Raw genomic sequence first — 106,375 nt, forward strand, 5'->3', positions numbered from 1 at the left:
TAAACAGGTCACGCGAGAAATGAAAGTTTCGCTTCGAGTAAAATCGAATCCGGACTCTACAGGACTGGTGAGATAAGGCTTTTTATAGGAAATCAGCTCTTATTTAGATGTTAAATACGCGAAGAAAACCGGGAAAAACTCCGCGCGGCCTACAGGTGGAGGTGTGAACCGGCAGTGTTAAGTGGTTTTATCCACTAGGACATTGTTATACCTCGGACTATCATCTACCGACCGGCAATGTAAATTAGTTTATCTTAATGGTAGAAAATATATATTTTAAAATTTATTTTATTGATTTTATTTATGTACTTTATGACTAAAGCTACATTTGTAACTGTCTCGAGCGCCTTATTTCGCATCACTTAACCACTAAATTCTATAATCTATGATTTTAAAATGACTTTTTAGCATAATACAGACATTACTTAAAGGCTTGTATTTTTATAGACTTATATAAAATATACAGACTTTAAAATAAGCCTTTATTTTATATGTTAATATATTTATTTAGTGTTATTCACATAAAAAAAATGTTTAAATAATTTATAAAAAATAATTTCAATTAATTGTTACGAAATAAATATTGTAATAAATAACTATGACGCAACAATCGAAAATTATTTTTTCATTATTACGTAATAATTGAAATTCGAAACTTTTATATTTAAAAAAATTGATTCTGCCGCCATCTGTTATCGAAAATTGTAACCCGTTTTACAAAAATATTATTTTTATAAATTATATAAATTAATTTTAAAAAATTATTTATTTCTTCGTAGATAAAATTAAATTATATAAAAAAATTAATTTAATGTAAGTTGGTAATTTTAATATATAAAAATTTATAACGATTTTTTTTGCGATGTAATTAAACTTTTTTAAAAATATAAAATAATAAATAAATTCAAAGCCACACATGTTAAAATTTATGTACAAAATTTTATTGAGGTTTAAAAATAAAATTTGTAATTGTTATTACATAAGAAGAGTTCCCTCGAAAATATCTGGAAAAAAATTATATAAATATTGTTAATTTTTAATACAATAAAGTTTAAAATTTACCAATTTATTCACTAAATGTTGAATTACTTAAATTTAAAGACAAAAATACTTATAAAATATTCAAAAAAATAATTTTAAATAGCCTATCGAAACGGAGGATTTAGAGGAAAATCCTCTAAATCCTCCGTTTCGATACTTTTAAATATTGAAATTACATAAAATTTTAAAATATTTTAAAGAATAAATTTAATAAATTAGTTAAAATTACCATTTTTTAAAGTCTAAAGTAGCTGCGAGATTATCCTCTAAATCCTCCGCCATATCCTCCGTATCCTCCTCTGCCGTATCCTCCGTATCCTCCTCTGCCAAATCCTCCTCTGCCGTATCCTCCGTATCCTCCTCTGCCAAATCCTCCTCTGCCGTATCCTCCGTATCCTCCTCTGCCAAATCCTCCGTATCCTCCTCTGCCAAACTGAGCTTCAGCTGTTGGAAGAAGAATGGTACCCAAAATGGCACAGCAAAGCAATACAGCCAAGATTGTTGCCTTCATGATTCTATGTATGCTATCGAAACAGAGAAATTTAAATTGTATAAAATCAAAGAAAAAATTCGGTATTTTAGTTGGCTGTTAGCAGCCACTCACCTGTTTGTTAACTCGCTGGCTATCGAAGAAATTAAGTGATGTGTGGAGTGAGTGAGAATGGCTTTTATTGTATATTTGAGACCTTGAAGTTTGATGATGTAAACGATGTCTCAATACCTGGGGAATTTTTTTTTTTTTTCTAAATCTAATTAATCCGAAGGTAGAGTTAAACCCTTTTGATCGCTTAGTTGATTCAAGGTTAAGGGGTTCTCCCCTATTTCTTTATACTATCGTCTAACGTGATGAATGATCTGAAAAACTTGTTTTTTGTCAAGTTTTTTTAAAGTGTATTATTGCTTAAAAATATATCGAAAATTCTTAAATAATTACAAAAAATCAGCTCTAAATATTGAATTTAGTTAATTTTAAACGTGTTTTACGTGCAGATATAGTTAAGAATTTAATGGATTTTAGACATCGCATGTTTTAGAGCGTTTTAAGATTTTTTAGAGTTATAAGGAAGTAATTTACCTTAAATCGATCTTAAATCTCCCTTAAATGTATTATTAAGCTTGGATATAGACCTAAGCTCCAAAGTTACTTTGATACATTTAACGTTCATCAAACTAGCAAGGTGTTTACTGTTTACGTTTAATTTAATGAGAAATAAATAATTTGCAGCTAGTTTAATTATCATAAAACCGCGTAAAAGCCCATTTCTCGTTTAAAAACTATTAAAAAATAATTAACTAACCATTAAAACTAGTTAAAATGTCATTAAATATTTTGCATTTTATATCTTAAAACTCTTCCAGAATATATTAAACACATAAACATTAAGTTTAATTTAATTTTTTAAACTTAAAAAGCTATTTTTAAGTCCGAAACCTCTTCCAAATCTGCATGGAATTAAGAAAAAATTAACCATTTTATAGCTTATTTAAAGCAAATTAATCACATAAATTGGGACAAATTAAAAAGTAAATAATTTAAATAAATTATTCAGGAATATTCTATAAGATTTTAATAATCTAGCAACAGTTTAAGTTGTATTATTAAGCATAGATGTGTCATTAACTGAGGAATACAGTAAGGGGTGCGTAGGTTTACAGTAAAATTTTACTTGACAATATTTTTTTAATGTAAAATTTATCATTGACATGAGTTATTTACTGATTTTAATCTATTCTTTACCGGATTTTCCTGTTTAAAAATTCGGATAAATGTCGCAATGTCACCTATTTATGAGGGAATCACCAGTAGGGATAAAAGGGGATAATTTAGAAAGTATGCATTAAAAGATTTTCTGGGAAATTTGCAGTGTTGATTCATTACTAGAAACACTAGAAAGTACACCAATAACAGGTATATTGTATAATATATTCTAATTTTAACTCGTAGGTTTAATATTCACGATTTAAAACCAGGATGCAGATTCTAGTACAGAAGAAGACTTTTATATAACTTAAATTATTCGAGTCGAGTAATATTTACGCTTCCTTGAACATATGCTTCAAGGACAGGTCAAAATTTTTTGGCATGTGAAATATACAAATGAGAAATTACTACACGAAACACTTTCCTAGAACTGAAAGTAGATTTTGTAGAAAATAGCAACAATGATCTCTTCGTTCTAATGCTTCTTCTAAATTTAAAATATAAAATTTCCCTTGAGAGAGAGAGAGAGAGAGAGAGAGAGAGAGAATTATAGAAAATGGGAAAAAAAGGGGGCCTTCTCACGAATTTTATGTCAAGGACAACATGATTTTGCTATTAGACTTATCTTATGGACAGTGTTCGGCAGTGTTCTATAGAATATTTAGTAACAATAAGTTTAAAATAAGTTTTAATAGAGTTTAGTCGTGTTTGGGGTAGACAAAAGACAGTACAGATCATTATTTTCTGGAATTCTACTCAATTAATCTCTGAAAATGGCAGAGAAATGTGGTGATGCAGGCCTACTTCCATGCTGCTTAAGCTATTGTTTATGCTAATTTTGTGAAGTTTAAAGATGTTTAAACTACTTTTCGTTAAAATATACTTTGTTTAGAAGTGAATATACTTTAGTACAACATTTAAATTTTATAAAAATTCGAGGAATAAGCTATTGAAAAGTATTATGTACAAATTCACAATGAATGAAAGCAGAAACTGTCAGTCATAAATTAAACTTTACTCGATTATTATGACAATTTTAGCTTCTGTCCTTGACCAATTCTGATCTTTATTCAACTCAGATAGACGTTGATTAGTTCTAGAATAAATTGTAAGTCTATAAAGTATTTATTTATTTATTAAATTGACAAATTCTTAATGGCATATCTAGTCCATTAGGCTCTGTATCTCGTTATAATAAAATCTTGTAAGCAAAATTAAATTATATTTCGTTAAAATAAGCTATTTACTTCAATTTAAAATGCACGAAATTTAGAAATTTAAGAATTTTAAGTAGAAAATTGACGTCTTTGGAGTTTAAGTAGCATTACTCGAAACTCGAAATTATTTTCAAATTAGAATTGCTTTGATTACACGGTTAGTTGCATTCATTTTCCATGTATCCTTTCATTGAATTTCATCAAAAGGTTTCCTTAAATTCAGATGATTAAAGAATAAATGAATGATGTTCTCCGGTTCCTAGGGCTGGACTTATGGCCCTAAGCTATAATATATAACTTTTCTTCTTCTTCTTTTTCTTCCCTCTTATAAGGACACGTATATAAATGTGAGGCCTTAAGCTATAATACATAACTTCCTCTTCCACTCCTTTCTTTCTTCATATAGGCCTAATGATACATATAAAAATGTGAGGCGCTAAGCTGCAGAGTGTAAATTCATAAAGCAAGGCACTAAGCTGCAGCTTTTTTAGCTTAAGCCCTACCTGTTCCTACGTTAAAATAAATATTTCTAATAATTTTATGAGTAATATGAATTAATATATACGAATTTTTCCTCCTGATAAATTAGTTTTACAGTGTTAATATATAACTGGCCACTCACACGACTGCTTATAAGAAGTGAAATGAATTTTATGTGTATAAATGTACGTAAAAATATGTGTTCGGGTCTCCTCCTCCTTCAACATAACTTCTATGGTTCCATGTTAATGGGACACCCTGTATATTCTATAAGAAGATCATAGTTCATCTAATTTTTTTTACAAAATGTCAATAATTATGCTACGTATGTTTTTCCACTCTTGACGTCTCCCCTTTTAATCACTTAAAAAACTCCCTTATTGCCCAAGAGGCAATAAGAGAGCCTTTTTAAGTGATTAAAGAGGCCATTTTAGATACGTGAAGGAAATCTGGAAAATTCCACGTGGTCAGCTTGATTGCGAGGCACAAACCCACGACTTTCTACCAGTGTTCGGTGTTTATCATTTCATTCTGTACTTATACAATTTGAATTTATCCTATTCGAAAATATTTTTATTCTTTCTATATATAAACAGTTGTCTAAATAAAACATTTAATTGCTATCAATGTTATAAAAATATCTTCAGATTTTTCTTTTACGAAGCTTGAAAAAACTTCCAATTAATTATGATTGGGCGTATCTTATCTTAGATACAATAGACACTGTTGTAAATATAACTTCAAGTTATATCAACAGTAATAATCTTCAAGTAAGCATTGATACAAGGTGCGTTCCATAAGTAATGCAACCAATTTTTTCATGATGCGATGATATACTGTAACTTATTCTAACCTGCTGTGCTAGGTGGCGGGGAGTGTTAGCTTCAAAACTCACCCGGTCTCATTTGCCTCCAAGCTGCCGGCAGGTGAGGGCATTCATTCCCGTTAACCCTGTTTTGAGTTAATGTAACACGACGCGATGGATCATTTTGTGGAGCAACGTTATGCTATCAAATTTTGTATTAAACTTGGAAAGTCCGCCACCAAAACCTTTACATTAATTCAGTAGGCCTTTGGGAATGATTACTTGTCCAAATCACAAGTTTTCCGATGGCCGAGGAGGTCACCGACGAACCTCGCAGTGGATGTCCATCAACCTCCCGAATCGATGAAAATGTGACGCATGTGCATGATTGTTTGAACTCTGACCAACGGTTGAGCCTTCAATTGATAGCAGACACTCTAAACATGATGAAAACAACGATTTATCGCATTGTGACTGAAGATTTAAACATGAAAAAGGTGTGCATCAAACTGTTCCCAAAAGTGTTGACCGACGAACAAAAGGACATGTGAATGCTCTGGTGCAAGAGCTCTTGGAAATGTGTGATAACTGAGTTTTAAAAATTTGAATCATTATCACTGGTGATGAGTCATGGATCTTTGAGTATGACCCTGAGACAAAAAGGCAGAGTTTGGAGTGGCACACCTCAGCATCACCCCGCTCCAAGAAGGCATGCATGAGCAAGTCCAGGATCAAATCATGCTCATTGTCTTCTTTGACGTCAGAGGCATTATCCACCACGAATTCGTACCTACCGGGACCACTGTGAACGCAGATTTTTACTTGGAAGTGCTCAAAAGAATGAAAAGGAGGGTCGCACGCTGCCGAAGCGACATAAAGGACGTGTGGAAATTTCATCACGACAACGTGCGAAGCCAAAGTGCCTTTGTTGTCAATGATTTCCTGGCCAGGACCCACGCCCCATTGGTTCTCTAGCCTCCCTACAGTTTTAACCTGGCTCCCGCCGACTTTTTTTTGTTTCCTCATTTAAAATGGGCCTTGAAAGGAAAACATTGGGACACGATTGAAAACATCAAGGCTTATGTTACATCGGCTCTAAAGGACATTCTGGAGAAGGCCTTGCAGAATGCCTTCCAGGCCTGGAAAAATTGCCTTCACAAGTGTATTGATGCAGAAGGGTGCTATTTTGAAGATTTTTGACTAATTGTAAGAATACATTCAATAAATGATTTTTTATGAATTTGGTTGCATTACTTATGGAACACACCTTGTATATACGAGCGAGTATCGTTTTTTATATATTATATATAAACAGAATTGGTATATTACAACAGAAGAAGAATGTGATCTCATATAAAATCAAAAATAAAATATCAGGATTTCCCGTATTAGAGATGGTGAAAAACAATTTTATTGGCATAGCCTTAATTTTTCTATATATTTATCATATTATTTTGTTAATTTTAATACTAAAAAATGAAAGTTTTTAAAATTATATAATGTTAAACTCTATTTAATATAATTTCATAATGAAAATTTAAAGAAAATTATAAACAGAAACCAATACGACCATTTGATACTGTCTGGTGATGCCAGCACGGTCATTTGGCCCTATCATAGGGATGCCAAACTGGCCATTTGACCATTAAAAATAAATAAATAAAACTGAATATAGAGGCAATAAATTTCACACGCTATTCGTTTTTTTATATTTTCTGTATTTACGGATAAAAAATTCAATTAAACGAACAGTACATTAAAAAAAAAAGTTTAAAATTTCCGTAAATTGTTTAATAAAAGAATTTATAAGGTAACAACGACTTAATTCATAAACATATTTTGAAATCATGTAGAATTATATACAAAAAAGTAGTCGAAATGATATTGACAAAGGAATATTGAAAACAAACCACTACCAAGAAAGAAAAATTGTCGACTAGAGCCAAAATTTCATATAATCTATACAAGGTTAACATGTTATATAAAACACATATGAATAACAAGTATACTTGTTTTAAAAATAACTTTAAAAACAAATAGATTTGTTTTAAATCTGCCAAGACAAAGGACTCTACATGGGAAAGTAGCCCTATTTAGGTGTTAGACGTGTGAAGAAACCCCAAAAAATTTCACTTGTCCACTTAGTGAGAACACACGACTAGTGTTTGGTAATTTGATCTACTCCGCCGCTGGTGGGCCTTATAATAATAAATGCAGTGTACATTGTGATAAATACGGAGGAAACAAATACCATACTGCATTTCCAAGCAGGAACATATCTGGTATTGTAATGTTGGGTGTTTACTTCCTTGATTTTCTCATTCCATGTTATGTTTATCTTTATCAAAAGAAACGGTTGTCAATTAATTGATTAGTGGACATTTCACCACTAATACTATCAACGTGATATTCTCAAATAGTTGTTTTCATTTCTAAAATGCCTTAAAAAAGCGGAATTGATCTGTTGTTTCAGAAATTCGTTATATCGAAATTCGTTATATCATAAATAAACATAAAGGAAAAACAGAAATATAAGTAAACAATAATGAAGAACAAGAGTTTTTTGTTCAAGTGCATGAGGTCTGCATTACTAATCCAGTAAAGAAATAGGTAGTTGTAAACCTGACAGGAAGTGCTAATCGTTAGATAATTTCCACGAAAGATGGATCTTCCCTCAATATCTTTAAGGGAATGGATAAATTAAAGATTTCCAAGGATACAATGGAAACCTCCTGAAAACCTTGGTAAGCTGAATGTTGTTTAGTTTTTCAAGAAGGTTTTTCTGAAGGTCTTCTGAAAACTTGAAAACCAGGAAGGCTCTCAGAAGGTTCTGAAGGTTTGTAGAGATAAACCTTCTTGAAAATGCTTCAGAAAGTTTAAGAATATTCAAGTTTATAAGCCTCAAGTAGCTACAAGAAGAAACCATGAAGGTCTTTTTGAAAAAGTCGGGGAACTTTCTTCCAAAATCTATTTTCTGCCATTATTGTATAGAAAATTGGGCTTAAAAAGTATGTATAAAAAGTATTATTTATTGATCTTTTTCTTTTAGTAAACAAAGATGTTTGGGCCCGCTACATCCGGCTTGAAATTTATTATCTTATTGTTCAATATTGATATTATACAATATAATAAGCGTTGATGAGTTATGATTAAAACAAATTTATTACGTCTATTAATAACTAACATTGAAAATATATTATATAAATTTATAAATTATTCTTCAAAAACATTAATTCCTGTTCAAGAATTAGCACGTGATTCAATAAACAAATTTAAAAAATTAAATAGCGTTAACGATAAGAGATGGCGCCACTTGAATATTTAAAGTGTCGCCATCTGTCAGTGGCGATATAATCTGTATGAAATTATTCGCTTATTAAAAAGAGTAAGTAATATTATAATTGTAAATAAATACATATTTTAATTAATAAACCTTAATTAATTAACAAAAATTTTCATTTGTAAAATTGTAATTAAAAATTACTAAAAATAATTACGATAAAAACGAATAAAAAAAATATTAAAAAAATAAATAAATTTCGCACAGTTCTGCCATCTTTTAGCAAAAAGTAGCATATTAAATATATAAAATAGGCGTGTAGATAAAAATATTAAAAATAAATCAGTAAATTAGAATGTAAGATGGTTGGGAAATTGAATATAAATAGAAATTCGAGTTTTAAGTCGAGTTATTTTGTGTAATATGAGTCTATAAATAGCAATTACTTTCTTCACACGAATATTTGTCAATTGATAAGAGCTATATATGGAATGGGGTATTGTTAGAAATTATCTTTGCACACAGACCTCAAGGGACACTCGTGAGAATTCGCAGACGTGCCTAGTACTGGATTTGTACTAGTAACTTTATTTCTGAGTCGAATATAAATTAACTGAACTTATAATAAAACATGAAGAGTTGAATAACCTAGCTTTAAAGGTCTTAAATTACTCATAAGACTAGATAAAGACTAGATGATTTAATTCCTATACCGTTTTTATAGATAGCGTTAAACTCTAGTTACAGTTTCTTAACCGTTTTGTAACACTTTACATACAAATTTATTAATTAAAATATTTTTTTAACTCGAATGTAATATCTTTAAATCTTATTTTCCTTGTATTTTGTACGTAATTTATGGATAGGAAGAATAATTTTTATTTTTAAATGAATGATTTTTGATGTAGAGTGAGCCTCTTCCTCTATACGAAAGCGAATCTCTAGCTCTGTTTACAGTTATAATCTCTTGTTATATATGGATATAATAAATGTAAACAGCATTAAAACATTAAAAAGTCTTTTAAAAAACTTCCAAAAATATTTAATTTGAAATTTTTAAAATTATAAATTGGCAATTTTAATATTTACTCACCGATCATCCCATCTTGTCTATGACTCGTCTTCAACTCAATTTTTACAATTAAAACTTTAAATATGCTTAAAAATAGTCGAATTAATATAAAATATACATATTTAACTTCCTGTACATTCATTTTTTACGTAATTAAACTCATAATTTAACCTCAATTGGCTCTACATAATATTTAATATCTTATTACCATGTATAACAATAAGATAAAGTTTATTAACATTAATTTTCCTCTCGAAGGTAAATATATAAATTAACATAAATTAGAAAGTAGACACGATCGATCATTAAAAATTAATCGATCGGAAAATTGATCGTATATATATGTTTTTTCTTTCTTTCTTCTCCAATGTTAATCACAAATAAGTAGTAACCCATTTAAATGTCTATCATATAACCTAATTAATCCTAATCTTGTTATATAATCCATAATCTTCTCTGATAACCTATTTAGATGGATTGTAAGTAAAAAGATTATTTCCTTAGATTATTTATATCACGATTATGAAAGAATCTTAAATAAGAAATTATATATCTTTATATTGCAATTCTTAATCAAGCATCTCTTTATTTATCCTGACGTTTTTCAACTTCACTATCAAATTTTAGATATTTTTAACCTTTAAAATAATATTTTTAGATCAAAGATAAATTAGAAAAATATTTCCGTCAAATTTTGTCATGGATTTTATTTGTTTTATTTTTTTCTTTTCCTTGCACTTTGCTTTATCTTCCATGTTATCTTGCTAGTTGTAATTAATGTTAAATGTAATTTAAATAATTAAACATTTTTAATTTATAAAATTCGGTTATTAAACTAATTATATTTTATTTTTAATACTGATTGATAGATAATTCTTTCTTTAAAAAAATTTATTGTTCAAGCCTGTCTCAAGGGTATTGAAAGTTTAAATATTCGAAGAAGGAAACAGTTTAATAAATAATTTTAAATAATAATTCTTTTAAATTAAATCAATTTATTTAGTTTTAAAAGTTATTATATTTGTTTCAAATTAAATATTTTAAATACAATTTAAGGATTAAAGCCACCCGTAATTCTCCCATCCTCCATTTGAAGATGGGGGATGGAAGAATTACGGGTGGCTTTAATCTCCTTCTGAAGGCGCCTAATTCTCCTATCCTCTATCTGAAGATGCCTAATTTCCCATCCTCCATCTGAAGACATCTAATTCTCCTATCCTCCATCTGAAGATTCCTAATTCTCCTGTCCCCATCTGAAGACTCCTAATTCTCGTATCCTCCATCTTAAGACTCTTAATTCTTCTATCTAAAGACTCCTAATTCTCCCACCCTCCATCTGAAGATTTCTAATTCTCGTATCCTTCATCTCAAGACTCCAAACTCTTTTAACTAAAGACTCCTAATTGTCATATCCTTTATCTTAAGATTCTCAATTCTCGTATCCGCCATCTGAAGATTTATAATTCTTGTATCTTCCATGATAGGACGCCTAATTCTCCCATATTCCATCTAAAGACTCCTAACTCTCCTATCTTCCATTTTAAAACTCCCAATTCTGCAATCCTTTATCTTCAAACTCCCAATTCTTCTATCCTTCATCTGAAGACTCCCATAATTTAAAACTTCAGTCTCTTAATTCTTAATTATTTTTTCATCTTTAAATTAATAATCTAACATCACATACACGAAAATAGGTTTTTAAAAATATATTTAATTCAAAATAATCTTATCCATTAAACCGAAACAAGGATTAAAATAAACATGTAAAGGTAAAATTAAGATAATATTTTAAAATTTATCAAATGAATTACATACGATAACATCAATTGACTTCGTGAATATTTAAATCGTTTCTAGATTAAATTCAGTGTAATTTAATCAGAATTAATTCCCAATTAATTCTAGGATTAATACTAAGATTTACTCTTAGAATAAACCTGATCATTAATGAAGGATTAAGATTATCTTAAGATTAATACAGGATTAATCTTAATCTGCTTTCTGAGATTAATATAAATTCTAAAATTATCCCTAAAATTAAGTCAAAATTATAACTATAAATAATTATATTTTGAGTGCAAATCTCCTAGCAAATATCAGAAATTTAATGGTTAATTTTAAGGTTATAGAATTAAGATTAATTCTTAGATTAGTATCTAGGGTGTGATCTTAATCCTATTAAGATAGGATAATATAGGTTAGGATTAAGATTATTCTGAGATTAATATAGTATTATATTATAAGGATAATATAGTATTTTAATTTTCCTAAGATTAAATGATAAGATTTGAATTATGAGTATAAATTAATCCAATTTTAAGGCTAAATTTTCATATTTATATTAGAATTTTGTCAAATTGTCAAATTAATCTGGGTTGTTCTTAAGCTGTATTTATGAAAAATTCCAGATTAATTTCATATTTCTTTATTTTAAATTTCTATACTAAATAATTTGAGTCTAATTAATTAATGCATCCTGAATAAATTTTAAATTTTAATACTGTTCCATTAATTTAAATAGCGAATTTTATATTAATAAGTTAATTTGGATTATCCGGGATTAACGTTAATCTAAAAAAACATCGAATATGTAAAATTTATCCAATAGATGGCACCACGATATCATTTTCAAAAAATCAAGGAAAAAAAATACTGTTTTTATTAATTATTTTATTATTATTATATAAAAAATGAATGCAAATATTATTCAAAGCAAAGTTTTAAACCACTTTCGCTATCTGAAGACAGTAAATTATTTTATTTTCCTTGCAAAGGTGATCCAACTCACAGTACAGGAAAGGCAGACATGACAATGAACCTTTTCTAGAACACAAGGCGAAAGTAAAGATTTATTTTATTATTAATTCATAATTTATTTTCATTTACCATAAATCCCTTTTTTATTATTATTCAACTTAAACACGAAATTAAATTAAATTTTGGTACAGTATTTTATAAATTAAAACTTAGGTGTAGAGCTGTGTTATACCACAGCAAAAATAGAATTTTTTTTTAAATAAAAGTTTACAAATTAAATATTTACAACAATTTTTAAAATGTAAATTAAATTAATTTAATAAATTTTATCAATTTTAATTTATTTTTATTATTTTTTAAAACTAGTCCTTTCGATTTCAGTTCTAGAGAAAACAAATTTTCTAGAAGTGAAATTGAAAGAAATTTATTGGAAAAAAAAATCATTTTATAGAAGTGAAATACATTAATTTAATTTAATTGTTTTAAATTTATAGAGAATAATTACTTCAATTTCATTTCTAGAGATTTTTTTCTAGATCTGAAATTGAAAGGATTCGCTTTAAAAAATAATAAAAATAGTTTAAAATTAATGATAATAGTGATGCTCAATTTAATATCATTTATCATAAATAATATTTAAAAAATAAACGAGAAATTAGAAGTAAGAACAAAAAAACATTTATGAATCATTCAATTTTTATGTGGCAACATTCTTAATCTATTTAATGAAAAATAAAATCTATAAATAAGAATGAATAATAAAATAATTAAAAATTGAGAAGGAAAAAAGGACAAAAGAAAATTTTAAATAATTTTTATTTCAGTTTTAGAAACTAAACTTTATATTTTCAAATTAAAAGAATTAAATTCTATAATTCAATTCTAGAAAATTAATTTATTCTGAACCAATGAATAAGATAAATTTATTATCTAATTTATTCATAATTTGTTAACAATTATCATAAATATTTAATTAAATTCTTAATTAGAGCTAAACATTTGTGATAAATTCAAAATTTATTTCACCAAAATATTACTTTTATTTTTAAAAATCATCATCTTAAATCTTTACTTTCATGTATTAAAATTATTATATTAATTTAAATTATAGTGTATATATCTATATACATAAATTAGAACGTCTGTCCGTCTATTCTGTATACACTTCTAAACCGTTTGACTGATCGGCACTAAATTTTGCGTAGTTAATCTGTAGGATCCTATGGAAAATATAGGCTAACATAAACTTCGACAACCGCTATTTTAGCCTCTTATTAACTCCTTAACAATTTAAATATTTAAAAAGGTATTTTTATATTTATATATATTTAAAATGAATTAATCCATAATTTATTGAGCATTTATGCTACTGTTGCCATTCTTAGATAAATTGTATATAAAAAAATTATTTATAGTGTTATAAATTAAAAATTATGAGCTTGTAATGTTCTTATCTCCCTGAAAATAAAGTCTATAAATAATTGTAAAAAAAGAATAATTAAAAATTTGGAACATGAGTTTTGAATCATTGTTTTGAATTCAATTTATAGAATGCTTCCATTTTTTTGTTAATTTATATATCTTAAGCGAGAGTTTAAATTTAGTTTCACCTTAATAAGCTCCTCATTGATTTTTACTCATTACTTCCGCATTACTAATCTAGTTTAAAATCTAAATCTTCCAAAACTTAAGTTCTTAAGTGAAAAAACATTAAGTAAAAACGACCTTCGCGGCTTTCAATTTGAGATTTCAGAAGTATTTTTCCTCCTAGACATCAATTGTAAACCCATTACCGACCCCTCTTGTAATTATCATCGATGGGGTTATCTTTGAAAAAAAATTACTCCTCCCTTCTTGCTATTGTCTTCAGTCGACTAATAGCCCTCTTAGTGTAGAGTAAACTTCATTGGACCTCTCAAAAATCCCCTATTACGTATATCCTCCATAGATTAGGCAGAAAGTGAGATTGTATTGTTACTCTTTACTGCAAAGAAGTAGACCGTAATATCTAAAAAAACTTCCGTAAGAACTGTAATGAATTTATTTATGTGTACTTACTCCTACCCTCCTTCGATAAGGTGTAAAAATTATTTTAGTAATTAATGTTTTTATGAACTTGCATACATCTTGAATGCCCTTCAAGAAACTAGTGCGATGACCCTTTTTTTCTGAAGGTACTTTTTTAAAATTTATTTCAAATCGTCATATGTGCGTATTTTAACAATAATTATTAGGTCATACGATATATATAAATATATAAATAAGAAGAATCGTAAAGGGGTGCCACCCTACTTAGGAATTTCATAATTCCACTTTCTTTTTTCTTTTTACATATCCAATTATGGTTTGTACTCCTTGATGAATGTTTATAACAAATTATAGAAATATTTGGAGTGGTCTATAGTAAAATGTATAAAGAACATGTCATTATAATAGCACTAGAGGCATAAATGTATTTGGTTATGATGATGACCTGAATATGTTACTCACAATTTGTATTTTTATAGTATTTGAAACTATTTTTATTTATAATTGTTCTTATTTTGTCACGTTTTGAGTGACGATAGTGTATTTTTCATGAAATTAAATCCAGTTTTCTGCATTGATTTTATAGACTTTGATGGATATTTCTGTCAATAAAACTCTTAACGCCTTTCAAACCTACGTAAAAGCTCTATTGAAGGTATTAGTGTAATTAAATTTTTAAAATTAATTACCCGCAGAGCTAACTTAGCCAATTATTATAATTAAATTTTTAAAATTAATTACATTAATTGGCTAAGATAGTTCTGGGGAATCCGGGTTCGAATCCGGATAGGTCAAAACACCAGGAATTTTCCGGGAGTGGCTCTCATCACCCGCTTCCCCATTGTGGGCCTGAAAAAAGACCTTATTAGTGCCCAAAGAGTCCAAAAAATCGATTGAGGAACGTTTCGATTAAAAAAGGAAGACTTTGATGAACTGTTTCTTCTATTGTATTTTTTAATCTACTTATAAAAACTTTTATATTATACGATATTTTGATTAATATCTTATAATATAAACAATCGAACAGCTTCAGAATGGTAAAATTTTATTTAAAAAATACTTGTATTACAATGGTATTTCTAACTGTTTAAATATTCAAATTTCTCAAAAGAAGTTGAACAAAGCATAAAGTTTTTCAGCCTTTATCATCGTTTAACCATGATTATATTAAATCAGGAACTATTTTAAACATTATCCTTAGCAAAACGGCTTTATTTTATAAATATAAACATAGTTTTTTTTAAAAAATTTTTTAAATCGCAGACAACTAGTACGCTTGTTTTCCTCAGTACCACCCGCGGTTTCTTCGTATAGCCCACTTGTATGTACTGTACGCTTTACTTTCATCTAGAAATGACTACACAACGGGAAATCACATGATTAGAATTAGTTGACGTGATAAAAAAACCAACCGCTGAGAACATTGTCGTCATTTAAAACTAGTTTGAATTTAATTGGGAACTACACGAAGTCTGATGGATGGCTTTTCACGCATGGACGGATACAGTTTTTGACAATGATGCAATATTAATGCATTTCGATTAATCTATTCTATAATTAAATCGCCGTAATATATAAACAACGTTACGATATTTTAAGAAAGTCGTAACGCATTTAGGCTATGCAAAATCGAGGGAGGCAATGCCCTTTAATTTTTACGAGGCATCAAAAGTGACACCAAACACACCAGAGGTGGATATATGTAAATATAGTTAAGGATAAATGATGAATGGTTGTTTCCGAGTGACGAGATAACATCAACTTCATGCCAACATGTCAAGAAGATTTTGTAGACGTAGACAACTTGATCTGGAGAAGCGCTGAAGGAGGGGGGGTGGGATTCAGTAAGCGTAGACAAAACTCGATCCCCGAACGGGAGGGAGGTGATTTAGTGAAAGTGTTGGCGTCAGAACTCGTGTACAAAAGGAAGACTTTAAAAAATATATCGTCGTCTAAACGTGGGATGACAAGAATTTCTTCATGCTCTCTTTGTTGTACAGACAAACAACGAATCTCATCGGAAGGAAGCAGACCGTTTCATGCTCACTGTGTTAGTCATTAAAACGGGACAGAAAAAAATAAGAACTTAGTACCTTGAACCTGGTTCTATAAATAAAAAAACAATTTCCTGTTACCCCACCCAAAACACATTACGACTTTTCCCTAATTTCATTGCATTCTAAAAAGGCATCACTTCCTTTTATAAGATCTTTCTATAGTTCCGTTTATTTAGATCTTAATAATCGTGATATACCCTAAAATAGTATGTGATGAAGATTAGAAATGAGTCAAAGACCATTGGATAGTGTGAGAACGGATGATCTTCGTGATTCCTCGAATAATGCTTCAATTTACGTGATTGAGAGCACGTTCTATTGGGTCAAATATCAAATATCTATACTTTTATATAATTATATAATAGTTCTTTAACCTGTAAGCTGATTAGTTTAATGTTAATTAATTAATTATTTATTTAAGTAAGCGCGTACGGACATACGGACGTTTTTTTTTCGATACAGGAATTTTCCTTTCACTTCTCTAAGTTAAAAAGAAAATTAGGACAGTCCTTACAAAGCCCCAAACATAGAAAAAAATAGGAAAAAAATTATTATAAATTTGTTTTACTACGAAATAAAAAGTCAATCTTTGAATCAGTTATGAAAATATAAACTGGCTTCAAGCCTAATTTTGACAATTAGAGGAAAAATCTAGCTACTGAAGTCTGACTATCGACATAGGAAATATTTTTTAGTATATAATTTATGAAGTATTTTTTGGCATATCCAATTGATACCTTATAGGAAAGTCTACCGATAAGAGAAATTTTTATAAATATATCATCGATAATTTTGTGAAAGAGAGAAATTACAGACGGAAACTAAAGAATTCTCTTTCAAATAAATAAAAAAATGGAAGTAGGGCATCTCACTCTTTAAAGAAATATTTATCTAGGATGAAAAATTCAGGAAAGATTCGAGACTTTCATGAGGGGGTCCTTCTAAGTCACTTACTCAATCAGACTGCAGGAGTTTGAAGTTAAAGGATGACTTAACTCGTTAGTTGGTTTGTTTAGCCCCTTTAAATCTTTAGAATTGCTTCATTTCTACAATACAAATCTATGAAAGCACCATCTCAATCCTTCATTGTCTATAGCAAAAAAATATGTGACAAGGAGTTAACAACCACCCTCATCTCTTGTTTCGTCGTCACGATTTACTTAAAAATAAAATTATAAATGTAAAGAGTTCAGATGGGTGTAATTTTCCTGAATTTTCGAAGTTTCTGTACTAATAATAACCCAAGTTTTTGCATGAGTAACTCCTGGTATTATATTAATTTACAGATTCTTATATAATACATAATTGTGGGGGGTTATATATATATTTTTATTGAAATCTGTAGTAGTGGGAGGGGGAAAATCTGATAAAAGTAATGCATTTTTTATGGTTTATTGCTATACTTAATAAAATGCTGTAAATAATTTATAAAGAAACTAATTTAATGTCTAGAAATAATCAAGAAACTTAAGTTCTTTGTGCTCTATTTAATCTTTCGTAATTCTTAAATTTTATATTCTTTATTTAGATATTATTATTACTATTATTATTGACAAAATTTTGATTGTGAAAGTCGAGGAAATAATTTTATTTTGAATATTTTATGTATACAATGAATAAGTTTGCTCCCCCTATAGAAATATCTATTACTCGTAAATTAACATAAACAATGTCACTTTTTCTCTAGAACAATTGATGTTTGTCTATTGTTTGATGCTCTGTATTGTTCTGTACTGTTTAATAAAGGTTACTATGAAAGCCGAATGACCTTCGTAGTGTGAAAGTGAACCCATTGCCAACAGGAAGTGGAAAAAATGGGAGACTATTTAGCACCCTGCATGGAAATTGAAATAATTAAACTATACAAAGTACACATAAATCAGATATGTATACAAGATTTAGGTTATTGATAACGCCCGGGGCTTTCCTTTTATAGTACGAGTAGGCAAGCACGAGATCCCCTATCCCCCCTTTCTTGGTAGGAAAATATGGCAACTTAGAGTATCTTCACGAAGACCTTAGAGGCATGATATACCCCATCTCCCCAATTAGAGCATTGATGGAGATGAAAAGTAGTCAAGAGGAAAGGTTAAAAATAGAATTTTTGGCGGGTATATTCTACTTTTATCAACGTAACTCACGTGATCGTGGACTGATTTGACCCTGGATCTAATGGTGAAGACCTAGTTATTTAGTAATTGTGGGAAAATAATCACGAAGTTTGTTAAAAAAAATATATAAAAAAATAATAAAAATAAAATTTCCCCCTTCGGAATTTCGTAAACTGTTACTATTGTTTTTGTAATTCAATCCGAAAATAACGTTACGCAAAGCATAACGGCGAATAATTTGGGTTTGGAACGTAACGCGTAACACATACACACACAAAAAAAAATCAATTTTTAAGCCCTAGAATAATATATTTTTAAGCTTTTAAATCATTTCCCTGTTGAAGATATTATACAGATTAAGCTATAATAACAATAAAATGTAAGTCCATTGCTCTAACGGGGCCTTTATCATAATTTATCTACGGGGAAGTTAAATTGTCGTATTTTGTTATCCAAAAGAGATAATCATTATAATGATTTTAGATAGTAAACTTTATAGAAAAATAGAGAGAGAGAGAGAGAAAAAAAAAACGGACAGACAGCCTGACATGCTTTTTTTTCTGAAGGTCAATGCTCTGCATGTTGTCGACTGGTTATTGCTGCTGAGATACGATCAATCGAATTTCAACAATATTGTCATTCCTATTGAACAAGTTTATACTGGAGGAAAATCCCTTTTGATCAAGCATTATATTGTTTAATCGAGAGGAAAGTCGAATGAGAAAATCGAGTGTTCAATATGAAAAGAGTTTAAGAAAAAATAAAAATAAAAATAAATAGTTGGGAGTTAAACTCTTCCTTGTATCTTATAGCGTAATTTGTAAAATTTATATATCCTTAATAGCCTTTTATTGTAATTAATGAAATATAACACGCACTTGTGTATATTTTATAGCTTTATAAGGCGAAACTTGTCTAAAGCGGAAATCGAAGGTACGAAAAAAGCCTGTGTAAATCCTCCAGTAGCCTTGAAATGTGGCGACAAATTCCGTTTTACTCAGGTTATGTTATGTGATTAATAACAAAACAGTCTTTGCGTTAGACAGGTTTTCAGCTTATATAGAAAATCTTCCGTTTTAGACAGGTTTTACTGTATTTATATATACACACGCTTTTTTTAAAACTTATTGCTATATTTACGACTTGTATAAGACGGAACAGAGCATGTTTACATTAATTTTAATTAAAATGTACGTAATAAACAAGTTTTTATGCTAAACATTTGAATGTTTAGACACCTGAGAGCCTTTAGAAAGTGTAAATTTGATTTTATTTTCCCACACTTGGTTGCTTCGAGTGTAATTTATATCCAGGATAATGTTATTAAGACCCAACTTCCTAACTTTAAGATCCTTACTAGGAAGAGAGAAAGAAAAAAAGCAGAACTTTCAAAGTTCAAGTTTCCTCATGTAACCTAGAGATCTACACTTGGGAGAACAGATTTTTGAGGTCTATGCAAAGATGAGGAAACGTTAGAAGGTTAAACCATTTAGATACAAGCAACGGGAACATGGTTAAAGAAATGATGTATATTTATGTAGCACTTTATTTGACCTGATATATATATATTTATACATATTAAATGCTTAGTTCCTTGTGAGAAACACAATCCAATTTCACACCTTGTTAAAAATCCCAGGAAAAATTGGAGCCTATAAATGTTGAATTTAACATACGAAGAACCTGTTGAGCTAGGGAAAAAAAGGGCATGAAAGTATGCTATAAAAAAAAGGGAATCGGAGGGGCCCCCATGGAGGAAATCTGCCCTAAAACTTAAATTTAGAACAAAGAAACAAAGGAACAAATAGGGTATTTGATAGACGAATTAAATTAGAAAATCGTGATTTAATATTACCTAAATTAGTTTAGTCTCGGTTAAAAATGGAAAATTGCAACTATTTTGCATATTGATGTTGATTAATTGGTTTATATTTTTGTGTTTTCTTCTTCTATTCAACTGTTTTGAACTGGTTCAACGGAATTTTAATTACGTAAACGCTTTTTCTGTGTACAATCATCATCAGAATCTAGTAATGTGATGATGGTATTTTACTACGAAACACGCGCGAAAATTAAATTATTATTAAGAAAATTGAGTTGATTTATATATAAATAAAATGTCTTTTATTTAAAAATGGGTTGTTTTAATTAATTTGAATGAATTTTATGAGTTTAAATACATAAAACCGCCATTAGGATCCGGCAATGTGATAACGCTTTTACTGTCACGTACACAATTACACGTAAAAATTATTGAGAAAATTGTGTAGAATTATAAGTAATTAGAGTTTATTTTATGTAAAAAAGGTTATTTTAATAAATTTAAAGATATTTTTTGAGTTTAAACACGTAAGAGTCTAGCAATGCGATAACAATTTTACCATCAAAAACAGGAAAAAATTAAATTATTATTAAGAAAATTGAGTGGATTTATAAATATTTAAAGCGTATTTTATGTAAAAGCCAATAATTTCAATTAATTTAAATAGATTTTCAGAATTTAAATACATAAAAATCAACGCTCGATTATCATCAGAGCGTAAAATTGAAGTGACAAATTTATCGTAACCGAATTTGATATAAATTTATTAAATTTATTCACTCACGTTACGAATAATAATTTGCATATAGACTACATTTAAAAATAAACTAATAAACTATTCATAAAACGTAAAACAAGGCCAGAGAACTTCGATAAACAAGCGCTAGATGTCAGCCTGTGAGGTAAAAGCGTTGTGTTGCTCCATTTAAATATACAGTAAAGGGCAAATTTCGCGGATGAGTCGTATCAGAATTTAGATATTTACCGTGAGAAATAATCGAAATTTAAATATTATTTTATTCAAATTAAATTTAGGTAAATGTACATTTAAATTTAAAAAAAATTGGGTAATGTAAGTTTAATGTTAAATGATGAAATAAAGATAATGGGCATAAAAAAATGCATATAAAGATAATGTATTTTAGAGTATAAAAATTAAAGAAATTACGGGTAAAAAAGTTTATTTACAGGATAATGAACGAATTCATCACGATAAGAAGCTAATTATAGGATAATAACAGAATTAAATTATTATATTTAAATTATAAACAGGAAAAAAATTTAATTTTTTAAATAAATAATAGGAAAAAGTAAGGTAAAAGTAACTCGATCTCTATCTATCGATAGTGTGTGTTACTGTAAAAATTCTGTTCGAGTAAACAGCGGGGTCGTCGATGGAGAAATGGGGATTTTTCTCTAAGGCAGGGAATCTTCCCTAAGCCTACACTCCCTATAAAAACGCTATTTTTATTATTTTTTTTTAAAATTTGGCAGAAAAAATTTTAAAAATTTTAAAATAAAAACTTTAATATTTCTATTTATTAATAAAGGAACATTTTATTTAATTTGTTTGAAAAAATTGGTAAAGAAGCCCTCTAAAAGCTCCAAACAAGCCCTTGACAATCCTGATAAACAGTGAATCAGGGATTAGTGAATCAGGGATTAGTAAATCACAGGCTTAAGGAAAAATTCCTACTCGCTATAAGTAGGGATTTTTCTCTAATTCTAGATACCCATAGTGGTTCCTACCCCACAAAAACTCTATTTTACTTAACAGAAAACAAAACACTTAACACTTCTATTTATTAATAAAGGAACAGTTTATGTATTTAATTTGTTAAAAAAAGAAAGACATGGTTAAAGGGGCCCCGTAAAAAGGCTCTACGTGGGTCCCACACAATTCTGGCAAACGGTAAATCACATTGTGCAATACGGAGCGTCTGTATGTGTGTCTGTTGTAAGGAGGGATAAGAGAAGAAAAAAAAAGAAAAAAAGAATTGCACAATAAAATACCAAAATGCTTTTTGTCGAGCCAGTGAACTCGAAATGATTTCCTCTGGTTGAATTTTACTCGTATTGTTCCAAACTTTCGTAACACACGAATTTTTCCTCTATATAATTTCCTAGTTCCTGTTTTAGAGATGGGGGGATTTTATTAAAGGAATTTACTTTATAGATAGATTACTAATTGATTTATTGTCACATTTAACACTTTTCTATAATTAAAATTCAATTAAACTACCCATAACCACCCCCAATTTTTTTCCCCAAAATGTCTCTCTTATCTTTATTACCTTATATAAATATACCTTAGCTAATTTAAAAAGGAATGTTACTAATCCTTTATTATTATTATTGCTGAATTTAATTTATAGCTATATTAACAATATATTTATATATTATCCTGTAGATTTTTATATTATGAACGTTCTAAGTTTAGATTTTTAAAACTAGAAACGTTAATTTTTCTATTATTATTATTTTTTGTGACTTTGATTAATGGAGAGATGCAGAAATCCTCCATCTAAACTTTGATTTTTCGAGCCATTTAAGCGTAAAAACTGTTTAAAAATAAATTAAAAATTTATCTGACGTGCGAGATTTATATCGTTAATCGATTAAAAGATTATAATTTTTTTATATTATTTTTAAATATTATTTTTAGAATTTTATAAAGATTTTTATAAGTTCGTGGCGCGTGTGAAATAGGGAGGGAGACGTGGAGAGAAGGAGAAAGGAGCAACCTCCTTACTTATTTTATTACTATTTATTATTATTTTTTAATGTTTTTTCTATCGTTTCGTTTGCTCTAGTAATTTTTAAAGAATATTTTATATATCATTGAATATAATAAGCTAAGTATAGGTTAGTAGATGTTAATCTAACAGAGTAAGCGATTGGATAAAATTAGATTTTTGTCCGGATATTGTTTTGTTTTGCTGGTTTTTATGCCTTGTTTTTTAAGATTTAAAGAGGAAATTTTTATCGAATTAAAAAGCTTAAGCATGCATTTTATTTTATTTTAAATTTTACTTCTATAAACAAGTTCAAAGACTTTAAAATGTGATAATTTATGAACTTATAAACTGCGTTTGCGTTTTTTAGACTTTTTTGGTTTTTTAATTTAATAAAAATCTAAGTTTAATTTAAATTAAATTAATTTTTTTAAATTTTATGCTTATTTTATCACCTCCAACCTCTGAACCTCTGAACAACGGACATTAATGGGAACGTTAAAAAATGGATATTGTAGGGAGGTTATTTTGTGCGTTTTAAATTTAATAATGGCCGCCGTTTGAAGGTTATTTTTGCGCATTTCAAAAAGAAAAATTCCTGAAAAAATGGCCGCCGTTTACAGGTTGCCGTTGCTGGGAGGTGGCCGTTATCGGAAGTTCGACCGTAATAAACTATAGGCTAACGTCTCTGACCGATACAGAATTAGAAATTTCATTAAAATAGGGAAATAAGTTTAAAATTCTAAATTGGAAATATGTTAAAAGTTTAACAACTTTCACGCATGAATTTTTTTTTTATAATTTGTTTATTAAAATTTATGTTAAAATTTCTTTCAGAAAAATAATTTATTAAGAGATTTTAATCGATTTTTAAATTTATGATTTTTAAAATGTTTTATATTATTTTAAGAATAATTTTAAAGAAAAATCCCTTTTTATTCATTAAAATATATTCCAATAAAACTCATTTATTCTTCCATTATAACTTAAATATTAATAAAAACATTCGAATAATTCTTAGAGTTTTATAAATTTATTCAAGAAATTTTAAAGATTTACAGAAATTTATTTAAAGAATTAAATAAATAATTAAAGTTTTCATTCATAAACATTATAAAATTGTTCAGAATATCAATTTAATTATAATTAATATTAATTTACATAAACAAAAGGTTTTAAATATCTAAAAATTAAAAAAAACATTCTTAATAAAATTAAAAAATTTTAAGCTGAAAACTTTATAAAATCTAAAAAAAAATTTAAAAATTCATAAATAAATTCAATAAAATGGATAAAAATTCCAAAAAATTTGAGATTTTTATGAATTTTTTGAACTTAAAAAAACACAAAAATTTTCCCCAAAAAAGTTAAAATATTGGCGCATAAATAATTTTTTAATTAAAAAAATTAGGAGAAATAAATGAATAAATAAATTATTCGCTCCACTTTCGTTAAAAATATAACAAATTTATCTAAAATTAATTTTTATTCACACATACACACGAAAAAAAAAGAATTAATAATAATTATAAAGTCCCACTTTTCACATATATTCCAGATACGTCAAGTGTTTCTTTCCTCAATAATAAACTCTGATTCATTCTGCATTGGATGATTGTTAACATCTTTTAATAACAATTTTTACGATCTCACAGCTTACACGAATAGGAAAAAAATTCACAATAAATAAAATGAGCATTCCAACAATTTAATTAGTTGAATGCAATCAAATCAACACGAATGATTGTAATGAATTGAGTTCTTCCCAAGCAAATCTGAGTGAAGAACACTTAGAAACGCTTCAGGGAAATTATATAAACACTATTTTGTTTAATTTTAATAATATTTATAATATAAAAACTCCATTTAACTATACTAGACTACATTAATGGCCCTATAACTAAGTTGAAAATAGGGAGCCTCACAACTGGAAGATATGCCAAATTAGGTTTTATATTTATTCTTTTCTTTATCTGCTCTACAATGGAGAATTCTGTAAGGTGTACAGCTTACTCCTCAATAAGGTCATTCAGGTGTGCTCAATGGATCCTTTGATAAGGTTCGTTAGTTAAGTTGCTTTCCAACGATAATTGTAAGGTCTGTTTTCCTTAGAAATAAAAGAATGAAAAAAAATTAGAACAGTGTTTAGAAGAGGCTTTTGTCTAAAAGTTCCAGTCTTAATTATGTTATTTTTTAAGTTTATAAATCGTTAAAATGGTTAGAAATGTTCTAAAATTGCACTCCTTTGTGCAGTAATTGCTATGTATTAAAAACAATGCACGTCACTTTAATATTTTAATTTTTTTTAAAATTAACTTTAATAAAAACTAATTTTAGAGTTCTTTATATAAAGTTACTATTTCAACAGTTAATTTTTCTAATAGGGAAATGAATTGTGGAAGGTATTACACCCATTTACAAGGAAGAATGTCTAGCTTTAGGCAATTTCAACGTGTTATATTTATATTATCGAAGAGAAAGGGGTATAGATATTTTCTCGTATTTTCTTTGCATGCAATTTAAGAGGAAAAATAACCGAAAGTATTTGCAAATTAAAGAAAAAATTGTCCAATATTTTATGTCGCCAATGCTAAATTTAGATTGTTTAAGCCGAGTAGCCCTGGATCAATTCTCTACACGACTCGAAAATATTTTTAAAACATAAATTTAGGCGTTACTTACTATAAACTATGTGCTTATCATAAAATCATGTGTAGGATTTTAATAAAAAATAACTTTCCTCATTTAAAATAAATCCATAAATTTCATCAACCTGCAACATCCTAAAGATCTATAATTAGATCTTTAGGATGTTTCACGTAGCTCCACGCATCTGTCTCATGGAGAGATAAAGTTTTATTTATTAAAATATATATATAAACTCTAACAATCTTAATACCAATAAAAAGCTCGTGAAAAATTATAAAATTAAAATTTACAAACATATTTTAAACATTTATCTATGTTTTTCCATAATACACGATTTCACGCTTAATTCTTTAAATCATTGCGTGTATATAGTGCAGCCCAAAAGCCAGTTAACCAAGTAGTGCTTAAATTGTCCTTATTCAAATACTTTATCACTTAAGAACTTTATTCAGAAATGAACTAAGAACACGACACTGAGTTTTGAATCAGCCTATACATTTATTGATAAATGGTTATAAAGATAAAAAGAACATTAAAATTTAAAATAATATGTTATTTTTATTTTGATTATTGGACAAACATATTTAAAATATTTTTACCATAAACACAGATATTTATTCTTCCTATCTTTTTGTATACGTCACACTACTTGATGTGTTTTTAATGAGTACAGAATTCTTGTAACAGCTATTGAGATAATAAAATAGATAATTTTTTTTTTTATATATATAACATCAATAAAATACATTTTTAAAATATTTAAACCTTTATCCTTTATTGCTTATAATAAACAATAAAATATTTCCTTATAAACATTTTAAATAAATAAATAAATATATATATTTTAAAATAATAATTCGGCATCAAATTCTTCTACAAATTACAAATATTTGTATTAAATTTCTTCCATTATTTGTTAATACTTGAAGTAAATTTTATAAGACAATAGAAGGAATTTTAAAAATGAAATTTTCTTGTATTTCTTGAATATAATTGAAATTAACACCCCCTGCTAACTAGAAACAAGTATTTACTGGTGTAATATATACTTTATAACTTATTAATTACTTAAAATTTTATATAAATCTTCTAAGAAAATACATAGATAAGCTATTTAACTCTAGAAATAATACACCCCTCGCTTATGTTACTGATTTTTTTATAATGTTAGAAGGCGTAACGCGATCTATGCTACTACAGTAACATGACGTGAGGATTTAGAAATAGTTTATGGAAGTAACCTCTCATCCTACACTATTATAAAATTAGCGTGCTGTTATAATAGTAATTATTAACCATTTCAATTGCTAAATCACGAAATTGTTCATATTTATTACAGTTATATCATGTGTTGAAATACTATTAACAATCCTGATCCACTTGCACGGAAATATTTTATAGATTTATTACTGTAACAGTGTGCAGTAAGTGCAGAAAAAGTGTTTCTATGCTTGCAATATAATATGCGATTATTGCATACTGCTGGCTGAAGTAGCATGAAAATGTTTCAAGTGCTATTATAACACGTAAATCTACAGTTAACTATTAGTCAACAATCGATACTGATATTTTTAATACTCTAGTTAGTGTTGGAAGTGCCATCAAGTAGTACAACAGTAGATGATACAGTGATACTGTTATAGGAACAGTATAAGAACAGATTAGATTTAGATTTTCTGGTGTTACGTAATCGCACCTTAGCTGTTTAGCAGGTTCCAATTTTGGTTATTATTAGCGAATTAGGTCCACTGCTGATCAAATTTGCAAATAATAATCAAAATTGTGAAATCTATCTTTAGCTCGGTTAAGGGTTTGGTCTGGTTTGATGGAATAAGTTAATTCAACACATGGGCGATCTGCCATGGAATTTTAGGTGTTAGACCCGCGAATAAAACTCAGAAAACTCCACATAGTAGTTAGTCAGGCGCGAACCCACGACCAATATTCAGCGATTTTATTCAATCGGCCACTGGTGGACCGCCCAGTTGAAGGATTAAGAATTATCTAATTTACCTCTCTACACAAAAGATGACTTGCAATAAATTAGGCTCTTTGCTAAGTAGCAAAGGGACGAATAGCCAAAAATTTGCTAACAAGCAAACCTCAATTAACCTTGAGGCAAACCTTAAGAACAATTTTAATTATGCGAACGTCATCTTTGGCCCTTTTCTAAAGCAAATAAGCAAAGATCAAAGAAGAGGTTTACCATATATTGAGATCTGTCTTTTGAAGATTGTAGAAAGACATCTGGACATAAATTATCCACGAAAGACTATAAGAACCCGCATTAAATTCGAGCCCAGATCTCCCTGAACACACCAATCTACTCAGTCTACACTCAGAAAATTTAATTTTTAAGAACAAATAAGAAATTTTGCCAGTAAATAGCCGATTAATTCAAATACTTAAAACTGTACAGAATTTGAAAAAAGCATTTAAAATTTTCGTTTAAAATCAATTTAAATGCAAAACAAGAAAGAATTCTACAGTTTCTACAGAAGATAAGAATAGCATTGAGAAGAAGTGACATTCTTTCACGTTTCTTTTTTGTATTCCAGTTCAGTCCAATGATTTTTCTTACGTGCTAACATCATTAACTAGTTTTTAAATGAAAGCAATTTAATCGGATAATCGATGCACTAATTTTCATTTAATATTTTGCGCAATATGTTAATTGAGCATAGTTAAATGGTTTATTTACTTTACTGATGCGAAAGTATGTAGAATCTCCTCGTTATTTATGCTTCGTGCAAAAACTAGGTTAAGTTAAAAAGCAATTTTCGATCTTTTTTCCAATTATTTAATAAACTATTAAGTGAAACGTATCACAAAGATAAAAATCGTGACCCTTTACAAGAGCATAAGATGCTATTCCAATTAATTACAAATGGAATCATTGTTAAAGGATATTTGTGGAAGATTCAGAGTTCAGTAAAATTATTTTGTCATTACTTAAAATTTCTTTAAATATTTCTCATTTTCTTTTGTCTTGTTGAAGGAATTCGTTTCAAAGTTTAAAAATTATTTAAAAGTCGTTAATTTCTTTTCTTGGAAAATTGTTAATTTCATTGAATTTTTTTAAAAATACAAAAATAAAAAAATTTACAATTTTGCGTTTTTTAAAATTTCAATTTCTTTTTTTAAACTAAATTTTTCTTTATTTCTTTTTTAATTTTTGAAAATGACAAGTTTGAATTTTTATAAAATTGTAAATGATATTTTTTTAATTTTAATTTTTATAACTGATTAAATTATTTATTGAAATTTTTGTATTTAATTTTTAATTTTTATTAAAAAATAGAGTTAATTTAAAAATTAAAAACTTTTTAATGTTTTAGTAAAAAATATTTATATGTATATAGACTACAGCAGAACCTCTAATAACGTCCACCTTCCAACAACGACCACCTCTAAACAACGGCCATCTTTCATGTTTCCGTCAGTGGCCGTTGTTCAGAGGTTCGATTGTACTTATTTTTATTTATAAAATTTAAGAATTAAATCATATAAAATTTCTAGTTTATTAATATGTTATTTTAATTGTAAAGTAATTAAAATTATTTGCAATTAGAGACAAAAATCTCTAAAAATGCCAATGCATGATCGCTCAAACTTGCAACATTATTTATGCAAGTAAAAAAAAAAATATGTCGATTTTTTAGATAAAAGAAAATTATAAAAATTAATTAGTTAATTAAAATTAATAACTGTAAAAAATCAAGTAAAATCGCAAATTAAGTAAATTCATTTTACAAGAAACGAACTTCGATATAACGCCACTTCGTATTACATAATTTAATTTGTACAATTAAAATTTAAAATAGGATAAATATTGTACAGAGTTGTCCCTGAATTCGAGCAAGGTTATGGAATTATATTTCCAACATTCTTTCCAACATGAAATAGCGATATCAATGTTGCTGATTATAAAGGAAAAGAATTGATTCGCTAAGAGGAAAGTCACGTTTTTATTATTATTCTTAGAAATACTCCTAAATTAAAAGTATCAGCCATTATTCAATTGCTATCTGTGTTATTAAATCGATGGTATTAGAGAAGAGAAGAAGAAATATATCTTCCCTTGCACTGCTTGCAAGAATGAATAGGCAAAAGTATTTCCTATTGATAATGATTTTTGCACCGTTTAAGAAAAAAAACCAGGGGGTTATCCCCTTACACAAAGGCAAAATTCAAATAGCTTTAATGCTATTTATTTCCATAATAATTGCCTGCAAAGCTCAGTTTCTAAGAATCTTTAACTAACCATGACGCATCATTAACGAAAAGTAAATGTAACATCACGAAGAATTTTCTTTTCTTCTTTCCTCAACTTCTTCATCGTGACAATCGATTCTTCAAGTATTTTATTATAGACACTTTAAACTTATACAGTATCGTGCTATTATCTTCTAATAAAATAAGGAAGATTACATAATTAGCGTATCTATTGAGGGTAATTTATTTATATATATGTTATATTTCGAGTTCTTAAAGGATAATTAAAGATTTTTCTGAATGAACTAAATTGCTTATTTTTAGAAGGTAATAAATAAAAATGTTTTGCCTTCTATCGCATATAAGTTTCATAATAGGTGATGTATCTACTTTCAAACTGATTTGGCTTTTTATCTACTTGTGCTATTTTAGACAATTTTCCACGGTTAGAAAATATTTAGTTCTTAATAATTCATATTGTCTTTTGTTTCCGTTCCATTCTGAATGAATTCTTTGTAATAAATGCGATAAAATGGAGAAATTTAGAACAAAATTGGTTTTTCTCGAATCCCAACCTAAATCCAAAATCGTAATAATGCTACTTTTCTTCGATTACAATTATCCTCCTATTGATAATAATAGTAATTCCATTCGGATCGGTTGCTTAAAAAATTATATTTTGTAATAACTTAATCGGGAAAAAATCAAGATATACAATTTATTTAGTAGAATTATTTAATATATTATTTATTTAAAGCTGTTTATGATAATTTTTCGCTTGTGTAACTTTATTTATTCTCGTAAAGTAGAACGACGAGTTCGTCTTCACTGCATAACAGATGGTTAAGTAAGATATATACGGGTACATTACTGAAGGTTATATTTAATTTTAATAGTACAGAGCGATTGTTTTTGATCGATGTGATAATACATAAAGTTAGTAACACCGATAATTATAATTCATATACCTCCACGTCATTGTAATCAGAAAACTAATTTTGAAGCAAGAGAGCGATGACCTGTAAATTTTATAGAATAGAAAAAAAAAGCAAAGGAGTAGGATCCAGTTTGCTCACAATATGAGTAAATTCTACTTCATTGATAGAATCGATAGGTATATTTTGTTGATGTAGGTCGAACCTTTTCCCAATACGTCTAAGGAAACATGGAAGAAAGATTCATGCATGGTTTAAATCACGTAAAAATGTGGAATTATCATCCTTTAACTTAGACTTTTAAAACACTTGAAGCGGCTCAAGAATGTATTAAAGATCTTCATCATTTTACATTAAATTATTTTAAAATAACTCATTGTTTTCTTGAACCACAACGCAACTTTATTTTCTAAGTTAAAAATTAAGAAATTCCTTTTAGTAAATTGTAATTTAATTCGATTTCTATTAGATTATACCAGGCAATAAATATATTAAATTTAAAATATATATACATAATATAACGACCTTCGTGATATTGACACCAATAAAGTTCCGTTGGAAAAAATTCCTATAATATTTTTGGAGAAAAAAATATGTAACAGACGTAACATAAACGTTACGTCATCTTTGACGTGTACTGACTCTTAAATAGGCAATGATATTCAATTTAAATATGTGATAATGTTAAAGGAAATCACGAATATAATAGGAAAATAAAGGATATTTTTATTACGATTTTTTTTAAATTATAGAATTATACGATTAAAAAATTTAATGTAACAGCATTAAATGTTATTAATAGACATTGTTACTAACTATTAATAGAGAAAAATTCTTAATTAAATACTGTATCAGTTTAACTTCTATTTATAATGATTTTAATGAATAATTTTATGGTTTAATTAATATAAAAATTAGAAAAATATATTTTGATGTTTATTAAAAGATATTTTTAAAATATTTAAAAAATTAGGAAAATTTTCTTAAGGATAGGGCGTTTTATTCCAAAAATTTAGACTTGGGAACAGAATAAATAGCCTTGAAAGGCCGTCTAAAAAAATGTACAAAGGGCGGAAAAGTGAAATCTATATTAGTAAAAACATGGCAGGGATAGGTAATACTCTCCTTGGTATAACAGTTCAGCGACCCATTTCTGTACAACTTAACGTTTTCTTCAAGTAGGACAATCGTTCTTATTGGTGGAGATCGCATATAAAAGTCAGGCATTGAGCATTCCATGGCACTTCTTTCCCGCAGCTCGACGAAGTGACTTATTCAATACAAATTTATAAGAGTAAAATAAGTATAGGTATGTATAAGAAAATACAATTTAAGGACTTTAACAGAAAAGTATCCATTATCGATGTGTATGTAAATAATTCATTTTTTTTATATTTTTAGGATCGTCATGAAGGCGATATGCATCCTCTTATTAACATTTCTACTTGATTCGGTTCTGAGTGGGCATATCTTAGGTGGTTACGGGGGAGGAGGAGGACACGGATTTGGAGGTTTTGGGGGTGGACACGGATTTGGAGGTTTCGGGGGTGGACATGGACATCATCACCACGTTAAATATATTGTAAAGGAGCATCCCAAAGTCATTACTATACCTCATCACGTGCCGATCCCCAAACCATATATCGTACACAAACCGTATCCAGTAATCAAAAAGATTCCTGTACCTAAACCTTATCCAGTACCTCACGTCATCCACATCATCAAGCCAGTACACAAGGTGATACCCGTCCCCAAAGTAATTCCCATCCACAAATCAGTTCCAGTACCTAAGCCTTATCCAATTCACAAGATCGTCAAGGTACCAAAACCCTTTGTCGTCCCCGTGCCAAAACCGGTAGCAGTACCTAAACCATACCCAGTACACGTACCAGTTTCCATTCCAAAACCATACATTGTCCCCATCCATAAACATTATCCAGTACACATTCCAAAACCAATCCACGTTGTACACGAAGTGATAAAGGAGAAACCAGTCATCATCAAGAAACCCGTTCCTATCGTGTAAGTACTTTTTAATGTTTTCTAAAGGTTGATGAATTTAAAATGTGCTATATTTATTTTTTTTTAAATATTAATTATTTCATTTCTCGTTTCTAATTTCAGCCTGGAACATAAGAAATGGCATTGGTAAACAAGACCTAGATTAGACCTGATTCAATTTACCAATTTTTTCTCCGTCTGGGACGATTAATGCAACCTGGATGTACCCATTGGATTGATCGATGTATATATTTTTTATATATAACGCAGGACTGTCACACTAGGGGTATATACCTAGTGGATGACAGTGCACCACACGGGTTTAATGTATTATTGGTACTGGTTCTCCTTCGAGAAGCTGTGCCCCAGTTTGCTGTGTGATACCCTATAATCTTTTTTTTTGGCTATTGTATGTCGAGTGGTGTTTGATTTTTACTCTTATAAACATGTAAATAATTCTGCTTTTGTACAATAACTGCCAAAAAAAGAAAATAAATCATTCAATATTTTATGTGACTCAATTTGTATGCTTAAAAACGAAGCGTGTTTAACTAAAAATACGGTTTATAAATATCTATAATTAAAACACATTATCTGGATCAGACATCTCATAAACTAGATCAATAAGTTTTTCCCTTTTCGAGAGATAAAAAGATATATTTTAAATAACAAATGTATAAAGATTACACGCGATTCATCTGCATGAAGAGTTCATTTATCCATACATTTCGTACGTACAAGGAAAGGAACTAATGAGAAAATAGGAATCATTGACATAGAAACACTAACCTGTCTACCGTTCGTGTAAACTTGATACAAATCAATGTAGAAAATTCATTACATGTTCATAACATACCGTTAATTTAAATTGTATATAATTTTCACGTAGCTCATTGTAATTTAGAAAAATGATATTTTACACCAATGCATTTTATTTTAGTTTCCTTTTCTTATTTAAAAATTGTATTATGAGTTTCGTTAATGGGAAGAGAAAACGTTACAATTTTTAATTGATTTCGTTTCTTGTTAATTAAAGTAATTCATGAAGTTACAAAGGGAACAATACCTCGATAGAATTTCATTTAGTTAGATAATTAATTTGTGAAATTAATTCTTAATCTCCTCTCTCATTTTGTTTGTGTGGAAAAAATTAAAAAAGACATTAAAACTTTTTATACCCCTTGAAAATTTACATCTATTGTCATATGCTATATATACACCATAACGGTTTATATATCTATAAGGCTGCCTGTAAGAGTTAAGGCCCCCTGACTAATTTTGATCTCGAACTCACGTCTCCTTAAAAGATGGATTAAGGCAACGAAACACTCGGCCTTCTGGAAGGACTTTCTGTCTATGTTTTAGACACATGGAGAAAATCTGGAAAACTCCACACGGTCAGCTCGTTAGTGTGATGCGAACCCACGACCGACTACCAACGTTCACTGGTTTTATCCACTCGGCCACTCGTGCCTCTAAAAAGATGAATTTGAAGATAAGTCTATTATATCTCAGGATCTAATTACAGTATTAAAATTAAGTTTATAAGAATAAATTTAATAAGGTTTGGGTTGGGTGAAGTAAACAAGTGCAACAAGACGTAACATTTTAATCAGAAATTATACTAGTTTGTATTAACTCTTATCATTGCTCCCCTAGCACGTTTCCATTATCGCAGATTTCAGATCTACCACAGTAGAAAAGTATGGAGAGAGTATTTTAAGAGGGGGAGAGAAAGAGTATCCTATGTGTCCCCCTCTCTTAGCATGAGGAAGGGAGGGAGAAAATGAGTATGAGTGCTAAAAGAGGAGTGGGACAAAGACAAAGGGGACTATGAAAGAAATAGGATGTTGTATATTCTTTACATAACGATATAAACTATTTTCTTTTTGCTATTTAAAGCTAAATTATAAAGGAATTTTCTGTAAAAACCTTTCATTATACTATTTTAATTAGGAACTATTTTAAAACCTCAAATTAATTTTAAAACAGTGTAAAATTACAATTCACTTAAATTTGATAGACGATATATTTTTAAAGCACGAAACGTTTTAAAACCAAGAATTTTGATTAAAAAATTAGTTTATTTATAAGCAAAAATTCTCTTTAAAAATTAATTTATTTTTTTAAAGTTAAAAAAAAGATTAATAAAATACGTCAAAATATGCTTATTTATTAGTGTTTTAAAAGCAAGAATAATTTTAAATTGCAACATTACGAGCAATTTTTAACATTTATTCATTATTGAATAATCATTACGTTGTTAAATTTTATAGAAACTTATCAATTGATTTTTTTAAATAAATAAAACTTAATTTATGACTCATGAAAGTTTCATATAATTGATCAATTAACTAAAAATAAGTAGTTCGATATTCTATTTTAATGCCATTACTACCTGAAATATTGTATAGCAGTTTCAGAAGAGTAAAGAAAATAATTGATTAAAAAAAAAAAAATAGGGTAGACATACTAACGGATTTTTACGTGTATAAAATACACCGAAGTGTTTTGCTTCTAAATACTTACCCTTTTATAAATATATATTTTTTGAATTTTTAAAAACATATAAAAATACAAAAGAACTCATTGAAAATGATAAAATGCTCATACACAAACAGAGCAGTCATATGTTTATTTTTAGTATTTTAATATAAAAATTCTAGAAAAATTTCAAGATTTTCACTCAGATTATTAAATATAGGAAGTAAATTATTTTTTCCTTATATTTTTTTTATATATATATTTTAAAAAAATAATAATATTTAAAGCGCTAATTTCATAAGAAAGTGTTAAATGACAGAAGCCAAGCACTGTGGGAATAATGGTTTTGTATCTATTTTTAGTGGCAAAAATTTCAAAAATAAAACGGGAAAAAATGTTTGTCCTTGTAAATAAAGAGTTAAATTTTTTGAAATAAAAAAATTACAAAAAATTCATACGTGTATAACATAACAAGCGTCCTGTATTTTTTCGGGCGTAGCCAAAGTGAGAGTAATTTCTGAATAGTAAAGAGAAGAATTCGAAGTTCCGGTAGACGAGACAAGACCTAGAAAGTTTTAGCTCTCACATCACCCAGAAATCATCCTGAGCGTGAATGATTGACGGGGTATATGCAATATAAATAAAATTTTATTTCTACTTTTCGAAAATCGTAAGACATTAAGAGGTCTTTCCACAACATTTGCCAAATAATTTTTTCTAAGTGCATTCACCTTTTTTTTTTATTCTTTCATATTAAAAAACCAGAATAAACTTTTCTTTTCTTTAATTGTTCGATTATTTTCTTAATTCACTTTCCCTCAAAAACATTGATTTATATAAAACTTTTGTTATAGACGAGGAAATAGGATGTTAAGTTTTGCAAGAGTAACCAACGAAAAACATTAATGATGTGATATGAGTTATGCACGGGTATACCGGATTTATAAATTTCAATGTCATTTTTAGTATCACGTAAGTAGGGATTTGTAATCTTTACACGAATCCAATCCTCAATTACTTAATAAAGAATAGAAGGAAACGTTGGCATGTGAGAATTTTCCCATTCGGATGTAATGCACAGAAATGCTTTCTTCTTATATGTAAATGAAGCATCGGCACACTTCTTTAAAACTTTCTACAATAAGCCTATTTAAATAGAGTAAACTGGAACAAGTATAGTGCCCGAAAACGTAATCAGCACCTGAAGGTTATTGACCGAAATCTTAGGAAATTTACTTGTATGTACAGTTGTACTGACATGCCAAACTAAAAACAAGGCACGACTTGAGTAGAAAACTCTCTCTTTCCTGATAGCTACCGATGTTTTTCTTTTTATATATCTTTTTAATTCTATTCTATTTATCGCCGATTTTTCTTCGTAGTTATTTATGATATGCTCCAGCAGGGACTTCCCGGAACCACCTAGAGTGGCCAGCCTAGTAAATCAGCTAGTAAAATTCGAATTACCTACTAAAAGATCATCTCATCCATCGAAAACGTAATTGCTCGAGTTAAGCAACGTGTGTCGACAATAGAAAATCTGTTTAATATTCCGAAACCATGCTTTCAATTGCTGTAGTTCATCGCAACACTCGACTTTAGGTGAAGATGAAGTTGGTATGCCCCATTTCCTTTTAAGAGTAGGCCTATGGTACTTTCAATTTTGTGATTTCAGCACCAGAAGATTATAATTTCCTCAATTATTAAAGGCGATTGACCCATACTTCGATTCTTACAACACATACACAAATTTAACTATATGTTCATTCACCGTATCGATATTAAATCATTTATTTTATATTTATATACAAAAATTTTTTTTCTTTATGTACGCGCAAGATTTATGCGTGTATTTATAAAGTTCTTATCTACGAATTCACTTATTTTTTTTTTTAATTTTTGGACGAATAGTTCGTGTTATAAACACGATAAGACGTCAATTTTTCCAGTATGACTTTCCTGGTTTAAACTTACATACGAAGAGAATTAAAACGGATTGTTGTATCCGTAAACTAATTTAATTTTTAAAGCGTTGATTGTTTAACAAGATGCTTCAGTTACATTATCCCATTGGAGTACATAGTCTAATGCTTTCTATTTTAAAGAAATAAAATTGTATAATGCTAACTGACTTGTTAAAGTTTCATTTGCACAGCTTCTTTACAAAGCTGTGCAAATAAACTAGACAAGCTGCAGGTTAATGTGATATAAAAATGTATAAAAATGTGAGGCCCTAAGCCATATAAAACGTAGGCTCTAAGCTACATAAAAAACGTGAGGCCCTGTTCCATACAAACATGTGAAGCCCTAATTATTTGGCGGAGGGCCCTTCCCTCCCCCAACAAATCCTTCCATCCAAAAACAAATTAAATAATGGTGACGTATCTGGGGAAGAACATGGGACGACCCCCTTTAAGTTAAATTAAACTTAATCATTAAAGAGATAAAGCCTTTACACGCTGTTTATATCATTGTATAAATTTAAAAATGCCTGTTTAAGATTTGTTCCCGGATCCTACTTTGTAAATATTGCTCCTATAAACTAGATACACGCTCTCATTTTATCTATATCAATTATGCACGTATATGATAAACAGTAATAGGTGATATTAAATAAACACAGCTGCAAGGTCTTATAATCACCTTGTACTTATTATTGTTGAGCCTTTTGCCATTCACTCCAATATGAGGTTATTGGCAGATTTTTGTAGTGAAACCAGAACAGATTTATAACAAAGATAAACCATTTTTTAAAATATATTTCTTACTAACGGCTGCGATACAATAACAACTTTTCTTTTTATAAATTTTTTAAGACATTTAATTATTTTCACTTTTTTTTTTTCTTGTTAAATATTACAAATTTTATTCAAGATAAGACGTTACGGGGTTTTCTGATTTGTTATCGGTTAATGGGAAGGAAAATGCCATGTTTTTTCCATTCGAAAGTGAACCACTGATGCTATTTTCATCATTTCTATGCTCTTGTGTAATGCGCCATTTTTGTGAAATATATTAAATAATTTTATTTTATATTATTTTAATGGGTTTAAAATATTTTTAAAGCGATTTTAGTTCGGAAATATTTTATTTTTTCGTGAGGAGAAATGATATAAACAGTTATTTGTGCTGAATAGCTGCTACGATCTGTTGAATGTGGTTGACTTTTATGAAAAAATAAAGTCGATGTAAGCATTTTTCACGAAAAGTAATTGTACTTTTTCTTGGTGACGAGCAATGTACTTACTTGTCCTTATAAAAAGTAATTAAAGGGATTTTTTGCGAAAAGATGGCAATAAGAAGGAATAAAAACTGAAATTTTTTAAACTAGAAAGAATTACATTCTGTGTTAATAATGCATCTATTTTCACGAAAATTTTCATGAAAAATCATAAATTTCATAAAAATTTTTATATTACGAAAAGCTGTATGCGGTTCCCTAGGATGTACACGCCATCTAGTGTTGCTTGAACGAACTAGACGTGGCAGACGGCCCGAGGCGAATGCTTAATATAGGACATATCCAAATGGGTCAACGACTGACAATGAACTCCCGAGGCTCGGTCCTCGGGCTATTCTTCCCCAGGTCTACCAAGTACCGCCTCCTAACGTATCCTGAAAGGGGACTTTAACCTGACTAAGCCAACGTTGAGTAGACAGAATGGCAGAAATACGCCGCCTCTTTTTTCCTACCACTTCTTCCTCGGACTTATCACGTCACATCGCTCTTCATCTCCAATCCGCGAGCCGATATCTTGGGGGAGGGACTAGACAATATGTACTTGTACGTCGATCTGGTATACCATGTAGGTCACTGTGGTTGACGGGCTATTTAAGCTGCACTTCCAACGTTAGACTCACACTTGTGCTTTGGCTTTTGTATTGAACACACACAGCCCTGTTTAGCGGGCTACAAGAGCGACTGTGTTTTAAATCTGAGCGGTAAGTAGATATTCATCTGCGGCCATCATATTGGATTATAACGTCATCCAGGAAGTACTCGAGAATTTTTTTAACTTGAATCTTATTACTTTCAGATCTGAATTGCTCGCTCTTCACTTTTTTGAAATTTTTTTTCCAACGAAAAAAAGATGCAACTCTTAGCACTCATATTAGGAGTTATTCTCGTGACGGAAATCCGATGCGGTTACTATCATCATAAACCCATCGTTCACGTCATTCACAAAGAAGTACCGATCTTCCATAAAGTTCCCATACCAAAGCCTATTCCTATACCAAAGTACGTACCAATTCCGAAACACGTGCACGTACCACATCCCGTACCAGTACCAGTGAAGGTTCCAGTATACAAGACCATCCCGAAGATCATCAATGTACCTAAAGCAATACCGATACCCAAGATCATCGCTGTACCCAAGCCAGTACCAGTTGGAATACCAGTACCCGTTTTCAAACACGAGCCAGTACCTATCTACAAGCCTTATCCGGTACCCAAACACGTGCCGGTACCATACACGGTCAAGGTACCGAAATACGTGCCAGTGCCAATTCACAAGATCATCAAAGTGCCCAAACCCATCCACGTCCCAGTTAAGGTCCCAATCTACAAACACGTTATTGTAAAGAAACCAGTGGAAGTACCAGTTCCGTAAGTACCGTATTATTTATACTTTCATTTTTTAATCGTAAAATATCGCTTTTTTTCGTAACCAAGTACTAAAATTCGGTAAATTTTCCATCAGAGTTTACATTAAGAAACATCATTTCGGTGGACACGGAGGTGGAGGATACGGCGGTGGACACGGAGGTGGAGGATTCGGCGGTGGACACGGAGGTGGCGGATACGGAGGTGGACATGGATGGTGGTAAAATGTCACACGTACTGTACAACATAGATTCGAATATGGTTTTAATGGAACTGGAGGAGGAGCGGCGGAATCTGAATTCCATAACAAGAGCAACGCGTATAAAACAAAAAAAAAGTATATTTTTTAATGTTTTAATAGACATTTTAATGGATGGACGAGTAGCCGCCTCTTCTACCACAACGAAATATGTACATAATTGTATTTCCTCCCGACTACCACGCTTACATATATGCCACTGATATCTAACAGTGTTTTAAAAAAAATGGGGTAGATTGAGTGGCAATGTTGTATCATAGCTACCAGGTATGTGGGCAGACTTCTTATTGTATTTTTATTTTCTAAAACCCGCTGAATGTACAAAGCTCTTTTCATAAAACTGGAGATGTAATTTTATAAAATGTGTACATGTGGATACAAGCAATAAAAGCCCCTGAAAAGCAGTTGTTGATTTTTAATTAGTAAAGAAAATTTCCCAATGTCAAAATTATTCATCAAATGGACGGATAAGTAAAGAGGACATATTTTCGGGGATCCTCTTGTCATACCAGTTATAGACTAGGTCGTCAGTTCACACGAATACCTAGCCTTGTATACAGTTCAATCGTTCTTTTTTTACTTCCGCATCGTCAGATATCCCAGTTCAAAGTGTTCCACTTTAGAATCTGTCTGATGATTTTTCTATATTTTATCAATTATCATTTATAAAATTCAAATTAAAAAAATATCGCTAATTATAATACATACAATTTAAAAAAATTAATTTAAATAATTCGAATTACACTCAAATTAAATACATCAAAAACGCAAAATTTTATTTAAAAATAATTTTTAAAAATTAATAAATTAATTAAGGCTTATAAAAACATAATAATTTACGTTTCAATGCACAAAAATTAAAAAAAAATCTATTTATAACACAATCGCGCCATCTGTCGAGCACGTTTTAAAACAATTTTCAAATATTAAATTTTATTTATTACAGAACCCGTTGACTAATTGAAATATAACGAAACATATTTTATAAAAATTTACGACTCATAATTTACATTAAATATCGCAATGGATGCGAATTATGTTATTTTTTTTCTTTTTAAATTGAAGTTTTTAAATGCTATTTATAGACATTTTATTATTATTATTTATTAATAAAGGAGTGGACTTTTCGCACCATTCGAAATGTATTTATTACGTATAATTAGCGGTGTCATAAACTTCAAATAAAGAATCCGAAAACGAACAAAGATGTTGAGTATGTCTGGTCATCCATATTAGCGTGACAATTATTATTTTTAATTGTTGTTACTCATGCAAAACTCATCCAACCTCAGTTATTTTCCTGTCTACAGATTTTTTTATTTTTGAGATTTTTCAGGTGGGGATAGATAACCTTTTTACCTGGACGACCTTTTCGTCAGGTGACGAAAATAAAAAGTGACAAAATCCCACCTGTTACTCTTGCATAAACTCTTTTTTTTTTTTTTTTTTTTTTTTTTAATTAGTTATGCGGAAATCTACGAATTATAGGCAATTTTTATATGATATTTTTAGCTTTATATATAATAAAAGAGGCGGTTTATATATACAATTATATACTAATACTATAGTAGTATCAATTCATTATAGTAATTATAATTGGAGTTGATGACCCCGAAACTTTTCTTCTCGAATTGCAAGTGGTCTAATTTATAATTAATTAATATTTTTTTTAAAAAATTATTGAGGTATAATTCAAGAAATATTTTAATCGAGTATTCTTATGACACCGTACATGTGTGTCTAGGTTCGTGCTCTACAATTTGTACTCTCTTAAACTCTCTCAGGGGCCGTTCTTTAATCACGTGTGTAGTTTAGGGGGGAGGAAAGTCTGAAAAGATACATTATTGTACACGAAGGGGAGGGAGGTTGGCGCATTACCTGGATTTTTTAAGGTATTAGAGGCATTTCTTCTATAAAAACTATCAGAAAATATTTTCTGAGCTTTTTAAAACTATTGTACACGCGTAATTAAAGGGGAGGAGCTACCAAAGTATATCGTTGTACAGTAAGGAGGGGCTTAGAAGTGGCTCAAAAACTGTACACGTAATTAATGAACATCCCCTTAAATTAAAAAAAAGCTTATAAAAATTGTACGGATATGATACAGATTATTCTGTAGATAAAGCACACATACACATGTATACTGGTATATGTACAATTCACTTACAAAATATTTTATATGAAAAATTATATAATATTTTAAAATATATTATATACATTCTGTTTATTAAACTAATAGTATGGAACAGTTATATAAAGTTTTTATAACAGCGGTATAAAGTTTTTTTATATTTCAGTTATACTAATACGAGTTGTATACTATTATAATAATAAATATGGCTTAAATTATTAATTTTACTTAAAATAATTTAAAACTATGTTATCCATATACAATTATTATTAACAATTAAATATAATTTTAAGTTTTTTAACAGTAAACAGTTTCTAACAGTGTAACAAGAAATGTCTCTTACAGTACAGTACGTCCCATTTAAACATGTCTAGACGATCCATCTACTCTACAAGATTTACTTTTCACTGATTTTAATCATTTTAAATATAATATTTAATAATAATTTTAAATTTTAAATTTACATTTGTATCTATTTTTAATGCGGTTTTTGAATTTCGTTACAATAGGGAGGCATCAATCCCTTGTCTTTTATGACATCACAATTGATGTACACTGTACTTATCCTTATTTATATATAATATAGGCCTATATAGATTACTGTATTAGTAAGGATTGAAGTGAAACCAAAGAATATGATAAAATAATAGTTGTATATTTATTTTCCCTCATATTTTCCTTAATAATTTCGTGTTTTCGGCACACGAAACCAAAAATGTTCATTTTACAAGCCGAAGTGATATGACATAAATTTTATTTTTTTTATTTTTGTTTGTTTGTTTGTTTGTTTTTTCTTTATTTGTCTGAGTAGAATCGTGATCCGGTTTTGTTACGTATGGCTCGAAACTGTTTGTTTACCTGTTCATAGATGTTTCTTATGTATACGTAAGTAACGATGTTCTAGTTAGATTATTTTTAAATTCTAGAAAATTTCGAGATGAAGAATTTTGTTGGAGATTTTTTTTTCTTCTTTTTTAAATATGTTTTTTCGTGTTTTATAGATTTAATAATGTTGAATTTTATAATTAATTTAAATAATTGGCAAAAGATGTGTGGTTACAGTTCAACAGAAATGTGGGTTAGTAGGTATTGATTAAAATTGAAGGGCATATGAAAACATACTTTAAAAATGTGATGAAAACTATTCTGGAAGAGGGTTTCCAATTTTTCCTCTTGATATTTCTCATCAATACGCCTTTTTCTGCATTAAAAAAAGGAAGAAAAACACTCGAATTTTAATTGTCTATAACTAAATATAATCATATCAAAAATTAATTTAAAATAATTAATTGAATTCTTATTAAAATGATATTATTTCTTTAACTTCGGGTAAAAATAATACATAAATCTCTATTTTTATTGTATTATCTCAAGTAATTAATGTGGAATTTAATTAAAAAGAATGCATCCCTGCAACTGGATAGTATTAAAAATTAATAAAAATTAAAAAAACAATAATAAAAATCACACTAATTGTTGGGTTTTATATGAATTAAATATATTTTTAATATTTTATAAGAAATTAATACGAGTTATTTAAAAAATGGACCTAAATATGAAGCGCCGAACTATACAATTGATCGACGTATCCATTAACAACTTATGTTCATTCATATAATTTTTCAGAACTACGAGTTATTGATCCACATATTTAATAAATTCGCCATTAAAAATGAATGAATCTGTGGATCAACAAGGTTTTTTTTAAATATATAATTAAGCTTCGTAATATAATAATAAATTAAATTTTAGAAACAAAATAAAAAAAAAATAATAATAATAATAGAAATTCCAACAAATATATAACAAACAGTTTGAAAAGAAAAGCAAAAACAAGTTTACAGCATGAAATGTCCAATTTCTGACCTTTACGGTCAAGCAGGAGGGATGCAGTTTGATTTACTTGACCGAGAGATCAACCACGTGAACGAAAGAACATTGTGTATTTTACACAATAGGTTGTATACGTCAAATTTCAAAATGAATAATTTGTGGAGAATTGTTTAACTTCATTCTCTTGTACAAAATATTAAGGTCAAAATATAATTTTCATCAATTTTATAAATAAATTACAAAGATTTTTCTTAATAAAAATCTGTATTGTTTACTTCTAACTTTTTAAAAATGGGAGAAATTACGTTTCGATTTAAATATACACTGGCAATTTTAGGCATATTTTAGGCAACGTAGGTTATGTCTAGTGGTCTCTTTGCGCCTTTATAAGCCTCAGACACACTTATCTAGGTTCTAGATAATATCAGGCATCGTGTGATATGGAATTTACATTGTATATATTTATATAGAAAGCTCCTCTTGCTTAAAGCACACTGAAAACCTCCTGTAATATATAAGAAAGCTTTAATTTATTTTATTTAATCTTATAGGACACTCGTAGATTTAGATTTGTGTAATTTGCTGTTTCCTTTGTTATAAACGTGCTCGAGAAGCATAAGAGGTTTCCTGAAAGTTGTAAATTGTAAATGCCAATAGAATTGGGTAATAAATAAAGTTATGCACTTGTAGTATTTTGTACAACCTACTTATGGTTATTGCTATAAAAGTTCACAAATGATGGACAGGTGGGAAAAAATACAGTCGTGTGTTAATACCGGCGATATGGCTGGAAATGAGAACAATGCCCCAAGGCCCCTTCTGAACTCTCAAAATACAAAGTGTAAATATTACGCCGAGAGATTTTGGGTACTGTTACTGAATTAAAATTTTTATTTTTATAAAAATGTTCTCGTGTAGTTAATTAGTAGAGACTTAAGACAAAGCAAGCAAGACAAGTAACTTGAAAAAAATCAACACAGGTTTTATATTAATAGGTTTTTCTAATAGTTCTCATGAAATGCTGCCCAGTTTATGACGTAATAAACCTAAATGTATTGTCTAAAAACATCTGCAATTTATTTATAGAGAGAGAAAGAGAAAGAAGGTGAATGAGAAAGAATGAAATAAGATAGTAGCTGAAATAATCCCCCCATGTGGTGTGCGAGGCCCTATCAAGGAGCAAGGCCAGATCCCATTATAAGAGGGCAGATTTTTAAATTGTTTCTCCTTGTTCTGAATAGAAAAGCGTTCTGTTTACGTGTGTAGTAAAGTAAACGAAGGAGATGCTAAGTAGGAAACGTAAGAAAAACACTCGATGACGAAATAAAAGGGAAGAAATCGACAATAGAAAAATTGATGCGAAGCGTTAAATGGGGAGAAATATACGCCAAGCATTGAAAGGAGGAAAGAAATAAGAAGTTTTTAAGAAAGAAAAAATAAGCACAAAACATGGAAACATTCTTTAACTTGCAAGAAAACACACGAAGAATGTGCCTTTCTGTTTCTCCATTTTATTATTAATATTAATATTATTATGTAAGAGAATTCAAGTAGAGAAATTGATAAAGTATTAAATTACAAGTAGACCAATTAAAATCAAAAGTTGTAAATATATATTTTTTTAAACACTAATCCAAAATAAAGATTTAATTAACCGATAAGTAGAGTATAGCTAAGTGTCAAACTTATCAAGTAGATACAATGGATGATGTTGATGATGATATATTTCCGAAATTTTGAAGGAAATATTCTATCCCGATGACCTTGAATCCAATGAAACTAGACCAAGTTGACGATTGGTTCACTAATACCCAACTCGTCCCTAAGGTGCATTGCTGGGGCATATTGTGTGTACGGATTGACCCTCTTTTTTAATTTCCTGTAATTATTCAGGACGAAAAACGTGGAAACAAAGAAAATCTTCTCTTCGTGTTATTATTTTAGAAAAAAAAAGAATTTCTCCTTAATTTCATTCTGTTTGCACCTTACGTGAGAAAGACTACTTAATTTTACTCTCTTTTTTTTTTATAATCTTGTAAATCTTTTTACACTTTTTCCACTTAACCAACTTTAAACGAAAATTTTCTTTTAAATAATTATTTCAGTGTAGTTTTTTAGGACTAAATTGCTGTATTATTGGAATTAATTAATTACAGGATTTATAAAAACTGTCCCTTCCTATTCAATACACAATTTACAGCGATTTAACAAATTAAATTAACTTTTTAAACACTTTTAACAGTTTGTTCGAGCGATTAACTGACTTTTAGTGTCACCCTGTTTAGGCCTACAGCTCATAAAGTTTATTATTTTGCGCGATTTTTTCGCAAAAATTAAGGCGATGTGACGATTTTAGTAACATTTTTAGTGTTGTTTTCGCTCATAACAACAATATTCGTTTCGTTCATAACAACAATTTCGTCATTTATGAGTAGAAATGCTCATAAATGACGTAATTAAAATTCAATTTTGAAACGAAACAAAATCTAATTTCATCCAAATTTTGCCATGACAATGATTTAGTATGACATTGACTCATGTAAACATCACTTGTCATATATAAATACCATATACTTAGCCCATTTAAATGTGTTTTGGATCGCCTGCACACGAACAACAGCATATTTATTTCTATAGATGATCCGTTTAATCTCCCAATATCTGCTCCAATTAATTCGAGGTAAATAAAATATTTCTAGGATAAAACAAATTATAGAAATTGAACAAGAAAGTGGATCGATTTTTAAGTAAAAATATTTATTTGTGTATTATACACTTATGATATAGGTCAAGTCTATTGCTAGGACGTTTTTACTCCGTCAGAAAAGGAAATTTTTTTGGATATTTGGACCGAATAACGGAACGTCGATCAATTTTTCACGTAAATATTTATGCCGTTATTTAAATTTTGATTTATTTAAACTTTCCTTTCCCGAGAAAAATAAATAAAAAAGAAGAAGAAGAAGAATGAAAACCCAAAGCGAAACGTAGACTCATTCACGAGTTCATCAACCTTTTAAAGATAAGAGGCTCGGTTCCAAGTATGGGTAGGTCTGATGACATCATTTTATAGAAAGTCCGGCTAGGTCAATGGGTTAAGTAATTCATAAGGAAGGCCCTAAATTCCCCAATTCGCAATTATCATTAAAATTTTACAAAAATTTTCGTCCCCTCCACCTGTATAATATTAACTAGTTTCTGCTGCTGAAAATAGATATTCAGTGCATAAAATTACTCATTTCCAGATACTGAAATAAGATAACAGCGTTATATCGAATTTTATGAATATTTGAATAGTTAATTAATTAATTTTTTCTATAAAATACTCTCATCTTTAGTATGCACAATTGTTTTTTTAGAGGGGAATTCCAATATTAAATAAATTTCATTTAAAATTACAAAGTGTATTTCTGTTATGAATAATTATATATTGAAATGATCCAATATTCCAATTATATTATACAGTCAAACCTGCGAACAACGGCAACTAAGGTGAACGTGGCCGTTGTTTAGAGATTATTTTATATATCTTTTTGTTATAAAAAAGTTTAAGGAAAAATGTCCGCTGTTTACAGGTGGCCGTTATTGGGAGGTGACCTTTATTGCAGGTTCGACTGTCTTACAAGAAGAAAAAGCTGAATCCATTAATAAATCTTCAATTTAAGGCAATATTTTTTAAGATTTATTTTTTAAATAAAAATATATGCGCTTTTCCCAATAACAATAGCTTTTCTTTCTTTTTAAAAGTAACTTTTGAAAGAAAAAATAATAAAAGTAATACAAAAACTGTGTTAAAAATCCACTAAATATAGAAGACACGAAGCAAATCAGTGGTATTCCCACCAGGATGTAAAATTTTCCACACATTATATAATCTCAAAACATAAAACCGACAACACATCCTTGTATACGACCTCCTTAGTCGAAGGAGGAGTCACATATTAAAATACCATTCTTTAAAAATAATCTCGGAAAAGCCACACAAGAAGATAATAAGAATCGAAAATCGACTTTCAATTTAAAAATAGGGAGAGAATGAATTATTTTCAAAGTATTTTATAACGGTCCAAGACCTCTTGAACCTGTAGTTGAAACCTAATAGTCAAATACTATTTATAGTAACCACTATTGAACACATACAAAGTGATTTTTATCTGGTTGTCCGATAAGATTGCACTTTTAGATAAATTACAACAGTTCAATTGACTATTAACTTCCTGTTGTAAAAGGGAGTGAACAAAAGTATTCCCTTCTTACAATGCAATAATTAATTTTTCCATCTTAAATTCAAAAAATTCCCATGCTTCTGCCAAGATTTTCAGATGATAAGCTGAAGTTTTCACCATTAAAAATATGAATATAGAAATTTTATAAATGAAATTATTATTATTATTATTATTATTTTATAATAAGAAATAATTTGAATTAATTTTAAAGAGCAATTTTACAAATTCAATTTCTTTGTGTATATATATTAATATATATCAAAGCTTAGCCTACATCCAAAAGAGATTTTCAATACAATGTTGTATTTCTTTTTCTTTTCCATCCATCACCAGTATTTGGGCCACATCCGGTAAATCATCTGGGTTATCTGCCATCGGACTACGCATGCTCATCATCACGTAATCACATGATTACCGCTATCTTTTTGTGTTTGCGTAGAAGCAAGACCTTAACCTTCAATGCCTGCAGCGAAGAGATCCCTAAGGGGAAGAACGGGAGGAAAAATAGGGCAACCTGTTTGATAAAATGTAGAACAACCATTCAGGACAGAGGAGGAGGGATGGGCCAGTATATAAACAAAGCTGACCCAGTGATTATAATTCTCTCAGGCGAATAAACATAGCAAGCGTATACTAGGTGCTCTTCGTCAGTTTAAGCTAAAAGGCCAAGAGGCCTTCTCTATCCTGCACTGGTGTAGTTGCGGTAGTTCAAGGTAAGTCTACGATTTAATAAAAAAATAAATAAATAAAAAAAAGAAAAGATAGTACATAAAATAACAGTTAAGTCCGTTAAACCTACCTGTTTTTATATTCCTGTTGTGTCAAACCATGCATTCGGTCACATAACCTCTGCAGAGATGCGGAGTTAGTGAAGCAAAATGATTGCTTCTACATTGCATGACTGTGACCTTCTATTATACTAAACTTAGTCTGTCAAGATTCAGTTTGGAGAAGGCTAAGCGTTTTATAGCATCTAAACTCGTACGTAATATAGGTATGTAAGTAATCCTTAAATTTTAAATGGTAAATTAAGCAATAAAACTTAACTATGTTTAATTTAGAATTATGATTAAAATAGTAAACAAGACAGTAAACAAGACATATGTATTATATTTTACGCTTAATTACTCTTATTGTCTTTCAGTTATTCATTCAACCATGTTGACTGCATCGACTTTAACGCTGCTAACGTTTATATTTTTGGCGCTCGAGCCCACGCATGGTGGACATTATGGTAGTTACGGTGGCGGTGGAGGATCCTATAAAAGTTACGGCTATGGAGGATCTCATAAAAGTTACGGCTATGGAGGGTCCCATAAAAGTTACGGCTATCCTATAAAGACTATAGTGAAGCACATTCCCAAACACATTCCCATACATAAACATGTTCCTGCGCCAATACCGGTACCTGTACCGAAACACTTTAGTATTTTAAAACCTTTGCATTTAGCAAAATTTATACCTGTACCACACGTAATACCGGTGATCAAACATTTTCACAAACCTGTACCTGTTCTAAAATCGATACCCATCCCTCACACTATACCGATACCTAAATTAGTAGCACTACCCATAAAGATCAAGATACCCAAACCTGTAGTGGTACCAGTTGCTAAACCTTATCCCATTCCCAAACACGTGCCTATACCGGTACCGATACACATACCAAAGCCGTATATCGTGCCCATCTACAAGACTGTGCCTGTTCCCGTGCCAAAAAAGATACCCAAATTCATCAAAATCATCAAGGAGATTCCAGAAATCATCAAGAAGCCAGTTCCAGTTTTGTAAGTAGTTTTTTATTTTTCCTTGTTTTTAAAATCGTTAAACCACGTGTCGAATTAATGACGTGGAACGTATCGACACGTTATTTGTTCACTTAAGCCTAAATTTTTACACGAATCGATTTTAACAGCATCGACGATGCTCACGATGGATACCATGGAGGCAAAGGAGGAGGAGGAGGAGGAGGAGGAGGAGGAGGAGGAGGCGGAGGCGGAGGGTATGGTCTTGACAAACATGGTGGTGGCTATTAGGACAACATGCATCATGAAAATTTGGAATGAAGCATGATTTAAATACGATTTAGTTACTAAAATATTCCTAATAAAACTCGGAAGCTTTCTTTCGGTTTATGGTAAGTTCTTTGCTTCATCTTTATCTGTGTAGGTTCCATGTAGGTGGGGAAGCCGATATCCTTCTGACCTTCGGAAAGCACTCTTAATTTTGGAAAGCATGCTTCTTTCAAGGATCCTCATACCAAAGCACCTTTATTCATTTTTTTTTTTCTAGTAGCAACTGTAGTTCTTTTCTAGTTCCAGCATTAAGTTGCCTTCTTCACTATGCACATGACACACTTTATTAACCAAGTCAACGGTTTTCCTTATTTGTTTCGGCCGAAACTGGTTGTATTTTATGTACGTGAATCGTTTAAAAAAAGGACAATAATCTTAATTTATTTTTTTTCAAGTGACTTTTAAAATATTATTATAAATTTGTGCTTTTATTTGTCACTCAGGGCAATCTGTCTATTGTATCACTTTCCAAGAAAAGCACAAAGTTCTGTAGATGTATAAGCATAATTCATATTTATATTTTGTCAATATTTATGTTAACAGTATTTTTTTTAATATATATATCTAAGTAATAAATATACATTATACCGTTCACTAAATTTTTACTGACTTATTGGAGATTGTTTTAAAATGCAATAATATTTTTTTTCATGTGCCGCTGTATGCACTAAATTATGTAAATAAAATTGTCATATTTTTATGCATTTATGTTTTATGTTAAATTTTATTTTAACGGACACAATTACAAATGAAAAGAATATAAAATCACGCGCAATTTATCCTTAATTAAATTTAAAAAAAAGATTTTCTATTAAAAATTTCAGGGCGTAACGAATATTTCTCTCACGTTCAGTCAAAAGTCAAGAAACTTTATAGTAACTTTCACATTAAAACGGTTCGATGTAATTAAAAATTTTATTCATTTTTATGCAGAATATAAAATTTCTTTGATATTTAAGATCCTAAAAAATCAATGGAATTCTCCAGATCGTTACTTTCGCATTAAACATTCCAATAATACGTATCCTGTACTGTTATACAATGCGTTTCTATGAAGTTGTTAACACGGATCTTGGCGTGTCAAGAGAAGGAACTTAATGGCGTTTGGAACAAGCGTGTTAAGAATTCTTTAATAGAGTGGAAAACAAAAAAAGAATTAGAATAAAAAAATAACCCTGTAGTAGACTCGGCAATTTTTTTAAATGTTTATTTTGCCTATCTTTTGTCTTCTAGCATCCATACTTGCAGAAAGTAAGAACGATGATGTCACTTTCTTAGTTCATAAAGTAAAGAAATGTCTTTTAAACCTGTAAATATCTCAGTAATATAATTTTTATGGGCATTCCAGATAATATTTTATTAATTTTTTTACAAAATGGAAACAAAAGAGATAAAAGACTTTGTTTTTGTTCTTTCATTTGTCAAACTAGGACAAATCAATTACTTAATTGGATTGTATTGTAGTTCGATTGCTTCTAGAGGATCATTATTTGGCTAGACACAACTAAATTGTCCTTTCGAAATTAAAATTACCGTACGTGGACGATTTCTTTTTTCTTATTGTTTAAATATATTCAATTAAAGAAGACATTATTTTAAATTGGAGGAGTTTTGTTTAAGGAGTTCGTGCATAATTTTCTTACTTAACAACAGTTTGCCAGGAAAACAACCGGGAAAGAAGCCACATGTTGATATTGAAAAAAGTGGGTTAGGTTCATGTTGATTTAACCACTCAAACAACTGACAAGCTTCAAATTTACCAAAATCCAGAATGGGTTAGGTCAAGCGCAAAATTTGATTTAAAAAAACAAAAAAGAAAAAAATATAGAAAAATAGAAATACGTGAATTGTATGCAATAATATTTCAAGTCTGCATCATCGTTTTTTTAAAATTTGTACCCATTGACGTCAAAAACACGTTATTACATAAGAATAATCTCAAAAAATAATGAACATATATGACAACCATGATTTATGCACTTAATATCTTCTACGGTTACATGCACCTCGAATGACGACGATGATGGATTTACGACAATAAATTTGCGATTATGGAAAATATAGAATGTAGTTCAAATTTAAAAAAATCTGGGTTTCCGTTTGTCTGCAGGCTGTCGAAGGGAGTTGGCTGTCTGCCGGTCCTCAGGCTGATATCAGTACGGAAGTCGTTTTGATGTAAAAATGATGTCACGGCACAATTTTTGGAGGTGATGAGATGCTAAGAATGCATTAAATATGAGAGTAATATAGATACATTTATTACACCCGGCAGAAAGTCTACAAGGGCAGTAAACTAGCAAACGCAAAGCGTTACGTGAAGTCACACTTCAGTTACAATTCTATTTTTAGCAACATACGATAATTTGAAGCAAAGTAAACTGAATGTATCAACAGATTGCAAAGTGCTTAGGTGTGGTTCGTTTACTTAATCCTTGAACATGCGAACTTGAAATTAAAACCAATGGTGCTTCTGACCTAATTTGAGACATCTCATTAAGGATTTGTTTGTAATATTCAATTCATTACAGCTTGAAAATGTTCTTCGCTATTGACGCTTGAATGATATTCGTTCGTTATTAAAGATTTAAATTATCGATAGGTCAGTTGCGATGTCTTTGATCCGGAACATTTAATCCATCCGGGTGCATTTTCACAGAACTAATGCCAAAGTTGAATATGCTTGAACGTGATCAGACCAGAAGTAATATCTTTCTATGCTCCGTAACTTTACACTGCTTTTGAAGCAAAATTAAGGAAAATTTTTGAAGTCACGTTTTAGCATAAGACCCGTCACGACTTAAATTCATAAAGGAAAAATATAAGAAGAATTCAACATTACGAATATGAGGATTTTAACCATATATACATGCAATTTTTTTTTATATAAAACATAAAATAGAATGTCGGAAGGCCGGACACATTAGGTCAGAATTTTTATAGTACGCGTTCTAGTTCAGTAGCTGATTTGATTTTGACCCCTTTAGATGTTTTATGAAGAATTTTGATTGTATCTTTAATATTTATGATTCTGATAATTATATCTTTTTTTGTTTTTTCCTAATAGTAAAATACGTAAGATGTACCTGTATAACGTATACGTAAATACATTGTATGTAGTTTCCGTATTCAGTAATACGATGGTGCTAGATAATTTCAAATTTTGATCATTTCTCAGCATGTCAAACAATATCGAATGCTCCAGTTAACAAGAAAATAATCTATTTAATTTATATAACAAAACTTGAAAGACAAGTTTGTGCTTTCAACAACTATTCTACCATAAAATTTCTATCAATCATATAAAAAGTTATGAGGAAATTTGGCACTTTACAGTATGATATATAGAATTTTGTAACAAATATAAATCTAAAGATAGAAAATTATCATTTGTCACAGGAAATTGTTCCAAAGGCTAAATAAAATAACATTTTTATAACCATTACATTGTATTTATATAAGATTAATATATTACATAAAAAAATATTTTTTTTTGTATGTTATTCAACTTAAAATATATCTGTACATCCTCAAATAAAGTACAGTTTATATATATTATACTAAGAATGATTTCTTCAGTAACCTTGACCTTATTAAACAGGAAGTTAATATTTGAAGATTCAAGAAAGTAAAATTTTTTTGATTTTCAGATATGCAATAAGTTAAAAATGATATCAATAATTTATAACAAATATTTTCACTAATTTAATTAATTTTTTTCAAGCAAAGAAAAAAAAAATAGACAGCTTTGTTTATTGCAGAAGATATAAAGTTAACAGCTAAACAAATGTAGATCAAGTTTTTTTAAACTAATTTTATTTTTTTTTATTTACTGATTATAATTTATTGTTTTTCTAGCTCATATTTTAAATTTAAAGAATGAAATAATTTAAATTTTGCTTTCTAAAAATCTTAATTAACAAAAAACTGTATTATGCTCATTAAATAATACTAAATAAAATAAATCTTCAACAAAAACTATTGTTAATCATGGTTTGTTAAGATCACTCTAGACTTCATATGTTTATTATATATAAAATACTGTTGTTAAACATGATTAATTTATAATAAAATCATGTTTACGTAAATATAACGTACAGTTAATTTTTTAAAAACAACAAATACTGACGGAAACAAAAAAATGGTCATTGTTTGGAGATTATTTTGTAAGCATTTCAAAAAAAAAAATGTTCCTAAAAAAATGGTGGAAGATTATTGGAGGATAAACTGTATAGATTTGTTTAATAAAAATTTTTAAACATCCCATATTTAATAATTGTGCTTTAATGTTTCAGATATAATTTAAAATTATTTCAGAAAGAGTAATTATTTATTGTGACATTGTCACAATGCTGGGCTGCAATTTTTAATTTATTTAACTTAAAATATATGCTCTTCAGTGTCTTTACCTTATATTAGTAGTGGCTTAACCCCTGTACATCATACTTTTTAACAATAGAGTCATGTTTGTCATCTATGTAACAATTTCAGGGAAAAATTTTTTAATTGAAATAACACAACTTCTGACTTGCATCAGAAATTCATATATAGTTTAATCAGGGCCTCCTGCCCATAAGGTTTCCATACCTAGTCTTGTCTTTCATCTATATAATTCCGTTTTCGAGATTAAGGAAAGACAGACAACATTAAAATGCTTCAATTTTTAAAATTAAAAAACACAATTATATAATAAAAAAAAACTTTAATTTATTACAAATAACTTTATACAATTACACTCACTCAATTATTCTACAAAGTTTAGAATAAATTGAGACTAGATTATCTTAACTTGGAGAAAGTGCATTATAAGTACAGCTTGAGCAGCATATTAGATTATTAAAATAATCGAAATGTCAATGTACATAAAATGTATATACTATGCTAAATTCCATTTTGTTCAATAATTATTAAATTTGAAGCTGCATTATTTCATTAAAACTACATGGTAATTTAAATGATATAAATATACAAAAGTTTCATAAAAATATTATAAATGTGTTCGTATATCTACATTATAGTACAGAAACATTTGAATTCATTTTACTAAATGTCACCAATCACTGTGGTTTAGTTCAACGTGTAGTCTGCGAATTGACACCGACAACGGCGAGATTGCACATTAGTCATTAAATCTCGACTTGACTTACATTGACTTATAACAAAATGACAATTAAAAGTATTTTCTTGTTAATTAAACTTTCAAGGTTTTCAACTGTAGCTCTTTTTCTTTCTGTAAAAAAAAAGTTAATTATATAACAGGCATGTCTAGTATTGTTTTCATAACATAAATCAAACTCAAAAAAATAGGACATTTACTTATAGTTTATATGGTTATTACATTTATTAACCTATTTAAAGAATAGTAAATATGGTATATTGTTATATTGTTTTATAAACAATACTATATTAACTATTCATAATGTACAAGCATATTAAAATATATTTTATACTTTAGCTTATAAGTATAAAATAATAATTTTTGTATTAACCTTTATTTTTAAATTTAGATCTGTTCAAAGTCATTTTAAAATAACATTAAATTAATCTTGTTTTTACATTGCTGAATTGTTTAAAAGTTGTTCTATTTTAAATATAGTGTCAAAACAGTATTGTATTGTATAAGCTAATTTCCGAGTTTTTCTATTTTATATCAACAGAAAAAGAATTAACTTTAAAACTTTAATTACATAATGATTGGATACAATAAGAAAAAACAACAAAGCCACAAGATAAATTTAAATCAAAGGAAAACTTTTGATTTGTTTTATTTCTGGTACAAATTTTTCTAATCATCATTTAAAAAACTACACCAGAAATTATGTATAAATAAGGAATTAATTTAAAGTTGAGTAATAAAGTTGAGTTATCAAAAATTAAATTTACCAAATATTAATTACCATTATTAATATATAGTTTACAGCTAAAAGATTTGAATTAAAATTTATTTTTAATTTATCCTTTTTCATTTTAATTTTTTAAAGCTAAATTTATCAAAGAATAATTTATTTTACATTTGAATAAAGCATTGATATTAAATATTCTATATAATGATATTAAAACAAGTGTTTTATTATTAAACACTTGAAAAAAAATTTAGGTAAATCTGAATTTTATTAAAAAAAAAAAAAAAAATTAGGTTTTATTTAGAATTTATAAAAGCATAAATAATTTTTACCTTTTTCATTGTGTTCCTCATTTCATCAACTACAGATTCATATATTGGTTCTTCTTCCTTATCAAAATGTGTTAGAGGCATTGTTGCATAAGGTGACAGTTTATATGGTGGATCATGATGAGAACTCAACATATGTGCTGCTCTGGGAAGCATTGTAGGAGTATAGTGAAAAACATCTTTTGAACAAGCTAAATAAAAATAAGAAGTTGAAAAGAGAGAAGGAAAAAAAAAATCACTTAAACATATATGTTAAAATCCTTACGCATATATGGAGCCGGAACGGCAACAGGTGTCCTTTTTGAATACACATACAAACAAGCAACAGCAATTACTATAACTATCACCACAATAGCAGAACAGACAGGAATAATTATATATAAAAGTTTTGTTACTTCTTCATCTTGTTTGTTATCTGTATCTTTATTGTGAATTGTTTGTATTCCTGGAAAAAATTATTTTTAAATACATTACTAAAAATCAATAAAAATTTACATATGTTAAGCAGTAACTTTGTATTTTGATGTCAGTAAACTAGATTCAATAAACTAAAACTTATATTTATAGAGCTAATAAATAAATAATTTGTATTTGTCAGGATAAAAAAAGACTTTCAAAATTTATTATTATTATTATTAATGATACAACTTAGATTTAAATAAGTTTCAAAATGATACTTTGAAATATTACTCTATCAAAAGAATAATTTTGTAGAATAAAAAAACCTATTAAAAGCTATAATTAACGAGCTAACAGAAGCAAATACTTGTTCTCTATTGCAACTCTAAAATTTTATGAATGTATTTTCATATCAACTTTTCCGTATTTAAAAAACTGTTTCAATAAATTAGCTATGCATCTATTAATTAAGATTTTATGATATTTATTTATTTATTTATTATTGGATTTTACTTTTAAGTATACAGAAATTTATTACAAAACCCCTTAAGGATTAAAAATAAAAGAACTGAACCAGTTTCTAAGTTAGAGTTACTTTCAAGCATGAATAACAATTTCTTTTAAATTAAAAAGTAATAATAATAGCTAATGCTGATTACAATAATTTACATACCCACTCCAGTTGTTCTAACACTTGCAATTTCACTAGGCTCACTGTTTCCAAAATCACTGTTGGCAACAATAAGTAAGTGATAAAGTTGGTCACTCTCAAGATCTATCAGAGAGAATTTTCTCTGATTGCTTATAGGGATGGATATTTCTTTCCATTGATGACCTTCCTTTCGATAACTAATTGTAAATCCTACAAAACAAATATTATTTTGAATTATGAAATTAATTTATTTTATTTATAGATTTATGTCTATTTATTCAAAATTATTTCTTGGTAAGATTTTGTATAACAATGATATTTCAATATACAATATGAATTAACAAGTATTTAAATGTATTAAACCTTAAAATTATTAAACAAAGAGCTAAAAACTTGAAAGATACTGAACTGCATTTCAACAATGCAGCTTTAAAGTTATCTTTTCACATCACATTATCATTAAATGAGCAATACAGGATTTATATAACCTAAAGATTAATATCAAGAAAAAGATTTTGTTAATATGATCTTTATTTTCAAAACAGAGAAAATTACTGATATCATTTAATATCAACAATAGTCTAGTCTTTCCTATATCTATTTTATAAAACATAATAAAAAAATAATAATAATTCCATAAAATCCTTACTTTACAGAAGATAATTTCAGAAGATTACAAGCAAATAGTATATAATCTAGCTTAAATTATATTCAAACCAGATCATTTATTATTGCTAATTTTGTTTGGAGTTTAAAAAAACACTGTCAATTTTTTTAATGATGGAGCATTTAAACTGTAATGTTCCAAAGACAAATATTTATCAATAGCCAAAAACTTTTTTTTTTAAAATAGATTTATATTTATATTTTTTTAAACAGATAAAAACATAATATCTTTCATATATGTCATTTAAAATAAAAGCTATGGACAGTACAGTACATGTAGATAGATATTTAATGCTTCATACTTTTTCTTTAACAATAGGTCATGTATCTAATACCTTTCGGGAAAAATTTTTAAATTGAAATAATGGGACTTCTGATCTAAACTGGAAGTTCATACATAGTTAATTGGGACCAATATAGAAACCTTAGGGGTTTCCATATCGGGTCTTGGATTTCATTTTTCTAACTCTGTTCTGAAGATTAAAGAAAGACACACACACACAAACAAACAGACGGATGACAGTGGAATTTGTCTACAATTTTTTCAAATTGCAACTCAATAATGCAGAGTTTAATCATAGCAAAATAATTTTATTATTATTTTTTTAATAATAAATTCAGCAATGTCTAAATATTGCTTTCAGATAGAAATTAAGAATAAAGAGGAATAAAATCAAACATAATTTTTCTCAATAATTCATAAGCTGTTTAAACTTGATGGCCAAGCAGCCTAAAAGAAAGTCATCAAATGTTTGTATTCTGGAATACAAGAAGTGAATAAACAGTGGTTACCAATTTGGGACAGACTACGCCTTCAAATTAATTTTCATAAAATTGCTATCCGATGAAATTCTACAAATTCATAAACCATCAAATTAATAAAGGCTGACTTTTATCAAATTAAAATATTTATTAATATGAAATATACTATTACCAGTAATTTATTTTGTATTTTATCAATATAAACAAATGGTCATTTCATTTATACAAATGAAAACTATTATCAATTAAAATAACAAAAATTTAATTAAAATAAACTTTATTTAAATTAGCTATTTCACAATCTATTTAATAATTTTCAAAACAGAATACTAATAATGTAACATATTAGTATCTAATTTCAAGATCAATCATATAGATAATAAAAAAGGCAATTAAAATTTTGTTAAATATACAAAAATTACTTTCAATATTTCAACTATACTGGTCAAAACAACTAGGAGAGCAAAAGATGTAGAATAGAAAATCGTTTATGGCAAACAATTCTGAATGTCGTATGTTATTGTTATGTAAAATATACTTTAATATATGAAAAATATATGCATTCGAGCAAATTGTTGTCATACCTTCATTGCACTTGTTGCCAAAGTCACATCAGAACTGTAGGAAGGGAGAAAATGGTTTAGCCAAAAGGAGAGGAGCAGTTGTCGAGGGGAAAAGCAATTCCTATATTCCTTCTTCTATCTATAGAAAAGTCTATTGGTTTGGTCGGACAGTGTTACATGCTATGAAGGATTCAAAATTAGAATTGTTTTCATAACATTGACAGCAAAAAAGTGATTTAAACAGACCTCTTCCTATGCTTCCCTAATTGCTTTTACCAGTGTATTATTATTATGTATTAAGAGATGATTCAGCATTCTTCTGTTTATAGATAACTCATCAAAATAAAGTTAAAAGTTTGAGTAAAGACCTGGTAATGATTTTTAAACATAACTTATATAATGCATGGAAACCATTTATTCATCTACATCAATCAACAGTACATTGAAAATGATTGTAAGAAAGCCTGATTGAATCTAAATTTTATTTTCAGTTTTTGTATGGTTCAATGAATCTTTTTAATGTATGTCTAAAACAATGTAGCAGTTTAGCAGTTTTAGTTTTATAAATATCTTTTGACACATTTTTGCATATTAGGACACAATATATAGTTAATGTATTGCTAATATATAATAATAAATTACATTATATACTTTCATGATTCAGAGAAGATTGTATTTAAATTTATTCATATCATAGAAAAACTATGATTATAGACCAAAAACTTCAAGAAATATAATAATTATATGAAATAATACAAATTAATAAATATGGTTATACAACAATATTAGTTTAATTAGTAGGAATTATATACAAATCTTTATTGTTATCATTATGCATTTCTGTAAGAAAATATAAAATGGGCATTAGATTTCCATAATAAAACAAAAACAGTTTAATTTTTTGTAACATTTTCAAAAGAATTTGCAATTGTAAGGTAAGTTTCACTAAAATATTTTTTAATTTTGTTTTGAAATATATTTTTTACAATAATTTTATAATTGAAAAACTGTTTAAGTTAATGTCATAATTAATCTTGCTACAGTATTTTTTCAAAAACTTTACTGATTTAAAAATTGACAGGTCTTTTTAACTAAGAAAAATAAAACACTTTTTGAAAATAACAAATGACAATAAATATTTGTGATTATTAATATTCAAAATATTTTTTTTGTTGTTAATATTTATTACATAAATAGATCAAAACAATTGTTTCTTCCAACAGGGTAATCAAATCTTTGGCTTTTTAAATCCTCTAAGGTTTAAAAGTTTTAATATCAACATTTTTGCCATGGTAATTTATTGTTACTAGAAATGAATGAATTCAATATATTATGAATTGATTAAGCAACTGCATGGGCACCATTAATCGAGTACCGTCTTGATGTGCTTCGTGCAATTAAGCAACTATATTGAGAATTCTTAAAATTAAATTCATAAATACAGACCAAAAATTTTAGAAACAAGTTTTATCCAAATTTAATTTAGAATTTCAAATCTGATTATTAAACACATTTGGGATTTTCTTTGAAAAGTTAAGAATACAAAAGTGTTAAAAAGATGTGAAAATGACAGAGAGACAATCAATTCTTTACTTTTGTTAAAATGTTGCTGCAAATTAAGAAAACCCTTTCACTATTGATTGATGTAGGTTCGATGATTTCGAGTGCCAATAAAGTTTCTATTCATTTTTACTTTGTTTGCGTGCCAATATAAACATTTTAATTTCTTCTCTTACAACCAAATAAGAATTGTCTTTTGCTACAAAAGTTGTAACAAAGCAAATGGAAAACTTTAATTCTTGCAACTTTTGAGTCAATGTTACAATTGATGTTGAATCAATTGATTCTTGAAGTTGAATGCTTGAAGGATCATTTGCTGAAGATTCAATATCAGAAAATATACAAGCATAAAGCTGATCCAAAAAACAAATAATTTCTTCTTCTGTTAAATATGGCAAAGATAATGTATTTGTGTTATTAATTCAAAGTGTTCTAAATAGAACAGTGAAAAAACAAGCAACATATTGTGACACTTTAAAATGTTCTTAAAAAGACTATCAATGAATTCATGACTTACAGACGAGTCAATCTTTTCAATCTGCTTGAAATTAAATTTTAAGATTCCATCAGCAACCAAAAGATTGCAATTGCTCAAACTTAGTGCCTTGATGCCAATCTTAACTGGTTTGAGCAAAGAAGTTATGGTTTGTTCATCATGGCTTGGTCATTTTTATCATCCAAGTTCTCATCAAGAAAAGTCAAATATGAACAGCTCAATGGTTCAACATAGGAATCTTATGACTAAAGATATGTTTCACTGCCAAGTGAATTCCATGATTCTAGCAAAGCTGTTCTTCCAATTTTACAATTGCTTATGATGGAAAAAAATTGCATGTTTGAACAAGTATAATGTGTGACAACAAATATTTTCTTTGAATCAATTCTGAAGACATGAAGTTTTCAGTTAATGGCTTCAACAATGGACTGACCAGTAGAATCTTTTAAGAGATGCACAATGTCAAGTTAAGTGGTGTGAGTTGGACTTTGAATTGGTATGTTCACATACTGTTGATACCACTCCATTCATTGATGTTCACACTAAAGGTCAATTCGCCTTTTCAATTTTATATCATAAAAATCCTTATCTCTTAGCCTCAACAGCTGGACTTTTGGTACTTCATACCCTTTACTTCTTGAAAGGCTGTTCACCAAACAGGATTTTAGAATGTGTTTCAAAGAGATATTCTCTTTAATTGCAGCATGTGCGAGTATTTTGGACACCATTGCCTTTTGAAAAAAATCCAACGATTCTTTGTTATTTTGTTGATTTTGGTTAAGAATTTGCATGCTTGATGACTTCCTCTTTTGAAATTCTGTGTTTATACAAAATCACCTGACAAAGATTGCATTGTGCAGAACTTGAACTGAGATGAGTGAAAAATGACCACACCAGACTGCATGAGTTTGCTATAATATACATTTTAAAATTGATTAAACAAGAAATAAAATAGTCAAGACAAACAGTTTTCCAATCAGTGTACAAGAAAAAGCTATATATATGAATCTAGCTTCAAAAATAAACACAACATTCAAAAGTAGACCAAGCAAAACATGTGCTGCTTGTAGACAACACGTTAAAAAAGTTACGAAGTTACGAAAGGATTTCAAATGTTCACTGTATTGAAAACAACCAAATTCTGATACCATCTAGTGAACAAAATATGTCCACTCAATCAACAATACAATGTAGTTATGAACAAAATTGAAAATGTGTTTTGAAATTTATTTTTACTGTTGCTTGAATATTAATTAAAACCTTTGTAACTTCAGCTTATTTTTTTCCCAAAACTTCAAAGCCTAAACATACCTAAAAAATTTTGAAGGTTTGAAGCTTCAAAAACTTTGATTGATATCCCTCCTTCCAATATAATTTTAATAATTTTAATAATTTTAATTTAAAATTAAAAATATTACTTTAAATTATTATAACTTAATGTTATTTTTACTAACAAAAAGAATCTTTAAGAGTACTTTTAGTAATAAAGAATCATTATGTATTTAACTTGTTCAATAAAGAGGGTCACTGAGTTCCTGAGTCCTGTACAAGTGCTTGACAGTCCCAAGTATATCTCATTAAATCCAATATACTAACAGTCATAGAATCATTAAAAGTAACCAATATTTTAAAAAAATAACAGGTTTTTATTATTATGAATGTAAATTAGATATATAATTTTATGTATTAGATACAGAAATTAAAAAATTTAATTACAAGTAATATATTCCAAAAACTAAATTTACATTTCAAAAACGATAAAAAAAAATTTCATCTAAGAAAAATAGTTTCAAAGTTCTTACAAATAAATCTTTATATACTATTATTTTTTTAAATAAAGCTTTTCTTATATTTATATTATTGAAATCTACAGAAAACCAAAACCAAATAATTAAGAATAAGTTAAGTTAGAAATATGTCATTTGTGTGACTGATCATCCGTCACTAAGAAGACTGAAAAGCTTTGTTTTCTTGTGACAGATATTTGTGACTTCATACAAAAATAAGACAATTATATTACTTGCATGAATTTTGTTATAGTACTTACTAAACACTCTAGTAACCAGCAACATTATTTTTCTAATGACTGTTATTAGTATAAGGATATTATTGTTTAAAGGTTTTTTTCTTGTATACTGAAATAAATATCACAAATGGTAAAATAATATGAAGTAAGTTGTAGTGGAATTTGAGAAAATTAAGATAAATATATATCTGTATAATATTGTTCAATTGGTATTGTTAAAATATTTTTGAACTGAGAAATAATCATCATTTATAAAAATTAATTCTATAAAAAGTAAATTAACAAATAGTTTGCAGAATAATAAAATATTATCAGCTATATTTTGTTATTATGTCAATATAACACTGTGCTTTATAAAAAATATTTTTACTGTTATTCTTATTATATTTACTTCTTAATTAGACAAAAAACAAAAAAAAAATTTATTAAAAATTAAATATGTAATGTAAACATTTCATTTATAAATTGTTTTTGTACTATCTGATATGATATATACCAAACTTAATATTTCTATTATATATGCATATACACAGGATGTAGACACAAACATTGTACCAGGCTATGTTTGCTTCTGGTAATAACCAAATGAATTTTCAGTGGAGCAAAATTAATAATGAGCTATTTGTTGGTTTGGATGCCATGCATCCTCAATCCTTTTTTGCATGGGGCAAATATTTTGAAAAATCAGTTATTGTAGAAAACTTCTCTGCATGGTTTTGAGTGCTATGGCCATGCAGAGAAACCTCACATGATTTTCACCACACTTTTGGTGGTATCGAGTTGTTTCTCTTTTGACTACTTTAACTGAATAAGAAATGTTTTACCAATCTTCAGATGCTCTAAACTCTTATTTAAACTACATCGTTATATTTCATATGACTCAAGAAATTATTTGTTCCCATATGAACAGGAATTGGAGGATGCATGAGATCTAATCAAAAGCAGCCTGCTATCAATTACCAATTACTGAAGCAAAATACAGTCTTATGCAATATTTGCATCTACACCCTATAAAATTACTACTACCATAATTTATTATGTATATCAGACAATAAGAAAGCAATTTAATGTATGTAGATTTATAAATGAAATGTTTACACATATATTGTGATTTTCAACAAGATCTTATATAAAACTTTCAAAAGAATTTTTATTAAGCTTTCAATGAGTCATCATCCCCTGTAAACATTTAACTTACAGATTTATTATATATTTATTTATTTATTTTCTTTTTTTAAATAAATCAAAAACTATAGTAATAATGAAAGTATCTTTTTTGATATCTTTGAATGAAAAAAATTTTTAAATAAGAAGCTAATTATTGACAATTTTATCCCTTGTTTAGAATCAAACTGTTCAAATGATACTTTTCTGTATAATTTGTAAAGTATTTTTAAAAATTTTTCAACTTTTAAGCTACTTATCTTAAACAAAATGTAAGTAATAGTATATTTTAATTAATTTCAACCTTTTAAACCAGAAATATCATAATTAGATGCCATTAGTAAAGACCAGTTATGTAATACAAAATAACTTAATCAAATTATTTAAATTATTTTGGACAACTAAATCATTATATTATACTTTTTAAATTTTATTACACTTTTTTAATGATGATAAATAAAGATATTGTTAAAAATTTGCAAGTATTTAGTCTTTCAGTATTCTTAAATATATCAGCAGCATTTAAAGTATATGTTATATTCTCAGTGACTACAAGTGTTGTTCTAAACTTTCAAATTCAAAAAACTTGATCACATAGAAAAAAAATTCTCTTATTTATCTTCAAAATGATACAATTAAAAGTCTACTGGCTGTTACACTTTTTTCTTTTCTGGGCAGGCTTATTTTTACATCATTTACAACTTTTTTCCCTACAAGAACAAAAATATTTACAAAAACTCAAATACTTACAACTGTACCACACATAAGCACATGCATACTTAACTAATTAAATCATAAAACAGCTTGTCTTTTTTTTTTCTTTTACAAAAATAAACCTTATAATTTTAAATTTAATCTATATAAAAAATTCTTCATTTCATTAAAAAAAATTTTAGAATTAAATGTGATTACTAACATTTCTTCCAGGTTGTTTTTTATGGAATAACCAGAAATAATTTATGTCAAGTATAAAGTAGCTTCATCTTTCACCTAGTTTAAATTCTGATATAAATTATAACAATTACTTACAACTTGTCTCCATAATTGGCTATTATATTACTATTGTATCATTATCCAATTACTTAACCATTATTCCAATTACCTTTGAACTAGATAATTGCAATCAAAAATTTATAATAAATAAAATATCATAAAAAACTGCCGTAATTTTTAAAAATAGTCCTTCAGGCTGTTTTGAATTAAATAAGCACGAAAGAGAGCTTTGTTTCAATAACGTGAAAATATTTTTTTAATTGAAAGAGTTTATTAGTGCTATCACTACTATTTATCTGCTCATTGACTATCCTTTTTAAGTATACTGATTGTCAATAAGCAAAACTTTTCTTCTTGTGTTTTTATTTTGTATTATCAAGTTAATTCATCTTAATGTAATATAAAAATTGAATAAAAAGTGCATTTTCACAATAGTAAAATACAGTAATTAACCAATTTGTTTTTTTTTTTGGTCTTCTTTTTCTGATTAGCTAATGTGTATATCACAAGACCATAAAGAGTTATCAACATATGTATCATTATGTTATACTACTACAAATTTATTACATCACCTGTGGTTCAATGAATGTAGAAGGGACATAACTCAGGTTTTATATCTTACTCTTTTTCTATGATGTACTTTCACGCCAAAGGTAGGCATTTGCATCCCTGGCATTCAAACATTGTTATACTACTAATTATATTAGAATAGACATATTTGTTTTAGTTAACATGAAAAATTTAAGTGCAAGAGCCAAGAAAATATCGATAATATAGATGAATGATGATAATACATTATGAAAAATGATTATACATTTATGTCATATGTTTAAAACAGGGCATTACATTAATATAAACATCATCATCATCATCATATTTTATAATATTAAAATATAAGAAATGTAAATCAAAAGTAATTTTTTTTAACAAACAGACTCTAGGAAAAAAATAAATAAAATTTATTATATAATACAGTATTACATTTAAAACTTATGAAAATATTTTCCAGAATACATCAATTTATAGTTTAAAATTTATCACTCAAACTTGATAACTTTATATTTTAATTCCTAATCATTACCTTGCAGACATAATTAAAGTTTTAGTCTACTCTTTCTAAAAAAATTATATAATAATAGATTGTTATTAAGGTACCAGATTTTCAAAAAGTAAAAGCAGTACATTACTTTCAAAATGATTGAAAAAGAAGAAGCTTATTGATTTATACCAACTACATACTTTATTTGATAAATATTGTATTTTTCACTTAAATGAATTTTCTTCATACATTTGTCATTTTGACTTAACATTTAAAAAGACTTCACAAATATAATTAAGAATTATTTAAAGCTGATAATGTTTCAACAGTTAACCTAGTTTTCACACAACTCCAAAAATCATTTGCTATTTAAAAAAACTACCTTCAATAGTTGAATTTTTCCTTGGAAAAACAATATCGTTTCAATAAGTATCTTGAAATGTTTCAAGAAAATTTGTTTTTTATTAAAATTTTATTTTTACTGATTGCATATACATTTTCCCATTACTTTATCTCTACTTAATTTCTGTTCCAAACAATAAATATTAAATCACCTAATTTCATTAAAAAATTTATCATTACCCATAATTACATTATGATTCTTTTTTATGTAATGAACAGTTAACTTCTAAAATTACATCTATGTCATGTAAAAATAAGAGAAAATTTATTTATTATTATTTTTTTGAAAACAAATCAGAATAAGGAAGTACACTACTAAAAATGCAGTAATTCTGAGAATACAAATAGTCTCAAAGTAACATGTCTAGTCACCTCGGGGAAATGTTTAAATGAGTAACAGACTACAATCATGAATATTATTGGTTGACTAATATCAGAATTAGCAAGTTCTAAAACAAATAAGTTACAATCCACTTATAAAACTTTGCTTATTATCAGATTTGGTTATTGTTATATATAGTTATCTCCATGTACTTAGGCATTTTTTTTCCTCATTTCAAAGCTGTCATTTTCTCACCATCAGCCTCACATGCATTTGATTACTTGCAATTTTTATCACTATCAATCATGTTTTGAACATTAAACGTTAATCATTTTAATCATAATTTGCATGCAGTGTAATGGTTTAAATTTCTAACATAACTTACTTTAGTTATACCATTCAATTTGATATATTCAATTTTATTGACACAATGATATAAAATAAAATCAATAATAATAATCAAATTAGCTTGCTAAAATAATCAAACAGATGTTTCATTTTTTACAGTAATAAGACAACTCAAAGGGACCAGACTGAATATCTATTCTATGATATCTTAAAGAACAAATAATCCTAGTTGTCAATTCGTCTTCCTGAATGTTATCACTTTAATTCTTTCTATGAAAGAGAGAGATCACTTGGTAATTTTGATATCTTGCCACTAGCTTATTTGGATAACATTGTTGATTTTTACAGATTAAAAAAAACTGAAATCTCAAAATACAGTGCTGAAATTAATTTGCATTGTGTTTATATTACCATAATACAAGACAAAATGTTAACTACGTGTAAGTGCACACGCTATAACAACTGGAGAAACAAGATAGTATCCATTAGTGTGATAAATGACATAAATTGCATTAAAATATATTTAAGATAAAAGCATTAGAAAACTATAAAATTGTCTCTATCTGTGTTTCATTATTTTTATTAATCCTTAATGAATAAGTGAATTTTAGCTTTGTAAATACGAAAAACAATTACAAATACCAAATTTCAAATATAAAGCATCTGCTGTTATATTATTTCATGTATTATTTCGCAGATATTTTGCATTACATTTTTAGATTTGGCAGAGATAGCATCATCAGAAAGCATTGTTATTAAGAAAGTCAAACACAAAACTCACAGATGTGTAGATAAATGTAGAAAACTTGATTATAAAATTTGCATAATAATATTTTAATAAATTAAAATATAGTGATTTGATAAAATATAAAATAAATTTGATAAAATAAAATATAAATAGTGATTTGATTTCTATATCATCCTACTAATTTTTCTAATTTCTTTCCTTGATTTATAATTCTTAAAAAATAGTAGTTAAAGGTAACATTTATCATTAGAAATTTAAAACATGATTTAGACATTTATTAAAAGAACAGATGAGAAAGTACATAAGCATTGTCTATGTCTAAAAACCAAAACAGTAAACTGGAATGTTATGTATAGACTCTCACCTAAATGTCTAATTTCCAGCAAAACACCAAAATTCAACATTTAAATGTTTTTGGCCACTCATCGGGAAAAGTCAAACAAAAATAACTTCTATTTATAGAATGTTGCTGCGTTGTACATGTAATTTTTAAAAATCAGTTTGAACAATAGCTGTGACATATATTAAGCAATGTATATTTCTTTAAGAGTCTAAATAATACTTCCATGCATTTGGTACGGGAATGTAATCCGTGTTTATGCATGCTAGACTGCAGAAATCTACAGTGCCGACATAAGAGGAGCATGCATCAACATGGATTACATTCCCATACCAAATGCATGGAATTATTATTTAGACTCTTAAAGGAATATATGTTGCTTAATATACATCACAGCTGTTGTTTAAATTGATTTAAAAAATTTTTTAAAAATTACATGTATAACATGGTAACATTCTATAAATAGAAGTTATTTTTGTTTGACTTTTCCCAATGAAGGCCGATTAGAGTGGCCAAAAACGTTCAAATGTTGAATTTGGGTGTTTTGCTGGAAATTTGACGTTTAGGTGAGAGTCTATTGTCTACATCTATTTCAACTATAAAGAACTATTTTCCAACTAAAATGTGCAAGCTATCTGCTGGTACAGTATACTGACAGATAGCATAAAAAGGTACTTATAACTGGTACAAAGTACCAGCAATTTCTCAGTAAAAAAAATTCTACATGTTTTTGTCACCATAAATGTATACTATCATAGTAGTAATTATTTTATAAAAAGATGCTGCATACATACAAATCAATTATTTTGAAAGACTTTTAAATCTAATGTTAAAATATATATAAAAACCTAATTTAATTTTTTATTTTACTTTAAAAATTTATAAAAAAACAAAAATTAAAGTTAATATTTTAATATTTTTTTTAACAGATAAATTATTGTATTTATTTTTAATAATAAAATAAATATTTTACAATTATTATTATTAAAAGTACCATTGAAACTATCATTTAAGATTAGTTTTTAAAAAATTTATGCAGTCAAACAGTTTTAATATAATAATATATTAGTTTTATAAGAATCAATATTACAGATTTAATTTTTATTATTATTTAATCTATTACTAAGCAATTCTTACCTGTAATTGTATTTTCTCTAGAAGAAACAGTCCAATGCAAATTAATAGATGTTGGAGTGAGATTTTCAATGTAGAGAACAGGTTGAGGTGCAGGATCTATAAAAATATAAATAATGATGATTTCACATAAATTTATTTTCATATATTTTCATAAATTTATTTTATTACCTTCCTCTTTTGTTCTGAACTGAAGTTCTTCTGAAGGTGGGCCCGTACCAACACTATTATAAGCTTTAATTATAACAGTATATCTTGTATATTTTCTTAAATTTCGAAGTATGAATGAATGTATATCACCCATTAGAGATACAGTATGATAACTATAAACAGAATTTGAAGATGTAATTTTATAACCAATATAAAATCCAATTAATTCTCCATTCCAATGTCTATTTGATGGAGGCTAAAAAATAAAATTTCACTTGTTTTATAATTTAAATTATTTATAATTACATTAAATTAGAAAAAATTAAATCATAAAATAATTATTTAAATTATAACTTTTGGAATATAGTTTTTATTAAACAAGAAAAATAAAATTCTTATTCCATTTCCATTCTGTTCACCTGAATATGATAAGGTGTTATTATTGAAAGTGCTTGTGAATAAAGTCTTGTGTAAAACAAAAGGTTTGTCTTTTAGTCATCTTTAACACTGAAGCCATTATTAAGAAAAAAAACATTTTAATCAATTGCATAATTCCATTTTGTGAACATAGACTTGTGCACTCATCTCTAATACCAATATTTATTTATATTTTACCTAAAAATTCATATGGATTTAAAATCCATAACTTAAACATGTTCTTAGAGCAAATTTTGTACACTTCAAATAATATATGTAATTTTTAAATTGTTATACTATCACAAATTACTGATAAATTCTATTCAGTTAATTGACAAGACTGTCTTGTTTATAAAATCGTACTGCCTGATGTCTTACCAGCTTAGAGGGATGAAGGAGTACATGTCAGGAGTTGAAATTTGGCACAGAGTATTAGGTGCCCAAATCATGTGTGCATAAAAAAAACCAGACTTGTAGGTAGTCAGGAAACCAAGAACCTTGACAAAATAAAATACAAAATGGCGACACTCTCTACAAACAAACAGTAGTGCGAGATTTGTGCATGTGTTGCTCGTTGGTAAGTTGAAAATATGAATATTGCAACATTGAATTTTGACAAACGAATCTTTGAAAAAAACCCAATTTTCCTGTCCCGTGTTATTCCCCACATATTTCTAGTAGCCACATGCTAACCTTGACCAATTGACTGGAGATATTTCATTTCATCATCAGAAGTTTTTGAAACTAGATGGCACGTCATTATAATTTTATATTAAAACTAACTTCCGAAATATAATTATTTTTTCTTTTTACATTTATTAATATATATATTTCGTTTGTGCAAAATAAAAAAATAATTGCGAACGATACAATAGCCACCATTATTTTTTTCAAAAATGGGAAATTTTTGCATTGACAAAAATTCAACCTGGGGCATCATACAATGGAGAGAAATTTCAACATTTGATAGGTTAATTTCACTGAAAATGCATCATGGATGACCTCGTGGTCATGGCTGTGGCCAGTGAAGTTTAAATGATCGCGCTCAAAACCAGTGATACCAAAGATGATTGGAGAATGAGAACGAGATCCGCTTAGTAGTGACTCTCTGAGACAGTCTTGTCTCAAATACGGCCTTGCTGTTTTACTTGTTTTTGTTTATTTTGTTTAATGATATTTTTCTTTGTGATAAAAATTTATAGTTTCACTGAATTTCATAAAAGAATGCAAGTTAATTTCATGCAGGTAAAGTAATTTTTAAGATTAAAAATTGAGAAAGAATGCTATTGATATTTGATGATTTGTATTTTTCATAAATACATACATTTGAGATTGCTTTATATTTAACACTTCAAAAACCAAAGTAATTTATATTTTCATTTATGAAAAATAATTTCGGACAATGGCCAGGATTATTTTTTCAAAAATGAGAAATTTTCGTTAGGCATTGACAAAAATTCAACCTGGGGTGACACACAACAGAGAAATTTCGAAATTCGATAGGTTAATTTTACAAAAATGCACTGAACGACCTTGTAGTCGTGGCTGAGGCTGGCGAAGTTTGAACAATCTCGTTCAAAACCAGCAATACTAAAGAAGATTGAAGAATGAGAATGAGAACGAGACCCACCTTGAGCATCAAAGTGATCCCGCTTAGTAGCGAGTCTCAGAGACATAGTCTTGTCTCAAATATGGCTTTGCCATTTTACTTGTTTTAACCTAAAACAGTGGCATAGTTCTATTGACAAAAATGGAAGATATAGCTTTGCCCTGAAAACATTGTAGTGTGTGCTGATTATTGATCTTACAATTTTACTAATATTACATGTCAACAGGGCCATTGAAAGCGTCTATGAAGCCTGGGGTAGAACAGACTCATTCCATCTATTAGCAGGTCCTTTTAGACTACCTTATATCATTACCAAAAAATGTGCTAGTCTAAGGTAGAGGAGCCCTATATCATACATGTATGAGCAAACTAGCTACCAGTACATCCAAAAATTCCTCAATCAACATTTTAAGTCAAATTGTCACAATTTGACTTAAAATGTTAGCATACTATCTCCATCCCCATTCTGCTGTAGCTTCCCCATGATGTATGAATGGAGGAATTCCCATTCCTACTATTTGGTTCTTCATATCTCCACTCTTACAAAAATGATGCCATGCCACTGATCCAGAAAAAAATTACTTTCATAATTATATATGATAAATAATTATTGTTGAGTTATTCTTGCATGTTAGGATATCTGTATTCACAATTAATCTAAGCCTTTAACAACATAACAACTTTATTGTTAACTACAAAGGTCTCACAAGCTCTACATGGAAGGTAAGCACACCTCGTGCTCCAATGCTACAAAAATGCCCTCTCACCAAAGATGTATCCGCCATCCTCCCATAGCCAAATTATAGCCATGACAATTATAATATATAAGAATACAGCTTTTAACATTTTTTCAATGTTTAAAGTTTAAAATTTGTGATATATTTCTAAATAATATTAATATCAAATAACAAAATAAAAAAAATATACTACATAGTAAGACATTTCGAGAAATATAAATAGCTATAAAAATGTAATCAATATTTTTTTAACGTGGTTTACATAAGTACTAAATATATTTTACACTTAAGAGTATAAAAAGAACTTACTCTCCAAGAAATCCTAGCATAAGTGGCCCCAACTTCTTCTAAATGACAATCTTTAGGAGATGCAGAAGGTTCTGAAATTAATTTTCACATTATGTATGTCATATTCAGAATTTGTTGATTAAATCTAAACCATCAATAATTCAAATAAAACAAATCCTGTTTATTCATATCTTTAAATAATAAATCATAATTTGTGATTAGAAACAAAGCCTACCTTCATTACCAGTTGTAAAAACAATTTGTTCAGATGGCTGACTTATTCCAATATTATTTTCTGCATAAACCTGAGCACGATATTTAGATGCGGGTTGAAGATCGTTTATAATAAACCATGTTACTGAACCAGGAATTGAATTATTTTTATGTATCCCTTCTGGATCTGGAAGTTTTATATGAAAACTATCAGTTACATTAAACAAAGAAACAAAGTTTTTATTACTTTACTTAGTACAATCTTTCAATTGCTTATGTTATGGCAACTAATCAGTCAGTCTTTTGAAAAATTATATTTAAAATTTTTAAATGTTATTTTTCTTTTAATAAGTTTTTTAGTTTTCAAGTCTCAAAATTAATTTGATTTAAATATAAAAGCAAAGACTTTTTTTATTATAAATGTCAATTTTAAGAAAAATTATATATAATACACTTAACATATTAATAATTCAATATTAATAAGCCAATTTTTAAACCATAGTGAGTATTTATCTGCAATTGAGGACCACAAGAGGTTTTTCAAATACTTGAATTTATTATTATTTAATATCTTTATGGTTTAGTAATATTATATTTGTAAAACAACTTTTATTTAAATATTTTATAATTATTTAATACATTTACAAGTACAAAATTTAAAAATTTCTATTCTTTATTTAATTTTATATTTTTTTACATATTTGACTCAATTATCCTAGAAATAATGAAATATTGATTTCTCTTACATCAATGTTCTCAACACTAATATTTATACATTCAACAATATATCACAATTTTAATTTGAAAATGTTGATGGTTATTGCTGTTTTGTTTTTATAAAATGAATTTTCTCTTTAATGATTATTAAAGTTATAGCTATTTTATTTATTATACAAAACTTTATTTTTGTTGTTTTAAACATGTATTTACAAATTCTAGAATAATTTCTTATTTCAGTTTCATCTACAACACTAGAATATTGAAAAAATAAAATTTTCTTATAAAATTGGACAATAAAGACATCAGGCAATTATCAATTAAAACAATTCTAAAATTATACTTTTATAAACAAAAAAAGTTTCATTAGAAGTAATAAAAGTTTTAATAATACACAGGTAGTCCTTGACTTATGATGATGAAATCTATAATAAGGTATATTCCAGGACTCCTATTGCAAGTCATATTTGTCATAACTAATAATGAGTATGGAGTTTCCAAGGCTACTTATAAGCTTAAAATAATATTGCACAAATATGTATATTATAATTAATCAGTTACTGTGTATGTACTGTAATACAAATAAATATGTAGAAACTGGATGAGAATCACAGAAATAATGGAACATATCTTATTTGCATCCAACAAACAGGGACAATTTCTCTGGGCTAGCTTAGCATATGCCGCATGCTTAAGAGAAAGTTGGATAACTTGAAAAAGTTCATTCAAATAACTGAAAGTTTGAAAATTAATTGTATTCAATTCTTTTTCACCGGATGATGGCAGCTGTAAGCTGTTGAAAGTACTAGCCATTACATCTTAATTATGCTGATAAACTGTGTTTGTAATGCTGCTACACTGTTGTGTTAATTATTTCATCTTGGAGTCCTCCCAAGCAACCTGTACACCTTGTTGTTTGGCTTATACTGTTAAGATTGTATTGTTCATGTTCTTGTTAACTGTGTATTGATATTCTTTGATCTTTTTTCAAAGTTACATGTGGTGGTCCCATACATTGAGAAGTCTTTGGTTGAAACATTGGTCCTCCAGTGAAATGGTAGTCTCCTGGGGTATTAAACAATTTTCTCTGGGATTGTCATTTTTCAGGATACCAAATATCGTAGGATTGCATTTATAGATTAAGTCTTGCATAGGTAGCTAAAAACAACAATTTATTTTTTTGAGCATTAGAAAATTATTTCCTCATTGGTTTGTATTAAATTTTAAAATTTTGTATTTTATTCTTTTAAACATTAAATATCATTTGTGTTTGATTCTATTAACTAGTTTGATTTTTTTAATCATTCTCTTTTGAACTATATTAACTGAAGAAGACCTACATATAGAGGTTAAAAACATTTTTTAATTCATTAAGCTCATTTGCTGGATACAAATAAGGTGTTTCTCTCTCATTTATGTATTGTAATATAAAACAACAACAAGTGAATTATATTTCAAACTAATATTTAATATTTTAATTAATTAATTATGATATTTCATTAAAACAAATATTTATGGAAATACACAGGAACACGGGAGACAACAAAATTCAAAATGTACCGTACATATTACCAAGGAATTATTGCAATCTTTGTACAGAACTAACTTTACTTTTTATTGTTAATTTTTTATTAATTTAATTTAATTCAATTTAATAAAATTTATTACTATAAAAATCCCAAACAGAGAAATTCCACAAAATTAGTTTCATTTTCACTTTTTGAGTAACTAATGATGTGACCACAAGTTATACTTAAACATTATATAATAATAATTGATAAGTTTATGTGTTTATTGGCTATTATATTGATAGTATTACATATTACATTCATCATTTAACCGTGCCATTAGCAAATGCAACTAATTCTATACATTTGAAAATAAATTTTTTATAAATATTCTTGCTTCTTGTCTGGCTTAATGTTTCGTGATGTAGCTCAAATTTGGTTGCTTTTCACAGACTTATCAAACTTTGTAGTTTAAGTGATGAAATGGAGTCAGAGATTAAAGTTCAAAAATATATGCTACTAACAAAAGCATATATTTTTGAATGTAATCTCTGACTCTGTTTCATCACCAAACCTATAAGGTGTAAAAAAATTAGTCAAATTTAAACTACATTAGGAAGATAATTGTTTTAAATTTTAAGTTAAGACTATTTACAAAAATATACATTTTTGAGTCTATCCTTTAATCCTTTAACAAAACCACAGAAGTAACAGTTACAATGGTTTGAAGAATAAACTTCATTAAAAAAGACAAAAATAGAAAAAAATTCACAAAGTTAAAAATGATCAAACGTCAGCCTTTTATTCGAGGATCTGACGCTTTTACATTAAAAACAAAAAGTAAATCTTCTCACCATACTATAAAGTCCTTAGCCAATTTATAACTGATTCTGGCCCTCTGGCGGTAGATATGAGTACCATTGTAACTGTTACTAATGTGGTTTTGTTAAAGGATTAAAGGATAGACTCGAAAATGTATATTTTTGTAAATAGTCTTAACTTCAAATTTGAAGAAAAAAATATCCTGAGTCATCATGAAAATTGTAAATGTTTTAATTTACTTTACTAGTTTTGGCTGTTTTGAAGTGCAGATGATTATAAAGTTGAGAACTGACTGAATACAATATATTTTATTAAAAAATTAAATTTATTATAAATTAAGTATAAATATTAAATAAATAAAAAATTACCTGAAATACTCCAATATTCAATAATGTATTGCAATGGTTTATTATTATTATTTGAAAAAATGCTCCAAGTTATTTTTGCACTCCGACTCCAAGATCTTTCTAGTTTAACTTCAATTGGGTGTTGAGGACGTTCTAAATCAATATTTTAATACAAAACTGTTAATAACACTATTATTAGCATAAAAATTTCAATATAATTACTGCTTAAAATGATATATAATTGTTATAATATAAAATTGTCTTGTAATAATATCACAGTCTTATCTTTCACATAATTTCATTTCATCAATATCGTGTCAGTTCAAAACAAGGAACTGACATAATATTAATATTTAATATCTTTAGGATATTGGTTTGAAAAAATTAAAATACTAAAATGAAGCATATTCAAGCTTTAGAATAAAATTAAGAAATTGTTTTAATATTTAGTACTTAAACATTTTCAAAACATTCAAAAAATGAAAAACTTTCTAAATGAAATATTTTCTTTAAAAAAATTTAAAGAATCATAATAACTCTGAAAAGATCCTATCCTGTACAGTGGAACCTCGCTTAATGAGCACATGGCACAATGAGTATTTCACATAACGAGTAAAACAAATTGTAAAAATTTGCCTCGCTTAACAAGCAATATTTTGCTTAATGAGTGATTAGGAGAGGGGTAGTCCCGAATTGTGCGCATGCGGCATGCTCCATCAGTCTGTGTTTAGCACTTCTTCCACTAGCATCTTAGTGTCGCTTGTGATCACATATTTTTCCAAACTTGTGTTCACACACATTACTTATAAACATCAACAACCATAGCCAGTTATATAATAAACATGCCAAACGATATGCCAAATTCTTGGGTCATTAAATTTAATGACTGATTCCAAATTAAATTTTAGAAATATCTGAATTAAAAATTAACTATTCATAATTATTAAATTTAATATGAGATGGAAACATAACTGCCTACCTCTAGTCAAATTAATCAATTTCTAATATTTAATTATAGCCTTTACATAATCCAAGAATTTGGCATATTGTTTGTAGTGTTTATCAAACATATTAGCTGTGACTTTTTTTTTAAATAAACATTATACATAAAACATTTGAGCATTTTTTTGGCGTGGAAGGCATTATCGTATTTTACATTAATTTCTATGAAAAAAATTGTTTCGCTTAACGAGTGTTTCGCATTACGAGTAAGACCCTGGAAGGAATTATGCTTGTTAAGCAAGGTTCCACTGTAATGCATATTTATTAATTGATATTTCTTATGTTTATATTATTATAACATTGTCAAGTGAACAATTAGTTTCTGAATATAATGACTTCAGGAGAAAACAAAAGCTACAAACTTTAGGAATCAGTTTTATTGGTAAAATATTTCTTAGGACCAATCATTAGACCCAAATATTCAAAAAAGGAAAATTGAATGAGAACATCTAGTTTTTTTCCATTGAGTGCTTTAGGAAGTTCAAATGCATGGGCAGTTTTTAAAAAATAAAACAGAACTAAATAGTTTTTTAGTTATTTTTATTCTTACTGATATTTTATTTTTATATTTTTCTTTCATAGCTGTTATCACTGTAAATCCTTTAGTTTACAACTTTGATGTTTACATGTTAAAAACAGTTAATTTTACACATAGCTGTTTTGAATTAAAAAGGGTTCTATTCCATTTTTTAAAACTTCATTCTATAAAAACTAGTGTTAACATATATTTATGAAATTAATGGAATGTATTTATTTTTAAGATAATTTTGAAATTAATATCTATAAATGAGTAACTTTTTATTTACTGTATTATGTTACTAGTTAATTTAGTTAAAAAATTGTTTGGTATCACCTGACAAATTATATGAATATTCAAAAGTTTCCTCAGGAAGACACAAGTCAATTTTTTTCTATCAACAAGCAACAAACCAATATTTATCTGTGAAACTTTCATTTTTCTACTTGATTAAGAACAAGATCATGTCCAAATGAAAAAGATACATAAACTAAGTTTCCTTCAAACACTATTATTTATTTTTAAAAATTTACAATTCAAGGTTTATTTCATCATGACTAATATGATATTTATGGTAAATAATTTGTGAATAAATGCATACATTTCTGAATGAAGAGAGAGACTGTCAGAACTCTGTTTAAGCATATTTGTGGCAAATTTTTAATGGTTTGAATGTAACTAGTTTCTATTTCTGATGATTAAATTCTTCCATTTCTATTCTTTGGGTTATCTGTGCACTTTAATCAAAGATTAATCCTTTTCCCACTTTGAAAGGACTTATTCCAGAACTTTCACTTCTAGTTTGGAAAGCAAACATAATTTACTCAATTCTCAACCTTGTTAATGTCCAAATAATCAAATGAAATTTTATTAGTATCTGATGCAAAAATAGTAAATTTGATATCAGATGAGATATGAAATATATAAAGAATGCAAATGAAAACTTCAAATTTCTATATTTAGTAAAATCATGTACATCAGTTATAAATATTTAATTAAAATAATATATTCAATATTTCAAAAATACTTAAAGATTTATACAAAAAATCTAGTTTTTTATACCTAACAGAAATTAAAACAGCTCTGATTTCAATAGAAATTATACAAAAATTTTTTAAAAACTCTCTCTCTCCAGCAAACAATAACTCCTCTTATAAATATTGATTTAAAGTATTTGATAAATAAAAGGCAATAAAATAATGTAATATTACATTAAGTATTAAAATTGTAATTATATATTTCATAATTTAAAACCATTTTCAAAATTATAAAACAAATGATCTTTTCTAAAGACTTATTTTCTGTGGGTCAGTATTAATATATTTTTCTTGCAAGGTTCTTACAGTAAGACTCTTAAACATCAAACTACTTTTACAATGTTTACTTTTTCTTAAATATTTAATTATTTTTAAATTTTCATTAATTTAATAGTCATAATTTCATGTGAATAAATAATTATTTGAGAGTTGATATATAGAAAGGAGACCTACTGGAAAGTTATCATTTTTCAAGATACAAGTTCAACTGGAAGTGTCTAATAATATCAATTAAACTATAGATTGATGTACAGAAAAACTAGAGAAAAGTAGAAAAGACATATACATGCCTTCAGTAATTTTTGATAAAATCATCATGGCAGATAAATATGTCTGTAGCATGCAAAAAGATATTTTACATTTTCTAAAGACAAAGGAAAAGCTGTTTAATGAGTTTATAAGTGCAAGTTAAAATTGGCTGATAACCCACATTATTGCATAATCCACAGCTGTTTTCAAATTGACTTCTAAACACAGATAACCTGTAGGTTATCCAAGAAAAATGGCAGTACTATTTATGATAAATAAATGTTTAAAACTAATGTGTATTTGAAAGTTTGACAAGTATATAAATAATATGCATCTTTCTAAAATATATAATGATAACTGTATTATGTAAATTCAAATTTGATTAAAATATGGTTAATATAATAAAAATTCAAAAACTGTCAGCAACTTTATAAAATTATATAACAATATATAACAACAGCTTATTAAAAATTTGAGAAAAACTTAACAGTAGACTTTCTAAACTGAAATTTTAATTTGAACCACCATCATTAGTTGATAAATAGAAAACATGAATAAAAAACAATATATATAAGTTATATACAGTATCTAATTTGGTAAATTATTTATGCAAACTAATTACTTCTTATTAAATTTATTTACTTTTTATGGTTAATGTTACCCTTGGTGCCAAGATGGCAGCTTGTCTCTGATTCCAGCAAAAAAACAGTGGGACGCACGTTCTAACCTAACCTAACCTATTCTAATAAATTACCATAATTATTAGCAACCGAATTATTAGAATAGGTTAGGTTAGAACGTGCGTCCCACTGTTTCCTTGCTGGAATCAGAGACGAGCCACCATCTTGGCACCAAGGGTAACATTAACCCTTTTTATATACATAAAAAAAAATTGTTAACTTTTATTTTAACTTATTAAAAAATTCACTTACCTAAAACAGTAATTTTAATATGTAGTTGATCTTGCCCAAACAAATTTTCTACAAAACAAGTAAATACACCTTCATCGCTTTTCTGGATGTCATTTATTGTTAAAACAGACGTTACAAACATTTGTTTAATCTCTTTTTTGAATTCATACCTGAATAAATTATAAAATATAATTCTGAGAACATTTTAAATAATTTGAACAAATATTTTTCACATACAGATATCCCTTGTATAACATGGTATTTAGGTTCTGAATAAGTGTCGTATTATGCAAATCTGTGCCATACAAAATAAAGGATAGTACAAAACATAGGGTTAAATTTCAAAAGTTAGCAAAAATATACTATTCTTTTTTGTAATTAAAATAAATATATTTATTAAAACAATCAATGTTTAACTAACAATCACAATCAAAGTATTGCATGTTAATATTAATTGTTTTCTTCATTGCTAAACATTATTAAATGAGGATGTTTTCTTTTTGGCAAAATATTGTCATCATCTGAGCTTTTCTGTTTACCTTAATCTGAAATATTGACAACTCTTGATTTTTCCCTACATTTTTTCATAAAATCAAATGTTTTCATTTGCCTAAGAGATCTTTAAAAATTTTATCTTTTTATGTAGTAACTTTTACTTTAATCTATAAAATCTATAAACAACAGTTTTTTGGGTTCATTTAGAGCACTATCACCAACAACAGGTTTATCGGAAGTAGGACAAGGAAAACGAAAAATTGTACAAAGAGTTGTTATTAAAGAAAACTGATTAAAAGGCACAAAACAACAATGAAAATGTCAATATTATAAAATCCATGGAAAAATATAGACAACAAGCATGCTTGGTTGAATAAAAAATATTGAATGATGGTGTTTGCACTTAAAAAACTATGATGTTTTGTATAGGGATGTCTCCAATTCTTGAACCATGTTAGAGCAAAACCTGTTGTATGGGAGATTTCCCTGATTATCAAATTGTGTTAGAGTGAACCTGTGTTGTAGTAATATCATGTTGTGGAGAGATATTTGTATGTTTATCTATATATATAAATGAAAATGGGTGTTTGTTCGCTATACAATCCTAGGCTGTTCGACCAATTGCTACAAAACTTAGTAGTTGTGTTTACTTACTTTCAACTTAGATAATGATGTACATCCCACCCCAAAATATCTATTGAATTTCCATAAATCAATTTCTATTTATATTCAATTTGCTGATTTACATTTAGCATGCCATCTATTGGCAAAAAATTTAACAAAATCATAAACTAAATATAATTCGTACAAAAAAGGATATAATTTAAAAATATATATATTACATTCACTTAATTACTGCGACAGGTAGCATATAGCACTTGCTGCTCGGAGTTTTTATATTTCTGAATAATACTTTCTTAATAAGTGCCCTGTATTAGCTGAATAGATAAAATGAACACTAGCAGTTAGTTTAATGTGAATTTGGGCATGGCCAACAGGCTGGTCATGTGCAGTTTTCTGGGTTTTCTTCCCATTAGTAACACCTAAATAGGGGCCAGCTTTATATAAAAGTCTTCCCAGGATGCATTCCTCTTGGCAGATCACTTGTGTGTCATGTTGCTGTAACCAAATAAACCAAACTAATTCTAACGAGTGATTATTTATTGTGACATTGTCACAATGCCAAGCTGTAATTTTTTGTCAGAACATCCTCAATTCTTTTTTGTGATGTCTTGCCCCCGAACATCATACTTTTCCTGTTAGCAATGTAGTCAATGTTGGTTGGTCATCTAGCTAATGCCGTTTGGGGAAACTTTTGAATCAAAGTAATGTGACTTCTCATCCAAACTGGAAGTTCATATATAGTTAATCTGGACTTCGTGGCCAGAGTCCATTGAGTATGACTGACACATTTAACCTTTCTTGACATTTTCTTTTAACCTCACAACTATTGACTGGCCAGGCCAGTCAATTGTTGTGAGGTTAAAAGAAAATGTCAAGAAAGTGGAATGTATTTTGCATGAAGATGGCAAAATAAATTATGACCAGACTGCTATCCAAATGGCTCAGAACAAACAAAGAAACAGCCTGACAAATACAAGATTTGATTTGAACAAAAAGATTTGAAAAAATGTAGTAATTCGTACCACGCTCACTTTCATTAGAACAAAAGAAACATAATGTGAATTGTCAGAATTTTGTCAAATTTGTTTATGCAGATAGGGATGTGCTGAATTAAATCATTGCTGATAAGGTCAGACTTGAAAAATTGCAAGTGAAGACGACAATGATTATTTTTTTTAAACTGCTAGCATTATCCAACAAGAATTTATTTTCCAAGAGAAAACAGTTGATGCTACATATTATTTAAACAGCTAGAAGAGGTTACAAGAATAAAGATGAACAATTTGTCAAATTACAAATGAAATTGATCTTGAAAGGCAAATGTTTTGATGACCTGCTAAGCTTCAAAAAAGCAATAACATCTCAATTAAAAACTTTTAGCATGCTTTTAACAGTTTATATGATTAATACCAGTGTTGTAGAGCAACAGTGGGAAATTTATTTTAAAAAAAATCATATGTTTTTTCAATAAAGTGTGTTTATATTATAACAAAAGGTTTATTACTTAATTGACACACTGTGTAATGGCATATGAAATATTACTAACTTTAAAATTTTTGTACATATTTCACAACATACTGTACTGTACATAAATAAGATAGTATGTGAAATTTTTATAAAAAATAAATGCATAGTTTATGTATAGTTTAATGCATTGAAAAAATTATTAAAAAGTAATTTGACTATAAATTGAAAAAGAGAACTACTTCTAAATTCTAAGTTTATAGCATAGAAATACTTAGTAATGTAAAATTTATCAAATTTTTATTGAAGATAATAAGTATAGAATGTTTCTAAATAACAATATATTAAAGGAAAGATGTACAGTAACTAAGTTAAATTATCTTTATATCCACAAACTAGATTTAAAAATATAAAGACTATATAATTTTTAAATAAATTAATATATATATTTTTTTCTTTGTGGTTTAAGGCCCTTTACCACTCAAGAGAGAGCATAAAAAGGCCCCAGAGTGTTATGTGTGAGATAGGTTTGCGTTTGTTAGTAGAAGGTGTCCCTAGGTGGGCTCATAAGTGTCCCGTATAGGGCTCATAAGAAAACTAGTCCCTTGTGAGGGCTCATAATTTACGTGTTATATGTTATGTTTTATCTTTATTCTGCATGTTATATTTTGTTTGTGCTAACATACTTACCAAGATTTTTTGAAGTCAAGGAGAAAGAAAGTTTGATAGGAAAGTTGCAGTATGCAGTGTTAACCAAACCAGACCTAACCTGTATTTTGATGACTCAAAGCAGCTGAGGAAAGAAAGCAGCAGTGAGCAGTCCAGTGATAAAAGTGCCCAACAAAAATAAAATAATAATTATGAATGTTTGTGTTTTGAACAGATTTTTGTATTTTTTCTTTCTTATGATAAATTATTTATAATTTACCTGATATAATTTAAAGTGTCACAAGAAGAGACATTCTTTAGAGCAAAAAAACACCTGTTTCTGTGTTGGATAGATTTCTAGCTTTTAACAGAATTTAACAATAGAAAAATCACTCTGTTCCAAAGAATTTTTTCTGTTTAGGCAGGTTTCTGTTTTAGATAGGTTTTACTGTATATGATGTCAGGTCAGGTAAACTCAAAAGATCAAACATTAATTATAAGACCCCTTAACTACAAAATTAAATAATCTGATATGTGGATTTTCTATACTTTAAATAAATAATTTTATATTTAAACATAATTTACCTGTTATATCTATCATTTTTAATGGATTTATTGCCTTTTCTCCAGTCAAACTGTAGTGGTTGATCTCCAAATGATTGACAAGGTAGAGAAACACTACTGCCACTTTCCACTATCTTACTATTGTAATGACTATCTATTTTTGGTGGAACTAAAGTGAAACCATTCAAAATATAAACAAATGGTTATATGATTATTTACACATATTCAATATAAAATTTAAAAATATTTTTAAAACTATTTACCATATACTGTCAATTTAATTAATTTACTTAAATCACTTCCAAATCCACTTGATGCAGAACATAGATAAAAACCAGTATGAGATTTTAAAGCAGGCATAACAATTAAACTATTATTTGCTGCTATTTGAACATGAGGAACATTTTGTATAGGAATGTAATCATTTGGACCATCTGAAAATTTATTCATGTAAAAAATTAGTTTAAAATAAGCATTTCTACAAAAATAATTGTTAATCATACAATAAATTTGAAATCAAAATTATTAATTAAAAATAAATAAATAAATGCTAACAAAAATAACATTTATTTAATATGGTGCCAAGTATGGATGTATTTTCTGTTGGTTAACTAAAATTTAAATATGTTATTTATAAAACATTCTATAACAGTATTAAAACTGTTTTATAAATTGAATTTGAGCATACTGTTCCTATGTATTATTGTTCCTTGAATTATATAAAAAGCACTGATGGAAAGCATCTTTTCAATATTTTAGATTGTAGCTATTTTAAAGCATATAGTCTTATCTTAAAGAAATTTTAGTCTTACAGAATAAAAACAGGATATATGAAAAGTATGTTTTAAATCTTTGCAGTAGCTAACACAAATTTTTTGTGAATATTAACAACTTGAATATTCAACTATTGATACAAATTAGAGAATACAGAAAACATTTATTTTTAAATATATGTATAAGTATGTGTAAGAATGTATAAGTTTGTGGAAGAATGCTTTTATAAAATTTACAACATGTAATATACAAATATATTTAACAATGAATTTATAATATTAAACTTGAAAAATACTGATATATTAAAAATATAATAAATTATACTATAGAAAAAATATTATTTTTAACGGTTTTCTTCTTTATTCCATTGTTATCAGTATTCAGCAAACATAAAAATATTCAGTTTGTATAGATTTCTTGAAATATCTCTTAATCACTTTTATTTATATTCATAACCCAAATTAAGCATAATTTTAGAAATTAGAAGATTACTTATTTTGTAAATGTAACAAATTCCATTCATTGTAATTAGTTTGGAACGCATCTTAACTTGTGAAATGCAAGAGAAAATTTTTGATTTTCAGTTATATTCAGTCACATTATTTCTGATTTTTGTCTTGGTTAAAATATGTTTTGGGGTTGGATTATATTAGAACTCAACTGCAATCTCAGCCTTTCCCAACTAGAGTTTCATCTGCATAATCTTACTAGTAAGATTTGAATAATGAATGGAATTGCATCCCACTGATTTAAAATTTTAATGCTGGTATAAACACAAGTAGGCAAAACAACTTATTTATTGTAAGCACTTGTAGTATGCAAATTAATAATGTATAAAAGAAAATTGTCAAATTAACACAAGCTAGTCTTTTTTTCTATTTGTCAGTGTGTAGCTGCTGAACTATAAGTTATTGTTACTGATTAAGGATTTTTTCTCTTCTATATTCTTTTCCCTAATTATGTTAAGTGTTTTGAGATTTTGAATAATTATAGTTTATTTTTTTACTAATAACTAATTTTACTGTTGTAATTAGTGAATTGAAATGGTAATATCTGCATATATAATAAACATAACCTGGTACATTGGTAATACTAAATGATCTACTGGATTTTTATGAAGCTATATTAAGGCTCTAGCCAAATTGCTTTGTTTTGGATATTTAATTAGCCTTAATACAACCCAATAAAAATTCAGCAGTACATTTGATATAACATTTGAGTTTTTGTAATATTCTTTGCAGTTATATTTTTGTGTTCAAATTAGTTCTGACATTCCAAGTTTAAAAGTTTGATTGTTTAACAAACTCTAGTAGAAGGTTTTTGTTTTCTTAAGTTTGGACCTTGCACACTGATAACAATAACAATTAATAAAATTAAGTGGGGAAGTAAATAACACTTCAAATTAGTGTAAAGTTAATGGAAATTTGGCTTTACAAACTCTTGCATTAAAAGGACATGTTAAAACAAATAAAAGATTGTTAATTAACAGATATTGAAGATTTATTAATTATAATTACTATTCTTAATTAGCAGTAATTCATTCAGCATGTAATTGAAATAAATACAAGTAATTTAAACTACTGTACTGTGAGTTCATAACAATTAATACTTAAAGCACTGGCTAAGACCAACAACAATAACTGATAAGTACTGATAAGTAATAACAGTTATAGATTATTAGCCACATTGAAGCTGGTAGTGTAAAATGATAACTTAAAAGTAGGGTTTATACAAAAACCAACTTTTTAAAAAACAGGTTTTCGAATCTCAACTTTTCTACAAAACCGGTTTTCAAATTTTCACCCCCCAAAATGGAAATAAGGAATGTTTACAACTTATTTTAAAACTTTTTAATTTACAGTGAATGCCTTCAAAATATTATTTTATTTCTTAATTTTCCTAAGAAAATATGATTTTAGAATGCAAAGAACGTCTATAGATCTATTGCTCAATCATGTCTTTGTTTTGCGCACAAAATTGCCAGAAATAGAAAAAAACTCTCTCACTTGCTACTGAGCTGGGTTTAATCATCTTTAAAGTATTAAACAATAATAAATCTAAATTTTTTGTTCTTCTGTTTGTACTCTCTAATACTAAAAAATCCTTTTTTAGTGTTTTAGGGCTGAACAAAGTTATTTCTTCAGGTTCTTGAAGATATTTATGTATCGATTTTTCTATAGCATTTGTTAAAGCTATTGCTTGGTTTCTTCTTCACCATTTTTCATCATTGCAGTCATCTTCTATAGAATAATTTGGATATAATCTTGATAATATTTGTTCAGATAACTTAATACTAACAGATTTTGTAGCTAGTGGAAGAAATATGCTAGACAACTTTGTTCAAACATTCCGTTGATTTTGTAAATAAAGGAGAAGTTACTAATCCCGTTTGTCTTCTCTCTTGAATTCGTACCTCTACAGCATATAACAACTTAGAACTAATTTCAGTTTTCAAATTTTTCAATTCACATTACAGAAATTCAAATATTCCTTCACTTGTTAACAAATAGGATGACAAGATGCAAACTTTGTCATCCTAAGGCATCAGCTACTAAACATATTAGTTCTTAAACTTTAAGCTCTACAATTTTACAATACTCTGCTTCGTTCCAAGTGTGAGAAGCACCAATGTCATTCAAAGCTAAAACAAGACATTCTTTAAGTGTACAAATCTTTCTATCATTTTTCCGTAGCTGGAAGATTTCTCCCTACTGTAGGGAGAATTGGATGCTTTTTAAGCTTAGGGAAATTTTTTGTTTTTGTAGTTAGTTTTATGAAACTTAGTACTTAAAAATATTCCCGTTTTATGTCAGAGACGATTTTGTGTCAAAATGTTGATGTTTTTAATCAAATAATTAATTTATTTATATGTTTAAGTCTAGGCTCAAAAACTGGTTTTTTAGTAGGGAAACTCCAGTTTTCAAATTATATAAATTTCTTCAAAAAACCAGTTTTTCAAAACCAGGTTTTAAAAACCAACAAACCCTACTTAAAAGTGCTTATTTATCTTAAAATTTTCAACTGAAACTTTTCTTACAACAAGCAAAATTTTATGTTTTTGTGCTATCTAATTCTGATAACATTATACAACTGATATCAACATCTGTGATAACAATAAATGGCTTCTATTGTTTTGAATTTGTTAAAATTTCAAGATCTGTTTGGGTTAGGAGGGAAAAAATTGAAGATGTGATACATATCAAAATAATTGAAATATATGCAAATGAAGACTAATTCAGTATTTTTATAGCAAGTAAAGGTTGTATTTAACTCTAAATCCCAAAACTGAATACATATAATTAAAATAAAAAATGAGAAATTTATATATGATTACATTTACTTTTATTGTGCCATGTAGTTTATTTCAACTGTATTTTATTAACGATGTTCATTGTTCATTTAAAGTAACATTATTAACAAAAGTTTCAAGGATTAATTTTGTTGATTAAATTAAATCAATATTATGACCATACAAATAATTTTGGGTCTTTAATTAATTAATTAATCCTTGAAACTTTGTTAATAATGTAGATATGCAAATTAAGAAGCTGTTCCAGAGTTCCACCAGAGGTCAGCAGATGGAAATAAATACAACTGTTTTTTACCTAAGTGATATTGTGAAGAATTGTGATACTGTGTTCTTGGCGTCGGATCCTCAAAAAAAAGGTCGGCGTCAATTGTATTGTATGTATTTTTGGGGATACTATAGATTACTATCTATGGAATTTCGGGACATTGAGTATATATCTGAACTGAGGGGACCGAGATGAATTCAACGATACCCTACTTTTGGACCGGAGATGAAAAATAAAAAAGTTATCATACTTTTTTCGGCGATCGCGCGATGATAGGGAGTCGTGTCGCTCTCCGCTAAGTCGGCCTCGCTATCGTGATCGGGAGTCCCGTCGCTTGCCGTTAAAATTGCCTTTAGTAGACGTTTCCCCCCTTTTTTTACTTCGTTAAAGAACTACCATGAATCGATCACTAGTTTAGCACATGGCAGCGTGTGGTGGTGCCCATACGAGAGGTCAGTCAGGCCGCCATGTTCGCTGCCATAACCGAAATGGCGATCGCGTGATGATCAGAAGTCGCGTTGCTCTCTCCACTCTCGTATCGCGTGTTTAACCCTCCGGGAGATGACTGTAGTCCGACGTCATGGTTTGCAGACTTTACCGCAAGATGGCAGTACTAGCAACTATGGTGCCGTCTTCATGAGAGCATTAAAAAAGTATGGTAAATGAAAAAGTATGATAACTTTTTTATTTTTCGTTTCTGGTCCAAAAATAGGGTACCGTTGAACTCGTCTCGGTCCCCTGAGTTCCAATATATAATCAAAGTCCTGAAATTCCATAGATAGTAATCTATAGTACACCCGTATTTTTTAATGTCATTTGTCGGTTTGAAGTCGTTACCATCTGTCTCTGATTGAACAATTAAAAAAGATAATTCTGCAAAAACCCAAAATTATTTGTATGGTCATAATATTGATTTAATTTAATCAACAAAATTAATCCTTGGAACTTTGTTAATAATAGTAATTAATTTGTTTTCTATTTCATTACATTTGTTATTTATAGTACATGTATAAATTATGATAATAAATGCATGATGATCTCAACATACATTTTTTTGAGAGAGTATGGTTCTCATAGTGCTTTTATTTGTTGTTTATTCTAATCATTGTTACTGAAAATAATATAATTAAATTTATCTTGAAATAGCTATTTAATGTTATAGTATAATATAGTATATCTAGCTAATATTTAATTTAAATAATTAAAAATTTTTTGGAAGCTAAATTGACCCTGATAATGAGAATAGAGAGGATGATTATTTCATGAAAACAGACTATATTCTTATTCAAAAGTTAGCTAAAGTTGTTCAGATGTAAGAACAAAAACATTTCTATCAAAAATTTTTGGTTTTGGTATCCTGAAAGAAGTATTCTCTTTATTCTCATAAAAAATTGTTATTTAAAATTATAGTAAATTGCTCTTTTTAATTAATATTATATATTACCTCCCATCTTCTTCCATTTTATTGTAGGTTCTGGATAACCATCAGCACTACAATCTAATATTGCCTTTCCATCTTCCTGTACTGATGTATCTTTTGGTTCTATTTTCCATCTTGGAGACACTAAATTGAATACATTAAGAGTTTATATTAATATGTAAAATAACAACAAACATATAAAATAGTATTTATTATATAAATGTTTACTATGACAGATCGTATTAATAGGACCTATTGTACTGGCTTTCGGTTTCTGCGATTGAGGAAACTTATTTCAGAGAAAACAAACAATCTTTATGTTCACCTGATATTTCACCTGTACACACTTTATAAAAAAATATTTTTAAACATTATAATTTTATAAATGCGTGTTTTAACTTTATACAGGTATCGTGGTATTATTATAGGAATTCTTCTGTCTATTAATTTACATATTGACGTAATTAACAAAAGAGAAATTGTAAGTCATGCTAAAATCTATATATTATTGTTGGGTACTCTTAATATATTCTATTGTAAATTTTTATAAATTTTGTTTTTAGCACTGTGTTTTTGTAAACCTGCTGAAGAGGGACCTGAAGGTCCGAAACACAAATAGTGTGTACAGGTGAAATACCAGGTGATCAATAAAGATTGTTTTTTTTCTCTGAATAAGTTTTCCTCAGTTGCAGAAACCAAACACCAGTACAATAGGCCCTATTAATATGATCTGACATAGTAGACATTTATATAATAAATTGTATAAAACATGAACATAAAGGTATATGAATTAATATAAAATAAAAGTTTGTTAATCTGACACCCAATAATCTGAAATGTCCAGTCACCTAGCACCCTCTTAGGTAGTCAATAATCCAAAATTGTCCAATAATAATTTGGCATGTTAGTATGCTGGCAGAAATTCAATACAAGTCTAGAAAATAATTATTATATGCATATGAATCATTTTGTATGTTGTTCATTAATGTTTTTACAGGCTTTTCAATAACACAGTATAGTTATGACTATAGTGATGAACACACCTTGCTCACTTTTCCAGCAAACAGTTGTATGCATTACAAATGTTTTTGGCTTTTCTGAGAAGCCTGCTTCAGGTTCTCATTTAAATTTTGTGGAAGTTTTGAATTTTTTTAAAACATACAACTGCCTGCTGGAAAAGTATAAAAATGCATTTTCTCTGATAAATTATTTTATCATGAACACTTAAGAGATTCTTACATATTGTCTACTGTATATCTTAAAATTACAATATTAAATGTTTTTAATTTAAAAATAGTTCTCAATTTAACCTACACTTTATGTAAAGTACATTTGTATAGGGATAAACTGCAAACTTTTTTTTTTACCAGTATATGTTTTTATATGTATATATTTAAACCTTCTGTTCTGTTTTTTTTTACAATGAAAAACAGATTCATAATATAATAATCTCAATACTGTTTGCTTAATTCACTTATAGGTAGAATCAGACATGAACTAACAGATATACTGATGAATTTTTGATACCCTATTAATTATAATTACTTAGTTTATATAAAATCTTTGTTTATATTTACAGTAAAACTTCTCTAACTCAAAGCTCCAATGGGAAAGGAAAAAGCTTCAAGTTACAGATGATTCGAGTTAGACAACAATAGAGTGAAAAATGCCAATTCTGATTAGATTTGTATTTTTACCTCTCTTATATTATATAAAAAATCTTTGATAGATTTTTTTATTTTAAATAGTACATGTAATGCCTTTCAGCAAATGTTCAATGTAACTAATGAAATCAAACAGCTTTGTAGGTACTGTACATCTTAAGATAAAGAGGGAGGTCATCTCACTTTGTATTAGAACATTGTCTGGAAAATGGGTGTTGGACAATAGATATAACTGTCTGAAAATTTCTTGAAAATCTGATAATTACGGTGAAATTCAAGTTGTAGATGTTGGGGGGGGCGTGTACTAGCCGCTGGAGGTACGGGTGAACTTTTGGGGAAGCTTGATAATTCTGTTTTGAGTGAATTGAAAACCCATAAGAAGCCGAAATATGACAATTTTAAAGAAGTGGTTATTTGTGAATAGACTTTCCTTGATTTTAATTGTGTGTTTATTAATAATTGCTGGGATTGAGTCCAATCCAGGCCCTTTCCCTCGATCTCCACAACAAATACGTCAAGAAGATATGCAAAGAAGGGGACGAGGCAGACCTTGCAAGAATAAGCTTAAAGAAAAAGAAAGGCAATTGAGCGATACATCTAGTGAAGATTATTATCAGTTAGAGGATGTTTTTAATAAAAATAGTCCTGGGACCTCGAGAGCTACGAAAATTTACGACTACTTCGAAACTTCAAGAGATCTAGGGCCACAAGTTCAGGAAGAGTCACAATTTACATTGAAAGCAATATACGAGCTAATTCAAGATAAGTTCTCTCTTCTTCATACTGAACTACAAGGAATTAGAGCAGAAGTCATTGCTTTGAAAGAAGAAAATAAATATTTGAATGGAGAATTGTCAAAATTATCCCAAAAAGTAGAAGAATTAGAGGAAATATCTAATAAGAATTGCCAATTGAAAGGTATGTTAGAATTTGAAATAGACCAGCTAGCTAACGTGAGAAATAATAATAACATTATAGTTTTAAACTTTCCGTTCAACTCGACCGATCATGTAAAAGAAATTAATCAGTTTATAAAAAAGGACTTGGGAATAATCAATAGTCACATAAAAGGAGTGGTTAGATTAACCAAAAGTGAAATCAATCCCATAGTGAAAATATTATTGGGGTCCGTATATGATAGGAATCTGATTATTAAAGAATTCTGGAAAAAGAAAGGCGACTTCAATAATAAAGTGAAGGAAAAGATAATAGTTACTTCGGATTTATGCATGAGATCCAGAATGAGAAGAAAAAAATTATTGGCAATAATTAAAGAAGAAAAACACAATGGGAATAGAATTATTATAAAAGATGATTATTATATTAAAGACAACATAAAATATACATATGATATTAATCTAGATAAAGTAGTCCAATTGAATGATTTTTCGAGAAGGAATTGATCGTCATCTTAGTTCTGATTATGGCTAGATAGAAGAAATAATAGTTAGTTTGAATGTTTAAATGCTAAAACTATGGTAATAGAAAAATTGAAACAGATTTGGCCTACACTTATTCCTTATGATAATCATTATTAAAGTTTTTTCTAAGTTAGGGGATCGAAAAAATATCAACTATTCCACCGAAGTCATTATATCAAGTACATAACTGATATATTTCTCCTGAATTCTGCCTATCTTAAGATTGTTCTAATCTGTCAAAATCTTGTGTGGTATAATATAATTTCAGAACCTTATATAGCAACTGATATGTTTCAGAATTTTTTACCATTAAATTTCTCTACCTGGCTAAGATTTAATAATAAGAAGATAATTCAATAATAATAATTATTATCTTGCAGTTGGTGCTATTCTAGATGTAGGGGTTTTTATCCCCCAAAAATTATAAGTGTCGTTTTATAGCAAGGCACTAGTGTTACGAAATAGATATAACCTCCGTGCGACAAACAAGATCAACAATGAAATACTAACTAAGCATTTTGTACGTGGAAAAAATTATAATTTAATGATAATTTGTATAATTTTAAAAAAATTTTTTGTAGTTATGTAATGTGATATAATATATCAAATACATATGTTTGCAGTATTGCAAATATATATTAACGTTGAACAAATTAGATATTATTATAAGACGTCAATATTTTATAATTATTAAATAACAAAATCAACTATGTTGGTATCAACTGATTCTCCCCCTTGTAACAGGTATGCCCTATTACAATAAACTTTACTTACTACTACTATTATAAAAAGTTGTAGATGTTAAATCCCTATGCTATTCCATTGAAATCTACCGAGTGCTTCATTTTCTTTGAATTAAAGATATATTAGAGTTACAGACATTTGAGTTGAAAAATTTTACTAAAATATTTAATTTGAATATCTATAGTTATTTATTTTTATTTTTAATTACAGACAGTACTATTAAATGGTTATTTGTCCTTCTCCCAAAAAACAATATCCTCATAAAATAACAAAAACAACTAACAAAATAAAAATATACAAAGCTACAAATTAGAAAAACAAATTTAACACAACATTCAATAAAATTAACAAATTTTAAAAGTAGAGATCTGATAAATTTTAAAAATGTACCATATTTTGTAATTGTAAAAGCCTTACTGTCCTTAAATTCTAATATTATTGTTAATTGTTTGCTTGGACTTTACTTATTAATAGGGCTTTATACTTGTGTTTAAAGATTGTTGTGTTTAACAATAACAAAACAGTTTGTTATTGTTACTTTTTAGTGTTTGGTAGTAATACTGCTGATGAGGGGCATGCTAGCCCGAAACACGTATAATATATGTACAGAAACTATTACTACAGGTGATATAATAAAGAAATTTTTCTCTTTCCTGAACTAACTCTCATTACTGTGCCAATCTTTAAACACCAGTATAAAGCCCTATTAATAAGTAAAGTCCAAGTAGACAATTAACAATAATATTAATTTTGTTTAGTGTTTTTAAATAATTAGAAGTTTTACATCATTTTAAATTTCTACAACATACTAAGAAATAAGATAGTGTACCATTGCCTGACTGGCAACATAGTCAACCCAGTGGGCGAGGCAGCATTGGAATGTGGACCAGGTCGGAAAGGTGTACAGAAACTTCATTTTTGCTAAACAGGAAATGACATCAAGATTTTTAATCTCATTCTATAAGCTTTAAACATGAGGAATAAGAATAGTAATAATAATGCTAATGATACAGTAAAATAATAAAATAATTATGTTATACATTAAAAAAAAAATACTAAAATCGCAAAGAATCAAACCCATATCATATAGTTCCAGTGTCTAGCACCTTATCCACTCGGCTACTGCCATTCCTAGAATAGGTGGAACTTCCAGACTTTAAGCTAAACACTCAATTTTCAGAGATCTGTTTTTGGAAAATGCTAGAGAAGGGGGTCTTATTATTTTTGAACAAGGAAGTGTTTGTGTTTAGGGTTACAGACTCATTAAGTTTCATTTGAATCCAATCATCTGGCTATCTCAGTGGTTTCCAACCTGTGGGGCGCGCCCCCCTAGGGGGCCGTGAGACTGTTGCAAGGGGGACATGCAGCTGTTTCCAAAATATCATTTTCGAATACAAACCGAAAAAGTCGAATAGGTGTCAAAAAATGAATCAGCAAAATAGGTATACGTAATCCACAATCCTCGCCGCGAATTTTTCGGGTACAAATGCTAAAACATCCATCCATACTCTTGCTGGAATGAAAACATCTCGCTTTCACGTTTGGAGCCGAGCGCCGGCGGGGCGAGGAAACAAAAGACAAGCATTCGGAACATTCCGGGTATTCTCGTGCTTACTTGCGCCAAACTTCAGTAAACAGAAGCATCTGTTTTTTTTTCTGTTGTCTATGAACAGAATTAGTTCGTTAGTAGTGCTTGCGATAACCACGTTGATATATAGAATGAAACACTTCGCTTTGGTAACTTCTAAATTAATATTGAGGTAAATTTCATAACTGTTATAATAGTACATTATTTTTAGTACATTTAAAATTATTATTTCTTATAATAAATAATTATTTTTTAATGTATATTTTTACATAATATTGTATATTATTTTGTAGCCCATTAAATAAATTATAATATCAGTTGAGTATTTATGAAATTAGATTGTTAGAAAAATTAAGGGGGCGCAACAATTTTTTTAAGGGGGGCGCAGGTACAAAAAGGTTGGAAACCACTGGGCTATCTTGTAAGAGGAAGAAGATATTTCCTCTTACAAAGTAAATTTGCAAACTTTTGTGCTGTCAATTAATCTAGTTATGTTATATAATATAATATACACGTTATAATCAGATTTATACAATGATGATGATAAGAAAAATAGTTTTAAAATCTTTACTGGTAATAGGAGCAGATAATCCAGCATAGCTAATTTATTTATTTATTAAATAATTAAATTACAATGGAAGGCTTTGAAGCCAAAGAGTACTGCCCCCAAAACAATATTTACAAAAAATAATAATAATAATGATTGTGTAGGCTATGGTCGTTGGGCACTATAGTCTTTGTCTAGTCAAAGCAGTTGGATCTTGATGGATATACATCTGACCATCAGAGGAAAAAGGCAGGATTTCTTCGATGTTGCTGATGTCACCACTATGCAACACCTTCTGGTGGCATCCGTAGATGTTCATGCCCTCAATTGAAAAAAACTGATTTACACTTAAAACTATGCAAGCTTTACTGCATTATATAATTTGTTAATATAGTTTTTTGTAAAGCACATATCAACTCAATAATTTTCTATGTTGTCCCAAATTTAAAATAAACTTTCCTAGCAATTGCAATAACATAATACTAATTTATCCAATTTTGTCAATCCTTGAATTTGAGCATCCACCATCCTGTAAATTTGGTATCCTAATAATTAATTAACCATACAATAACTCAATAAAAATCTGGATAATTTACAAACTAAACTGACATGATTAATGGATTGTTCTAAGAAAGCTAAGAAAATTAAATTTCAGTTCTGAATTCCAATCTGATTGCCATAGAAACACACACTGCCCTAATAAAATTTGTTTGCATGAAGCTGACAATGCAAAAACATAGAACATATTACAGGAAATCCTCGTTAATTTGAACTTAAATAGTTCAAAATTCCATTAGTTTTTAACTGTGCTATTGATATAGAGATTTACATATTAAAGAATTCAGTTAGCTTAAAATATAGCTACTTTGAAATTCAAAGTGAAAATTCTGTCTGAACTGATACATGTATGTTAATTCATTTGTTTCGATCAATTGCCTCCTAACTTTAAGAATGATAGACAAAGAAAAACTAATGTGGTCAATATAGCTTTGTTTTTACAGTAACACATTTTCGGTTGTCACCTTATGCATGGACTATCCGTTTTTTCTCTTATCTCATTCAGTACAGCTAGGTTTCAGGATTGCAAGAATGGGCTACAAGTAGCAGATTGAGATATTTGTAGGGCTCTAGACTACTACAGTTGGGTGACTTACTACTTTTTTTTGACTACTTTAAAAATAATTTTGCTACATTTTGACGAATTCTGCTATATGTTCGATAAAACCTATCTGGCAATCTGTATGGTTCTCACCAGATATGTGCTGTTTATCTCCAGTTAATTAATAATATTAATATAAATGGAATATGGCTACATATACAGAATGCTAACAAAAAATATCTTTCTGTATACGTAGCCATATTCCATTTGCTTAATAAATTACAGTTACATGGCATTTGTCATACTGTACAGAAATATGTAAATCTGATAATTTGAAACTCGATAATTCAAAAATCATGATTATTTCATCCCTTAAGAATTATGACAATTTTATTATGAGAAACTTATGAGAATTTCCTGTATTAGATAATTTAGTTCAGAATTTTTAATATGAAGTAATTATTAATATCAGAATAGAATTATAAAAACAGAGTGGTAACAATCTATAAACTTAAAAAACTTAAGAAGTTTCTAAAAAATCTTTTTACTATTTTTTTTTTATTCTTTCTTGTCTGTGGACACTAAGAGAGCAGAGAAATATCTAAATATGAAGAACTTTGACAACCCTACCATCTTATTTAATAGAAATTCAATTAACTTTTAGTTTTCATTGCTCAGGCTGTTATAAATCAGAGTATTACATTAATGCAGCAACATCTGATAGTAATAACATGACACTGATTCGAATATTCTGACTTATTTAGCAAGAATTATAAGGCATTGTTTTGACCACTAAAATCTATTCTAGGTCATTCCCCAACCATACTTTTCTAAATCTGGTTATCAAAAATTATCTAGTTGATAAACTTGTCATTAGTTTACAACTTATTTTTTTTTAGTGTATCTGTAATATAAAAGTTGTCTCAATTACATAAATTAAGAGATAATAATTTAATATATTTTTAGTAAATTACTGGAATGGTTGAATTAATAACTGGACTGATATTAATAATATGATTATATCATGAATAGCAAATTAAATTTCAAATGGCCACATAAGCATTAATTATTCTTTGCAAAATACAAAAATTTATTTATCAAACTATTTCTTGAATTTAAAGTAATTATTACATACATATATTATAATGATATATAACTGTTAAAAAAAAATTTAATTGAAACTAAAATTATTTGAGGTTTGCATATATACAAGATTTGTTGTACAATTTAATAAGAACATTTTTTAGATAGAAACTTTAAGCAATTTAAACCATATTATATCTGAAGTGTTTAAGTGTTTCATTCAAATTTAAAATGATCCCACCACCTGTGTTTTTCTGTTAAAATAACAAACAACCAAAAATAGTCAGTTAATTCAGAAACAGTTATAAACAAACATCTTATACTTCTGCAAAAATATACAATACAAAATGTTTTGAACATACAAGTGAAAACAGTTTAATGTTAACCTTTTTACTTATTTTAATTAATAAACATTTAAAAAATTAATATTTTAAAAAATAATTAGAGAGACATTTAGAGTGAAAAATCTTCAGATCTACAGAAGTGTTATAAAAGAATTTTTTTGCATTTGAAATACTTTTATTGTATATTATTTAAATAAGTCATTCAGATACAGTTATAACAATCAACTGAAGGAAAAATCTGTATGAAGTTTCACACTAAATTATGTTACACAATTTAATATTTAATTGTTATAGATTTATTTATCATTAAATTTGTTAAAACTTTTATCAAAAGCAATTTACCTTTAACGTTAACAACAGCTGTACCTCTTTCACTTTGCTGACCATTTTTAACAACACAAGTATAATGTCCACTATGACTAGCATCTAACACATCAATTATCAAACGTGATGTAGTGGGTTCATCCACTTGTTTGACGTTTTTCAAATTGGGAGGAGGATATTGTTCGCCATCTTTAAGCCAATGAAAATCTAATTTTTGAAAGTCACTCAACACTAGACACAAAATCTGTCCTTTTTCACTTTCAATAAACTCTTCTGGTAATTTTAATAAATTTACTTTTGATATGGCTGAAATTTTAAAGCAAAACATAATTAGTCAATAAATACAGATTACATAACATTTCTAATTTGTAAAATTTAAATATCTTTATTTAAGTATTAAATTAGAAAACAATGATTCAGTTTTAGCATTTAATTAAATTTATCTCTACTAAATATTTATCTAAGATAATATTTATACTTTTGATACTTATTGAATTTAATTTTTTTTATATGTTCCAGCACTTCAGTAACAAAAAAAAAAAATCATTACAAAATTTAAAAGTCTTTTATTTTTAATTTGTTTTTCATTTTAAAACATTAATATTCTTATTTAGAATTCTGTTCATGACTTGAAGATAACTGCTTACAGCTGAAAATATTTGTTAATCATGTGTCTATTGCTGAATATTAAGTTGTTTAAATATGTTCTAGTTTTAGTATTTTTATCCAATATGTACTCCATTGAAAGTATGTTTAACATAACTGCTGAAAATTATCATTATACTATAACTATACTTTCATATGATTTATCTGGAACACACACACACACAGTAGAGACTCGTTAATCGGAACCCTGGTAATCAGAATTGCCGGTAATCGGAACGATTTTCAGTCTTACTGTGTCGTGCTGAATCGAATGTTTTTGATACTAAATTTACTTCTAAAGTATGATTTTCATGTTTTTATATTCTTTAATATATTTATTTTGTTTGTACAAAATGCAGAAATAATTTTTAATGATACGATAGCCTTGATTATTATTATAAAAATTTTCGTTAAGCTTAAAATCAACGAAAATTCAACACGAAGCGACACGCAACGGAGAAAAATTTGAACATCAGACAGGTTAATATATTTATTCGTACATAATCCATAATCGGAACAAATCCCTAATCTGAACAACCCCAGTCCCCAATTGATTCCGATTTTCGGTTCTCTACTGTATATATATATATATATATATTCTCATTTCCATATTTTAAACTAAAAATTATTTTATACTATTTATAATAAAAACAGTTTGTTTTTTGTTTGCTTTATGTCTTTTTTGACGTAAATCAATTTTTTGAAGTTTCTTAATAAACATTTGTAAATACTTTAGTCTATTAAATACATGATAGTAAAGTAATGAATTACTGTTACTCAATAAGTGTAGCGAGTACTATAGTTGTTATCAATACTGCAAAAATAAAAAATCTGTAGAATTTCCAGAAAGATAAAAGATAAGATGATGCAAGAAATAATATCTACTGATAACTGAATATATTATCAATCTGGGCCTGTAGGTATTTGATACTACACTGCATTTAATATATAACTAAATGCGGTCTGAAAAAAATAACAAAAATCAAATAAAAAATAACCAATACACTTCAAATTTTGAATATTTAAAGCTTATATTAAAGAAGTAGCATGTTCAGTCTCATATTTAGAATCATTTATCACAGATTTCATTAAACTTTTATGCTAGTATTTTTATTAAATGCATATTAATATTCATCATCAAGATAATATTGAACTTTTAAAATAAACCAGATTAATAAGAGTAAAACTTTCATTGCCAACATTTCATAGAATTTAAATTTCACTATCAAAAGAGATCTGTTCCTAAAGCACAACTTTGAATAATTCTGTTAAAAGATTTAATTTTAAATACAAATTCAAAATTTCATTTAAAAAATAAGAAAATATTCAAAAACTAATGTTTAAATGGAAAATACTTTTAGTTTAATACTTTTGCTTGTTACATTCAAGCTTCGTGAAAACATTTAAAGAATCTGTTATTCTTTAAATGTTCTGATTAAATTTGCTTACATGGAATGTATTTAAATTTAAAAATATTGAATTTTTACACAGTTGTATATTTAATAAATAGTTGTTTTTTTGTTTTTGTGTGTCATTATATATGTGACAGTATCAATAATTAATGAAACTTTTATACCCTGACAAGTTTTATCACCAATATACTTAAAAACTAATGCTGTAATATGTAATAATATGAAATGGTCTTAAAACTATATAATATATAGTTTTAAGACTTTCTTTTAGATAAATAAATATGAAAAATAAAATAAACTTAAGTTTGCATTTGAAATCATCAAATTAATTATTGCAATTAGTTTTTTTTTTCTTTTCTTTCCGGCTTCTTTTCTTTTTTCCTTTTGTTAATCAATCTTCAGCTGGGCAACCAACATGAGAATATAGTGAATGTTGTTCAGCTGAGGTTGAATTCACAAAAAAAAAACTCAAAAATTTCCGAGAAGGCAGTAAAAATAATAGTCTATACTTTTTCTAGAAATACTGATTCTAGATAAAGGTATACATAGACTATTAGTTTAGCTAATTTTTCAAAGAAATAAAATATTCACATAATTTAAGAAAATACAATTCAAACTACTTCTCTTAACACAAATCTTTTTTCTTAACTCCTAATGATTGATATAAGCTGAAAGTGCTCAAGATGTCTAAAAAATGTTCTGTTCTTAGAAAATAGTTTGAATGAATATATATATTTAAGAAGTTTCATTTTATGAAACCGTGTCCTTTTCCGTATTTCTGACTTATTAAACACTAGTTTTATAGTGTATTTCGAAGACACATAGCAAGTTTTTCATCAATTATCCTTATTTAGTTGAGTTGATACGGTACAACTCAATTAAATAAGGATAATTGATGAAAAACTTGCTATGTGTCTTCGAAATACACTATAAAACTAGTGTTTAATAAGTCAGAAATTAAGAAGTTTCCTTAATTAGTCTTTAACAAAATATTTAATTATAAACACAGTATTATCTTTAATATTGCCAAGTATAAAAGTATACAAGAATAATGAATCAATAATATGTATATCAATTAAATAATTCTTTAAAAACACAGTTTTAATAAGACCGTATTAAAGAGCATTAATAACCGAGTAACATTAATTTTGAACAAACTAAATTATAATGAAATACATCATTCACATGAATTACTTAAGCTTTTAAATATTCATTTACAGACAACTGCATTAATGTTTCATTTCATCCCACAAAAGTATCAATAAAATATGCATGTAAATATTTATATTACCAGAAGAAAAAAAATAATGATTTACAACTTTATGTTTAGTTACCTATTTTATATATATAACTAAAGATAAAGTATTATAAAGAATTCAGCTTTATTTTTGATAAGTAAACAATTACCATAGAACAATTAAAACTGTGTTAAATATAGTAATTTGTCATTTGCTTCAGTTATCACAACTAGTCAAACATACATCTCCTTGCTCAATGAATGGAAAAAGGTAACATTTTTTAAAAAAATTATTCAATCAGAAATCTCACTATTTAAAAATAAAAATAAAAACAGATATAGGAATAAAGTTATTATTGAATTTGAATTATTAGAAAAACAGAACAAGTTATAATTCAAACAAATAAATATTGAAAATTTTTATATCCTTAATGTAGTTATTTCAATAATTATTATTCACAATGTAAATCACACACTAACTTTCACACAGGTGAGTGGAAAGAAAAAATATTGCAGTTGTATTTTAATAGCAGTTTTATTTCCTGAGAATTGTTTTATTGCAGTGTAATTGAAAAGATAGTTTTCTGCACCATAAACCATTAAAGTAAATAGTCACCAGCAGCAATGTTGAATTTATAAATGAAAATATTGAAATAAAACTGTTTTCTTTAAATATTTATTAAACTTTTAAAAAAATATCATTAATAATAACAAAATGAAACCTTTAAAATCTAAAAATATACATTTAAAATTCTAAATGAACTCTAGTTAGAGAATTATAAAAAAAAAATTGCAAGATCTGATTTATAACTCAAGCCTATCAATAAAATTTGTAAGATGCCTTTTAGTAGTTTTGAATTAATGTTGCTTATGTTTATTTTACCTCAGGGCCAATTTGAAGAGGATAATACAGACAACATCCTTAGGATTCAACAAGAACTTCCTTTCCAACTTTTACTCAAGGTTATAATAAGAAAGTAAATTTTAAATTATTTGTAAAAAGAAATATTTAAAACTAGTCTCAAACTTTCTTATAATTAAATCACATAAATGCAGAATTAATTAATATTCAGGTTAAGTAAATCTGCATTTATAAAGTTTAATTGTTATTATTTGATATAATTGATAAAAATCTAACAAACTGTTAAGTTACTGACTAATTTCTAAATTAACATGAAATGTCTGACAATTATATAATTATTATTTAAAGAATATTATTCATTAAACATAAATTAACTAAATACATAAAGATATAAATCCTAAAATAACCTAAAAATATAACTTCTAGAAACAAAACAGGGTAGAATTTTTAATTCTTTTATATATATATATATATTAGCTTTACTAACTATTTTTATATTTTCTATTGATAAGATTTATAAACTTTTAATAAGTTTTCTAGCAATGTTTAAATATTTCTAAATGATTTGTACACACAATTAAACCAATAAAACGAATTTAAATAATCTACACAACACTCAAAATAAATCTATATTGAGATTTAATAGAGAAAGTTTAATTAAAATATAATATTATTTTTTAAATTTATCACTCATTACATAAAAGTAGACTTTGATGAAAATGTATTTAAGTTATGAATAAATTAAGAAAATAGTTCCATAAATTTGTTATAAGTATATTTAGGTTATGAAATCAATAAAAATATAGCGTAAATATTGAGTAATATATTTAAAAAAATGAAATCGACAGTATTCTAAACTCATTGTGACGAAATTTTTAAATTATATATATTAAAAAAGTTTATATATTACTTGCTATTTACTTTTTTATTAAATAATAACATTAACATCTCTTTAAATAACAGACATTCTTCTATTGTATTATATATATATAAACGATAGAAAATTACTTAAAGAATAAACTCATTAAGACATTGTTTCTCCGACCATCTCAAGAGATGACGACAAAGGAAACAAGTTGAATCATTCATTATAATAAAAAAATTATTCACTGTCTTACCTTGTGTTAAAATAGGACGTAGATACACAATAAGAATAACTAATATTTTCGATAATAAGATCCATAATTTGTCCATTTTTCTTAATATTTTTTCGGAAGTTCTAAGAAAAACAGTAACTCGATCTCGGCAATCACGTGTTCTCCGTGCAGCACGTTAATAATCAATTACAACGAAACAGATGATAACTTGAAATCGACATTACTTAAAAGACTTTCGCACATGTTTAACAACGTAAAGTAACTTCTTACCGACGACATCGTGTGATGTAAGGACCTAAAAACAAGCAATGGCGTTTTACGCGGTAGACTGAAAGGAGCGGAAAGGAAGGAAGGAAGGACAGCTGTAGAAATAATCTCGAACGTAATGCCGTAGCTTACATTTTTTCACCGTACGTTTCGAAACTGAAAATATTCTACTATTTTTACTGTTTACTTTTTAATTTATTGTTTGAGGTTTCTGACGCTAAAAGGTCTTTAAGTTCATTAAATGTAAATAAACTGATATCACGTGTCAGAAACACGATATATAAGCGAGGTCTAACTGTTACTGTTTAACGGCAAGTTGATCCTTTCTGTTAGGTGAATAAGTTTAAGGGTCGTCATACATATTCAGTAATGAGAATAATAAAGATGAAACAAACCGAAACGTTGTAAAATGGGTTTTGTTTTTATGAATGAAAGTTTCTTTTGTAAACGACACTTGGCACGTAACTGTGTTCGTCGGTGTACAAGCCAATTTACAATCACGACTTCAATTTTGTTTACATCCTTTTAGGGGCGTTATCCTACGGACAAAAAGGGCAATGGCCCGGGGCCCCCGCCAACTGGGGACCCCAAACCAATTTGTTATAAGAGAATTTTCCCCCGAAGAAAAATAGCCACCTAATTGAAATTCTCCCGGGCCACGTGGAACTATAACGCGCCACTGTACTTTCAAATTTTTTAAAAAGTTATAGAAGATAAACCTTTGATTTAAAAAACCTATTTAAAAATACACAGAATTTAATATAGATTGGTTAATTTTAAAGTAGAAAATATTTAATTATTTAACTATTGCTAAATCATCGAGGAATGAAAGTGTTGGGACTAATCAAACAAAACTCTTGAACTTGTTACTGTTAATGGAATGAAAGGAAGTTTGTGTTAAAAATGCCTCTATTTTTATTTACAGAATTCCAATAAACTTATCTTGTAGCGAATGTTTAGCATTCAAAGTTTAATTAATTACGCTCAAATATTTGATTTTATTCAGATGAATTAAATAATAGAAAAATCTGAATTTTTTAAAATATAATGTAGATTATTGTAACGCTCTTTATAAGGAAGTCTATAGAAATTAGCATTTTTTGTAAACTGAGATGAACAAGACGTGGACATCCGGTTCAGCAGCAACCAAAACAATACCACTATTTGGACAATGTCTTTTTAAAGATAGAAAACAGCTGTTAAATTTTACGATTTATAATCTACAAGTGGAAGAAAAGTGAAAAAATTAGCTTTTTGAACAATAAAAAAAACCGTTTTATAGCATCAAATCATATACTAGTTCTGAATATTTTGCATGGAATTCTATGAGAATTATGTATTATGTAACATTTGTAATCCAAATTTACTCC

General features: G+C 27.8%; 4 protein-coding genes across 4 annotated transcripts; 2 read left to right on the forward strand and 2 right to left on the reverse strand.

The window, feature by feature from the left end:
* Positions 1–919: 919 nt before the first annotated feature.
* On the reverse strand, positions 920–1,719 carry LOC136986184 (neuropeptide-like protein 29). Its single transcript, XM_067283662.1, has 3 exons — positions 1,646–1,719; positions 1,271–1,565; positions 920–1,004 (listed from the first exon to the last, which is right to left on the reverse strand). Exon 2 carries the CDS (start codon positions 1,550–1,552, stop codon positions 1,301–1,303), a length of 252 nt encoding a protein of 83 aa, XP_067139763.1. The 5' UTR covers positions 1,553–1,565; positions 1,646–1,719; the 3' UTR covers positions 920–1,004; positions 1,271–1,300.
* A 30,444-nt stretch (positions 1,720–32,163) lies between these two features.
* LOC136986424 (uncharacterized) lies at positions 32,164–40,660 on the forward strand. Its single transcript, XM_067283957.1, has 4 exons — positions 32,164–32,215; positions 32,308–32,928; positions 39,458–40,000; positions 40,095–40,660. The coding sequence occupies exons 2-4, from the start codon at positions 32,315–32,317 to the stop codon at positions 40,219–40,221; spliced, it is 1,284 nt and encodes a 427-aa protein (XP_067140058.1). The 5' UTR covers positions 32,164–32,215; positions 32,308–32,314; the 3' UTR covers positions 40,222–40,660.
* Positions 40,661–49,063: 8,403 nt separating this feature from the next.
* Positions 49,064–50,482, forward strand: LOC136986279 (uncharacterized). The gene is made up of 3 exons (XM_067283774.1): positions 49,064–49,159; positions 49,591–50,233; positions 50,362–50,482. Exons 2-3 carry the CDS (start codon positions 49,605–49,607, stop codon positions 50,480–50,482), a joined length of 750 nt encoding a protein of 249 aa, XP_067139875.1. The 5' UTR covers positions 49,064–49,159; positions 49,591–49,604.
* A 4,718-nt stretch (positions 50,483–55,200) lies between these two features.
* LOC136986358 (cell adhesion molecule Dscam1-like) lies at positions 55,201–105,113 on the reverse strand. The gene is made up of 15 exons (XM_067283877.1): positions 104,760–105,113; positions 99,504–99,791; positions 90,696–90,815; positions 85,166–85,336; positions 84,924–85,071; positions 81,129–81,277; positions 77,134–77,265; positions 73,741–73,905; positions 73,527–73,597; positions 70,476–70,710; positions 70,308–70,403; positions 57,763–57,951; positions 56,956–57,135; positions 56,694–56,881; positions 55,201–55,748 (listed from the first exon to the last, which is right to left on the reverse strand). Exons 1-15 carry the CDS (start codon positions 104,833–104,835, stop codon positions 55,710–55,712), a joined length of 2,247 nt encoding a protein of 748 aa, XP_067139978.1. The 5' UTR covers positions 104,836–105,113; the 3' UTR covers positions 55,201–55,709.
* Positions 105,114–106,375: the final 1,262 nt, after the last annotated feature.

This window comes from Centruroides vittatus, unplaced genomic scaffold (genome assembly GCF_030686945.1).
Source record: "Centruroides vittatus isolate TY-2023 unplaced genomic scaffold, ASM3068694v2 scaffold_1015, whole genome shotgun sequence".
In the NCBI taxonomy this organism is placed as follows: domain Eukaryota; kingdom Metazoa; phylum Arthropoda; class Arachnida; order Scorpiones; family Buthidae; genus Centruroides; species Centruroides vittatus.

Coding starts and splice junctions, on each gene's coding strand:
- LOC136986358 (XM_067283877.1), bottom strand. CDS start 104,835: ATGGACAAATTATGGATCTTATTATCGAAAATATTAGTTATTCTTATT. Junction 70,711..73,526: donor ATGCTAGGATTTCTTGGAGA/GTAAGTTCTTTT, acceptor TTTATTTTTTAG/CCTCCATCAAATAGACATTG. Junction 56,882..56,955: donor CGTTCCGGCTCCATATATGC/GTAAGGATTTTA, acceptor ATTTTTATTTAG/CTTGTTCAAAAGATGTTTTT.
- LOC136986279 (XM_067283774.1), top strand. CDS start 49,605: ATGTTGACTGCATCGACTTTAACGCTGCTAACGTTTATATTTTTGGCG. Junction 50,234..50,361: donor AAGAAGCCAGTTCCAGTTTT/GTAAGTAGTTTT, acceptor CGATTTTAACAG/CATCGACGATGCTCACGATG.
- LOC136986424 (XM_067283957.1), top strand. CDS start 32,315: ATGAAGGCGATATGCATCCTCTTATTAACATTTCTACTTGATTCGGTT. Junction 32,929..39,457: donor AAGAAACCCGTTCCTATCGT/GTAAGTACTTTT, acceptor TTCACTTTTTTG/AAATTTTTTTTCCAACGAAA. Junction 40,001..40,094: donor CCAGTGGAAGTACCAGTTCC/GTAAGTACCGTA, acceptor ATTTTCCATCAG/AGTTTACATTAAGAAACATC.
- LOC136986184 (XM_067283662.1), bottom strand. CDS start 1,552: ATGAAGGCAACAATCTTGGCTGTATTGCTTTGCTGTGCCATTTTGGGT.